Source organism: Polypterus senegalus, chromosome 9 (genome assembly GCF_016835505.1).
Source record: "Polypterus senegalus isolate Bchr_013 chromosome 9, ASM1683550v1, whole genome shotgun sequence".
NCBI classification, from domain to species: domain Eukaryota; kingdom Metazoa; phylum Chordata; class Cladistia; order Polypteriformes; family Polypteridae; genus Polypterus; species Polypterus senegalus.
Genome location: NC_053162.1, coordinates 1,737,804 through 1,881,982, shown reverse-complemented (window position 1 = coordinate 1,881,982; position 144,179 = coordinate 1,737,804). Strand labels below are relative to the sequence as shown.

Here is a 144,179-nt window from a genome sequence, read left to right as displayed (position 1 = left end):
AAGCAGTAAAGTTGGTAGAGAAGTGGTGGCGGAGGTGGACAGGACAGGCAGCAATGACAAATGGGTCACCATATCACAAACACAAATATTTGCTTTGCTCCCTTAGCTCCCATTATACAAATATACTCGGGCAACAGCGGCCAATATAAAAGGACACACACACACAGGTTGATTAAAATGGGAAGCGTTCCCAAGATTGTAAAACCGAAATTCAGTACAAAGTATAAATTATTAACTGGCTTTCTCACTATAGTTATGCAGAACATTTAGCGGCCCACTAAAGAAAACTGCAGGCCGAGTGGAGTCTCATCAGATGCCACCCTGTGTGGAAAGCACGTCACGCAGAACCCGTAAAGAGCGGCAGAACTACATATTTGAAAACGGCCGCCTAAAATAGAAAAACTATTAAATTACATTTAAGAATCAAAAGCAATGAGCGTTTAAAGATTCGTTTTTCACTCACATGGCGGAATAGGAAACGCTCTCCCTGCTCACTTAACCCCGGTTTAATTTGGGCTCCAAGTTTCTACTTTTTCTTTTATTTTAATTTTTTTTTTTTTTTGGTTGCAAAAAGTACCAAAAATCATTAAAGGGGTAACTGGAACTGAAAGTGTTGGAAATCAAAGGGAGACAAAGTGGAAGCAGCTGTGCAACGGGGCGTCGGAGTGAAACGTTTCCAAGGCGAGTCGTTCGACTGAAATACGACATGGCAAAAGCTCAAGGCGGCAGATGAATTCCAAAGGGTTACACGTTTTCTGAAAAGGTTTCCTTGTCACTGGTGAGACTCCAACAATCCTGCACGCCAGTGAAAAGCGGCAAAGAGAAAATCGGTAAAGCCCACTGGTGACGCTCCAAGATGGGATCTTGGACTGGGTCCACGATTCAAGATGAGCTCACTACAGCGTCTGCTTTCCCAGAGCTTTATTTAAAGAGCAGACCAAACTGCCAATCAATGTCGGAGAGAACAGGGCGGCCAGGGAGTAACGTAGACTGTAAATCCAAACTGTAATTATACAAAGAAAGACAGCGAGAGAGAGAAAGACGCATGAGAAACTGGCAGCGCGCAGCGTGAGAGGAGACCAGCGTCGGCCATGGAGGACAAGGTGAGGGGAAGAGACGTCCGGCTGCTTTTCATCCTCCTGATCGAGAGAGTCGATTTGACTGAAGTGGCGTTGTAAACCCAACGTGACCTGCCGGGTCGCTACATGAATGCCAGTCGATGTGTTTGTGTTTTAGGTGTTCACTTACACTGGCTCCTGGTCAAGTTTAGGGCAGATTTCAAAATCCTCCTTTTAACAGTTTGTGCGCGGGGTGGGGGGGGCTGAACGCACCCCTAGAAGACACGGACGCTCCTTAAAAAAACGCTGATAGACTACCTTCACGTTGCCCGCTTACTTGCTGGAGTGGTGCGGCTGCTCTGTCACGTGATATCCTTCTTGCACGGCGCTTCGCATACCTAAAAGCCTTAACAGCACCTGTCCTTTTTGGCTGACTGTCTCTCTCTCTCTCTCTCTCCAGACATCCACTGCTCCTGTTGGGGGTCCCGCTCCTGACGCGCACCCCTTTTGAAAGAGAGAGATGTTTGTTTGAAGTGTTTGAATGAAGTTCCTGTTTGTGCAAGTCTGTGACCCAAGCGTGACAAGTGGTACCAGGAGTGGTCTCAAATTCACTCAAAATGTTCTCCTTCCTCCCGACCCAGAGGATGATCCGCCTTCTGCTCCTCCTGCTAATCCTAAGGATCTGCCGACGAAGATGGGTCCTTCCGATGACCCAGAGATGTTCCTTTTAGCTTTTGAGCAGGTGGCGACTTTGATGCGCTGGGACAAATGAAACTGGGCCGTTATCGTCACCCTCTTATTGTCTGGGGATGCCTTGCTTGCATTACAAATGGCGGAGGTCCGGCTTACCGATCTGAACTTATCATGACTTACAAACCTGAATGTCCATTAAGGTCTCAAGATGCCGGTCTGCTTAGGATTCCAATGATTAAGAAAACAACAGTGGGAGGTCGAGCTTTAAGTTCTAGGGGGGCCCCCTAAACTGTGCGGTGGTCTGCCTGCTACTATAAGAGATGCCCCTTCAGTCTGAGCTTTCAAATCTCACTAACTCAGTTTAGCACACCCTGACTAGAGCTGCTGGTTAACTGTGCAGAATGCATCCTTGTTGTTAGTCATTAGCACTAAAACATACCGTATGTACTCGTACCCAAAAAAAAAAAAATCGATCACAAAATCAGACCCCAACTTATATGCCCGCTGAAGAATACGACACAAATTTTATTTTATTACATCTTCTTGCCTCCTCCAATCTCTCATCAGTTTCTCAGTTCTCTTGCAGCAGCGCAGTTACCAATTTCTTTTGCCACTTCAACGACTTTTAACTTGAAACAAGCTTCATATTTTCTTCTGATCGTAGATAAGGGATGCTCTTACGATGAAGGTGTATGAGGGTGTGAGATACAAAAAGCACAAAATAGTGCAAACGTCACTTCAGAGTAGTGCGGGTATTACCGTGTGGTCACGTAGGCACAAAAGGCCGTGTGCTCCATGTTTCCTCTCTCAGGTGGGCAGGCGTTGGCATATCTTAATCTCTTGGACCAATTGCGTGAGTTTTCCGCATTCAACTTACACGACCAACATTATAAGATACCAGAAATGATACGGTGAAATCAAGCCCCGACTTATCCGCGGAAGAACTTAAACACAAGTAGATACGGTATTTAGCAGCAAAAACTGGTGGCTAATGAAGAAGACGGTTCGAATGAAAACCTGCAGCCACCGAAGTTTGACACCCGTGCCTTACGCGATGTTATTTTTGAACTCAGAGCCCCAGTTAACATAAGGAAGAGCTGAGATATTGAAGACAATTTTCAGGTGACTGGGCCACGTGAAGGCCTCACACCTCAGCACATGTGACTAACAGTTCTGCAGTATGGCGACCAGCACGTTTGCACGTCATCTCTTTTGATTTCAAGTCACTTTCAATAAAACACGTAAGTGGAGAGAAGTCCAAGGTGCACGTGCACAACACTCAGCGGACAATAATTCTATAAATGCACGGGAGGATATGAAAGGAGGTCCCTGCTCACATAAATACAGCTGCTCTTCTAAGATGAACCAAAAAAAAAAAAAAAAGCCATCACACATAAGATTACAGAAGAAACAGCCAGGCAGACATCGTCTCGTGTATCGGTGAGTTCTACGGGACGGTTGTCACTTCACGGCAGGTCGTCGCAGACATTACACAAGTTATGGTATCTCAGGGAACGCGTCCCACTCTCATGTGCTTCTTTCTTCCCAGCCAACCCCAGACAATTGCATCCCCCCAAACAGAGTCTAGCAGGAACAAGAAAGCTGATCGAGATGGAAAACGGCAGTTTTGAACTTCACCACACGCTTTTCGCATTCCATCAGCTGATATCCTGAGGCAGCAGGAATTAATCTGATTTGGCAAGAAACGGCGCATTTACAGTCGATACACGAGAACATTTCTGTCATTCCACTGCTAAGCCGTTCGGGTTGCTCTCTGAACTTTCATTTCTCCTTCCAGATGTTTTACGCTCATCCGACACCAGGATTATGCAATATTAGTCCGTGTCAACTTACAGAGGAAGGTGGGGCGGCAGCGAGGATGGGAACAACATAAAGGGGGCAGGGACGGCAGGGGCCGCGCTGTTTACAGTCGGGTATTAAAGGCCAGCAGAGTGAGTCATCTGTGGCACGCTGACATTGAAAGATCCGTAAGACAAAGTAGCATCCAGGCACATGTTGCTCCACGATGGCACTACAGATGGCACTCTCAACTGTCAGCGTCAGGGCTTTCACTCTGCCCAGATTGTGCCCTCGAGGCTAGCCAGGTAGCCATGACACACGTCAGGCTCAGCGTCTGGGAAAACATGAAGGGCCGAACTTCTCAGACGGAGCGTTTTTAGTGGCCGTTAACAAACTCCACAAAGCGGCAGGGAAGGAAAGGCTCTCGGGTAGGCAGCTGGTAGGAGACGCCATCCACGCACGGGGCTTTTGTTTTCCTTCCATATTTCTTTTCATGCTGAATTTGGTTTAACGACAGTGGAAGTGTTGGTATTTTCTCTACATCTGGTCTGTAACACGGGAAGGCAGATTTGAACTTGGTGGTCTATTCGGGTCACTTGGCCGCGGAAGAAAACTTTTAAGAAAATATGAAGTTTATGACAGAAGAGTGCAGGGGACGCACAAAGAGTCTCAAGTAGACTGAGAGGGGTTCCCAATTGAGGGGCTCCGCTGAACAGCCAATCGATTTGCACGCTGGTGTCGCATGATTTACATAGCAGAAACGCTGAGAGGGGTCTGGCGGCAGCGTGTAGCACTACAGCCATTTGAGTGATTGTAGGTTTTACTTTTATGTAATGTCAGTTATGGTTCCTGATCACGTACCGTCACTTTAAATGCACTTCGGTTCCGTATACTTTGTGGGTGGAGCCCCAGGAGGCGGGGCCACTTTGACAGAGCCCTCCCACTGGAAGGAGAGCTCATGTGTGGTGCACTGAAGTGTGCTGGAGGTGAAGCGAGTCCTCTGTGGGTCTGCTTGGTTCTGGATTGTGTACTGGGACTTGTTTGTGGTGGATGGCATCACTAGGCAACTCCTTATGCTTCTTTTGTTTAGTTTCTAATAAACAATTCTTTATGTATTCCTTGTTTAGTTGGTCTTTTCAACCAAAGGATTTTAGGGTTAACTTAATTTATGGTTTCCATTCTTTAAAAGACACTTTGGTTATTTGGAACATTTAAGTTTTTGGGGGTTAAATCATTTTGGGACCTGCAAGGCTTCTTCCCAGACCAGCGTGGATGGGATTAAGCGCACTGGGGTGAGGCCTTTTCCAGGAAGGCAAACAAGGCCTGGCCCAGTTAGTGAAGCCTTTTGGAGGCCTTGTACCCAATTGTCGTTTTTGTTCCAACTTCTTTTCAACAGACAAACACTAACAGTAGGCTTACAGGCACAGACCTAGAACTGAGTTCAGGTGAACATCGCAGTTAAGGTCGAAATCACAGACAAGTAATGTTCAGGAGTTCGGATTCCTCAACATGCTCTGACGTCATTAATCATCATCATCATCAGTAACCATGAATCCAAAAACAAGCAGGACGCCCGTGATAAGTTTCTTTCATCCATTATATAACCCGCTATATCCTAACTACGGGGTCATGGGGGTCTGCTGGAGCCAATCCCAGCCAACACAGGGCACAAGGCAGGAAACAAACCCCAGGCATGACGCCAGCCCACCGCAGCGATACGTTTCTTATGTTTGTTGAATATGTTTAGTCAGGCTGACCCTTTCATTTGTCGATTGCTGCTACCGGACTGCACACGACTCACTCTGTTCTGCTTGCTGTGTGAAGGAGCCCTGCCAAGGACTGGCATACCGATACGCGAGCTTCTCGCCTTGCAGCCAGTGCACAAGTCAAGTCAAAGTGGGGAGCATGCACTGGTACAGCGTGTTGCCGTACCCACTACACGACAAGACAACTCGGGATCCCGGTTGGCAACACCCCAGGCAGACACGCGGTCCAGTCCCACCCTCCAGAAATGACCCTCTATCTGCCACAGCCAGGTGTTATGTGGGCGACCCCTTGGCCTGGTCCAGCCACTCTGGACCCCAACAATGAGGATCTTACGAGCTGATCACCCTCGGGTAATGGCGCCACATGGCCGTAGTGGCGTAACTGACGCTCCCTCACGATGCAGGTCATGTGACTCACTGGGGAGTCCACGAGCAACACAAAGTCACACCAGCGGTCCCCTGGATTATCCTGAGAGACACAGTACCAAAGGAGTCTGAAAGTCACCGGATAGTCAATGGATAACGACGACGCAGGTATTTTTGGGTCACTCGTTAATGTAAAAAAAGTTATTGAATTACGTCACATGCATAACTTTTTAACAGTGTAGCATGTGGCCGGGGTCCTTGCCTGGCCGGGACGCCTCCATGCTGGAAGGACTGGGGGAGCAAGTGTATCCAGAGCATTGCCTCCCCCCTTGGGTTGCAGTGGTGCTTCGGACTCCCGCAGGGCTCCACGTGAGTTGGAGTTTGGGTCTGGTGTGCGTTATAAAAGGAGGAGGAAGACGTGGAGGAGAAAAAGAAAAGAAAAGAAGAAGAGTATTGTGTTGAGCTGTGCTGTGTAGTGCTTGAGCTGAGAACGGGGGAGAGAGAAAAGAAAAAAAAACGTGTGTGACTAGAACGTGTGTCCCACGCTCGTCTGTGTCGGGTTGCCAGCCTGGTGGTCCACACCACGTTACCCTGCCGTCCACGAGACTGGGTTGCTGAGCTTACCACCGTACATTCAGCTCCTACACACAAACGTAGCCATTTTTAAACTACTGCGACAAAATATTTCAAGCCAGGAGAAGAGATAATGCGATCGCCTGTATATTTGGCTCAAAAAACGTACCTTGTGGCTGCTGAAAGTGTGTGTGTGTGACACAAATACGTGAGCAGGCTGACAGAGCGCAGTGCAGCGGATATGAACAGATTACAACAGCCTTTACGGTATCCCAGTTTTGGGTTTACACGGCCACAGAGTCGGGTTAATCGAGGAGAAATCGTCCGCTGTCAGTCTGGTCTCTCAGAGGACAATGACCCAGATGTCAGATGCTGTAATCCAGAATGAGGGTTTACATGGCAGTTTAGTAAGCAGAGTTACTAAAGCACACAATCCAAGTGAAAGGCAGAGGCATCTTAACAATCTATGTATGTTGTGACTTGCTGAGTGGTTGTGTAGGTAGGGACTGTTAAGATGGCACTGCCTTTTATACTGGACCCAGAATGGCTTCCAGTGACTTGTGGGGAGCACTTCCAGGTTGTCTGGGAACTACGCCTTAAGGAACCCAGACTCCAATTCCCATGAACCCCTGCTGGGTTGCCTCCAGTGGAACACTGCCACCTAATGTACGGTGGTTGGAACTGCTCCTGGCCTCTGACTTCTGCTCATCCATCCCCTGCCACTTTCAAATCATTGTTTAGCTAGGAAGCCTGTCTGTCCTCCATGACACTCACACCAGATATTCATTTACTGGGACTATTCAACATCCATCCATCCATTTTCCAACCCGCTGAATCCGAACACAGGGTCACGGGGCCAATCCCAACCAACACAGGGCACAAAGCAGGAACCAATCCTGGGCAGGGTGCCAACCCACCCCAGGACACACACACCCACACACCAAGCACACACACGGGCCAATTTAGAATCGCCAATCCACCTAACCGGCATGTCTTTGGACTGTGGGAGGAAACTCACGCCGACACGGGGAGAACATGCAAACTCCACGCAGGAAGGACCTGGGAAGCGAACCCGGGTCTCCTAACTGCGAGACAGCAGCACTACCCACTGCGCCACCGTGCCGCCCCTACTATTCAACATTTCTTATTAAAACCTTTGTTATTTTTAGATAAAATGTTAGGTTTCTCAAAACTGCTCGAGGGGGTTGGATGGTCCCGCACTACCCGACTGCATTAGAAAACTGAACCTGATAAAATGCAGCATAATATGAGAGAGAGAGAGAGAGAGAGAGAGAGAGAATGAGCAGACGGGCAAGCAAGGGCGACCTTTGACCCATCTTTTCCAAGCAAAGTCGAAAGTAACCAAGCGTCTCCAGTCGAGGTTCTGGGATGCATTCCAAGTTGATAAAATGCGCATTTTCAAACAGCTCAGCAACATGGAAACTCTTCAAAAGCAATTACCATTTGTCATTTGTTAGCAGCACTCTGGAATTATTTGATTTGTTCTCTAAGCAACAATGGAGCACAAGGTAAATATACGAGAAAACGTTAAGCAAATAAAATAAAATGAAGGGAAAATAAATGCAAAGACAGACGCACAAGGAGGAGAGAGAAACATCATCCTCCTCCTTCAACGATATATCCAGGAAACAAAGCCTGCACTTAGAGAAACCGGTAGAGCGGTTAAGGCTTTGGATGTCAAACCCTGAGGCTGTGGGTTCAAATCCAACTACTGACACCACTGGGTGACCCTCAGCAAAAAAAAAACACTTCAGCCACCTGTGCTGTAATTGCAAAACAAAAGAAACTGGAGCCAATTGTATTTCAAATGGTATAAGTCACTTTGGACAAAGGCGTCGGCCAAATAAGTAAATGGAGATGATATCTCAACAAATGTCTTCATGGCACAGACTACCTGGGGGTATTCAGTGATCCTGAACCCCCTGGACACTTGTTGGCTTTATAGGATTCAATCACAGATCCATCAATCCATTATCCAACCCGCTATATACGAGGGTCTGCTGGAGCCAATCCCAGCCAACACAGGGCACAAGGCAGGAAACAACCCCAGGGCAGGGTGCCAGCCCACCACAGGGTACACACACACACACCAAGCACCAATTAGGGTCAATTTAGAATCGCCAATCCACCTGACCTGCATGTTTTTGGACTGTGGGAGGAAACCCACGCAGACACAGGGAGAACACGCAAACTCCACGCAGGGAGGACCCGGGAAATGAACTCAGGTCTCCTAACTGCAAGGCAGCAGTGCTATCCACTGCGCCACCGTGCTGCCCTCAATCACATATGTCACTTTATATATTTATCCACATCTTACAACCATAAGGCAGTAACTGCGTGTTATTAAGCAGGGTGTGCTTTGCAAAGGGGTCCCTAGAATGTCCGCATGCATAGGCCTGTCTGCGGAGGGGCAAGGGTGAAATGCCCCAAATCCTGAAGCAACGTGGGACAAATGTCACAGCGATTAAAGTGAGTTGAAGGTCCACCCCAGCTGCACTGGAGTCTGTTTGCTGCTACAGGCGACTTAAGCCCCATTGACATCTACAGCATGAAGTTTGTGTGCAGACCACGAGTGCACCATCAGCGACCGAAGCGCCCATATTTGGGACAAAGACCCGTTTTTCATTGATGTCGCCCCCCTCTGCTCCACAGTTTAAAATTACGAATATCTGAACACCATGAGGACTGACTGAGATCACTGATGTTAGGTCTTGTGGCCTGGGACCCCTGCAGATTTTTTTTTTTTTTTCCCCTGTCCTCCCAGCCAACAGATATAACTTTATAACTTTGTTACTTAGTATTGTCTAATTTTATTTTCACATTTCTATTTTTTATAAACTTTTCTTTGTTCATCTTGTAAAGCACTTTAGTTACGCCACTTGTATGAAAATGTGCTCCAGAAATAAATATTATTGTTGTTGTTGAGTCAAACCTTTCAGACCCTGCGATTAAAGTGCACATTGCAGGCTTTCATTTTAAGGGATTTGCAGACATTTCAGTCACACAATACTTTTTACACTTGGCACCACCACCGCCCCCCGCCCATTTCAGGAGCACAGCACTGGCAGCTCTATTAAAGCCAAAGCCATTGTCATCTTTAGTTCTTTGTCACATATCCCAGCATGCAATGACTGCTTCAAGTCTGCCATTCATAGACATCACCAAGTTCTGAGGGTCTTCTCTGGTGCTGCTCTGCCAACCTTCTCGGCCTACCACCCCCTTTGCGATTAACTCAGGTCTTCCTCGGCCCACCACCCCCTTTGCGATTACTCAGGTCTTCCTCGGCCCACCAGCCCTTTTGCGATTACTGAGGTCTTCCTCGGCCTGCCAGCCCCCTTTTAGATTACTCAGGTCTTCCTCGGCCCACCAGCCCTTTTGCAATTACTCAGGTCTTCCTCGGCCCACCAGCCCCTTTGCGATTAACTCAGGTCTTCCTCGGCCCACCAGCCCTTTTGCGATTACTGAAGTCTTCCTCGGCCCACCAGCCCCTTTGCAATTACTGAGGTCTTCCTCGGCCCACCAGCCCTTTTGCGATTACTGAGGTCTTCCTCGGCCCACCAGCCCCTTTGTGATTACTGAGCCCACCAGTGTGTTCTTTCTTCTTCATGATATTCCAGACAGTTAATTTTAGTCATCCTAAGGTCTTACTGACGTCACTGACAGCTTTATTCTCGTTTTTCACCCTCATGATGGCTTCTTTGACTTTCATTGGCACAGCTCTTCTCCTCATGTTGATCAATGGCAACTACAGACTCCAAAGGGGAGAAGCAAGCCAAGGTCTCTTATGAAGAAATGAAGCCCACCTTAGGAATCACAAACACCTGTGACGCCAATTGTCCCCAAACATTATGGGGACTTGAAATGGGGGGCGGCTGTGTATAAAAAGTGTTGTCATTTCTAGATGGTGTGACCAAAATGTATGCAAATGCCCTTAAATGACAGCCTGCGATGTCCACTTTAATCACGTTTGAGTCGTTTGATTTGTAATTTTAAAGACGTGGAGCAGAAGAGGCGATCAAAGAAAACGTGTCTTTGTCCCAAACATTATGGGGGACGCTGTACGCGAGTCTAATAAATAAATGGAGGAGCTGGAGTTGCTGTCCGAGTTAGGGATGCCATCAATTGCGGTTGTGTGTGCCGACTGCACAGCCCTGGACACCACCACAAAGTAGCATTTGAGACAAACCCATCGCTTTCGGGCGGAGTGTACGGCCAAACATTCCATGAGGTTTCTGTATAATGTCAGAGTTAAAAACGGGCAAATATTTTTAAAAAATACGAAGAAAAAGAAAAGATAAAACCAAAAGTGATACAACAAAAAGAAACTCGACAAGGAGAGCGGATCCCCTGTGGGTCACACGTACTCCTGCACACCCACGTCCTGCTCAGCGTACGGCGCCAGCCGATCCAGCCAGGCCACTAACCACTAACCTTGACAGGCTGCAGTGCAGGCCGTCATTATTATTATGCGCTCCTCACAGGCAGAATCGAACTGCGCTGTAAAACACGCGAGCCATTTGGTCAGAGCCGAGGCAAAAGTGCCAGGTAATTACGAGGGAAAGGAAGCAGATTGCTGGGCCTGTTGTTTCAAGTTTGATTCAAGGAAGCATCCTTTGTGCTTCTCAAATTAGGATCTGCAGCTTCTGCCAACAACTCCGGCACCATGGCAACCCGATGCCCGGGATTTGCTTAGTCGGGGGGGCACACATGCTGCTAATGTTAATTTGATTACGTGACAAACTTTTAATAAAACAAAGAGCTCTTAACGCAAGCTTAGCTGGTCCTGGCATGTAAAGTGTAAAGAAAGAAACAAGAAGAAAAAAAGACATTCATAAAAATTTCAGCTGTTGCATAAGAACAAGAAATCATTTTTCTATTAGTCAGTCATTTTCTAACCTGCTTTGCCCTTGTGGAGGGCGGACGGCCGGGACGCCCCTTCGACATATGTTTACGGTGGAGCAACCATGGGGTGCTCAATACCTCCCCCAGGACACTTGGTGGCAGCCTCAGCTTCCCGCAGGGCACCATGGGAGATGGAGTCCTCCACCGCCCAGTTGGGACCTGGGGTGGCCCGGCTGGATGAGTCTTCAGCCCCACCCGGAAGTGCAACCAGAAACAGGCAATCGAGGGTGGGCAATAAAAGAGGCCGGCAACCACCACTCATTGGCCAGAGTCGGGAGGAGTGATGGTGCCAGAAGGAAGTGTTGTGTTCACTTGTGCTTATTGGGACTGTGCTGTGCCCAAGGGGTTCACGGGCAAGACGTGCCCCACAGGTGATGAAAAATTAAAGCCTTTTTGTGTTTTTACACATGTCTCCGTGTCAGTCTGTGCCAGGTCGGGCATAATATAGCGCCTTATGTTACACCCTGAAGAGGGTCTGCTGGAGCCTGTCCCAGGTAGCAAAGGGCACAAGGCAGGAGGAAAACCCTGGACAGGGCGCCAGTCCATTGCTTGATGAACACACACACCAATCACACACTAGGGCCAATTCACGACTAGTGATAGGAAATGTTGCAAACTCCACACAGGGAGGACGCTGGGCACGAATGTCACCGTGCCTCCCATATTCTTCTTTCAAGCTTTGCATTTATAAACCAAACAACGACCGGATGTTTAGACAACTCTGGACCTTCAACTGACCAGAAAGTAGAAAAAGGCGATGAGCAAACTTGAAGAAAGTGCAGCCTTAGCCTTAGTCAGGAGTGGCCTCCCCTCGACTTTCTGGTACACTCACGTACAGTACAGGCCAAAAGTTTGGAGACACCTCCTCATTCAATGTGGTTTCTTGATTTTCATGACCATTTCCAGCACTCCATCACTCTCCTTCTTGGTCAGATAGCCCTTAGACAGCCTGGAGGTGTGTTTGGTGTCATTGTCCTGTTGAAAAATAAATGATCGTCCAACTAACCTGCTGGTCCCAACCCCATTGATAAAGGAAGAAATTCCACTAAATAACCTGATAAGGCACAACCATTTCAGGTGACTACCTGTTGAAGCTCATCGAGAGAATGCCAAGAGTGTGCAAAGCAGTAATCAGTTTTGAAGAAACTAGAATATAAAACATGTTTTCAGTTATTTCACCTTTTTTTTGTTAAGTACAGAACTCCACGTGTGTTCATTCAGAGTTTTGATGCCTTCACTGAGAATCTGCCAATGTAAATAAAGAAAACACATTGAATGAGGACGTGTGTCCAAACTTTTGGCCTGTACTGTATGGCGACGGATATCTGAGGAGTAAACCGCCAGACAAGGATTATATTTTTATGTTCAATAAAGGACCATCGACAACAAATCAAATCATATTAATAATACAGGTAGTCCTCTGGTTACAGACGTCCAACCTACGACTTACGAACAGGTCCTCAGCTGCGACACATGCGCCTCAGTAACTGCCGCTCTGGGGACGCTGCAAATGGTGGCTGGACTTAGGCTGCAGGGGGCGCCATATCGCTGCTTACGCAATGTAGTGTCCATCGGGCGGCTCCCGGTGGCAAGCGGTTTCACTGCCCGCCCACCACACACACCTGCCCCATTCTTTCTCGGTGGGCGGCTGATAATGCTGCAAGCGGTGACCCGGTTGTGGGTAAACGGGGCGGCGGGAGGTAGCATTGTAGTGTGCCTCGGATGGCTGCCTATTGAATGGGGGCGATTCACTACCCGGCCTTGGCCACACCGTGTTCATTCTCGGTGGGCGGACGCTGCAGACAGCATTCTGTAGTGGAGGTGACTGTGAGGTGGGCTGGTGATGAACCACCCGTCGATGCCCCCCATTCATTCCCAATAGCAAGCCTACTTGTACCGTTACGCACATAGCAGGAAGTTGTCTCTCATTAGTACATCAGACGTGCGGACGAGGGGTGCCATCCTGCTGTGACGGCGTGTCCAGTGCAGTGCAGAAGACCTCATCTTAACCTTTTGTCTTCACCCTTCAAGAATGTCTCTGAAACACAAATCTGATGCAAGTGCTGCTGAGACAGTAAAGAAGAGAAAAACCATCGCCATGGAAAATAAAGTAGAAATAATAAAAAGGTCAGAGAGACGTGAAACTCCATCAATCATTGACAGAGCACTTGGTTACAGTCGGTCAACAATAGCATTTATTAAAATAATGGACCTGTACCGACTTACATACAAATTCAATTTAAGAGCAAACCTACAGTCCCTGTGTCGTACGTAACCCGGGGACTGCCTGTATATTGAATAATTATTAGGAGAGTTGAAGAAATCGGACTCTGCAGCTGCATGAATAAAAGGTAAAGTACCCCATCAAGTTAAGGAAGAAGACAGAAATGTATGTCTTGTGCCAAATACCCGTATGCAGAATTTGGTTGACGGAAGTGAAAGCGTCCTCAAGTTATCATGTTTACACACACACACACACACACACAGACATAATTCCAAAACGGGAGGTCCAAAACGTGGAGATTCGTCAAAATCCCGACATCACAAGAGTAAAGTAAAGTAAAAGTAAAGATAAGGGAACCGCACGGCGTACGCATTCCACGTGAGCTGCTCGAAGGAGTTTGCCAATCTATTTATAAACTCAAAGGTATGAATCCTCAGGCAATAAGCCTCAAACTCCAGGCCTGCTAGAAGAGCAGCGAACCCGAGCCGCTGCATGAAGCGCCCACCACTCGACACGGAGGCCCTGTCTGCACAAACAGCACATTTACTGTTGTCTACAAAGAGTCACTAAGTGACAACTTCAGTGACACTCACCAACACCGGTAACAGAAGAAAAATAAAGTTCTAATCCTAAAAAGGAAGCCAAGCCCGGGTGATGCAGGTCCACGTCACAGCGGCGTCTGCTTTGCTTTTCTTTCTTTTGAGTCATCTAATCCCAGACTGCGGCCCATCGCCTCCCCACAGGTGTGCAGACACATTTAGCACAGACGGTTATCTGTCTCCATCGCCATCTCCTCCCAGACGTCAAGCTAATGCCATTCCAATGAGCCGTCGAGGCCGCACTCTGAGTCAGCCTGTGAGTGTTCAGCACCTGAGCGAGAGTCCAGGCAGCCAGCGCCACTCAAGTCACCGAGTCTCGGGTTGAATGACTCGCCTTCTCTCCTCATCCCCATCAGGCACCGTGCGAGAATAGAGGGGGGGTGGGTTTGAGCAGCACATAATCTTGAGGTAATATGACGTGAAACGCAAGCACAGAGTCACTGAAATAAAGGATGGATGATTAGCCTGAAAAACGAAGGCAGAGTTTCGATTTCGCCCGCACTGCTGCAGGAGTGCCCTGTGACCTCTGACAACCTCACGCCGTCTTTTTTATTTTTGGTTTTATAAAACACAACATATTGAAAATGGACGGAGTCACACAGGTCACATCTCAGCCAGGGTTCTTCCAATACAATACAATTTATTTTTGTGTAGCCCCAAATCACACAGGGAGCGCCACAAGAAGAAAAGGGAAAGAAAATGGAGGAAACTTCAGGAAAGGCAGTTCAAAGAGAGACCCCTCTCCAGGTAGGTTGGGTGTGCAGTGGGTGTCAATACAATACAATACACAGAACAGAAGACAAGTCATCCTCAATACAATGAAATATGACAAGTACAGAGCAGAATTCAGCTGGAGATGATATCCCATATGAGGATTCGGATTCATTCAGAGTCCTGGAGACCTCCCCCATCAAGCTGCCTCCCCCCTATTGGCCATTCCACAGCTGAGTCAGCCCTGGGCCAGCTCACCGACAAAAATACGATAGACATATGCGCCCCGACAAAACCGTGACGGACAAATGAGCGCCGACAAACCCGCTAACTGGTTTTCGACAAATGTGCGCCGACAAAATCGCGAGAGAGGCCAAGTGAGTGGGACGCATACGTGCGCATTATGTACACATTATGTGCTAGATTATAACTGTTATAACTGCTGATGGCACGCCGCGAACAAATAACTCAGTCGAGGGCTGGCATAACGCGTCATATACAAAGCAGAATTACCAGCAGTCTAAATACGCTCAACTAGCAAGACGTCTTGCTGCAATTCTTTCTACATACAGTGGTGTGAAAAACTATTTGCCCCCTTCCTGATTTCTTCTTCTTTTGCATGTTTGTCACACAAAATGTTTCTGATCATCAAACACATTTAACCATAAGTCAAATATAACACAAGTAAACACAAAATGCAGTTTTAAATGATGGTTTTATTATTTAGGGAGAAAAAAATCCAAACCTACATGGCCCTGTGTGAAAAACTAATTGCCCCCTTGTTCAAAAATCACCTACCTGTGGTGTATCACACCTGAGTTCAATTTCCTGATTACTGCCACACCTGTTTCAATCAAGAAATCACTTCAATAGGAGCTGCCTGACACAGAGAAGTTGACCAAAAGCACCTCAAAAGCTAGACATCATGCCAAGATCCAAAGAAATTCAGGAACAAATGAGAACAGAAGTCATTGAGATCTATCAGTCTGGTAAAGGTTATAAAGCCATTTCTAAAGCTTTGGGACTCCAGCGAACCACAGTGAGAGCCATTATCCACAAATGGCAAAAACATGGAACAGTGGTGAACCTTCCCAGGAGTGGCGGCGGCCAAAATTACCCCAAGAGCGCAGAGACGACTCATCCGAGAGGTCACAAAAGACCCCAGGACAACGTCTAAAGAACTGCAGGCCTCACTTGCCTCAATTAAGGTCAGTGTTCACGACTCCACCATAAGAAAGAGACTGGGCAAAACGGCCTGCATGGCAGATTTCCAAGACGCAAACCACTGTTAAGCAAAAGAACATTAGGGCTCGTCTCAATTTTGCTAAGAAACATCTCAATGATTGCCAAGACTTTTGGGAAAATACCTTGTGGACTGATGAGACAAAAGTTGAACTTTTGGAAGGCAAATGTCCTGTTACATCTGGCGTAAAAGGAACACAGCATTTCAGAAAAAGAACATCATACCAACAGTAAAATATGGTGGTGGTAGTGTGATGGTCTGGGGTTGTTTTGCTGCTTCAGGACCTGGAAGGCTTGCTGTGATAGATGGAACCATGAATTCTACTGTCTACCAAAAAATCCTGAAGGAGAATGTCCGCCATCTGTTCGTCAACTCAAGCTGAAGCGATCTTGGGTGCTGCAACAGGACAATGACCCAAAACACACCAGCAAATCCACCTCTGAATGGCTGAAGAAAAACAAAATGAAGACTTTGGAGTGGCCTAGTCAAAGTCCTGACCTGAATTCAATTGAGATGCTATGGCCTGCATGACCTTAAAAGGCGTTCATGCTAGAAAACCCTCAAATAAAGCTGAATTACAACAATTCTGCAAAGATGAGGGGCCAAAATTCCTCCAGAGCGCTGAAAAAGACTCATTGCAAGTTATCACAAACACTTGATTGCAGTTATTGCTACTAAGGGTGGCCCAACCAGTTATTAGGTTCAGGGGCAATTACTTTTTCACACAGGGCCATGTAGGTTTGGATTTTTTCTCCCTAAATAATAAAAACCATCATTTAAAAACTGCATTTTGTGTTTACTTGTGTTATATTTGACTAATGGTTAAATGTGTTTGATGATCAGAAACATTTTGTGTGACAAACATGCAAAAGAAGAAGAAATCAGGAAGGGGGCAAATAGTTTTTCACACCACTGTATGCAGGGCGTGATCTTAAGGACTGATGGCATGCCGCGTCTCATAATATTGACTTCTAAAATAAACATTATTATATATGCTTTAAACTAGTAATTCATATTTAATGAAACTTTTGCGATTTTATCGGCGCGATTTTGTCGGCATTCATATGTCTATCGTGCAAATGTGAGGTCACACCCTGGGCCAGCCAATCCGATGAAAGGATCCCTCGACCCGACGATTCCTTCTTCTGCTGGCTGGGCCTGAAGTGCCTGACGTGTGCGTCTGTGTTGTACATTTTGGATTTATCTGTATGCCTTACCAGGGCAGTGGAGCCGGTACAAAAACCTTGGAACCCAACTCCTCAACTTACGGCTGTGACTCTCCTATTTGTAAAGTCTGCCAACATACAGTGCCAGTCACAAGCTCAAGTACAGCTTACTCATCATTTCACCCACGTCTAAAATACAGTAGGACAAAATTGTGTTACTCAGAACCAGAAGTTTGAAGTCACCTAGAAACGCTCATGTTGTTCATAGCCATTGAAATCTTTCTGATCAAGATACCATTAAACGGATTTTAATATACAGCCAAAGCATTACGAGTGTGTGTAGAACAGCTATTACCGCTTGAAATGCAGTAACACCTTGGTCTGCGAGTGTTTTGCAACACGAGCTAAAATTTGTAATAAATTTTAACTTGATAAACGAGTGAGTTCTTGCAATACGAGCAGTACGTATACGCTTTGTCTGCCAAGCGTGACGTGGTAACAACTGAGCTGAGCGGGATGGTGGGTAATCGTCTCCCAATGCTCGGTCTCAGTCATGTGCCTCATTCATACACTCAACATCCGTACGAGCGTATACTGTTTACTACAGCATTGTGACCACGTGTGTGTGTGTGTGTGTATGTTGTGATGTGCGAGTCCTCGTCTTGCACCCCAAAACACGAAGCCGAGTCTCAAAACTTTAGCAACACCAGCTTTATTTAGCATGAAACGGGAACATCGCGGTTATTTATTGTAGTGTGATCTGACGCTCTCCTATACACAGACTCGGCAGTCAGGCAGGCTCATGCCCAGGTTATACTGTGCCCTTGTATCGCCCATCAATGGCCGGCGCTTATAGCAAGTCCGCGATCTTTTCTGATTCTCTTTTACAGTGAACTGCGACAGCGCTTCGTGATGCTCTTCTGTGTGTCTTTCCGTTGGGTGGAATCCCAAAAGAGTTTAGAAAGCTTACAGTGCGTAAAGCATTTTTGTATTTCGTGTCCAAGTGTAGTGACTCTTCAGGCAAAAGCAACTGTCATTGCATAGGCACCTTGTTAAAGTCGCAAAAAAAAAAAAGATGACGATTCCAGGGAGCCGACAGAGAGCAGGGATTCTGTTAGTCAGAGTGACCCTCCTCATCCTCTCTCTCGTCTCCCTCACACCAGACACGATTCTCTTCAAAGGTAAACTGCAGGTTGATTTGTTTGACATATTTTTACTTTATATTTTGTATTAATCATTCTTTATATGAATAGTTTTGGGTTGTGGAACAAATCATCTGAGCTTCCATTATTCCTTATGGGGAAATTCACTTTGATATATGAGTGCTTTGGATTACAAGCACGTTTAAGGAACAAATTATCCAAGGCTCCACTGCAACTGACTTTTTATTCATTATTCACATATGGCTACAAAGGCCTACTTTCCGCAGCGTCCTGATGGTCAACTCCCATAGCGTATCCTTAATTAAGTGTTAATGCTAATTGGTCATTAGAGAATCCTTGGTTTCTCTGTTCACTTAGGGTTACAAAGTACCAGGGCAGGTCATGTCAGGTTGGAGAGCCTGCACGGGCACAGCACGATGTCACACCCACCACACAACGAAACTCTGGATCCCAGTTGGCAGCCAGGCAGACATGCAGTCCAGTCCCACCCTCTATCTTACGTGGGCATTACCTTGGCCTGGTCCAGCCACTCGGGTCCTCAATAACGAGGATCCTGTAAGCCGCATCACCCTCGGTGAATCACACCACAAGGCCGTAGTGCCGTAACTGACGCTCCCTCGCAATGCAGGTCATGTGCCTCATTCGGGATTCCGTGAGCAACCGCTCATTCGACACAAAGTCAAACCATTCCTAAAATTCACTTCTGGCTTCAGAAATGGCCAAAATGAAACAGTTTTCTCAACAAACATGCTCCTCTACTGTGTTCTGCAGAATGAAGGTAGACAGGTTGCCAAGAAACTGAAGATTTCATACAAAGGTGTCCGTTACGGTCTTCAGAGAGCGCACTGAGTGCAACCAGAAGAGAAAAAGAAGGGGAAGACCCCAATAAATAAAATGCATTACTAGAAATGTTTGTGATACACCATGTGTTGGAATGACAGACACACAGCAACTGGACAGACACACAGAGACACACATCCTGTTGTTTAGGATGAAGCTGCTTTTCATGGACAGTAAATGTATCCTCAAGTGATTTAAAGATTCAGCTAAAAGCAGCACATGTTGGATGTGGAGGTCGGTGGCGGTGGAGAGTTCACATTTCTTTAAAGAATTAAAGAGTCAGCTCACTTTCATGCATTGTTTTTCCTTAATTCCGTTGTTCAATTCCCCTTGCTATCTAAACTAATGGTTTTCAAACTAGGTGGCCTCCCCTTGACTTTCTCGTATACTCAGATATGGGGATAGATATTTGAGGAGTAAACCGCAAGACAAGGATTATGTTTTATATTATGTACATTAAAGAAACAACCAACCAACCATTATCCAACCCGCTATATCCTAACTACAGGGTCACGGGGGTCTGCTACAGCCAATCCCAGCCAACACTGGGCGCAAAGCAGGAAACAAACCCCGGGCTGGGTGCCAGCCCACCGCAGGTCACACCCACACACACACACCAAGGACAATTTAGGATCACCAATCCACCTAACCTGCATGTCTTTGGACTGTGAGAGGAAATCCACGCAGACACGGGGAGGACATGCAAACTCCACGCAGGGAGGGAGGACCCGGGAAGCGAACCCAGACGGGTCTGTGAGGCAGCAGCGCTACCCACTGTGCCACCGTGCTGCCCACATTGAAGGACCATCAACAACAAATCAAATCAATAAGATATTGAACAATTATTATAAAAGGTGAATAAATCAGACTCTGCAGCTGCATGAATAACTACACTGCCATGATCATTTTATTTTGGCAAACAATTCAGGTAAATAAGCACTTGCAGAAAGTGGCTCACAAGTTGCAAAAGACTTTAATAGTGTGTGTAATGTAAGTTGGACACAAAATTTCATTTAAGTAAAGCAAAAACATTCCCAAATGTGTATGTATCACCATTTGAACGTCAAACGGAAAATTGCGATTATCTCGAAAACCGTTCGTTTTACGAAAAAATGCAAACAGACAAAAAATGCTTTACCTTAATATGATGTAATATTTTTAATATTTTTGGAGAAAAGTTTCAGGTAAAGTTCCACTTTGCGTAAAGAGCTCAAAGTTGGTAGAAATGTACGTTTTGTACCCGATGCGTGTATCACGTTATCGTGTTTACACACACACACACACAGAGACATACCGTATATGCTCACATATAAGTCGGATCTTGAAACCCAAAAAATCTTCTTGCCTCCTCCAACCTCTCATCAGTTTCTCAGACTCATTGAATTTTGTTGCAGCAGCGCAGTTAACAATTTCTATTGCCACTTTAATGACATTTAATTTAAAACCAGCATCATATTTTCTTCTGATCGTAGATAAGGAATGCTCTTACGATAAAGGTGTATGAGGGCGTGAGATACAAATAACACAAAACAGTGCAAACGTTGCTTTGGAATAGTGCGGGCATTACCGTGTGGTCACGTTGGCACGAGAGAGAGAGAGAGAGAGAGGGTGAGAGAGAGGTTAGGAGCACACGCTGATACAGAGCATTGCTGCACCCACATAGAGAAAAAAAAAAAGCCATGCTCTCCGTGGTGACTCTTTCAGGTGGGTGTTCGCATATCGTAATCCCTCGGACCAATAGCGTGAGTTTTCCGTATTCGACTTATACAATTGATGTTATAAAATACCAGAAATTATATGATAAAATCAACTTATCCGCGAGTATATACGGTAATTCCAAAAATGGTATTTTCGGACTCGGGGAGGTCTAACACACTGAGATTCATCAAAATCTTGAAATCTAATTTTTGGACAATTACAATACTCCCCTATACTTTGTAGATGAGAAAGTAAAAATTAAATTCAGTTTTAAAGTTTCTCTTTAAATTGTTTAAAAAAAAAAAAGCAAAAAAACGGGCAAACATGTAGGTATCTGAAAATGTTTATTTAATCGTTACGTAAAAAAACCCGTAAATGTAGTTTTCGATACTTGCAATCTTAGTGCAGGTTTAAATATCACAGAAGTACAACGTCATTGCGAGAGGCTGCCATTAAAAACTCTTAACGCCAGGCAGACTGCGATCCTTGAAAGTCCAACTCGACTCAACGTCAAATAAATGAAACAGAAGTGGCAGCAGTGGATTGGCTCATTCCATTCTGAAGCACAAACTACCGCTGCTTCTTGCAAAATGGATCACATCAGACTGCAGACCTCTTAAAGCCGACAGAAGATAACAAGATAAAGGTCCGACACTTCTTACTGTTTGGCCTTGACAGGGGACAACTGTGTCACATGACAGGGAATTATAAGCAAGACGCACGACTTCACAGCTTGCGCAGTCAAGACGTTGTACTGCAGTCACGTTCACTGGGGACCACCGGAGCCTGCTGGCCTTCTTCCTCTTCATCTTTACTCACTTCCATGTTTTATAGGTTTTGGAACACAGGATTCAATCGAGTGACATTTTTCTATTGAGGACGATAAAAACATACAATTGTTTGACAGCCCCAACATGCCGTACACAGTATATGTAAATGTAATTAATAGGAGACGGCACACTGGGGATGGGAATCAAACAAATGTTTTCCAAATGTAATAGCCGAGTGCAGCATTTCCATTTGTATGTGACAAATGGCCGACGCTCCAGCCTGAGGACTCTTGGCATTAGCTGAGCTCTCCTTGGCTTGCTCAAAGCCACCATTAGAAGACCCCCGGCAGACTTGTTTATGAAATGTTGTGTCTCACATTTCAATTAACTTGTACCATGAAATGTTTTCCAAATATTAAGTCACTTATTCCACGATTTAAATAAAAAAAAGCACAGACGCTGCACTTCCAGAATTGCTAATTATGCAGGAAATGACCCTTTTGTATTTGACGCACGTCACCTCTCAGACTTGCTGCTGCAGATTTTTTTCCCCCCTAACATGACATACCTGTGCAAATAATCCACCACCTTTTATATTATAATGAACTGCCCCAAAATCCGAGGGCATTTCTTTGTTTGCTGCAGAAGTGTGGACCCCTCTGGACCAGGAGGTCTTTTGTGCATCACTGTCAAACCCCACGGGGGTCTTTTCATTTTGCTTCGCTGTTCCGACGTGTTTTACAAGAAGGAAAGGCCGCGGCGGTAAACGTGTTTTAGTGTTGGGATGTGAGTGGCTGGGCGTTACTGATGGACTCTCAAAGAGACCATGTTGGCATTTTGGCTCCGCCTCGTATCTGACTTTGCTGGTGGGATTGCCCACTGCCTAAAGAGTGAAGAGACACGCGGGGTTTACAGGCTACAGTGTCAAGACCCCGCCGTCACAGTCTACCGGGTAAATGTAAATGGTAGTGTTGAGCAGTGAAATTCACCAAGCGGACAATAATAATAATAATAATCCTTCATTTTATTTACGTATATACTTCATACGACAGTGACCTTGTTCACCAAATATTTTCCTGGAAATTTGCAGTTTGGCCAGCTTGGGCAAGCATTCCCGCCCAAGCCTCATGATGCTTCACGAGGCCGGCATGGCAGCCATGCACAGCACTTTCACGCACGTTTACTGTTAGATCGCTGCTGACGTGGCTTTCGCTGGGTTGGAAGCACATCTGGGGGAAGTCGTATCGTGCTCGTCAACGCTGCACACTATTTTCTCCATCTTGAACCTACACTCATTTCACCAGAGAAACGCCGCTCCTTCCACTCGCAGTTGTTTCAACTCAACAACTCTTGCTCTTCGATGTGGGTCATCGGTGAACTTAAAAAGCTAAAAATGGGTCCTGAAGCCACAAAGGTTAAGAAATACTGTGGGATTTGCACCTCGTTAAAAAAAAGAACCTACAAACATACCGTATTTTCATTTAAAGGGTTACATCAGCAGACCATAATGAGAAGATTCCAAGTGCTGCCACCAGATATGTAACACTGTTAACTGTCAACGCAGCACCGCATGGCCAATTATGCATGCAAACACAGGACGCACTGTGAAATAATACCATAAAAGATCGATTACTACTTACAAGGAATTTCTTTCTTTGAAATTAACTTGTCTTCCATGATAAATTGGAAGCAAAATGTCTGGAAACAAAAGAGGCGTTCTAGCTGCGTCAAACAATGGAATGAGCCAACCTGCTGCTGCTTCCACTTTGTGGCACGGCACTGTGGGTGCAATGATTTCTATTTTATTGCCTTATAGCTCCTTTGTGGCTATTTGTTGTATTTTGTTTGTAGTATTCCTCCCGCCCGCGTCTTTTGTTGTTTGAGGAGGTCAGCAATGCCCCCCTCACAGTTCAGAACACATATTAGGCCACCGTAAATCGCTCCAGAACAGTTGGCAGACTTTTCACTAATCCTCAGGGACACTTGAATGACCACTGCACCATTACAATCCACTCAAAACTAGCACAGTTCCTCATTCCCCAGGCACTTCAATGCATTTTGTGGAGTTCGTCAAAGTTCACCAACATTTCCGTGGGTGAAGTGACTGCTGTGGGGTTAGTTCATCACTAGCAAACCCCCAATTAGGTAGCGTATGCTGGGGTGACCTCAGTGATAAGCCCCACTCGTCGACTTATGAAGACTTTGTCCTTATGATCTGCAATGTCGAGAACGACCCCTGGGGTATAGACAGGGAGGGACTCTTGGTTCTGGTGCACTACTCATAGAGACTTTTACGTCACTTTTCTGGCGGTGCAACTCACTCGAGCACTCGGAGTGAAACCTTCTTAGAATTCTCAACATGTCAACTTGAAGGACTGGAGAAAGTCCGGAAAAGAGCGACTAAGCTATATTTCCGGGACTAAGAAGTCCCAAATTATGAAGGGAATCTCAGTTCCTACTTTAAAATAAATCCTTCCATCATGATATCCAGCAAACTTGAGGGGATCCCACAAAGTCTCAGGATGTCCCACAGGGCAGCTCGATCAGCCGAGTCGAACTGTATACGAAAATCGACAAAGAATGCAAAGAAACTCTACCAATATTCGCGTTTGCGCTCCATGAGAACCCTCAGTGCCAGGATGTGGTCGATGGTTGACTTCTTAGCCGTAAAACCTGACTGTTCCAGTCACTGGTAGGTGAGCAGGTGATCACGGATCTTATTGAGGACGACCCTAGCAAGGACCTTACCCAGCACCGAGAGCAGTGTTACCCCCTTGTAGTTGCTGCAACCCAAGGCGATCCTCCTTCCTTTTCCAGATAGGGACAACAAGGCCCGTTTTCCAGTCAGGTGGGATGACGCCAGTCTCCCAAATGGAAGAAAAGATTGCTGGCAATGACAGGAGGACAGCCTTACCACCAGCCTGGAGAAGTTCACCCTGATACCACAGATTCCTGCAGCCTTCCCTCCTCCCCTCAGCTGGTCCACCACCTGTGCCATCTCAGTTCATCACTAGCAAACCCCCAATTAGGTAGCGTATGCTGGGGTGACCTCAGTGATAAGCCCCACTCGTCGACTGATGAAGACTTTTTCCTTATGATGTGCAATGTCGAGAACGACCCCTAGGTTATAGAAGGGGAGGGACACTGAGTTCTGCTGCGCTACTCACTTTTACGTCACGTTTTCACTGATGCATTTCACTTGAGCACTCGGAACGAAACCTTCTTCTAAGAATTCTCAACATGTCAACTTGAAAGGCTGGAGAAAGTCCGGAAAAGTGCAACTAAGCTAAGAAGTCTCAACTATGAGGAGAGATTAAAGGCAAAGCAAGCGGGACATGAATGAAGTGTTTCAAATTATGAAGGGAACCAGTGTAGCGGATCTCACTTTTTAGTTTAAAATAAATCCTTCCACAAGGGGGACACAGTTGGAAACTTTTGAAGGGCAGATTTCACATGAAACAACCACAGACACATGATAAAATTACCGAATAGTGGTGATGAGACAGACTCTAGGGACCTTCAAATCTCGACCTGGGGTTGTATTAGAGAAGAGCGACAAAGCTGAGGCCAGGGCTACTGGGGATGAGTTATACGAGGAAAGATTAAAAAGTGATGAAGACGAGGCAAATGAAGGGAATTAGCGCAGTGGACCGAGACGGTGACTTTAAAAGGAGTTCATCGAAAACATGGGGACACAGCTGGGGAAATTTAACACAAACATTAGGAAGAGAACCACAGACACGTGGAATGAGTGGCCAAGTAGTGTGGGGGACAGGAGGACTTTAGGGACCTTCAAAACTCAACTTGATGTTATTTTGGTGGAGTGGAGAGGACTGGCAAGCTTCGGTGGGCTTCATTCAGATTGTTCTAAAGCTCTTTGTGGACTCTTCTGCTCTCTTTACTCACAGACACAGTAGGAGAGTCGGGTCTCACCCACTTCTTGATGAGTGAGGTGACAAAGCATCAAAAGTCTGTAAAGGAACCTTCAAAGCTCAATGTCCTTTTGGAGGAATTATGTGGACAGGACTGCAAAGTTTATTGGACTGAATGGCCTATTCTCATCCAGAATGTTCCAAGACCTGTTAGGCACCCAAAGGGCACCTCGGTTATTGGTGAGCATCTTCATTATTTATTTTTTTTTATTCCTCTGTGACTACATAAGGTAAGATCAGAGAGTACAGAACCCTGATTTCCAAAGGTGAATGTTCATTTCCAAAAGCTGAACCCTCGAAAAGGCTTGTCTGAGCTGAGTGGCCTGTTCTCGTCCAGATTGTTCAAATGACAGACAGAGCGGCCGACATTCTATTTTACACTTACAGATAATCTCCCTGAAGACAGCAGGAGAGACGGTAGACGCACAAGAGATAAATCTGCTTCCAGGTCCACTCAAATAAGAAAACGCATTTCCACAGAATGACTGCACTCAGATCAACTAGGAGAGCTTAAAATGTTATTTACCGAGTTGATAAAAAATAAAAAGAAAACACAAGGACTTTACGTACTCCATCCTTTTCATGTGACCGTGCAGGAATATTAAACAGTTTTCAGATGTTAAATTAAATTGCACAGAAATATGGGGCACAAGTGTGATGTGGCAGCCTCAATTATTCTTCAGCCACCACCATATCCTTTAATGAGTTTCCCTATCCATCCAATGAAAGATGTAATTAACTTCTCTTTTATTTGTTCACCTATTGAAATCTTTTCATGTGAAGTCCCAGGCAGGGCTTCCATGTTCTGCTTTTTATATTACAAGCCATCAAACCACAGGTTGCGATAATTACCTGCAGAGCCAACAAATTCAGTTTCATTCAAGAATGGGAAAGAAATCAACAGGAATTGAACACACGAAAAGAACACAACAAATTACAGCGACGCCGAAATAAAAAGCAGGCCATTTAAACAGGCAAAACAGGGCACTTAGAAGAGGCGCGGGTTTACAAAAAATAATTTTTTTCAGAATAAATTGCAGTAATAAAAAAGAAGAAACTGCTGAAAAGGAACACAATGCAAGTCGAGTGGGGCCAGACTGTTCAACGCAGAGCAGAGCATTCGTGCACAAACACAGACACCACCTAATCCATGCAAGCATTGAACAGAGTAAGAGAAGAAGACACACCACCATGACAGACCCCAGAATCAACTCTGCACAGCACTCCCAGGTCCCAGTGTGCAGGCCTGCCAGGATATCCAGCAACCTTGAGGGGATCCCAGGATGCTTTACGAAATTAACCCTAACTCCCTAACCCTAATTTCTTGAGGCTGATCCTCCGATTAGCTGTGAACCCCTCCAGTCTCACTGAGATGGCACAGGTGGGGAACCAGCTGAGGGGAGGGAAGGCTGCAGGGGTGACCTTCTCCAGGCTGGAGGTAAGGCTGTCCCTCCTGGCATTGCAAGCAATCTTTGCTTCCATTTGGGAGATTGGCATCATCCCAACTGACTGGAAAACGGGACTTGTCATCCCTATCTGGTATGGGAAGGGTGATCGCCTGGATTGGGGCAACTATAAGGGGATAACACTGCTCTCGGTGCCTGGTAAAGTCCTCGCTAGGGTCGTCCTCAATAGGACCAGTGATCACTTGCTCACCTACCAGCGAACGGAACAGTCTGGTTTTACACCTAAGAAGCATACCATCGACTGCATCCTGGCACTGAGGGTTCACATGGAGCACAAACGTGATTTTGGCAAAGCGTTCGAATCGGTTGATCAAGCCGCCCTGTGGGACATCCTGAAGGTTCGCGGGAACCCCTCGAGGCTGCTGGATATCATGGTCGGCCTGTGCACTGGTACTGGGAGTGCTGTGCAGAGTGGAGGCAGGACCTCTCAGTTGATTGTGGGGTTCGTCAGTGGTCTGTTCTGCTCCAACTCTGTTCAGCACTTGTATGGACTGGTTGTTGGGCAAGGTCATGGGGTCCAGCGGCTGGGGGGCATCTGTTAGTGAAGAAAGATTCACGGATCTTGACTTTGCTGACGATGCTGTGATCTTCAATGGAGGCTCTGATTGGGACACTCGAGAGTCTGAGTGTCTGGGCTTGTGAGGGTCCTAATAAAAACCAAGAGCCAAGCCTTTAATGACGTCCTGGGCATGGCCAAAAGCAGGGTGTCTGTCTGTGGAGAGAGTGACGACCTCGTCATTGAGAGGTTTAATTACATTGGCAGTGCCATTCATGTGACTCTGGTGACTCTTCCTATAAAGTCAATAAATGGACTGGGAGAGCAACAGGGGGTCATGAGGTCGCTGGAAAAGGATGTGTGGCACTCCTGATATCTGCAAAAGGACGAAGGTCCAAGTCTTTGGAGTCCTGGTGCCCCCTGTTTGTGAGAAATGGACGCTATCCTGTGACCTGAGACAAAGACTCAAGTCCGGTGTCTCTTCGGAGAATCCGTGGGGGCCGCTGGTTTGATTTTGTGCTGCTCATGGAGTCCTGAATGAGGCACATGACCTGCATTGTGAGGGAGTGTCAGCTACGGCACTACGGCCATGTGGCGCATTTCCCAGAGGGTGATCCAGCTTGTACAAACCTCATTGATGGGGACCCGAGTGGCTGGACCAGCCCAAGGGGTCATCCACATAACACCTGGCTATGGCAGATAGAGGGTCATTTCTGGACCCTGTGTCTACCTGGGGTGTTGCCAACCGGGATCTCGAGTCGTTTTGTTGTGTGGTGGGTGTGGCGATGTGCTGTACCAGTGCAGGCACCGCAATTCTTTAATATGTAAAGCACTTTGAGCTACTGTTTTGTATGAAAATGTGCTATATAAATAAATGTTGTTGTTGTTGCAACTTGACTTGACTTATGAAAATCAACAAAGGCTGCAAAGAAACTCACGTTTGCACTCCATGAGAACCCTCAGTGCCAGGTAGGTATGTGGGGCCTGGCATGTAGGCACAGCCACAAAGACAGTTTAGAATGGACTGGTATCGGAGTTCTAGATGTTAGTAGAAGCTGAGGTTTGGATGTCACCAGACAGGATTATTTTGCAGTCGAGAAATTAAAATGGGGATTTTCACAATGCAGCATTCAACAGAATTATCAAGTAACTCAATGCGGCAAGGAGTCCTGTATGAGCTCTGGTGTACCCAAGACTCCAATCCCATAGTTCAATCTGAACGTATGAGCTACGGTACAACACGTCCGATTGATTTGGACCGTTTTTATAAATAAGCCTATCAACTGTTTCAACGCAACTTAAAAGGTCTAATGTTTTCTAATTACTTCAGTAACTTCAACTTGGCAGATGACACCTGCACAAAGGTTTACTCCGACAGTGAAGGATGGCATGGATAGCCTGGCATCCTGGCCAGGATGAACCCTGTGCCCCATCTCAGCCAGGAGGCTGGCATGGTGTGCCAACAGTGTCAGAATGGCATTGGAAAGAAGATCCTCCAGGCCAGCCACGACTGTATGCCCTCGAGAAACACTAGGTGGCGGCACTCCTGGACTGGTACACCAATACACATAACCCTCATGGTATACTGGGAACCGTAGTCCTGTTGGACCCCATGCGAGCTACAGGGAGGGACTATCCCCACTTTGGGAGGCTTACGCCTGACCTGGAAGTGCTCCCTGGTCCAGGATAAAAAGAGGTCACCTTACCTCACTCAGGAGGTTGTGGAATAAAATGAATGGCTGAACTTCAGAGGAAGAGCCTGTAAAAGCTACTGTATATAATAAAAATAAATAGTCTTTATTTTTACCCTTGAGTGTGCCTGTGCACTTATGCCTGGGGCGCCCCATAGTGGTCACAATGTGACTGCACTGGAGTGGAGTGTGGCATGATTGAAGCTATAGAAAATAAAGCTTAAGTAATTTATCAACAGAATAAAATATTAATCAGAAGAAACACAAAAAACTATCAGAGCATGCAAAATTTAAAGAAAAAAAGTAATAGAAGACTGAGATATTAAAAGCCAGTTTTCAATTTTTAATATTGCCTTCATAAATATGAGCCCAGTCAAAGACCACCATGAAATACTAAAGAAACAAAAAGGTGCAGGGCATCAGGTGGTTAAGTAATACATAATAACAACTCCCTGATTATTTCAAATCATTTTTACAATTCAGATAAGCCGAGCTGTTTAATTCAAGCCCCCATAAAACACGCACACACATTTCCACAGAAAGTGATCATAAATTAGCAACTACATAAAAAAAAATGCACACACAGCCGTCTTCTGTCTAAACGCTTATTGAAGGCAAAAGGTGGCCATCGTCTCCAGTCGTAAGCCATCAGCCAAATAATTCAACTGTTACCTGCAGAAGGGCAGAGCGAGCCGGCAACTCCGCAAAACGAGAGGCTCAAAGCGCAAGATGAAGGCCATTGGCAGACTGAAACTTGCCATCACATGCCATCAAATATCATCAAACGCTGGCCTGCGGACAACTAAAAATAAATAAATATAATCACATTGGATCCCAAGCAACGTGCCCACACACATTCTGGAGAAATGAACAAAATGAGGCCCCCGAAGGCATCATGCATATGGCAAAGCCGGGTCTTTAAAATTCACTCTTCACTGCGACGAGTCGCTCCCGACACGCGATGAATGGCAGATTTAGAATTTTTTAAAGCAGAAATACGCACAAAACTCGGAGAGCAGGTAAATCGGCAGTCCTGGGTGTCCTGAAGACGAGCAGTTTTTAAATCCGCACAACCAAACTATGGACTCGCAAAGCCCACCAGATATTTCAGAGCTTTGTTCTGTGGCCCAATCAAAAACAAAAGACCCGATTCTTTGTGTATGCAGCCGTCTTTAAGATCGTACAGCACACCAGACCACCATAACCACCGCCCATAGAGCAGGGGTCCTCAATCACGGCCCTGGAGGGCCGCAGTGGCCGCAGGTTTTTGTTCTGCTTCACTTTAGTGGTTTCGCTCGTTAAGATTTTGAACCCTTATTGCTTATTTTAGTCTTAAACGACTGAATTCTTGGTTTAAAATTTACTCCTAATTAGCAATAACATGCAAAGCAGCATTTCTCCATTGAGGTCGTTTCCATTGACACCCCTGTGTGTATTTATCAATCCCTATTGGGTTAAATGAAATACCTGGAAGGAAAGCGAAGGACTGAGAATCTCTCCTCCATTTTAGCCTTCAGATCATTTGGATGAGATCCTCAGAAAGGGGAAGAACATCGAGGATATGAGAATGAGCCGACATGGCAGAGTTAAAGCACCGACAAGCCATGAAATGAAATTATTGGCAAGAATTGCTTTCTAATGAAGCAACCGGGTTAGAACAAAAACCTGCAGACACTGCGGCCCTCCAGGACTGGGACCGAGGACCCCTGCCATACAGTGTAAGTGTGCAACAAGCAGGAGACGCAGCAGTGCGTGCGGGCAAGTCAAAGTCAAAGTGAACTTCGTTGTCATCTCAACCATATACAAGTATACAGACAGACGAAATTGCGAAGTTCAGAGTCCACAGTGCAACAACATGAAGTGAAAAATTAAAAATGAAAACACAAACAAGACATTGTGCAAAGACAAGACAAAGAAATAGCAGCAGTATTGACGTGTAGTACGCAATATGAACATTGATGCGATGTATGGTATTATGCAATCTAGATGCATAAATGTAAATTTGACAAGTGTGCCAAACCAGCAACAACATTTAGTTCTCAATATCATATTACCAGTCTCTAAAGAGGAGTCTAGTTAAAGTCATATGAAAAAGTCTGGGAACCCCTCTTAATTCTTTGGAGCTTTCAAAGTAACAACTTCCTTTTAATATACGACATGCCTTATGGACACAGCAGGACTTCAACAGTGACATGAAGTTTATTGGATTAACAGAAAATATGGAATATGCATTATAATAAAATTAGACAGGTGCATAAATGTGGGCACCCATCAGAGATGTGACATCAATACTCAGTTGAGCCTCCTTTTGCTCCTTTGAGCTTCTAGACGCTGTCCTCCTGTAGCCTGTGATGAGTGTCTGGACTCTGATGGAGGTATTTCTGTCCATTCTTCATACCTAATCTCTCCAGTTCAGTTCAATTTGCTTCAAATCATCCCATTGATTTTCGATGATATTCAAGTCAGGGGACTGTGACGGCCATTCCAGGACATTGGACTTCTCTCTCTGCGTGAATGCCTTTGTGTTTTGGCTCATTGTCTTGTTGGAATATCCAAACCCTGCGTAAGTAACTTCAACTCTGTGACTGATCCTTGAACATTATCCTGAAGAACTGGTTGATATTGGGTTGAATTCATGCGACCCATGACTTTAACAAAGGCCCCAGTCCCTGAACTGGCCACACAGCCCCACAGCATGATGGGACCTCCACTAAATGTGACAGGAGGTAGCAGGTGTTTTCTTGGACTGCAGTGTTCTTCTTCCGCTATGCAAAGCGCTTTGTGTTAGGACCAGATAACTCCATTTGTGTCTCATCAGTCCAAAGCACTTTGTTCTTAATGACTCTGACTTGTCCACATGAGCGTCTGATACAACAAGCGACTCTGTTTGTGGCGCGAGTGCAGAAAGGGCTTCTCTCTCGTCACCCTGCCATACAGATGCACTGAATTGTCTAACGATGTCCAGATACACCATCTGCAGCGAGATGTTCTTGAGGTCTTTGGAGGTGATCTGTGGTTGTCTGTCACCATTCTCACAATCCTGCCTCTTCATATGCCACTCCTGTATTTTTCTTGGCCTGCCAGACCTGCTGTGTTGGTTTAACATCAACTGTGCCTGTGGCCTTCCATTTCCTGATTCCATTCCTGACACTTGAAACTGACAGTTTAAACCTCTGAGATGGCTTTTTGTAGCCTTCCCCTAAACCAGGAGACTCAACAATCTTTGTTTTCAGATCTTTGGAGAGTCGCTTTGAGGATCCCATGCTGTCTGTCACTCTTCAGAGGAGAGTCAAAGTGAAGGAAGCACAACTTGCGATTGACCACCTTAAATACCTTTGACCACTCATGATTGGACACTCCTGGCTATGAAGTTCAAGGCTTCACGAGCTCATCATACCAAGTCATCAGCATTGAGCAGTGACAGCCATTCAAATCAGCACAATGACAAGGGGACCCACATTCGTGTACAGCCAGTTTTTCACATTTGATTTCATTTCATAAACTAAATACTGCGTCACTAAAAATCTTTGTTCAGAAAACACCGCAGTGCTCAGATGTTCCTAGGAAATGAAAGACGTACTGCTGTTAGCGTTTGTGTTGAAAGGAGAGTCGATTATTATGCAGGCCAAGAGGGGGTCCAAACTTCATATGACTGTATAAGGCCAGACAGACAGGAAAAAAACACCAAGAAAATTCCAGTTAAACTGGGAATTAAAAAACAAAATGTGCAGGAATTCCAAGACAAAAAGACCACTCAGCCCCCATAGGGCATTCTACCCAACACTGATGTGCCGAAGTCACTCCTCATGGTTTCCAGGCTTCGTCCCTGAGGACATCTGGAGGACTCGCCTTCATTCCAGCATCACACATGGCTGTCAGACAAAGAATTTGCTGCTCGTCTTCGGTGACTACGGGCTGGCATGTCTTTGTGTTTCGACTCTGCGACTAAAACTATAAGCACCGTCCTACCGAACAAAGAGCACACCTCACAGGTTTAGAGTCGGGTTTAAATTTCTTCTGTTACTTGTGGCCATTTTTAAGAAAAGCCATTGGGCTACATCAAAATCCGGAGACCACCTTGCCACAAAAAAAAAAACAAAATGGTTCACTTCCCAGGTCCTCCCTGCTGTGGTTTGCATGTTCTCCCCATGTTCCTCCCACAGTCCAAAGACATGCAGGTTAGGTGCATTGGCCATTCTAAATTGTCCCTAGTCTGGTTGTTTGTGTGCCCAGCTGGGCCAGCGGTTGGCAAGATCGACCGACGGATCAAGGCGAGCAAGGAACTCAGTTATGGAGTTGTGAAGCAAAGCTCTCAGTTTACCAGTCGCTCTACCCTTACATATGGGTGCCACCAGCCGAAGTGAGCTCTCTATGCAAGGTGGCTGGGCACATCCCTTAGAGAGTGGAGCAGCTGACCCAATAGAGGTGGGTTAGGAATCTGCTACGGGTGCCTGCGGAGGCTTTATAGGCACGACCAGCTGGGAGGAGACCCCAGGGCTCGCTGGGAAGATCTCCCAGAAAGCCTGGTAGCACAGTATGAGGAAATCACTTTGCCATTATGGAAAATGGTGGACAAGAAAGGGCAGATTTCTCCATTTCAAATTAAATCTGAAACACAAAAACGGGTGCAGAAAGCAAAGGGCTCTGAATCCACCGGCCATTTTTTTTAGGACGGACAGAGAGGACGTGAAGCAGCAGTGTGGTGTCTCGTGTCCTCTCACTCATCAACTACACCTGCTACTTCAATGAAGTGACCGAGTTAAGCTGCATTCACAATTTAGAGAAATAAAAGAACAAATGACCTTGTGAGAACCGTGAAGCCATCTATAAAAGAAAACACACATAGGACATACTAGGCCTTGACCAGAGCGACTTTTGAGAGCATCACTTTGGCTTGGCCCTGCATTTACACTCGAGACAAAAGAACTTTTTGGGAGAGCATGGCATGGATTTTGGCCTGCTGACCACAAAAGTCAGAGCTTAAATGTTCCTATCACGTACGGTTTTATTGCAGTGGTTTATTTTTGTGATACTCTGCCATATTTTAAGTATCCAGGGTTGGCACTGCAGCCACTAGGAAAGACCTCTCACTCTTCAGTGTGGTGCTGAGGTGTCTGTCACCCGTTGCACAGCTGCACTCAGATCTCGATCAGGGTGGTTCATCGAGGGGTGGGTGCAGCAACCTGCTGTAATCAGTGCATGCTCCCATCATCCTCCTCCTCCTCCTCATATACCACTTGCCCTTCACAACAGGCCGTCCATCTGAAGCTCAGCATAGTCAGGCCCGGCCAGCACTTGCATGGGAGGCCATCTAGGAAAAGCTTGGGTTGAGAGGTGTGGGCGAGGCCTGTGGTCTGCATGTGGACCCCAATGCCCCAGGGCAGTGACCATGACACAATACGAATGGCACCATCCACGGGCGAGATGTAAAATCAAAGTCCTGACTCTCTCTGGTCATCCTTTGTAAAGAGTTGGGTGTATCCTGATGTTCAGGCTTAACTGCCCACCACAGCCTGGGCATTCTGCCCCCTAATCACCCCCTGTCTCTAACTCTCACCACTTCATCAACTACTGGCTAACATGAGGAGTGTACTGGTGTCAAAAATGGCTGCCATCACATTATCCAGGTGGACGCTGCTCACTAGCAGTGGTTGAAGTGGCTCTCCCGCTCACCATGTAAAGCGCTTTGAGTGGTGAGAAAAGTAATATAAATAAATATAAATGGAAATGTATTATTTATTATTAGTATTATTATTATTAAAACTGGAACATGTGTGCTGATCTAAAAGCAGGGGCACAGCTAGCAGGAATGCAGCTCAGCTCCACCAAGTGCGGTTGTTTCATTTGCAAGTCGGACCGCCGTCATGCTAAACAGTCTCGTTACGTTAAGATGAACTGGCCACTCTGGACGCTTTTGCTTGCGGGGCAGAAAGTGTGGCATGTAAACCACTTGATGAGCCAGCAGAGATATTTTTGACTCCTCTTCATATAAACCTTGGACCCATGAAAAATCTAGAGAAAGCAATGACGAAGGCGGTGAAGGATTTCGTTATTTCAGGCAGAGGTTTTCACGAATAACTTGACGCCAAGATTAAGGAAGGCATTTTTGTTGGTCCAAAAAAAAAAATCAGATGACAAAGTGGTTCAAAGATCTGCTAGTGGGGCAGAATGAAATCCCATGGGAGGCGTTCAAGGACGTTCTTGAGCATCAAACCACACCAGGCTGCTTGAAAACACACAAAACCATGAAGTGTGATGTGTCGCCGACGATTCACCGACTGTAGTCACACTTTGAGTTCTTCTCTGCTAACCTCGGTGCAGTCCGTGACTAACATGATGACAGGTTTCACCAGGACACAACAATTATAAAGCGGCTTTGATGGATTATTGTATTGTCATCGATAATGGAACACCTATGCAAAAATTTGAAGAAATTTTCTTCAAGTTAACTGGAAACCCATAACCATTAATTATGGTGAAATTTTTACATAATTGCATTGTTTTTGACGGATTATTGTATCGTCATCGATACTAAAACGTATGCAAGAATTTAAAGAAATTCGCTTTGCCAAAAGTGGGTTTAAAATCAGTTGCAAGACTTGACCGAGACAAACAAGCAGACAGGAGTCGAATTCAATAAAATCGTTTAAAAACTGATTTGGAGAAACGTATCCGTGCCTTTCTATTCAGAAGAGTAGATTACTGCAATGCTCTCGTTTCAGGCCTGCCCGAATGACGAATAAAAAATTGCAGTTTCATTCAGTGCCAGAATGCTTCCCAAAATGAACAAAAGGGAATACGTGACGCCAGTGCTCAGATCACCGCATTGGCTTCCAGTCCGCTATAGCAGGGGTTGTCAAACTCAGTCCTGGCGGACCCCCTGTGGCTGCCGGTTTTTGTTCCAACCAGCTTCCTAATCAGTGACAACACCGGATAACACGGGTCTCACTTAGTTAGCTGGTATTATTTATCTTTTATTCTACATTCAGAAAAGCACAGCAGCGTGATTTTTACAATTATAAGAAACTTTTTCTATGGATTTAAATGCTTAACTCTCTTTTTATTTTATATATTTTGCCCTTTCTCTGTGCAGTTTGCTCCCTTCATTGAATTAAAAACAAGCCAACAACACTCAGTCATGAGAAGCGGCAACTACTTTAGCGTCAGCCCCACAAAGTAGTAAATAACGGATTAATTAAACAATTAGAACACCCAGAAAAGTAGAGTGACAATCAAGATGAAGATATTGTTAAAAAGAAAAAAATACATATAACTGATTAGTACATTTTAATACTTTTATTTTTACCAAACTTGGTTTTCTAATTTGTATATTGTTCCCAAAACAGGGAATCTGGGAACAACAGTTCACTTAAGTAGCCCAGGAGTCCAATTAAAAACAGAGGCTGGTGGGCAGCCACAGGGGTCCCCCCCAGGACCGACTTTGAGAACACCTGAGCGATAGGATTGATCTTCCAATGCTGGTGTAAGTAGACAAGTCACTAAACAGCTGGGGCCCAGAATGCCGTTTATAGCCCTCGCAGACCCTTAGGTCTCGGACCCCCAGTGAAAACGGGCAACACAAAAGTGCAATAACCTGCCAAAACATGTTAGAGATGCCCCAACCGTAATTTAAAGGCAGTCTTCTTATTCTGTGCGTTTGACTGCACTATCACTGAACACAAGTGCTGCTGTGCCGCCATTTTCCACTCTTTAATTTACGCATTGTTTTAACTTCATGCCATTTATGGTCTCTCTCACTCTCATTTGGTTGTATTTATTTCTTTTTTTGTATTTTATCCTTATCATATAAAGTCCTTTAAATTGTCTAACGGTGTGATATGTGCTACATAAATCAGCGTGCCTTGCTTTCCAATTAATGTGTGGGCCACAAGCCTTTTTTTTTTTTTTTAATGAAAATCTCCCTCATAAAGTTTGTAGCTTGGCAGATCTCTCAGACCTTGGCAGATGCACAAGCATCCTATACTCTGAGAAAAGATAATCTGGCAAAGAATAAGCATTTGGACCTTTTAGCATAAGCAAAGTCATTTAGATAAGAAATAATAATATTAAGTACGATTACACAATAGAGAGGAGAAGTACATTTTGCACGAAAGACCACTGCGTCCTGGATGGTTAGATTTTTTATTCTTTTTTTTTTAAAAAAAAGCACAATCATTTGGCATTTCACAGACAGTGAGGAGCCACCCACGTGCACCATCCACCTCCATGATGCGACGGCATCCATTTTTGTGCCAGGACGCTCACCAGCTACTGGGTGATGAAGGGGTAAGGAGAGATAGTTGGGCAATTCGAGACAGGGGACGATTAGGGGGAGCAGAATGCCCAAGACCATGGCGGCCAGTTTAGCCAGGATATCACGTGTGGCGAGTGGCTGGGGGTGGTACTCAGCCAGGACACCCAGAAGGACTTGCGCCTCCTTCAGACCACGAGGGGGAGACCACTCCGGTGGCTTTGGGGACCATGGGAACGGAGCTTGGAAGCTCAACCCTATAGGGGGCCCGTAGTCACCACCAGGGGGCGACCCAATGCCTGAGGAGCCCTGGCCCTCAGCACTTCCACCACACCCGGAAGTGCAGGGGCGGGAGAAGACCAGGGACACCCGGAGTGCTTCCAGGCGGGCGGCCGGTACTTCCGCCACATTGGGGAGTGCCGGCGGCGGAAGGTAATCGGGAGGCACCTGGAGCACGTCCGGGTGGGGATAAAAGGGGCCGCCTTCCTCCATTCGAGGGCTGGAGTCGGGAGTGCAGAGGACAAAGTCTTGGTGGAGAGGAGTGGAGGCGGCCTGAAGTACGAAGAGGCATTGTGTCAGGGCCTGGACTTTTGGGGGTTGTGTGTGCACTTGTATACAGAATATGGAAAATAAACGTGTGTTGGGGTTTGTACCATCGGTGCCCGCCTGTCTGTGTCCGGGTCACAGTCCACACAGGGTACACCCTACCCTCTTTGAAAGTCACCCAGGGATCTGTTAGGACCACAGAGAGTCAGGACCCCCAGTACACATCTCATCCGAAGGACGGTGCCATTTTTACAGTACAGTTTCCCGGTCACTGGACTGGTGGCATTGAGACCCTCATTCAGACCACAGGGTAAGTGCCCCCCCACCCCCTTTTCCTAGATGGTCTCCTATCCAAGTACTGGCCGGGCCTCTTCAGGTGGATGTCCCACTCTCAAGTGTAGATGGCATGGCTGCTGCTCCTACAGGAACCATACTGGTCTCTTCATTGTCAGTACATACAGTGGGTAAAGACGACATTAAAAAGGCTAACGGGTTGTTGAAATGCAACAGGGGGGCGTCAGGGGGGTCTGTGATTAGCGCTGCAGCCACAAAGCTACAAAAGATCAAGTCTGAATCCCAGCTCAGTCACGGCTTGTGTGGAGTCTCCTCATCTTCCTCTGGATGCCAGCCTAACAGGCCACTCTAAATGGGCCGGGTGCAAGTGTGTGTGATTGTGACGAACCTCCTAGAAAAACGCTCCGGTCTACGCCCTCCTTCTTCCAGGGTGCCATGCAACACTTCTGACCCATCCCTGCCAGGCAGCGGTTTAGAAGTGCAGTGCAGTCACAACTCCAGGAGAGACAACTGGGACCTGCTCCCACCCCAATTCACTGTTCATGTCTTAGTGGTTGGTGAGACACGGTGGTCCACAAGTGACTGCACCGCAATAAGGTCAGAATGAGCTCACCAGAGCAAACTTTGGCTGCACTCCTCCAGAGACCTCAACTGCATTCATCAGGTTCATGAAATGGAGGAATGAAACGAGGTCACTGGTGCTGAAGAGGACCGTCGTCCAAAGGCTTGCAGAAATTTTCCTTTGACTTCCTCGTCGGTACAGAAATGCTTTCCTTGTTAGGTAGAATGTCCAGAGGGGACTGGGCTGGCGGTCTCATGGTCTGGAATCCCCACAGATTTTATTTTTCTCTCCAGCCGTCTGGAGTTTTTTTGTTTTTTCTGTCCCCCCTGGCCATTGGACTTTACTCTTATTCGATGTTAATTAATGTTGACTTATTTTATTTTCTTACTGTGTCTTTTATTTTTCTATTCTTTATTACGTAAAGCACTTTGAGCTACTGTTTGTATGAAAATGTGCTCTAGAAATAAATGTTGTTGTTGTTGTTTCCTTGGAGTTCTTTCTTCATAAGAAAAAGTCACACGGAGCACAAGATCAGGTGAGTAGTGAAGGTGGCAAAGAACTCCGAGACACACAAATCAACTCGGAAATCTCTCCAATAGTCCGACGACGATCTTCATAAATCGCATAGCGAACTTTTTCAGGATTTTCATCATTCCCGATTGCGGAAGGTCGGCCAGATCTCGGTTGGTCTTCAAGTGACATTTCCCCTCGTTTGAACCCCTCATAGACCTGCGTTTTACTTAAAGCTTCCACTTCAAAAGCCGTTTCAAGTGTCACTTCTGTTTCAGCAGCAGTTTTCAAGTAAAAGAAAATAAAAATTGAACGCAGACTCGCTGTTCTTTATGATCGCCCATCACAAAAATCGCAGAACATGTTTAATAAGCACCAAGAAACACAGAATGGCATATGAGCAACGGCACTTGGCAGACTGGCATAGAATACTGTAAGTGTGCCACACCTAGCAGGGAAATTAGCAACTAAGTCGAGCTTGATTGAGCGCCAGGTAGAGATTCCGGTTATTTTTTGGTACCCCTCATATGCATGTAGTCACAAAAACAGAACGGCTAACTTGAACTTTGCCTCTCAACATGGCCCAAGTTGCCTTTTGTGGGAAACCAAAAGCCAAGCCATACTATTCTACTAAGCCCCCTCTGGTAAAATACCCAAAGCCTCAACTGTGCCCTCTGATCTCCATCACCAACCACATTGGTAGTCTTACTAACATGGAAGCAGGCAGCCGAATGCTATCAGCACCACACTGAGGTTCAGCCCTCGGGGTCAATTCATGTGCAGCCGGGAGGACACAAAGACAGAAAGTCTGCCCAGTTCTGCGCAGCTGATGACTCCTAAAGCTGGCGTCACATCACACGACTTCAAACTTGAAGACAGCAGAGTGTGTCACATTGCATGACTAGCGATCACAGGACGTGACAAATGAGTCGACTCCTTGACGACTTTCCAGCACAGTATTGTGCGCTCGCCAGTGACGTGGTGCCCGACAAAGCCGCTGTCCTATCAATGCTGTGTCTTTGCTCTCAACACAATTTTGTGTATGGTGTGTCATCGCGACCTGTAATCGCAGCATAACAGTGGCCGATCATCATCCCATTTCGCCCTTGAGAATCCCCGCCAGTTGTCTCCCGGGTTTTGGAGGGGGGTCCAGAATTGTAATTCATGACAATTATAGACATGACCTACAATGGGTCCTGACCCAAAGTCTAAGAAACACTTCTTTACAGGGATAGTAAATTCAGAGGTAATCCCTGCCCTTTTTGTTCTTTTCCCCACATCGGTTGTCTCGTGTTTTACGATCACATCAGACCCACTTGTCTCTCTTCTGTTTGCGTTCCTTATTCCTCATAGCTACCATACATTATACGCACTGTAACGTTGGGTCGGTACTTGAATTTTGACTCCAGTATCAACACCAACTTTCAGACCTCAGGACCAAAACAACTCCGAAGATAATAACTGAGAACTTCTCCCTGTCCGTCTCCTGTCTGGTTCAAACCCCCAGTCCACAAACAAACGCATCTCCACACAATCGTATGTCTCCCTGCTATGCCGATCTCATCGACGAATGAGGGCTTTCCTTGGAGAGTCCAAAGAGCCGGGGGAGAGGAGGGTCCCCCTTGGAGAATGAAGCTCGAGGTCATACCTACATTCAGTTTAACAATCAGAGGGCCAGGGAGAATGGCAGAGTTAGGGTTACGCTAATCAATGACTTAGAGCGACTTACTTCCTGTATTGAAATGTAAGAAATGCTAATGGCATAAAAATTGCGTTTTTCTGACCTTTTTTTTGTTTTAGTGCCGAGTATACCACACAACCCAAATGCACTGCACTTTCTGCTGAGTGCTCATTGGTTCTCAGCTCTCACACACGTACAGAAGCCACGCCTACAACTTAAGGCAAACCAGATCTGGTTTGATTTTGTCAGGGTGGGCTGCAGACTGCTTGGGCTCCATCACGGAGTACTGAAGGTCAGACAGCATGGCTGCCTTCAACTCGCTAAGATCATGTCAATGAAGCCTGCGACTGAAAATGGCTGCAAGGGTCACATCATGTGGCAGGGCCTTTTGGGAGGGGGCGGAGGTTAATGGTTAACAAAGTTAAAAGTGGATAAACAATTTCTATAAAAGAAAAGAAATGACAGTGATTATACAACATTCATAAAGCTGCTCTCTCATAGGAAGGAGATCATGGGTTTGCATCCTGGGCCCTCCCTGTGTGGAGAGCACTTTGAGTATTGCGCTAAATACGCTATATAAATGTGAAGAATTATTCATTTTTATAAAAGTCACCTACTTACAATACAAGATGGCGTCCAAAAATATGACCGAGCCATTTTTGATATAAATGATGGGCAAAGGAGTACAAATGCTGCTACTAAACACAATGTCTACCAAGCAGTAGACAATGATAATTATCAAGGAGCCACAACTGATAATCCAGCACTCACTACCTGATAGACAGAAAGAATCTGGTATAGTAGGTAGGGTTAGGCAGACAGACAGACAGAAATTGGTATAGTAGGTAGGATTAGATAGATAGTGAGAGATAATTTGGTATAGTAGGCAGGATTAGGCAGGCAGGCAGACAGAGACAGACTGAAGTTGGTATAGTAGGCAGGATTAGATAGATAGAAAGAGAATTTGGTATAGTAGGCAGGATTAGGCAGACAGAAGTTGGTATAGTAGGCAGGATTAGATACATAGAAAGAGAATTTGGTATAGTAGGCAGGATTAGGCAGGCAGGCAGACAGAAGTGGTATAGTAGGTAGGATTAGATAGATAGTGAGAGATAATTTGGTATAGTAGGCAGGATTAGGCAGACAGACAGACAGAATTTGGTACAGTACACAGGATTAGATAGACACACATAAATTGGTATAGTAGGCAGGATTAGATAGACAGACACTTTATTTGTCCACAAGGTGAAATTGCAACTTTACAGAAGCTCAAGAAAGCAAAGAGAAACATATAATCTATAAATAATAAAAACAACCAACCAACAACAACCCCCTAAACGCACATAAGAACCTCCGGCTTGGCTACTGGAGAACGGCTGCACTCAATAAGAGGGCTCTAGGTGGCCGTAAGATGGTCAGACCAGTCCAGATGTTCACATTTGAACAGAGCAGGTCCAGCTTGTTGTGCCCCCACACGCCGTCCGACGTTGGCTCAGAATGACTCATCGTTTTGTTGCGAAGTTTAAAAATAAACAACAGGGCGATGCAGTCGCTCCTGGGCAGTAATGTGGATGCATTCTGCCAGTTTTTCAAAGTCTGGATCACACGTATCGGCTTTATTTGTAAAGTGCTTGCATCTCCTTCATAAGCCTCCAGACAGACCTCTTCTGCCGTTACCACCCCGTCTGATCATATCAGATGAAAACTGACCTGCATTACATGGCATCTAAAATACGTCTAAGCTGGTACTCCGCAATAAACAAATGCCACAGTGCCAGGAAGAGTCAGTGAGTCGCCAGAACATAAAAGTTCATCCACCTCATTTAAAAGTGACCGGACGCACCACATTCATGGACACAGAGCACTTCTGACTCCATTCCACATTACGTTTATCTATCTTCTCCATTCTTTCCATCTTTGGGCGAGCTGCCTCTGCAACGAGGAGCAACAGTCTGTGGTGGCTGCAAATCCACAGCAGGGGCACTTTTAATATTTCCTTCTTTAGGTGCTCCGAGTGTCCTTCGTTCTCCGACGTTACAGACATTGATGGCCATCATCTTCTTCTGAACCTCTTGATTCACGCTGGGATGACTTTCAGGTTACCAGCACATCCAAAAAGCAGTGGACACGGGCGGACCACTCAGGTCTGTGTTTCTGATAACAGCAGCATATCTTTAATTTAAAAATTCATTTAAGATTAACAGTAAGAAGCCAGAAGCCACATCTTAATATTATCATTCATAACAATTACATAAATTGGTTAATAATCTTGAAGGAAAAAAAGAAATTTAAAGAAAGGGGGGAGAAGGAGAGGGGGAAAGTGAGTGAGAGAGAGACAAAGAAAGAAAGAAGGGATGAGCAAAGGGGGCACAAAAAAAGAAAGAGGAGAGAGAGAGAGAGAAAGAAAGAAAGAAAGAAAGAAAGAAAGGGGGAGAATGTGTCAGAGAGAGAGAGAGAGCAGGCGCTCCTGTAAGAGGCTGCTGCTTGCCCGGTGCCAGTTAGCAGTTAAATTGGCACACAATAGACGAAGATCACACCGATTTCTTTTACACACAATGTGGGAGGACCAAATAAACGTGGAGGAAAAAAAAATGCCTGTGCTGCAGAAGGCGACCCGTTTCTACTTGGCACAAACGTCCTCGAGGGCACTAAACACCAGGAAGATTCAGCGGTGGAGCCCACTCAAGGGCAGTTGGTTTCACGCGCCCACCAAATGGCTTCTCAGCTGTGTACACAAGTCACTTCTCAGCCGACCGTTCCAGCACTCTGTACATCCTTGTTGGTTTAGGATTAACGTGAATAAATGAGAATGACAGCATCTCTGGGGAGCGGATGTTCATTACATCAGACAATTTCTGGAAAAATAAATGAAGTTTCAGTTGCTCAAAACACACAGCCGAAGGCGAGACGCAATTCTCTTAGGAGTCAGGGCAGCATCCAGGATGGCTTAATCTTTATTTTATAGTGCAGATTGCAGAGTAAGCACCATTACTAAGCAGTTTACGCGGCGTGCGTGTGTGTGTGTGTGTGTGTGCGGCACCAATACAAAGAAACACAAGAGAACAAAACAGACTAGGAGGTCCTAGAAAGTGGAAGAACAACAGAAATTGAGCGAGAGGACAGCCCTCATCCCACTGCGGGCGCACTACAGTAGCGACACTTCAAAACGAGATTTTAAAGAAAGTCTGCTGGAAGACTGAACAGAAAAACGCATCATGCGGCGTTACTGAGACATTAGATATGGTGTGTTGTCAAGTGAACGACGGCAGACGCCAAGTGACAGCACAGCCGAGTCAGCATCACTACAGACGCAGTAATAAAATAATGAAATACGTGAACAGAGGCTTCAAAGTGCAAGAAGGAGTCAAGGGTTAAGTTAGCATCTAAAAATCAAATATCCACAGACCTCAAGACAAGAAACCGTATTACTGTCCAAAGACGACAGGGTCTGCACATCCAGCGGAAACCAAACCCACCTCCATGCTGAGCCGTGCCGTCTTTTGGACTCTTTTCACTTAAAAGACAAACTGCAATGACACAGCCGGCCACCTCCTCAGCTCGAAAGGCACAGAACCGGCCACAAAGTGACACACAAAGGCCACAACATCATCTCCCATCCTTTGTGAACTGCATGCAGTGGAAGAGAACGACTCGGAGGATTCACATTCAGCTGCGGACGGCCATCTTAAACACTCAAAGAGGTCAACCATGCAAGCGCTTCCCTTGCGTCGAGAATCCAATGACGTCAAACGCCAGCCCCTCGATGGCAACCATTCAGCGTGCTCTTAATGCTCCATGCTGCCTCCTTCTGACGGACAGAGGAATAAAGTTTGTGTTACGTGTAAAAGCACCCCACCACAATACACATACCCGTAAGGGAAGACCATTTATGAAAGGCCGACAAGACACTTTCAATGATGCAAGAACGTCACAGCCAAAAGAAAATGTGAGTTTAAAGAAGCCCCTCATCGTCACGGTTCAGTTTGGGGTTTACAGCAGAAAGTCACGCGTGTCTGAAAGATTTGATCAAAGTGAGCCAATAAGAGCACAGCCTTTGAAGGACTCGGGTTTGAGGCAGGAGTTGTCATTTTAGACATCTGCATGAAGAAATCCGGCCCCTACGACCAAAATAATCATTCAGAAGAACCGATGGGTAAGCCACCCATCTCTGAGTTTGGACTCGGCCCTGCAGTAACATTCGGAATTTAGTGATAAGACTCGCACTCCTCACATGGTGTTCAGTACCCTCTTTACACCTGGTGCTCAAAATGGGCAAGGACAGCAAAAACACTGCAGGACTGGGGTCTCATTCCTGGAAGTGGGGTCTCACATGTGTGCGCATAGGGGACTTAGTGATTGTAATTCCACAGCACTCCAGGGGTTGGCGCTCCGTTTTAATGCCTTTTCTCTTCCTGCCTCTGCAGACCAGATGATTGGCGGTTGTAACACCTCTGACATCACTTCCAGTGTCTGCCCACCAGGACCCGCCTCTTCCTGCCAAAAGGACTAAAGACCCGGACAGCAAACAGCTCACTTTGGAACTCGCATCTGGGAAGACATTTTTTGCAATTATTGTTCGTTTTCTTTTGCTTTGCTGCGTTCCACTTATACAGGGTCACCAGGGTGGTCTCCCAACTCTTTATCTTGGTCTGTCTGTTCAGGGGTAAACGGATTTGGAGGGCAAGGAGTCAGATGATCAATCATAAACTTGGCCACAAGCCAAGTGCCACTTCAGTTCCCAGACCAAGAAATGAGGAGAACAAACCAGGGTGTGTTTAAGAGTTTTATGGCCATCAGTCACCGTGCTGGAGGAAGGAGACTTGACAAGACGGATGGACTAACCGTAAAGAGACGCATCCAGTGGTCAAAAGCCAAACGGAACTGATCCACTTGTGCGTTAAATTTGGTTTCTTAATTATTTCAAAATAGCACCAGTAAGCAGTAAATTAACAGAGAGCTGAAGACAGAAAAAATAACGCATCGTGTAGAGAAGCTTCAAAAAGGTAACAGAACAGATTTAATAATATTTGATATCTGCTGCCTCACATTTACTGTCACATTTGTTTAACATCCTCATGTGTCCTTCTGTCGGTCACATGCCTGCTTCTCAGTCTGGGTGTCATTTCAAGTTGGGCTGCTCACCTCCTGCCCGCTTTACATTCTTGAAGGCGGCTTGGGTTACAGATCTTTAGGGCTGTATTTAGCAGCCCAGCGTCACTTGGTACGTTATTTGTTTTGTTATTGTTTAAAGAAACAACAAAAAAAAAAAAAACCAAAACCATCACCACAAATTGTCAAATCAGGACAGGAACTTCACCTTCACAGCCCTCCTTGGTACCCTACTGTGTGTGCCAGCCTGCCCTGACCAGGCACTTCCTGTCCTAATCGGAACCAACTGAGCAACCAAACTGACCAATCAGATTGCTCAGCGGGACCAGACACACACACATGCATAGACAGGAGCATTTTATTATATACAGTACACCCCCAAAATATCGCCGGGGTTACATTCCTAGAGCACCCGCAAATTTTGAAAAACCGCGACTTTTGGATGTGGTTAAAAAATGCCTTTTAAACGCCTATTTTTATAGTTTCAACCCTAAATACAGTACGCCCCCAAAGCACTTTCATTTTGTTGCAAACTCAGCTTACTACATTAATGCATTGCCTAAAAAAATGGCCTTAATACATTACCTAAAAACAGAATGTAAAGGTAAACCCGTATACTGTACAGTCCTGTACTGCTGTGTCTCCCGCGGTGCTAGAATGTAAAATACCCAGGTTACCGCGATACGTACTGTCATCCATGTGAGTGCGTTTTCTTTGGTATAAGCAGAGTAAATACATAATAATTTCATTTCATTAAAATACAGTAAAATGTGTGGGTACTCACCAACGATGAATGATATTGATGATGATGAAGTAGCTGTGCACAGGATTTAAAACTCCTTGGGTGGCGCCTCTTCTTCAGGCGCTTCAGGAGGAGTCGTATCTTCTGACGGGTCTTCTTCTGGTGGGGTTTCTTGCTGGCTTTTCTTCAAAGTTTCAGGAACATTGTAATGGGAAGTTGTCACATTGTCTCCTGTAGCGAACTGCTGGTACAATTTACGTGCTTTCTCACAGATGATGTTACCGTCCAAGGGGATGTTCTTCTTCCTGCAGTCGGTGATCCACAATGCCAAGGCAGATTCCATCCTGACGATATTTTTATTCCTTACGGTCGTTATCGATTTGGCACATTCACAGAAACTTAGATACGGTACTCCAGGTCGCTGCTTCATTCTTTTTTATCTAGCGAACGGTGCTTTCATTAATGCCATAGTGGTGCGCTACTGCAACATAACTTTTTAGTTCCCGGAGCAAATCCAGTAGTTCTGCCTTCTTCTGGAGCGTTTTAAACTTCTTCTGGCGCTTGTGCCAGAAGTCTTAGAAGGTGCAGGGCAATTCGGTGAAATTATGTACATTTAAGAAGAACAAAATGAATACAATAACAAAATGGAAAACACGAGGACATTCAGCTGGAGTCGCGTCGCAGGGCAGCAGTCAATCAGCAGCAAGGAGAAATGAAGAGCGCTCTCGGATTGGCTACTTTCACCATCCCAAACCGTGTTTCCCTCAGCGGTTGCTTCCTGTTCTCTCTACAGCACAGTATTGCCACGAAAAAAGCCATAAAAAATGGCGGAGGATGTTTGTGCTTTCTGCTAACAGTTCTAAGGAAAAATCTGCAAACGACTGAGTCTGCGAAGCCTGAACCGCGACTTCGCGGGGGTCTACTGTAGTAGATTAGAATACCTCTGGTACAGAAGCCTCCTATTTTGCATTATTAGTTCCTCTGTGTGCTCATAAAGTAACCACAAAGATACATTATATAATATTATATATTATCACGCATGCACGTTGGAGGAGCTCCTCATGGACTGCACGGATGGAGTCGTCATTCCTCACGAGAGCGAACAGCTGGACGGAGCTCCAAACAACAACCTGCTATTTTCTTAAAGAGCTGAGAGCTATTTCTGTTATATTACCCCAGAGGCCTGCTGGTGTCACTTTCTTTTGATTTCACCCGAAATAAACGGGACAACCTGGTTGGTGTCCTAAATTTGCACAGTTGCCTTGGCTGTCATTCTGCACCCTGCCACTACACACACAGATAGAGAGAGAGAGACAGAGACACAGACAGACGGATAGGTAGATATGAAAGGTGCAATATAAAAGAGATACATAGATATGAAAGGCGCTATATGATAGACACAGAGATGGATATGAAAGGTTTAATATAATAGATACACAGACAGATAGATATGAAAGGCGCCATATGATAGACAGACAGACACATAGATAGGGTTTAATATAATACTTAGATGGATAGATCGATAAATAGATGGATATGAAAGGGGCCATATAATAGATCAATTTTAGTATAGTCGGCAAGATCAGATAGATAGATAGATAGATGTGAAAGGCACTATAAGATAGATAGATAGATAGATAGATAGATAGATAGATAGATAGATAGATAGATAGATAGATAGATAGATATGAAAGGGGCCATACAATAGATAAATTTTAGTATAGTCGGCAAGATCACAAGATTAGATAAGATAGATAAGATAGGAGTTACGTTCAATTTTAGAAGAAATTAAGATTTTGCTAAAGCTTTCAATGCCTAAATCTACCTTTCCATTTTCTTTTTAATTCACTTTTTGGTGAGGTTTCCTGCCTTAATTGTATCTGAATACTGGCAAGTGAAAAGACATGGTTGCAAATAACATTGAGTGTTAATTAAATAATGCTTAAGTAGTCACTCCCATTTATGTACTTAGTAGACAGATAGATGGACTGAGAGGAAAGGCACCATATAGTTAACAGATAAACATGAAAGGCACTATATGATAGATATGAAAGGCACTATAAAAATGATAGATAGATGTGAAAGGCACTATATGTTAGATAGATAGACAGATATGAAAGGCAATATGTGATAGATAGACAGATAGATGTGAAAGGCACTATATAATAGACAGGCAGGCAAGCAGACCTTTAATTCTCCATGAGGAAAGTTTGTTTTTTTACAGAACCTCTTTAAATAAATAAATAAACTGATACACACACACACACACACACACACACACACACACACACCAATATGGCTATAATTCAAGAAGATTAAAAAGAGAGACGAGCCCTGAGGTGGCACACACATCTCATCACGTGAACTCTTTTCATTTCAGGTGGTCTGCTCTACTCCCTCGAGTGAGTCGCTCGCTGGCTCGCAGGTCAAACAGGGCACATTACACGTCCGCAGCCCCAGCTGTATTAATTCTCTATTATCAGGAATTGACGTACCATTTAATATAAATCTTTACAGAGTACATAATGAAGAGAAGTAGAAATATGAAATAATGTCAAGCTCATGCAAAAGCTCCGGGAATTAAGAAATCCGAGAAGCCTAGAGAACGGAGAGAACGCCTCGAGCTGACAACGCACCAGGATTCCTTTAGCAGGCGGCCCACTCACACGCCGAGGTCCCACCCGTGGAAAGTGTTAGAGAGATACATCTCTATCCTTGCATGCGTTTGAAACAGATATCTAATCCCCGTAAATAATAATTACACAAACACAACTGGATAAAGAAAATCAGGTAATCCGATTTGCGTCTGGTGTTTAATGAAATGAAGACGTGCGTTTAAACACAAAGGACGTTCTGCGTAAGAATTTCACTGGACTTGTGTACAATCACAAGTCCCAAAGGGTACCATCTCATAAAAGTTGTGTTTACCCGTACGGTATAAAGGGCTCAGCCTCACACACCTGGAGTGCCCAGCGAGTGCAGACCCTTGAAGCACGTGTGCAGCACTAGCACAGAGCCCACCTGGCAGTCACAGTTGCCGTGCCTCCTTTCTACCTTGACGGCAGCCTCGGTCATCTTCACAAGTTGGGGAAGGAGGCTAGTGTGACAAGTTTAGGAGAAGCAGTGACTGTAAGGGTATCCACAGCAGAAACACATGAGGGTCCACCTAAATGATCCTGGAGGCCCCTCTCTTCACTCTGGGGGTCTACTGAGGTATTCACGGTCTGTATGCTGAATTAAGACCCTATGCAGTGTCAGCTCGTTTCGAGATTTCCTCGATACACTGGATGACAATTTATTGTCAGGTCTCTTGGAAGGTCCCAGTATCTGTCAGAAATATAAATTGATTTGTCTTACAGAGAGGCAGTCAAATTCTTTGGAGCAAATTAAACTGCACCAGACTATGAAACTCATGAATACAAATGTCAAAACAACAAGACAGTAGTACTGCAAGACTCCCGGCGGTGTTTGAAAAGTGCGCAATATTAAGGTGACGGTCTATGACACTGCAGAAGAGGAATAAAATAAATAACTCAAACAGAAATCTTCTGCAGGGCACTAAATGACAGCGGCCGGGCGTCTGCCCCTCTCACGCGAGCGCTCTCCCCGTTGCTAGCTCATCGTCTTTATCAGACTTTCTCTACTACAATGCACGCGCCTCTGCTCTGTACAATATTAACACGACAGCGCAGGTTGTTCAAGGTGTAAAGTAAAATAAAGACTGGCACTGAAGCCATCGTGGGTAGCCTAGCAACTCCTGCCTTTTTCCCAGTGTATGAATGACTAAGATATCCAACTCGAAACAACTCCTCCAATCCACTTCTGATAATTTCCTGCCGTAAAAGCGTGGGTGTGCACTTCAGAATGGTGACCACAGTAAATCACACAGCGCACGGGCGATCTGAATATCGACTCCAAGCAGGTGTCGGCCTGGCATTAATAAAATGAAAACTAGCAGGCAGTCTGAAACAAGTCTGACCCCCGGGGTCCACCAGTAATCAAACAAGCCAGCCTGAAGGGTCTCCAGAGCACTCCTGTATAGGACAGTCCAGTGAACCTTCACGTCCGAAGTAAAGAGTGACCCTCCCTCCTGTCGTCTTCGCTCTGGGAGAGGACCCTCACAACACTTTCTGAGCAGCTGCCCAAAAGCCCTTTATAGAAGGACACTACCGGTGGTTTCACGACCAGGTGCTAAAGGGGACGTTGCCACAGCCATCAATGCCACTACAGTAAGCACCACCATCCTGCGAGGTACAAGATCCCCTTTGTCAAATCCGACCACCGAGAACAACAACAAGAAGCACCAGCAGCTAAGAAAGGACTTGGGGAAGCAGTGGAGATTCCTAGAAAGCAACACTTAAAACACGCAGTCCTGATCATCACCAAGCAAATGGTCAGAGTGGAGCTCACAATGCCCTGGAGGAAGCCAACAAGTGAAAATGTGTCAAGTACCAGAAGCTAGCAGAACAATGTCAGAGGAACAGCAAGCGAACACCACATTGTGAGCCCACAGATACTCACTGGGCAAAACCCCAACACTGCTGGGCATCACATGGATGAGGGCATCGAGAGGAAGGCCATCAGATCTTCTACTGAAGCTGGAGGGAAAGCCACCGGGTGGTGCAAGTTGGGGGCTTGATCATCGTTGGCTGGCATGGGGGGCATGATGGTGAAAGACTCAAAACACCTGACGACAGGTTACATCACTGAAGATGCACCCCAGCACATCCATCCATAGGTCACAATGAAAACCAGCAGACACTCGAAAACAATTCTTTAGACTGGGCAAGACAGGTTCGTTTGTAATCAAAGAAGCTCATCTCAATAATCTGCAAATTCTGCAAAAAACAATCAATCAATGACACTAAAAACACCACCAGCGACAGCAACTGAAAAACCTCCCCCAAGAAACCAGAAGAGCAAATGAGGGCCCCTTGAACTGGAAGGCCCATAGCCCTACTGCCTTCAGTGCCCAGCATCAGCAAACCAATCTCTGTGTGCAACTGACTGCACAACCACATTTCAAACTCTTGCTCGGCTGGTCCATTCAATTTAGTTTGAGGTCTTGTCACATCATTTGTAAACTTGCGAGGTTTATTAAGTCGGTGAAGGGGGCGCGGGACATGTGCTCCCCTCCCTTTCTATCCTACCTGGGACATCTGCGGTCTGAAGTTTATCTCCTTAAGGTCCACAGATCCCGGAGAAAGGTTGTGTAGCATCTGGCAGAGCAGCACCCCATCCCGGAGAGCCTGCGCCAGGTCGAAGACGACGGCCGAGGGCCAAACCACCCTGTGGTTGGGAGGCAGCACCTTGCAGTCAATAAGCCACCGTCCGCACTGCCTCCATTCCTCCATGGTGCTGACAGGAGGACGATCTCAGGCGGAGAAGGAGAACAAGAAGCGGACAGTCCGGTGCACGGCGACACCAGCTCGGCAAGGAGTGCGCACAGCGCCTTTTCTCCGGCGCTCACTCGCAGGACGACACTGCAGCGGCGGTCACTACGGTCCGGGCTCCGGCACACGGGGGAAAAGTTGCAAGTGCCCAGTGAACCGATTCCCCTCATAAAGGTCTCGCCTCCTCCTTTCTGTTCTTTTTCTTCCGACTTGGAACTTCGGTTTGACTTTGCTGCCTTACAGACTGAGATGCTTAATCCAGCGGTTTAACATCCCGTTACGGCTGACAAAGACGCTGCCGGGAATCTCAGGTCCCCATGTAGCTCCCCGCAGCACCCTGGGAAATCGCCTCACTTTCCGGCTTAGCTGTCGGTTAAGTGCCGCATACTTTCGCCTCTCGTCTTTGTGTCTGCCTGCCTTCCACGACGTCCACCGGGAAACTTCTGAATTGCGGCCGTTGGATCTCTGCGCACGCCTCGGCTGGCGGAATCATTGAGCTCGGGCGGTACGCTCCGTGAAACGCGCCCACTCCGGCCGCTCTCCTGTCGCTTTCGCCTCGCTCCTCTCCAACATAGATGCCCGCTGACTACTTGTCAACTGCGAGGCTGTCTTTATGCCGCTTTGACGCTTTTCGCCCTCTTCACTGATTCTCTCTCAAGTTGCCTCGAAGGCACGCCACTCGCGCGCATCCCCTCCCGGCCCAGCAAACCAAACTGCTGTGTTTTTGTCTTCCCTCCAGAAAGGAAACTAACGACAAAGAAGTGGGTGCGTGCGTGTCCATCCACCACCGGGCTACAGCCCTCGGTATCCACCGTTAAACCGTCCGGACCTCCGGTCTGCACAGATGAGCGGCTTTCACTGGAGCCGGGCGATAAAACGACACACACTCGCGCGCTCAAATCACAGCAGACTGAAGGGGCCGGCCAGCCGGGAGCGCGCCTCCGAAGGGAGTAGGCGGGGTTCGAGTGCGTGGCCACGCGCCCAAGAGGCTTCACTTAACGGAGAGTGAATGGGCGAGAGTCGGGAGGGGCGTGGTCGAGCCTTGTAATTATACTTGGCAGGGCGTGGCCAAGGGAGAGCGGAAGGCACCGCGCAGCAGCTACACTCCGCAAAGGAGAGGAGAGGAGAGGAGAGCACAGATGTGAGGTGACGAAGAAACGCACCTTCATCAGGACGGTCGCTCAAGTGTCTCGGGGAGTCCGTTCTCGATCGTCTCCGCCCCAGTCCTGGACTGAATTCTAGTGTGCTGACGGACATAAGACATCAAGTCACCCGAGGAACTTCGCTTAATCAAACGGAGCGATTTTTAACATGCTGTAATAACCGAACTCGGAGGTTCCTGAAGTTATGATGCAGTAGTGATTAGTCCTGCTTTAAGACTCTCAAAATAATCGACATTTATTTTGTTTTATGTTAGTGTCTTTTACATCTGGTGCCATCAAAAGCAACCCGAAATTTACAGAGCCTAATTCAAGTCAGCATGTAAGAATGCCTAGATGGATAAAAATGAACAATAGTTACTGGAGGAAAGACAGCACAATTCGAAAACTTACAACCCCAATTAGTTTGGGTTAAAGCTATACAACACACCAGCTGGGTATTACTGCAGTATACAAAATACAGTTTGACTTTGTCAGAGTGCGGTGGCGCAGCAGATAGCATCACAGCCTCACAGTACTCGGCCCTGCTTGAAAGTCTATGCTGATCAATTGGCCCGTCTTAGGGGTTAAGACCCCAGCGAATGTGAAAATCCATGAATTCATTTACTTCCTGTAAGTTCCTAAAAAAATTAACTTATATTTATTTGTCTACATATTTGTGGTAGCAAACAATAAAAATGATTAATAATACAGATAGAAGGTAAATCCAACAAAACGATAAACAAGGCACAGTTCAGTTTCGCAGATGCAGATGATGGTAGTGTAGTTAAGAAATGACATTCCCTGTGAACAGCCTCCTGAACGTCGTGTAAAGTTTTGTCATTCCGTGATACCCATGTTAGTGAAGATTTGTAGAAGATGAGAGGGCTGCCTAGGCAAAGAAGATGTTTTCTAACCCTGATGAAATCACATGAACAAGCTGGCATAGGACAGGAGCAAGAATCGAGAGAGATCCTTGCACTTGACCATCTTCCAACACACTATCTATCTATTATATAGTGCCTTTCATATCTACCTATTTGTTATGTAGCACGTTTCATATCTATTATATATTTTACCTTTCATATCTATCTATTATATAGCTCCTTTCATATCTATCTATCTGTTAAATAGTGCCTTTCGTATCAATTTATCCATAATATAGTGCCTTTCAATTTTACAGCGCCTTTCATGTTTGTCTACTGCCTTTCCTCTCAGTCCATCTATCCGTCCACAATTGAATTACGCTGCAGTAGTCACTCCCATTTAACACCCAGTATTATTTGCCCCCGTGTCCTTTCCCCTGATCATCACTTGTCACTCTTCAGATACAATTAAGGCAGAAAACGTCACAAAAAAGTGAATGAAAATGGAAAGGTAGAGTTAAGCATTGGAAGCTTTAGCAAAATAATCTTCATTTCTTCTAAAAGTAAACGTAACTGTAACTCATTTCTCCAAATGTGAACTAAGTGAAGGAAAAGAGGTCAGCAAATTAAACAGTGAGATCAATTAAAGGGAAAAGTGACTCAGAGACTGTGACTCCAGAGCCACAGTGAAGGGGGCACAGGGCTGAACTTGAAAAGGCCCATTGTAATGGACTGGTGCCCCCCGCAGGGATGTGTCAGCCTTGTGTCTGTTGGCACCGCGAGAGGCCCTGGCTCCATGCCAGCCGGTAACGGAGGGTGTCATCCCGGAATAGAGACGGGCAGAAGTTGATGTCGTCCGTCTCCCTAATTCCCAGTGGTGCTACTGTGCTGCTCCATGCTGGATTCCAAACACGCATTGTGATGAAGTTAGCAGGTGTTGGAAGGAAGCCTCTCAATTGAGACGTAGCAAAGAGCTGCCAAAAAAGTGTTTCATACGTGAACTGAAGCGCTGCGCCATACATAAATGGTAATAAACAAACAGGCACGCACTTCATAGCAGCAGCAGCAGGCGCCTCAAGGGAGATGCGTTAGAAAATATCATCACTTATTGTCCATAAAGCTGCAGAACATTCAGTGTAAGAAGAGAAAGCATTTGTGAATCGTTGACGTCTGCCTGCGGTGTCATTTTGCACGATGGCACTTCGATAGACAGATAGCGAGTTACCTTCAGATGGCGCTCTTCTCACGACTCAAAGCACTTCACATAGGGAGTGGGGAGCCACTTCAACCTTCCACCTGCGTGATGTGACAGCAGCCATTCTCACCACACGTTAGCTATCAGGTGGTGAAGGGGTGAAGTACAGTAATTGGTCAGTAAAGGACCGGGGATGATTAGGGGGCCATAATGGACAAGGCCACCAGGATGAACCCCATACGTTTTTGGAGAAAGCCCATGGCCACAGAGCGCCAGCACCTCACTTTTTACATCTCATCTGAAGGACAGCACAGTGCACTGCACTGGGGTATTGGGATCCACACGCAAATCACGGGGTAAGCGCCCCCTGGTGGCCTCATGCACCCACAGCCAAGCTTTCCCAGTAATATCCACTTGCAGAGCCACAGCACCTTATGTCACCGCAGGTCTAGGCCAGCACTATCAGGACAGAAGTGACGTCACCATTGCTAGGCGAGGTGAACACACAACAGTCTCCATTTCTAAGCACGAGCACAAACAGAAGATGGCAGAAAGCAGCACGCTAAGTCCATCCAAGTCCTGGTCAGGCTGAGACAGGCTTAGCTTCAGGTGGATGACCAGTTCTGAAGGTGTCCCTCTGACGCACATGCATAACAACATATACCGTATATACGTATTTCACAGATGAAGTTGAGCGGCACAGCTTGTCTAAATATTAACAGACGTGCCCAGTGCAAAGCCTCAGAACCTCAGGCACGTGTGAGAAGATCCTATAAAGCACGGCGGCCTTCAAAAAGACAGGCAGGGCAGGTTTTTATCAATCAATAAACTTCCTAGAAGGGGCACCCACCTGGTGTGCCCACCCTTTGCCTTCCCTGTCATGCAGAGCCACGTGTCACCATGCAGCCGGTGACCAGGCGTCGAGGCCCTTTGGTGCAGCGCTTCCTCAGTTTTGCCAACAGCTCTCCAGGTTCTTCCCCCTGACCCCTCACTGTGGTCTGCTCCCCACCCCATCAGTGCAGAATCATCTGACATGTGACATGACCTGCTGTCATTTTCCTAGTCACGGTCACAAGGTGACAGGCCTGCTCACACAGTCCTTGACACCACAGGCACCCAATTAGAAGGGAGGGCTGACTGGTGTTGAAGGCTCTGAAGGACTCAAAAAAAATCATTGTCACGGTGCGGCCAGCTTCATCCAGCCTTGTGGAGCAGACAGATAATTGTGTCTTCTAGGCAAACTGCCGTGACTTCAAGTGACCTTTCACAAGAGGACTCGTACAGTGCGGGACCAGACTCTCGATAGATGGACTATGAGGGTCACTGGCCGGTGATCCACCTTACAATCCAAGGTGATTTCCACAGCAGCAGCAGCACTTTCTGGGACCTTAGTGACTGACTGAACAGAGGACACCACAAAGGTGGTCATCGTGGGTCGTTAATCCTCAAGGTGCCTCCTCACCTGGTCAACAGGTATGGTCAGAGGTGGACTCGTCACCGGCCTCACCGGCTGATGGACTTGTTGATGCAGTAGAGATGGTGAAGCGGGGCACCAGACAGTAGAAGAAGGTGGCGAGTAAAAGGGAAGTTCAGTCCAGGATTTCCACTTTGTCCACGTTCCCTTCTAGGAATGCCCGAGTCTGTTCCAAACATCTCTCATGTTATTCATGTTGACTTCATCTCCTTTTTTTTTAAGCTTCCTTCCCTTCTCTCCTCTTTTTCTTGAGCCGTCACTAAAATAAGCAAAAAAAAAAAAAAGAAAAGAAAGTGCAAGGGGAGGAAATGAAGGCAACGAAAAGGACGCCACTTACTGGAATGCCTGAAGTCCCTAAACATGCCTGACGACATGACTGCCACGTCACCATCGGCTCACTTTGTTACACCTGCCATTTGCACATCGTCTTCACCTTGAGTGACTTGGCGTAGTCGGAATGATAGCCGGCGCCTCTAAATGTGACCTCGGGGTCCTCTCATGATTCAGCTCTGCAAGTGATTGACGAACAGCTGAGTTTCAGTTTTTCAGCTGTGACAGGCGCTATATTCGAGACGGAACAAAGAAGCTGATGATGATGATGACGATGATGCATACGGCTAACACATCCATCCATCAATCAATCAATCCATCCATTATCCAAGCCGCTATATCCTAACTACAGGGTCACGGGGGTCTGCTGGAGCCAATCCCAGCCAACACAGGGTGCAAGGCAGAAAACAAACCCCGGGCAGGGTGCCAGCCCACCGCAGGGCACACACACCAAGCACACACTAGGGACAATTTAGGATGGCCAATGCACCTGACCTGCATGTCTTTGAACTGTGGGAGGAAACCCATGCAGACACGGAGAGAACATGCAAACTCCACGCAGGGAGGACACGGGAAGCAAGCCCGGGTCTCCTAACTGCGAAGCAGCAGCTCTACCCACTGCGCCACCATGCCGCCCAACAGCTAACACAGCTGTAGGAAAATACAGCATAACAGCTGACCACGTTACAACCAATTGGAAAGAAAGGGGAAGTGAATGAGCCGACCATGGTGGAGCCCATCACATAAGGAATGCGAGACCACTCAGGCCATCAAGTCCATCTTCTTGTTATTATCCCTATACAAAATTATGGGATGTCCCTTCTAGTATAAGGGCTATCTGCCTGCCCATCTGTTCTTCTGTTATAATGGTGATATGTGAAATCCCCCCGACAGGTCCAGTATCAAAGGATGCCACCTTAGTCCTGTCAACGGCCAGCCCATGATAACCCCTTAAATTTAAGCACATTACCAAGTGGAGTAAAAGACAGAGCTTCCTCTGTAACGGTGGGTTTAAGAGCCCAGCGCCTACCCAAGCGCGAGAAATGTGGCATAAAGGAGACCACCTTCTTGGCATCAAGCGGGGGCCCAAGTCCGTCTGATCAAGGCAGTGTCAAGTCGCGCCAGCCTGGTGTCCAGTGTGACATCGGGTCACCATCAATCTGTAAAGCCGTCACCGACATAATAACACTAAGGTGACATTCCTGGGACATCATTGTCCCACAGGGCTTTGAGTGAAGGATGAAATTATCGGCCCCCTAGTGAAAGGCACCATTCCCCTAAAATCATTCATGAAACCTTCCAGAGTAGAACATTCATGATGTAAAACCCCCATTTGGTACATTTTGGACTTTGTAAAAATCTCCCAGACTGCCGTGTAGCGCGTTTATTGAAAATTAGGGTGGTTAAACTTATTAGACCCCCCTGTGTGGCCCATGTGAATTAATTAGGAAAAAAAAAAGGAAGAAATCGAAGTTTTTGGGTTTCAATCCACTGCTGAACCCCCCCTGAGACTTGACGGCCCCAGCCAATCAGCACTGAGCTCTACTCAATGGCCAGCCTCACATGGGCGGGGCGGGTGGCACTGGACTGAGAGGCTCCGCCCCCACATTCTTTGTAGCACGTCACCCTCTCAGGCCGGACACCAAACAAGCGTGGACCTCAGTCTGGAGGTGGTGGGTGCCCATCTTAAGGTGGAACACCAGTTCCAATGGGTTCTCGGTTTCCAGAAGAGCTGCACATTGCACTGTCACAAAGAAGAAGGAGGCGACTTCTGTTAGAAACAAACCTGACGTGGTGGTGGTGGCAAGTGCAAGATAGCAAAAAGAACTCCCCCGGACCCCCATGAAGATAGTTATTACTGAACTGGGCTCATCTGGACTTAAGGTCTCAAAAAAAAAAAACGACTGTTGGGCGTGCTCTTCATCATGGTGGGCTTCGAGGTCTTCACCCAAGGACATCTTCATTGGTCACACAGTGGCACAATAAAGCCAGTCTGGTTTGTTTGGAACCGTTTGAAATACGGTGATGGGTTTTGGAAGACGTTGCTCCTTTTGGGGTCCCCCACCTGTTTTTGGCCCTGTAGACCTGAAACCCTCTCCTTTGTAGGCCAATTTTGGACCATAACTTGTGCTGGAAATGACACCCTTACGTAAAAGGGTAAACCAACAGGTGTCTTCAGCAAAAAATGATCAGAGGGACTTGAAGTTGTGCAGGCCACATCAAGTGACCACGGGGTGGGGGGGGATATGAGGGGTCAAAACTTCAAAATAATGGCGTGTGGAGTGCTGTTTCATGGTTGCTAATTACGAGTTTGATCATATTTTAATATTTGGTTCTTGACCGGTGGTCCTAACCCTCTAAGAGTCACTCCTAGAAGGGTCAAAATGACAAATCACAACAGGTGTGTGGAGCGGGTGGCTGCAGTCTATGGGTCAAGATGGAGTCGGTTGATGGGGCCGAGCTCTGCGAGGATCTGTTGATGTGGCCGAGTACTGAGCTTCTTCTCCGGTGACATCCTGACTGATGTTTGGGCCAAGTCACGCGACCAAGGCAGTCGGGGTTCTCGAGTTGTGGCTTTTATGAATTGCTGATTACGTCTCGAGGACAGCAGTGGTGCCACTGAACCTGCTTGTGATGGTGACGGCACTTCCTCATGTGACGATGGTAAGCCGAGGCACAGTGACAGACGTCTCCATTTAGTGTCCCGCTGCCGAGTATTCATGTACTGTAATTTGCTGTCAATACAGCACTGAAAATGTAAATGCAGTTCTGCTTACTGGTGCGGCCAGCACTGGGATGGAGACCACCTAGGAAAAGCTTGGGTTTCCTGCTGGTAGAGATGTTGGTGAGGCCAGCGGGGGGCGCTGACCCGATGATCTGTGTGTGGGTCCTAATGCCCCAGCGCAGCGCCATCCTTCAGATGAGATGTCACAACTGAGGCCGGGACCCTCTGCGGTCATTAAAATTAAGGGACGACATGGAGGAATGAGGCTGACACAACGGAAAAGGCGCTATATAATACAAAGGAAAGGAGTAAATGAAGAGTACCAGGCTTAGGAAAAATAGACGGCTAGTAGAAAAGGCACAGGGGATGCACAAATCAGAGTGTTTCTTCATGCCGGTCCCAAGCCCGGATAAATGGGGAGGGTAACGTCAGGAAGGGCATCCAGTGTAAAATTTTGCCAAATTAATATGCGGACAGCAATCCAAATTTCCATAGCGAATCGGTCGAGCACCGGGTTAACAATGACCGCCACCAGTACCGTTAGCCAGCAGGGTGCTGGCGGAAATTGGGCTACTGTTGGCTGAAGAAGAAGAAGGAGAAGAAGAAGAGGGGGAGACGTGTCCGGAGGCAGGAGGGGAGGAGGAAGGTGAAGAGAGTGGAACTGAGGGTAGGAACTGTGAATGTGGGCAGTGTGACTGGTAAGGGGAGAGAGTTAGCAGAGATGATGGAGAGGAGGAAGGTTGATATATTGTGAGACTAAACGGAAGGGGAGTAAGGCCAGGGGGATCAGAGGGGGGGCTCAAACTGGTCTATCATGGTGTGGATGGGAGGAGAAATGGAGTAGCAGTGAATCTGAAGGAACAGCACGTCAAGAGTGTTTGGAGGTGAAAAGAGTGTCAGGCAGAGTGAGGATGATGAAGGTGTGATGATGAATGATGTTAGTGCAGATGCACCACAAGTTGGGTGTGCGATGGATGAGAAAGAAGATTTCTGGAGTGAGTTGGATGAAGTGATGAACCTGATTGGAGCAGATTTCAATGGACATGTTGGTGAAGACGAGGAGGTGATGGGTAGGTGTGGTGTCAAGGAGAGGAATGAAGAAGGTCAGAGGATAGTGGATTATGTCTAAAGGATGGACATGGCTGTGGTGAATACGTATTTTAAGGAGAGGGAGGAGCACAGGGTGACGTACAAGAGTGGAGGAAGATGCCCACAGGTAGATGACATCCTATGAAGAAGAGTCAATCTGAAGGAGACTGAAGACTGCAAAGTGCTGGCAGGGGAAAGTGAAGTTAGACAGCATGGGATGGTGGTCTGTAGGAGGACAGTTGGAGATCAAGAAGAGGAAGAGAGGAGGGCAGAGCCAAGGATCAAATGGTGGAAGTTGAATAAGGAAGACTGCAAGGTTGAGTTTAGGGAGGAGGTGAGACTGGCACTGGGTGGCACTGAAGAGTCACCAGACAGTTGGGTAACTACAGCAGATGTAGTAAGGGTGACAGCAAGAAGGTGGCTTGGAGTGACATCTGGAGAGAGGAAGGAGAAAAAGGAAACCTGGTGGTGGAATGAGGAAATACAGGAGAGTATACAGAGGAAGAGGATGGTGAAGATGAAGTGAGATAGTCAGAGAGATGCAGAAAGTAGACAAGAGTACAAGGAGATAAGGCACAGGGTGAAGAGAGAGGTGATGAAGGCTAAAGAAAAGGCGTATGATGAGTTGTATGAGAGGCTGGACACTAAGGAGGGAGAAAAGGACCTGCGGGCTACAGAGAGGGGGGCCGAGCTGGGAAAGATGAGCAACAGGGTTAGGGTGATAAAGGATAAAGATGGAAACCAGTGAGGAGATGGTGTGGAGCAGATGGAAAGAGGCCTTTGAGAGGCTGATGAATGAAGAGAACGAGAGAGAGAAGAGGTTAGATGATGTGGAGATAGTGAATCAGGAAGTGCAACAGATTAGCAAGGAGGAAGTAAGGACAGCGATGAAGAGGATGAAGAATGGAAAGGCCGTTGGTCCAGATGACATACCTGTGGAATCATGGAGGTGTTTAGGAGAGATGGCAGGGAGTTTTAACCAGATTGTTTAATGGAATCTTGGAAAGTGAGAGGATAATGAGGAGTGGAGAAGAAGTGGACTGGTGGGCCGATATTTAAGAATAAGGGGGATGTGCAGAACTGCAGTAACTACAGGGGGATAAAACTGATGAGCCACAGTATGAAGTTATGGGAAAGAGTAGTGGAAGATCAGATAGGAATTGGGGTGATGATCAGTGAGCAGCAGGATGGTTTCATGCCAAGAAAGAGCACCACAGATGAGATGTTTGCTCTGAGGATGTTAATGGAGAAGTAGAGAGAAGACCAGAAGGAGTTGCATTGCGTCTTTGTGGACCAGCAGAGAGCATATGACAGGGTGACTGAGAGGAGCTGTGGTATTGAATGAGGAAGTCATGAGTGGCAGAGAAGTACGTGAGAGTGGCACAGGATATGAACGAGGGCAGTGTGACCATGGTGAGGTCTGCAGTAGGAGTGACGGAGGTGGGATTACATCAGGGATCGGCTCTGAGCCAAAATGGTGATGGACAGGCTGACAGACGAGATTAGACAGGAGTCCCCGTGGACTGTGATGTCTGCTGATGACATTGTGATCTGCAGGTTGAGGAGACCCTGGTGAGGTTGAGATATGAGAGGAGAGGAATGAAGGTCAGTAGGACCACCAAGACAGAATACATGTGTGTGAATGAGAGGGAGGTCAGTGGAGTGGTGAGGATGAAGGGAGTGGAACTGATGAAGGTGGATGAGTTTAAATACTTTGAGTAGATTAGAAAGGCGCTATATAAATATAATTCATTATTACTATTATTCAGTTTGAAACCTAAGCATGTGACATATCGTTTTAGAGCCTACTGAGGTCAGTGATTACGACTCTAACGTTATTTCTGATCCTTTATTAGCCCACTATAGACCTCCATCAAAAGGGGGCAATTCATGAATTTCTAATATAATTGAGAATATTTAGACTTGAAACACTAAAACACAAGCCCATAGTTGAAATATGTCAAATATCGGACTAAACTCGTCCACAGATGTAAATAGAAGGCATGTATGCCAGGGTGGAAATCTGACATTAATCAGGGGTTATGGGCAGCAGGTAGGTAACAATTCTTAGATGGGATGCCAGTCCTAGGCAGGGTACACTCACCTGCATGCCCACTCACTCCGGGTCAGTCAGCATGATGCGTGTGTAAGAAACAGCAGAACAATTTCAAAGCTCTCATTCGAGTTTTGACTTGAAATGAAATCACCTTGGCTTTCTTTCTTTCCGACAGTCCAAAGAGCTGTGGGCACCTAAACTGGCATTTTGAGACCACCCTTCATTGAGGGCCCTGGCCTGGTGTCTTTTCAGAGGAGGATGGCCTCTGGATTGGGATTACAGCCCTAAAAAGATGACTGGATGGGTGGATTGAACTTGGACTAGCGAGCCAGCAGTGGCATTCGAAGGGCTGCCTGTGCTGCCCTGGCGCAGCACTGTCCTGTCCTGAGAGGCTCACACTTCATCATCCTGTGCCCCCACCGCCCCCGACCTGGCCACCTTTGTCATCTCCCCAGTTGCTCTGCTCTTTAGACTCAGTGTGGCGCCTCACACTGCAGTGCCACCAGGGAGTCCGGGTGGGTCCATCAGCAGCTTTATGGCTGCCCACCCATGAGCAGCAGGCTCAGATTAATTAGCACATTTTGCCACCCACCCACTGGGTGCCACACTCCGGCTAACACACCTCATTACTCATTTTATGCGCTCAAGAAGAGCAGCTGGGGGTCCCTGGAGAGTTGAGAGGCTGTAACTCAGTGATGCTGCGCAGGGCACCACTGAGCAAACCCAGCAGGACACGTCGATTTGTTAAAGGCGCCCGTCTGTTAAGGCCAGCGACGGGCAGGCGAGGAGCCAGTGAGGGGTCTGTAATGAAGAATTAAATGGGCTTGAGCACCACATGAGACAAGCAGTCAGACAGCAGGATGGAGTCAATGAAGAGCACACTGAGTGGCAGGCTTTAAAAAAAGAGGGGAAGCTAATAGAAAAGGCGATATATAATACAAAGTAATGAAGGAGCCAATGAAGAATACGAGCAAAAAAAAAACAAAAAAGGGATGACTAGGAGGAACGAGGCTGATCTCTTATAATGAAAGGTGCTATACAATAGAAAAGAAGAAGCAAATGAAGAGTACCAGGCTACTGAAAAAGGGATGGCTAGAAGGAAAGGCGCTATATAATACAAAGAAAAGATGGAGCCAATGAAGAGTACCAGGCAACTGCAAAAAGGATGACTAGGAGGAATGAAGCTGACAAAAAGAAGTAAATGAAGAGTACAAGGCTTAGGAAAAATAAACGGCCACTAGAAAAGGCGCTATATAATGCTAAAGAAAGGAGGAGCCAGGGAAGAGTACCAGGCTAAATAAAATAAAAGGAACAGGCAGAAGGAACGATGCTAACGTTTTAGAAAGGGCGCTATATAATACAAAAAAAAGAAAATAGAGCGTACCAGGTTAATGAAAGGAGGATGGCTAGTAGAAAAGGCGCTATATAATACAAAATAAAGAAGGAGCCAATGAAGAATATCAGGCTTAAAAAATAGGGGATGTCAAGGAAGAACAAGGCTAACCTCTTATTATGAAAGGCGCTATATAATAGAAAAGAAGGAAGGAGATAATTAAGAGTACTGGGAAGTTAAAAAAGAGACATCTATGAGGAACAAGGTGGACCCACTAGAAAAGGCGCTATATAATACAAAGTAAAGAAGATGCCAATGAAGAATACCAGGCTTAGGAAAAATAGATGGCTAGTAGAAAAGGCGCTATATAATGTTAAAGAAAGGAGGAGGTAGGGAAGAATACCAGGTTTAAAAAAATAAAGGCAACAGGTAGAAGAAACGTTGCCGACATTTTACAAAAGGTGCTATATAATACAAAAAGAAGCAAATGGAGAGTACCAGGCTTAGGAAAAATGGATGGTTAATAGAAAAGTCGCTATATAACACAAAATAAAGACGGTGCCAATGATGTGTACCACCCTTAAAAAATAGGGGATGTCAAGGAGGAGCGCGGCTAACCTCTTATTATGTAAGGCGCTATATAATAGAAAAGGAGGGAGACCATCAAGAGTACTGGGCTAGTTAAAAAAAGAGACATCTATGAGGAACAAGGCAGACACACTAGAAAGGCACTATATAACAGAGGGAAAGGAAGGAGCCCATGAAGAGTACCAGGCTTAGGAAAAGGCGCTATACACTACAAAGGAGAGAAGACTCCATTACAAAGTTCATTATTAAAAGATCCAAGATTTTGTGCCCAATTTTCTCCCAGATTTCAGCACTGGAGCCTTTCCCAGCAACCCTGTATGCAAGGCAGGAACTGAGCCGGAACGGGACCTCTGACTGACTCAGACACCAACAAGAGCCAATTCAGGGTCACCAGTAACCTGACCTGCTCATCACTGGGCTGTGGTGGGCAAACTGGATAAGCGGACCACCAGGACACAAGAATAGCTGGCAAACTCCACACATGGACCTCCCTTGGCTTTGAACCCAAATGCTGTAACTCTGTGACTGGCCTCATTATGAAAGGCGCTATATAAAAACACACCCATCTGTGCTTTGGAATGGAAACAAAGTGGTTGTACTGGGACTCTTCAGACCAGTTCTCACCGCAAAAGGCACAACATCATTTAACTGAAATTGAGAACTGTTTGTAGCAACTGTACCAGTATAGGGCACTGTTGGCACAGCCCAGAATAATTTCAAGGAGACCAAGTGTGTGAAAAATGGCCTGGAAGCCACAAAGGAGGGATAAGCACAAGAAAAGCTCAAATGAAGTGTCCATAAAGTCAAGTGATCAGTTATTGCCCCCCGGTGGTTTCAGCTGTTACTGCAATACCCTATGAGCCCACTTTCATACGAGCTTGTGCCCAGAAACCAACGTGTGAAACGAATGTACGTCCAGACCAAGGGAGGGAGGAGCACATGGAGAACACAACAAACATCTGCTGCCATTCTGGGCCTGAACACACACGGGGTCTTGAACCCCTGCCAGTCTGAAGGGGTGGCTCCCCTACTTGCTCACCTTTCACATACTTTGCCACGTGTCGCCTCCAATTACTGTCATGATCACCAGTGAGCCTTCAACATATCCTCAGACGTAAAAGTTTAAAAGCCCCTCTGGCTAAGACCACAAAGTCACTTCCAGCCTCTGTTGGGGGGCTCTAACTTTGCCACAAACACAACGGGCTAAAACTCCCTCTGGTGGCTCCTGGTGACCCTGCACCCCTCTAAGGTGGCAGCCTTGCTCAGCCTCAAACCAAGGATTGTGTGCTGCCCCCTAATGGTTGAGTCCCAGTTTTCTGCAAGTCCTCCTAGAAAGGGCAACCTAAAGTCAGTGTCCTCAGTTAGTGGCCATGTGTTGCCATTGGTGGGCTAGAAGGTCGCCAGTGTCTCTTTATTTACTGGACTAGTGACCCTGTCAGCTGCCACCCTGGGCCACCGAGTAGACATATGCCCTTGAGTGACACCCCCACCACTCCACTGGCCCAGGCAGGACCTCTCTGACAGCCAATTTGGCTCCATTTCTCCTGGCCTCCCCATCCTGCAGGGTCTTTCTAAGGGCAACACAGAGCCCATGGTGGTCACTGTCTGGGCTGACCCTGCACGTTGCCCCCTGTGCTTCTGCTGCCCAAAGTTCTTCAGGTGGACTGGGGCCTGCATTCTAGGGTTGGCTCCTGCCTTGGTGCCCAGTGCTGCCAGGGTCACCTTAAGGTATATAAACAGATGGAATATAAAAGAAAGTGAAAGCCTGAAAGTCTTTCTTATGATCTTCTGAAAGGCGCTATATAATAGCATGGATAGTAAGAATTTCTTCCTTTATTTCTTCCTTTCCTAAGCGCAGACTCCAGGGTTGGTTCCTGCCTTGTCCTCAAAGCTGCCAGAAGTGGATCTGCCGTGTCAAGGCCCACAAGCTAGATAAATTGATATAAAAGACAATGAAGGGTGGAAAGGCTTTCTAACAATCCTCCGAAAGGCGCTATAAGAACGAAAATCACAGCTCTTATTTATAAATTAGTGCCAACAGGAGCCACATGGAGAGGCTGAACGTCACCCTACGTAGGGCCACTCAGGCGAGTCCCACACAGACCCTGCAAGTGGCCTCAGTCCTTCATCAGTCCTTCCTCTTCCTCACGCCTGCTTTTTCATTTTTGCTTTACATTCAAAGCATCACCTTGCAGGTCCCCGGGCGCCCTCTGGTGGCTGCTCAGAGTATTTCAATTCTCAACTCATTTGTTAAATCCAGAAGATCAAGAAGGTCGCCAGTGGAAGTGACAGCAAAGTGCCAAATGGCCGGTAGTCGGACAAATTCTTATCCTGGTCAGACGTTTAGTGGCATTCCGAATTCTGAGACGCTTAATAAATACGAGAGCCGGACAGGAACCTCAAACGAGCCAAGAGGCGCAGACATCAGCAGGCAAACCGAAACTCTGAAAATCATCGGAGTAAGAGAAGGCAAAGCCAAGGGCACGGCCGGGAAATCTTAAAAGTACGACAAATAACACACCCAGGGACACGCGCGCACACACAGACCCGTACACACGCACACACACGCACACACACGCGCCATGACTGGCTTTTCTTTGACATGTGACACACGTCCAACACGCCAGCTCTTGTAGCGACGCATTGATGACATCAGCCAAGCGACTGCTGGGACCACCAACCACAGCGAGCTCCACACTGGCAACAACACAACAAGGTGCCAACAAACAATAAATAAATAAAATGGTGATGAAAATGCTGAAAAATAACTTATCGACAATGTTGATAATAAAAAATAAAAGCTACCTCAGATTTGCTGGTATTGGGAAGTAACCGTGAAAAAGTCCAAGTTGGCGTAAGCTGCCCAGATTCGGGCACTCATGAGAAGTCGTGAGGTGGGCATACGCATAAAAAAATAATAGAAAAAAAAAAACAGGGATGTGAAGTCTACACATTTAGTGTGATGGACTGGCGCCACGTCTACCCTTCACCCTGGGGGTATTGGATTGTGACAGCCTTGTGCCCAGTACTTGCCAGGGATAGGCCGTGGTGACCCTGCTCAGGATTTGAAAATGCTGTGGTGTGGGACATTCTCGATTCCAACAGAAATTTGTCACTTGTCACCCTCTGGCGGAGGTCCATAGAAGGCTTGCAGAGGATCAAACGTGACATTGAATTTGTAGTCACTGACCTTGAAAAGATCAAAACCAACTGGCCACGTGTCATTGTTAACCTCCTGGCGGCAGGTCTTAGGGGGCCAGAACCACCGGTAAATATCAGAAACATTATTATGACAGTCGTGATGAGCAACCTCAAAGTCACATAAAGTGACACTCCACATGCTTATGTTTGAAATTTCTAACCTTCTCGGTGCGGCTCTTAGAGGACGCGGACCACCAGTAAACGGAATCAAACGTGATCAGAAATCGGGACGCGGCGCAGAACGACTCTCCACACGCCGATATCACCAATCCTTTTTTTTTTTTGAAGATTTACAGAAAGGAGTAACTGAAGTAACTTCGCCCCCTCGTCTCTCATTAGAGGGTGGACCACCAGGGGTCAGCTGATGTGGCCTTCACAGCTTCAACTCCTTCTGCCCCCTTTTGCTGATGACACATATCATCCATCCACCCATCCTTTATCCAACCCGCTATATCCTAACTACAGGGTCACGGGGGTCTTATCAGTTTACTCTTTTCTGCACAAAGCATGGCCCAAAAAATAGCCAATGACTTGGGAGACCCCCCTGTAAGAGTGTCTGCCTCCTCGGGGTGTGTGTTGAATATTTAGTGCATTTCAGAGATGTGGCATCTTGGCCTCTTAAGGCGACAGGGCCACAAGGGAAGCCTGGAACTCGAGGGTCTTAGACCCCATCCTCATGGCCTTGTCCAATCTCAAGCCCACCAGGCCAAAGGGGAGTCAGGAGAGCTAAACGTGCCCCCCTGTAACTGTGAGGCCATCTTTGTCACAACCTTTAATGAGACAAGGCCTGTCCAAGACCCAGCACTCCCAGCAGCTCCACACAAGCAGCCTGGCCGTACCCCAACTGTGGCGATACACTCGATTCTTGCCTAGGCAGTGTCACACTCGTGCACCTTGGGGACAGCTTAAAGGCTCTGCTGGTGGCAATTCCTCGCTGATCCACAGGGTGGCGCTGTATTCTAATGCATCTCCTCTTCCTGCCTCTGCAGACCGGATGATTGACAACCTCGTCACCACTGATGTCACTTCTGGGCTCCGCCCACCTGGACCCACCTCTTCATATACCCAGACTGGAGATCTTCGACCCCCAACTGGGAGCACTGGCCAAAAACTAAGCACACTGAGCAATGCAGGCCTAACAGGAGTCTTAATGGGGGCAGCCTAAGCTTAAAAAATCAAGAACAACCCTAAAAGGAGAGACTGGAGTGCAGGGCAGAGGATGCCAAGCGACCCCTTGTGGGTGGATTTTAGCTTTCCACCAATATAAGAAACAACCTAATTCTACAAGTGAAGGGTTTTCAGGTTGTGGACCACCAAGGGGGTGTGCCAGCCACCCAACCCGACACAGACCGCCAGACACAAGTTCAAGTCCAGCACACGTGTATTCCCGTCGGGAAACCCTCTCCCTTTGCTCCCCACTACACAGCACAGTCCGTTCTTCCTTTCTCATTGTGCTCCCTTTACTCATCCCTTCTTTCTTTCCTTTCTTATTGTGCTCCCTTTGCTCATTCCTTCTTTCTTTGTTTTTTTCTTTATTTTTTTTTTGTCTGCCACCTCCACTCCTCTCCCAGCAAGCTTCGTCCATCTCCTCCCAACTCTGGCTCCCTGAATGGAGGAAGGCGGCCCCTCCAGGTGGTCCATTAGCATTACCTGGAATCACTCCCAGGTGTGATGGAAGTTCAAGAAAAGGCTCTGCAGCTCTCCCTGGTGAACCCCCACGGAACCCGACAGGGCTGCGCCAAACTCCAACTGCCAGCTTGCCCTGCGAGAATCCGTGGGGGCCACAGCCACCCAGGCGGGCTCCCCTCTAGCCGTCTCCCCCAGTCCTTCCATCAGAGGGGCGCCCTGGCTGTGTGCCACAAGGTCTAGAGAGCCAAAATTAAGGGTAAGACACCTGCAGAATGGATGATTGACAACGTCCCTGCGCCTCTGACATCACTTCCAGTGTCCACCCACCTGGACCCGCCTCTTCCTGCCTGGCCTGTACTTAAGTGGAAGTGTCACCCCCTTGTACAGTCGGACTTGAGACTCGTGTCCTCAGGGATGTTGTTTTGTTGAAAACCATCACGATATTCAGGGTGGCCGTGTCACCCCAAATCCTTGCCTTTGTCCTCCACTGTGACGAGTCACATAGTTGGGCCGCTCAGAAGGACTTTGTAAATCTCTCTGACGTTCGTGTTCACACAAACAAAACCAGCCAGGAAATGAAGTCCAAGGGGCAAAAAAAATCAGAAAGACTCAGGGCAAGGAATAACAAACAAACAAAAACTCAAGACCCTCAGAGGTGGTCCAACTTCAGAGAGGTCCACTGTGAGGTGTACTCAACCCGGGGGTCTGTCTTGAGGCCACTTATGGCGTACCCCCGGGTCCTGTGTGGCTCCTGCTTTCTGTGAGTTGGCACAAAGTCTTCAAATGCCTTTGATTTTTTTTTTTTCTGCCCACTCCTGACAAGCAGATGACGATGACAAGATGTCTGCTGCTGTTGGTGCCATTTGTTCTCCAGAACTGTTTAGTAGCTGAGCCATCTGGAGAGTAAAAAGTAATCACCTCTACGTGTCCGGGTCAAGCCCCTTCATTGACCGCTGCACTAAACAGATGGCGTGATGAACGGCCCCCTGAGCCCCCGCACTCAGTCTGATTATCTGCACCACGATTGTGACCTTTGGACAAATCAATGGCCTCCTGCGTCCTTCATATGATTGTGCAAAGGAAACCTCAAAGGAGGGACGACGGCGGCGGCGGCTCTGTCACTCCACTCAGACGCTGGACATGCCTTGGCTTCAGATTCCCACTCGGCGATTTGGCCTTTGGCTTCAAAGGCGCTATACAGGAAACTGCGTACAGAGCAACTGAGGTGACCAAAGCAGAACTGCGGCCCACTTATCAGTCCACTCAGGGAGTCTTTAGACGCCTTCACTTGCACACTTCATTGGGCCGTAGATGAAAGGCACTATATAATAAGTACACAGACAGAAGGTAAAGGCACTTGTGGCGGATGGCTGGGATGCCTCCATACTGGGAGGACTGGGGAGAGCCAGCCTTTCCTGAACAGTACCTCCCCCAGGACACTAGCAGCCCCACTCGTGCCTCGGACTCCTGCAGATCTTGATGGGAGAGAGAGTTCTCTACAGCCCTGTTGGGATCCGGGGGTGCCACCAGGGGGCGCCACAGCTGTTCCTGAGCCCGTGTGAGCCTTTAATCCGCTACATCCGGAAGTGGAGCAACGAGCACCTGGGTGGCTTATATAAGGGGCCAGTGGACATTACTCGGTGAGATGGACTCGAGAGAGAGAAAGAAAGAAAGAAAGAAAGAAAGAAAGAAAGAAAGAAAGAATTAATCGTTTAGAAGTGTGTTGTGCACTTGTGGGAACGGGGAAGACGTAAAGGTGTATATTTATTAACTCTGAAGAGCCTTTTCTCGATCGGCTGCATGCTTACTTCAGAATAGCAGAAGACGAACAGAAATGTGTTTTCTAGAAGTACGTAGTTACCAAATTGGCCGATCAGAGTCCTTGGGGTCTGCGCAGGGTCCTCATCGACGCGATGTGTAGTTACAGTTTTTGAGGAGGTGTGTGTGTCAGGCTAAAGTGAGGCTCAATGCAGAAATATAAATCAGCAGCAATTAAAAATGACACTCAAGAAGCTCGCTCACTTCAGGGATTACAAGAATCAGAGTGCACCGTTATGCCAATACGTCGTCGGCTCTAATCGTCACACACAAAGGGCACTCATTTCTCCCCAACTCTGCTCTGATCCACCCAGTGTGAATTTCCCCATTGGGATTATCTAATCGAACCTGGATAATCACAAGTGAATCTACACGTTTGTTGGATGTGGTGGGCGGCCATTCGATCCAATCAACAAGAAAGACTCTGAGGAAGACTCGGATGCTGGCACTGATCTGACTGACGGGCACTTGTGCGAGTTACCTTATGCATGGGTGTCGATTTATTTTTGTACCTAGGTTGCCTAATTAGAAACATTTCCCATAATGCACAATATTTTTGGATGTCGGATCACTTTCATGCCTCGCACAAACTGCTGCAGGACTTGCGTGGTGTTGCATCGAGACCACCATCTTCAAAGGGTCTTGGGTATGGTCGTACTGATCCACACCAGACTGCGATTGGCGCGTTCTCGTCTGCTATGAGGGCAGCCATTCAAATTCAGTGATTAGAAGGCAGCATCTCAAATAACCAAAGGGCTAAAATCTTAACACAGATATGGGGGAATACAAGAGAACAATCCTGCTTCTCAGATTCTTGTAAAAATAATTCAACTTTGCAGGTAGTTTGTGTGCTGACACAATTACACCAGACATTTGAAAATAACACCTGTCAGAGATGGCTGGCAGTTTATCCCGGTCAACAACCCCACGCCGCTAGGTGGAGTCCGCCCTGCAACATGGGGGTGCTCCGAATTCCCACAGGGCATCATGGACATTGGAGTTTTACTTCACAGCCCTGCTGGATACCATGTGGGCCACCAGGGGACGCTGCAGGGAGGCACAGCGGTTTCTAATATAGCCCGGAAGTACTCCCTAGTCACAGGGATGGAAGAAATGAAGTACTTCTGGGCTGAAGAAAAGAAGAAGTTTTCATCTGACCCGGAAGTGCTATGACATCATGGACTGAAGGACAGAAGCACTTCCGGGTCACGAACTATATAAAGGACTGTGGGAAAACCCAGCAGACTGAGCCGGAGTTGGGAGGGAGTGAAACAGAGCTGCTGGGTGGAGAGGAGGATTTATTGTGGTTATTGATTATTATTCTTTATTGTGTATCGTGGAGGTGCACATTATTCAAGAATTAAAATCATTTCTGATAATTTTACCTGGTGTCAGGACGTGTTGTCTGCGGGTTTCACAGGGGAACAGCGACCCCTGCTGTCACACACCTTTAAAAATAATTAAGAGCGTCACCACAAGGTTTAAGTGTGCTGCACTCCGTGAATACGGAGGCCTAAATTTGATCTTTTTACTACTAATTTAGCAATAAAGAAACAAGCGTCTGAATAACATCAACCACACCGACGTGTTGACATCAAACCCATCAGACAGACGGAGCCCCTAAAAATGTCCCAAATCTGAGAAGCCAAAGTGGAGGAGCTGCAGGCCATCTCAGAGTTGAAGGCCCATTTGAACCGATTTCTGGTGCCACCATGCCAGTGTGCTTCAGACTCATGGAGGGTCCCCAAGAGAACACCAGGCAGTCTGCCACATACCAAAGTCACCAAAGTCACATTTTATTTCAGAAGAAGAACGAGTTCCGGCATTCAAGGTTTGAGCGTCACCTTGTTGTCATTCTGGAGTTCATCTCCACAAGTTTCCGTCTTCCTGCTTTTTTGCAGATCTTCATTATTGTTCAGTAACAATTCCACTGCCTCGTCTCCAGTAAAGCGTTGTATTTTTTCTCCTTTGGCTGCCAAAATCTCTTCAATGTTCCTGAGGAGAAAACAAAATAAAAAAAACCTGTTAAAATTTCAAAATATATTTTAATTCAAATTATTTTGAACAGGATCCCATTTCCTTTGCCAATCCCGAACTGCACATTTTAATAGTTGGTCACTTCTGAGATACGTTCTGTGCATCAAATGAAGTTTTTAAAGCTAAAGTAGACAATATGAAATGCCACACTGCCCCCTACGGTACTTGAGGTGTTACTGTCAAGGTCTGCCATGGGTGTTGTTTCTCAAGTTAAGGTTTTCCAGTACGGGGCCCGTATTTATCAAGCATCTCAGAAAGACTCCTGGGAATTGCACCAAGAGTCTGACTGGGGAAAAAAAATGTGTCCCCCCCCACAGAGTAGGACATGAGAAGCAGCTATTGAGCGCCCTACAGCGACTCCCTGCCAGGAGCAGGAGTTCACATTTCAGAACAATTGACGTCACCACTTCACAGTTGTGGGCAAAATTTCTGAGAATGATCCAAGTGTTGGTTTTCATAAAGTCTGCTGCTTCAGTGTTTTTAGATCTTTGTGTCAGATGGTTCTCTGGTCTACTGAAGTAGAATTACAAGCAGTTCGGAAGTTTCAAAGGCTTTTATTGACAGTAAGTAGAATATCTGCAGTGCTCTTTCTTATTCAAAACCTCTGCAATTCGCTCTGGCATGCTAGCAATCATCTTCTGGGCCAAATCCTGACTGATGGCAGCTGCCCATTCTTGCATAATCAGAAATGACCACAAGTTCTCAATGGGTTGAAGGAGTTTCCTGGCCATGGACTCCAAAAGTTCGATGTTTTATTCCCTGAGCTACTCAATTCTCACTTTTGCCCTATGGCCCGGTGCTCCATCATGTTGGTTACCAAACTGTTGTTGGATGGTGGGCAGAAGTTGCTCTCACAGGAGGTTTTGGTCACATTCTTTATTCAGGGCAGTGTTCTTAGGCAAAACTGAAGTGAGTGAGAAGCAACCCCACGTGACAGGATTGGTCTCAGGATGCTTTCCTGTTGGCATGACACAGGACTGATGGTAGAGCCACTCACCTTTTCTTTTTTCCAAATGCCCCAAACAATCGGAAAGGGGATTCATCAGAGAAGATGACCTGACCTCAGAAGTCCAATCCCAGAATATTAGTCTGTCCCCGACGTTTTTCTTGGCTTCTTTGTGGCCCTTCTTGACACTAACCAGGCCATCCTCCAAAAGTCTTTACCTCACTGATACCTATCCTACTGCCCTGCCATTCCGGAGCAAGCTCTGCACTGGTGGTGCCCGCAGCTGAATCAACTTTAGGAGATGGTCCTGACGCTTGCTGGACATTCCTGGGTGCCCTGAACCTCGCTGTTCTAACTCGATCACCATGACAGAATGACCTCCAGCCTTGTGCTCATCGACACTCTCACCTGTGCTAACGAGAGGATCACTGAAATGACGTCAGCAGGTCCTTTTGTGGCAGGGCTGACATGCAGTGGTTTTTTGGGATGAAGTTCACTTTCTTGGCAAAGAGGGACATTGCAATTCATTGCAATTCATCTGCTCACTCGTCAGAACATTCCGGAGTTGATGCAAATCGGCATCATAAAAACGGAGGCAGCAAACTTTGTCCAAATCAGATTTGTGTCATTCTCAAAACTTTTGGCCACAGCTGTACAGAACTCCTTCCTGCAAATTGACATTCATCATAGTTTTCTGATACTAACGCTAAGGCTTCACTTAATAATAATGATGATGAGGATGAAGGGGACATGATCACAGACGCTCACACCGATAACAGGCACGTTTACGCAACAATGACGTACCATCAGATCAGCCACCTTCCCACTGTTATGGCCGCAGGTAACACCTTGTTAAAATAAAAGCTTCTGATCGTAGCCACAGCTGTTCTTTCACCGTTTCCGAAGCTGTGTTTACTTGTCTGGTGCAAGGTCAACGAAAACTAAAATCAAATCTGAAACTATTATCAAAAAAACATTTTCGTAAACTGAAATAAAATAATTAACAAAGCCGAAATGAAACACTAAAACTAAACAAAACTACTAAAGTAGCTGGAAAGACTAACAGAAATAAAATAATAATTTTCGTTTTTGAATGAATATTCTTGCTGTTAGTTTTTAACCCTTATAACTTTTAAACTCTAAAACTGAATGTCATCCACCACAAGCCGCCCACACATTCCTCCAGCATTTGCGGCGACAGAGCAAGCGGAATACGTGGCTAAAACGTGTGGAATAGAAAACGATTTACGTGCCGCCTTTCTTTGCACTTGTTGTATATCAAGATGTAATTAAAACGCCTGAAACTGGACTGTGGTGGTCAACAAAAACTTTACCGTATGGACAGAAAAATCACGAGTGAGTAACGTTTCAGTTTATTTCTCAGGTGCCTGCTTTTTGTTGACAGTAATTCACCTGGCACTTTGCATACGAAGTATAGAGAAGGTATAATCATGAAAAAAAATTCAACCTTGAGATTTTGATGAATTTTGACGTTTTAGACCTCCCCAAGTCTGAAAATACCATTTTTTGGAATTATGTCTGTGTGAATATCTCAAAAACGCAACTAGATAGATGGATGAAATTTGGCATGTAGTCGTTACACCACAATTGTAGACCTCTATTGACTGGAAGTGGTACTTTACCTGAACACATACTCGATTTTTTTTTTTTATTCATGCAACTGCAGAGTCCAATTTAATCAACTTTACTTTTATAATAATTGATCGATATATTATTAATTTCATTTGATGTTGATGGTTCTTTAATTTACATAATATAATCCTTGTCTTTAGTTTACTCCTCAAATATCCATCCCCATATCTGAGTACACGAGAAAGTCGAAGGGAGACCACTCCCGATTTTTGAAAATAAAACGGCACTGATGGAGAGACTGACAAGGTCGTAATACAAGATCAGCATATTGTTGCTGACCAATCAATTTTGCTTTAAAAATGTCATTCAACAACGAAGAGATCCAAACCTTGTCAAACTCCTGAGTTGGCAACGTGTCTACTGAACTACAGGTTGGTGGGGAAAGAGAGTCAGCCAAGTGATGAAAAGCTAAAGATACTAATGTGCTTTTGTATTTAAGCTATATTGATTCATTTATCTTTTTTTAGTTCATATTTATCATTATTAATAGCAGATATTGTGAAAAGAATCCAATAGCAGAATTATGTTTAAAAATATTTGTCCCAATTTTTTTTTTTTGTTTTTCTCTCTCTCTCTCTCAAAATACATAGTTGAACTATCATATTTTTTTGTTCTTAACATCAGTCTTATCATACATACTGCATACCAGGGATGTTTCCTGCCTTACATCCAAACCTGCTGCGGTAGGCTCCAGGTTTCCTGTGATCCTGCTCTGGATAAACAGGTTTAGATAATGTCGTATATGTTGTTCTTAATCTCAGATGCTGTCTGTCGTTTTGTGCCTGTCCATACTCTTATTACCGGCTCTTGCTCTTCTCATTATGGGTTTATCGTCCTTTATGGTGGGCTATTTAGGTCTCACTGCCCCTAACCTTAACACTACATGCGTGTTTTTCTTTGTTTCCCTCAATACAGCGAGGTGGGGTCTGCGCACTCATTCAAGCCTAAGAGCTTTTGTTCTTCCTAAGCCCCCGTGATTTTCATGGTCACACCTGTCAGCACACAGCAGATTCTGTTTTCTGATTTTTGATCTTTTCAGGTCTGCAGGGGGCAAAATTCTGTCTATAAATTGTTTGTGCCTGAGATGGAATCAGAGATCAATATGGCTGGTAGAAAATAACAAATCCCAGTGTTTGAGATTTTTGAATGCAATATTGAAGGCATTCATTATAAGCACTTTGTCGTTGGAGCAGGATATGTTGTGCGCTGTAGACATTTAGAGTAAAAAACCCTCACACCTTAAATTTCACCTAAATTCCATTACAAATTGTCCCATTCTAGAAAATAAAAGGGAAAGAAAAAAGTGCCAACAGTCAGCGCAGATTTGTTCAACACAAATGACTTAGAAAATATTTGAAAAAATTATAAAATTGCGTGAAATTGTTCATATTCAGTATCTGGTTTTGATTATGCTTCTTTTTATCAAACAAAACCAAAACCAAATAGTAAATTGTGTCGTGTAGTGTAGTAAGCTTCCACTAACATTAAACTCCTACTATATCCAAACTCGTTAAGTGCACAGTTCTGTCTCATTGTGACACAAAAACTAAACTCCAAAGTAGCTCTTTAACCGTATCATAATTACTAAAACTAAAATATATAAAAATAAAATAGAACTGTCTTTGTAAAATAAAAACTAAAACTACAAATGCACGATGAAGGAAAACTAAAACTAAACTGAATTTCCAAGTAAGGTCAGAAAAAACATATAGAAATAAAAACGAATATAAAAAGGCAAAACTATAATAACCTTGGTCTGGTGTTCCCAGTCACCTTCCTGATCTCCCCAAGGCTCTAATTTATCCAGTGCTACAGGAGTCTTCATCTGCCTTCTTGAACCTTTTCGGACTTGGAAAGTGTAACGCCAATACCCAGGGGTTCATTCGGGGGACCTGTGTGACATTTCGCTGTCAATCGCCCATCAAGCCCCACCTACTGTATTTACAGGGTAATAGGCTGGTTACTGTAATGCAGTTTGCATCCATGACCACCTGTGTGCCGATTCTGTCATATCACATGCGATGCACATGTGTGTGTGCTCATCCACACTTGGTGCAATGACCTTGATGCTACCCCAGGAATTTGCCCAGCCGGCCTGGGGCTAATTCCATTCTATGGACGAGCTGCTGCAGCTCTTGCAAACCCAGAGGCCGGCTGTGAAACCTGGGAGGGCAGAGAGCTTGTTCGAAGTCGCCGGGCCGTCTGGCTGCGACCTGTCGAGGAACAAGGCGGACCGTAGGGGACAATGGCGGGGTTGTTTGTGTGCCCTTAGCAATCCCCTGGCGGATAAACATACGGGGAGCTTCTTATTAATGGACATAAGATAAGCGCTGTTGATGCCGACAGAAAAACCAGTGACCCCGCTCACTTTAACGTGACCTCCCGTGGAGTGCTGGGGAAATGGATGAATCAGAGTACAGTTCAAAATCGCCATAGCAAATACCGAAGTAACGAAATTTCCAGAATACTGAATACTTTTTGTTGACCTAGATAAATGTTAATACATCATTTTGAACAGATTTTGTTTTAACGAATTGTAAATCTCAGTATAATGAATGCTTTTTCGAGCAAAAATGGTCACAGAAGATAATAATGCCATGCAAAAAATACTTAATGCTGTGCCTACACTTTCACCAAGTCTTAGGAATTCTGCAACAGACCGTCTCCTTCTTGTTAAACCAAAAGAAAGTGAGAGTCTGCTGTGAAATTTCTGTTCTCAGGCGAGAGTGTAGAGCATGACATCATACCGGTAAAGCCGAATTCAGAGTCAGTGCTCCACCGTGCGTCCACAGGGTCGTGTGTGGATACTGCTCTGAGTTTCATAGCGCTTATCAAAGTTTTCTTTGCGATGAACAAAAAACATGGAAATGGCATTAGATTATGCTAAAAAAGACAAAGTTACATCCAACGTCTCATTTTCAATTAAAATATTTGTTGCAGTTTAAGAAGGTGTTTTTATACAGATACCATCAAGCTCGGGTTGCAGAGTTGCCCGGGAGACAGGAAGGGGAGTCCAAGTTTCAAAGGAAAATACAGGAACTTGATTACTGCATGGAGAAGGCAGGTCCAGTCTCAAGACTTCATTCAGAATAGAAACTGTTACTTCAGCACTCAAGCACACGAGCTGCGACACACTGGGGGCAGGGGATGGGGGTCAATCGTCCTGCTTTAGCTCCCATCTTCAGATTAGAAGGACAGCAGAGGCTCAGAATCACCGCTGTGGCAGGCCAGGAGAGTGTGAGGAAGATCAGTTCAAAGCCCAGTGTTAAATGATGTAAACATCGTGCGACAAACGCGTTAAGCGGTAAACCTGATCCTGCAGAGGATACCCAATGACTATGGCTAACTGTTCTATCAGATGCAGCAGAGCAGCTACAGAGCTGTCCTTGAACTGCTGCCATTAGAGATGACAAATCACATGACCCTGGTCACAACAGCCTACGTACTGTATCTTCCCCATATTCGTTATAATGAAATTTCTGTTATAACAATATTACTATGGTCCCATGTATTTTGTTAACTCAAGTGCTGTAAGGGTATTCCAAGTTTGGTTCAAAATATGAGAAACTGTACATTGTGACATACTAAAAAAAAAAATCGCTGCATTTTCCCCAAGCCAAAAGGTATCACATTACCGACTCTTTCATTTCAGCTGACAACACACGGCTTCTTTACGCAGGTAGAGCGACTACGTGACATGTGAGATTTGTTATTAATATCACTCCATCTTTATCAAATCGATAGCTTTTTTACAAGTTGTCCAGCATCTTGTAATCTTTTTAGTTAGCCAATTAAAGGTGTCACTGTGCTTGACTTCTCATTACACCCATAATGATGAACACCGTACAACACCCAAGTACTACGTCTTCTTTCGGCTGCTTCCGTCAGGGGTTGCCACAGCGGATCATCTTCTTCCATATCTTTCTGTCCTCTGCATCTTGTTCTGTTATACACATACCCTAGTACAACGTCAAGAGTAGAAATTCCTTCGCTGAGGCACTGTGTCTTTCAGCCGGTGCGTCGGCTAACTCCGTCTGGCTTCCAGGTGAGCCGATTTATCATCATTTGGCCACTTTAAACGTCACGGATGTAATAAAAATGTGGATGATGGTGGAGGAGGTTTAACTGCGCTGCACTTTTTTCCTTTTTATTTGTAAGCATGCTACTCTTCTTTCCTTTTACTCATTTATTTTCTTTAACTGCTAGTTTTACAGTTCAACCATGGGCAGCAAGATGGCGCAGTGGTAGCCCCACTACCTAACAATAAGGAGATCGGGGTGAAGTCTTTCCTCCTCCTTGTCTGGAGTTTGCACGTTCTCCCCTTGTCTGTGTGAGTTTCCTCCCAATGCCTATAGGCATGCAACTTAGGTAGACTGCTCGTTGGCGTCTGCTGTGGTACGAGGCTTGCCCCATGATTGGCACACCAGGAACTTGCTACTTCTAAGAGTACGAACTTTGATTGTTAAATAAACGCATCGCTTCTTGGACATAACTGTCATCTCTCTGTCTTTGTGCTCACTGCAATATCTAAGGTGCAAGACGAACAAGCTTCCAAGATTAGCACAATACAAAATATTCTGATTTGTGAATTTCTACTAATAAATAACTCGTTAAAATGCACTTCAGTTAAGAACATTTCATAATGTGGGAATGTTGTATCATAGATTGGCACAACTTTTTATTTGTCCCCAAGGAGAAATTTGGCTTGTTAGACACCTGCGCGTGCGCGCGCGCACACACACACACACACACACACACACAACAGAATGACTAAAAAGTAAAAAAAAAAAATTAATTGGCAGCTACAGTCACAGTGAGGCGCTATACTGGCAAATTGCCGTTGGCATAAAGGAGTCTCAGTCGCGTTTCCTGAATTGCACTATAAATTGCATGGTGTGCTAATTGTATTGTCCCCTGTCTAGTAAGCCGTCACTTTGCTTAAGGACACACAATAAGAAAACTGTCAAATGTGAGACAGGCAGGCCAGTGCCCAAAGGCTGGCATGTGTAATAACAGAATATTAGGAGACCAACAGAATGCTGTGGCCCCTATGTTTGAGTCATTTAGTCTGTGACATGATGACATTATAATGGGAGGTACAGAACCAAACTCCCTCTGAGTAATATGAGGTGTGTCTGGAACAGACTGGGTAGAATTGTGGGACTCAAGCGCTGGAAGGGGATGTGGACAAAGTGAAAAGCCTGAACCATTTTTAATTCGAAAAAACTAACATTCCATACTATCAAGTTGTGAGAAGTTGAGCAAAGTGACCCCTTTTATTGGTGAACTAGAAAGATTACAATATACAAGCCTTCGCCTGAAGAAGGGGCCCGAGTTGCCTCGAAAGCTTACTGTACATATTGTAATCTTTCTAGTTCGCCAATAAAAGGGGTCACTTTGCTCAACTTCTCACTACATCTATAACAGCTGACACGGTACAATGCAATCAAGTCTAATTTATACTACGAAGAGGGTAACACTCCATACAATCAAGTCGAACTTAACAAGATTCAACACCCACCCAATTGAACCTACTTTTTTTTTTAGATTTTCCCTCTCATGTTCTTCCAATGACCAGTCCCCTACCCCCACCCACAACTCCTACCGCGTCAAGTGGAATGGTCGGTGACAAGCCCACCTCTGACCATCAGCGTAGACTGTCCATAAATGAAGACTGAGGGAGAAGACAACAAGACAACCGTGGAAGCTACAGAATGGAAAAGCTGCTGGACCAGATGGAGTCAGTCCTTGCGTTTTCCAGGTCTGTGCTGACCAACTTTGTGGTGTCCTCTGTCACCTGCCAATTCTGTCCCTAAGGCTTCAGAAAGTGCCATGGCCGGGGAAAACATCCTGCATTGTTCCTGTTCCAAAGAAGGCAGATGCCTCTTCACCTAAAGTCCAGAGACACTTACGTCTCACATCATGAGGTCCCTTTGAGAGGCTAGCGCTGGACTACACGAGTCCTCTTGTAGTTTGCCTATCTGACAAGGATTGGAGTGGAGGATGCAATTGTATGTCTGCTCCACAGGGACGGACAAAACTGGCAGCACTATGAGGAGTCTGTTTTGTGATTTCTCCACTGTCTTTCAGCTAAGGGGTCAACTCAGAGATATGTTGGTGGGTGAGCCTGTGGTGTCCTGGATGATGGACAATCTGTCAGGCAGACCGCAGCTTGTGAGACTCAAGAACTGTGTGAGCACCACAAGGAACTGGCCTGTCTACTTTACTCCTCACTCTGTACACCTCCGACTAGAAACAGAACAGCAGGTCAGGTCAACTGCACACATCCTCAGATGATTCTGCACTTCTGGAGGTGTATTGATAAAGGGGATGAGACAAAGGACAGGAGTCAAGGTAGTCTACAACTTAACATCAGCAAAACAAACAAACTGCTCATTGACTGTCACCACACCAAAGAGCCTCTATGTCCAGTAGTCACTATTCAGGGAACGGATGTAGAGGTGGTCCATATCATTGACAGCTGGGACTGGTCTCAGAAAACTGAGGAACTGGAGCAGAAAGGGTAGAGCAGTTTTCATTAGTGGACTGTGTTCCTTTATCATGGGTAATGACATCCTTCACACCTTCTACAAGTCTCTGATGGCCTGTGAGGATGTGATGTCACCAACCTATTTAAAAGGTCAGGCTCGGTTATGGGACACCATTTTATTAAAAATAAAAAAACTGAGAAATCCCATGTCCATAAGTATTCACAGCCTTTGCCATGAAGCTACAAATTGAGCTCAGGTGCATCCTGTTTCCCCTGATCATCCTTGAGATGTTTAATTGGAGTCCACCTGTGGTCAATTCAGTTGACTGGACATGATTTGAAAGGCACACACCTGTCTATAGAAGGTCCCACAGCTGACAGTTCATGTCAGAGCACAAACCAAGCATGAAGTCAAAGGAATTGTCTGTAGACCTCCGAGACAGGATTGTCTCGAGGCACAAATCTGGGGAAGGTTACAGAAAAATGTCTGCTCCTTTGAAGGTCCCAATGAGCACAGTGGCCTCCATCATCTGTAAGTGGAAGAAGTTCAAAACCACCAGGACTCTTCCTAGAGCTGGCCAGCCATCTAAACTGAGCAATCGGGGGAGAAGGGTCTTAGTCAGGGAGGTGACCAAGAACCAGATGGTCACTCTGTCAGAGCTCCAGAGGTCCTCTGTGGAGAGAGGAGAACCTTCCAGAAGGACAACCATCTCTGTAGCAATCCACCAATCAAGCCAGTATGGTAGAGTGGCCAGACGGAAGCCACTACTTAGTAAAAGGCACATGGCAGCCCGCCTGGAGTTTGACAAAAGGCACCTGAAGGACTCTCAGATCATGAGAAACAAAATTCTCTGGTCTGATGAGAACTGATTGAACTGTTTGGTGTGAATGCCAGGCATCACGTTTGGAGGAAACCAGGCACCGCTCATCACCAGGCCAATACCATCCCTACAGTGAAGCATGGTGGTGGCAGCATCAGGAACTGGGAGACTAGTCAGGATAAAGGCAAAGATGACTGCAGCAATGTACAGAGACATCCTGGATGAAAACCTGCTCCAGAGCGCTCTTGACCTCAGACTGGGGCGACGGTTCATCTTTCAGCAGGACAACGACCCTCAGCACACAGCCAAGATATCAAAGGAGTGGCTTCAGGACAACTCTGTGAATGTCCTTGAGTGGCTCAGCCAGAGCCCAGACTTCCGATTGAACATCTCTGGAGAGATCTTAAAATGGCTGTGCACCGACGCTTCCCATCCAACCTGATGGAGCCTGAGAGGTGCTGCAAAGAGGAATGGGCGAAACTGGCCAAGGATAGGTGTGCCAAGCTTGTGGCATCATATTCAAAAAGACTTGAGGCTGGAATTGCTGCCAAAGGGGCATCAACAAAGTATTGAGCAAAGGCTGTGAATACTTATGGACATGTGATTTCTCTGTTTTTTTATGTTTAAAAAATTTGCAAAAACCTCAAGTAAACTTTTTTCATGTTGTCATTATGGGGTGTTGTGTGTAGAATTCTGAGGAAAAAAATGAATTGAATCCATTTTGGAATAAAGCTGTAACATAACAAAATGTGGAGAAAGTGATGCACTGCGAATACTTTCTGGATGCACTGTATTTATTGATGTATTTACTTAGCTACCTATTTATTTTTATTTAAAGAACTTCAATAAAAAGCCAAATTTCCCACTCTGTTGATATAACCAGCAAGCTTGCGGTTTAATGTCCAGCATCTTAGCTACTAGACGCCCACATTGCTAGCCAGGATAGAAAAACACAAACCAAAGACTCTCACCTTTTCCCTTCCAGATCTGAAAACCACCCAAAATTGTCTGCAATTATGTGATGATTTTCACAGCCCGAACACTTCACAATGACGACTCCATTATGGTAAGCCTGCTTGGAGATTTTCTTCATTGACCTCGTCTGGCACACCTGCATTGACATGGAGAGACGTGATTCACAGGTCTGCCTGCCATACCTTAAAGAGCACAAACAAACGGAGAGACTCTTCATGTGTGCATACGTGCGTGTGTCTGTCTACCTGCTGTGCACTGTAAGAGACTGCCGGGACGCCCCTGAGATGGAAGGATGAGGGAAGGCAGCTTTTCTAGGACACTGCCTCCCCCAAGATGCCCCAGATTCCCACAAGACACTATGGAGACATGGAGTTCGGCAACACAGCCCTGCTGGGTACCATGGGTGCCATCAGGGGATGCTGTAGGAAGATGGCGAAAGAATAAATTCTCATCTAGCCCAGAAGTACTGATGGATCACGAGGATGGCAGTCCTGGCAGGTCACATAGATGGAAGAACAGAAGCACTTCCAGATCATGGACTATTTAAAGGACTGTTGAAGACCCAGCAAACCAGAGCCGGGAGATGAAGCTTGCTGAGGAGAAGTGGAGGAGAAAGAAAAAGAACAGAGAAGGAAAATATTGTGCAGTGTCATGCACTTGTAGGAATGAGGAAGGTGTTGCCTACAAGTGAAGAAACAAAATAAAAAAGCTTGTGCTTTTAGAAGTGTGATTCCTGCGTCCATTTCTGTAGGGTTAGGAGGCTGGCACACCCACGCAGAGTTGTCACAGCACATTCTATCAAAGCTGGTGTGTGGCATCTATTGGCTCATCTGATTGCAAAGTCTCCCAAGTCCACTGTGGCACCGTTTTTCATGCTGGAGCCACAAGAGATTTTACTCCTAAGAAATGTGATTTCCTGCTCCAGATCTCAACCTGATGTTGCCAGGGTCGGCTCCAGCCTCCTTCAATGTGATTATGCAAATGGATGTAAAAGGATCTCATCCCACGTGCACAGAAGGTGACATTGTTACAATCACATCAGATGCCACTGTGGCGAGCTCTCGCTGCTATTATTTTGCATTTTTACAACTGGACAGCTCGCGTGTACTTCCTGTCACTGCCCACTTCAACGACATTAACGTCTACAGCTGCTTGTAAAACGGATACAGTTTCTTTGGCACACTAGGACGAAACTAACGCGTCTCCCTTCCCCATCTCTGCTGAACGCAAAGCCGTCGAGCCGACCGTCACCGCGCCGTCTTTGTCCTCAGGTGAAGACTCGCCCTTCAACCGCATTGCTCACCTTGCACGTGTACACGAGGTGGTAGTGCGTGGAGGTCACCCCCGCCGTGAGACTCCCACTGCTGTCAGCCGCCGAGGTGCTCCGCGGTCTCTGCGCTTCAGTCCTCTTGGCTCCGCGGAGTAGTAAGGCATTTACTCGCGAAGCTGCTCTCTCGCGCCGTACGTAAAGCCATGGCAACACAGCGATGCCATGGGCTGCGCGCTGCTGGGAGCCTACGAAGAACAAACCCCGGGTGGAGGTGCCGACAGACAGAAGCTGGCGACAAACGCAACGCGTCAAACTCGCCACCATCGCAGAGCAACAGTGGCTGCCTCTGTCTGCTTCCGCTCAGCCTACTGCTCAGAGAGTAACCAATGAGAGACAAGCATGGAGGAGCGAAGGCGGAAACGTACACGTCACATCCTGGTAAGGCTTTCGAACCATAGACATACAGTATATAGATAGACGTCGCATTCACCGTGTTTCCCGGTCGACACGATACTTTAGCGCGTCCGCCGTATTGCGAGTGACAAAAGTGTCATTTAAACTGGACGTGCAAACGGGTTTTCTGATGAAAAAACAATAACGTTTAAAACAGTATCGTTTACATACACCAGATTTTGGAGAATCGTTTAAATGCAATTATTTATATCCATTTATACACTAATAATGACAAGTATTAAATAATAATAATTATTATTATTATTAAATAATTCCTCCCATATAAGTAACATTTCTAGGACTGCCTTCTTCCATCTCTGAAACATTTCTAGACTTCGTCCTGTTCTTACACAACACAGTACTGAAGTATCGGTTAATGGCTGAGTCACCTCACGTATAGTTTACTGTAATGCTATCCTGTCTGGCATCCCACAAAAACGTATCCATCGCTTACAACTTCTTCAGAATTCTGCTGCCAGGATACTAAGCTGCTGTTCTAAATCCACTGAACACATCACACCGATTCTCTCTCAGCGTCACTGGCTCCCTGTTCACTACTGAATACGACACACAATCCGGCTCTGAACATTTCAAGCTCTTCACACCTCACTGATCTCCTCCAGACTGGCACTCCACTCCTCACTCAGATCCTCATCTGCAGCTCGACTTTCTGTGCCACACGTCAGACTCAGTGCTATGGCAGCTCGAGCGTCTCTCCTGGTGCTCCTCAACTCGGGAATTCTCTTCCCTCTCATATCCGTCAGCTCGACTCAATAACACATTTTAAAACTGCCCTCAAACCTTATCTTTTCAAACTGGCATATCAATTGTGAATTTTGCACTGTTACGGCCAGTTATGTTTGTTTGTTTGCTAATAATTACTTTTTGATTTATCATTCTCATTTAAATTTTCTAACGGCCAAATATAACCAAAACAAATGTTCAGCCTTAGCTTTGAAATGTAATCCTCCAGGATCTGGTTTGGAGCGTACATCAGTTTGTAAAATCCCAAGCAGCACATGCGTGAGATGTCTTTATCCATTACTTCACTCCACAGCATTGCCACTCGCAATATGGCGGCGACATTGACGTACAATGCTGCTGGTCATGTGGCGTCTAGTAATTCTGTGTCTATGTTTTAAACAGTTTGTATTGCTGTATGAGGTTGTGGGGCGGCAGCTGGAGACTGTCCTGGAGGGACCCATCTCACACTTTAGGGGACTTGCAAGGATGAGGACCAATGATGATATTTATAACAAATATATTATTGATGAAGGGGCAAAATCAAATGGATAAATGACCTTTAAGTAGTAACCTGATAACTTAATAAATTAAAAGAAAGAACAACTGGAATGTGAAATGGTGGTTTAGATAAACTAGTTAATCACTCGACTTCATTATATTGTAGCGTAAGTTACATCAGCCAGGGATGAGACACCCCTTATGAGCTGGCATTACATCACCTGTGGCAGGGGCACCTGTAATAAATGGCAAGCCTGCAAAGTTGCAGGCTTTTTCCAACTAGTGCAGCATGAGGTGGGTGATCAGCCCTTCTTAAGATAGCAAGCCTCCTCAAAAAGCCATGTAAAGAGCCAGGAATTCATCCATTGCAGTGCTTGGTGCTGATGCTGCAATAGTGCATGAATGTGAATTTCCCCTTGGGATTAATAAAGTATCTATCTATCTATCTATCTATCTATCTATCATATAGTGCCTTTCATATCTATCTATCTATCTATCTATCTATCTATCTATCTATCTATCTATCTATCTATCTATCATATAGTGCCTTTCACATCTATCTATCTATCTATCTATCTATCTATCTATCTATCATATAGTGCCTTTCACATCTATCTATCTATCATATAGTGCCTTTCACATCTATTTATCTATCTATTTATCTATCTATCTATCTATCATATAGTGCCTTTCACATCTATCTATCTATCTATCATATAGTGCCTTTCATATCTATCTATCTATCTATCTATCTATCATATAGTGCCTTTCATATCTATCTATCTATCTATCTAAGTGCTTATAGTTTAGGGATTTATTTTTGCTTCTAAATACACCAATTAAATATGTATTACTCTATTCTTATTTGCAATGAATTGATGAATAAAAAATGCACAAATAAAGTGTGTCTTTGGGGTTACTGCCACACATCTCCAGAGTCCTGAGTTCACATCCCACAGCTCCTGTGTGGAGTCTGCATGTTCTCCCTGGATCTCCATAAACTCTGCTTCTCCTTTCACATCTCTGAACACGTGCAGGTTTGGTTTCTTGGTGATACTAAATTGGCACTGTTTGAGCAATGTAAAGGACTGGCATCCTTCACAGGCTTCCTTTTTCCCTTGTGCCAGTGGTGGCCAGGACAAGCTGTGTCCCTCTCTGTGACACTGAACTACATTGTGCGGGTCTGAGAATGTGGAAAAATGGTGAACCCCAATGTGGGCAAGAAGTTGGACGTTTAATCTCCGAGGTCAAGACCTGTCTTCTCCTACCTTGAACCCAGAGCTGCATGGAAAGGCCCTGGCTCCTCACTGCTCTGACCTGGATTGAAAGAGTGAGCTGGAGGTGAGTGGGGTGTGGTATGGTAGGTGGGCAAGTGGGCAAAGCAGGCAGCAGACCTGGTCCAGTCAGACAGATACAGTGTGTTGTCTCCCAACTTCTCACAGTTCTGTGGCACTGTGGGCAGCCATGAAGTTTCATTGACATTCAGGGGTGTCATTGTGGTCTTTGTATGTAATTTGCTTTTTCCCATTATTGTAGGGAAAGTCAGAAAGTATTCAGACCCCTGCCCACTTGATCGTGTTGTAGATTTCATTTGAAAGGAATGTATTTGCCATGTAAGTCTCTCAGTCTACACTCAATAACCCATAATGACAAAGTGACATCAGGCTTTCAGAAAGGTTTGCAAATTTATTCAAAATCAAAACCTGAACTCTGTCCTTCATTGACGTATGCAGATCCTTGACTGGGTACTTTGTAGAAGTCCCTTTTCCAGTCTTCTTGGTAAGCCTCCACGTGCTTTGCACACCTGAATTTGAGCAGTTTACCCCATTCTTCTCTAACTCCATTAGTGTCGAATACCCAGGTGTCACGTCACATTGTCCTTCATCCCCTGACCTCAGGTGTTACCACTACAAAGGACGTGAATAGCCACCTCCTTACATCGGGGACAGAAAATGACAGCAGACTAATTGTGTGAATGGCTGGTGAGGCCAATGAAGAAAATGTGCATGAGGATGAGCAGGGCATTTGTTGGCATCCATGTGACGGTACAAATGAACATACCACAGCACCTTGGGACATCACAGGGCTCGTCAATTGAACATGTCTTTAGAACGTGCATCTTATCCCAGTTTTATAATCTGTGTTGCATGGCTGGCTTTGAAAGCAGCACATTGTGGTCTACGTTCAGGTGCCCAAGTATTCGGGCTATGCACACATTAAACGCGTATCACTAAACCGTTTTCCATCTTTATTGTTATTTATTTTGTAGTAAAATATCTTCTTTTCCCGATATTTACATCACATACACTTGAAATGGCCTTTAACATCACAAAATGGCAGAGTCAGTCATTTTATGCCCACAGGATCCGTCCTGTGCCAGCACTTTGTACCGTAGTGGCACGTCTGCTATCTGCTGTCCGTGTCCGTGTTGTCGCTGCCCGTTGTGTTTTTCAGGTTGGCTTCACTTTGTTCACTGTGGGCGTTGGGTTTCAGGGCTCTTTTCCTACAGAGGAAACAAACAAAACAAAAAAGCATCCATGATTCCTGCCTTACAATAAACACGTCCAGCAGGCCTGGTCAGGGGCTGCCATATTTAAAATGGCACATTGTACAGTGCTGTGACATCGGGGCAACAGCAGACCAAAGTGGAATATCTGCTTTAAAAATTAAAATTAAACTAAGGTTGAGACATAAGACTCCAAATAATTCAATATAGACGCATTGGGTCAGTGTCAGGGTACTAGCAATGGATCACGAGCAGACTGCCCAGTATGACACGAAGAGGCGGTGACCCTCAGTCCAAGTGCCATCTCGGTGAACAGCAGAACAAGATCAGCGCCAGGTTTAACTCTTTTGGCCTCATGTTTCTGCTTAGTCTGCTCAGCTGGTCATCCGATTGCCCACTAACGCGGCATTTACCGTCTTGCCCTCTCTCAAATAACAACGTGCCATGCCACTTGATTTAAAGGTACAGAGTACAGGGGGAAAAAATCCATCATGATCGTTAAGCTACGTTGGATCGAAATGAGTGCCGTTGTCGTTATTGTAACGTTATTCACTTGAAATGCATACGGAAAGTAATGATGATGAGAGGTACATAATCGTAGAATTGTACCTAAAACAGAATGGTCTCTCCGTGCCTCATGGGTGACCTGGTAGTCACTAAGGGCGCTCGGTGTATTGGAGATAAAGGGAATGCCGGCTTTTATTCTGTTTCTGTTTTTACCTCATGCTCTTCCACGCCATACATACGCTGCTATTCGTACATTATATCAATGTAATATATGAATGAATACTCATTTTAATCTCCGAGGGGGATCACCCCACCTCCCACAACTCTGCTCAATATGATGTACAAGTAACATAGTGCTCAAATCTCCAAGGGGGTGAAGATGTAATGTACAAGAAACTGAGCACAGAAATCTCCAAGGGGGACCACCCCCTCTTGGTTCATTTTATGTTTATACGTGCTATCAGAGAGCGTAAATATATGTGAGGGACACCCTGTGGTCTTTGAGGGTCTTAATCTGGTCTTGCTGTAACTCATTTTCCAGTTACGTAGGTAATACAAAAGAGTTGGTACTTGTCATTTGTTGTACACGCGGCTTTTCCTAATAGACAAATTAATCTGACAGTCACTGAAGTGCATAAAATGCCCAGAGGGGATGGAATTTTTACTTAATATAAAATAATCCATCCATCCATCCATCCTCTTCCGCTTATCCGAGGTCGGCTCGCAGGAGCAGCAGCTTAAGCAGAGAGGCCCAGACTTTCCTCTCCTCAGCCACTTCTTCCAGCTCTTCTGGGAGAATCCCAAGGCGTTCCCAGGCCAGCCAGGAGACATAGTCCCTCCAGTGTGTCCTGGGTCTTCCCCAGGGCCTCCTCCCAGTTGGACGTGCCCGGAACACCTCACCAGGGAGGCGTCCAGGAGGCATCCTGATCAGATGCCCGAGCCACGTCATCTGACTCCTCTCGATGCGGAGGAGCAGCGGCTCTACTCTGAGCTTCTCACTCTATCTTTAAGGGAAAGCCCAGACACCCTGCGGAGGAAACTCATTTCAGCCGCTTGTATTCGCGATCTCATTCTTTCGGTCACTACCCATTGCTCATGACCACAGGTGAGGTTAGGAGCGTAGATCGACTGGTAAATTGAGAGCTTTGCCTTACGGCTCAGCTCCTTTCACCACGACAGACCGATGCAGAGCCCGCATCATTGTGGACGCCGCACCGATCCGCCTGTTGATCTCACGCTCCATTCTTCCCTCACTCGTGAACAAGACCCCGAGATACTTGAACTCCTCCACCTGGGGCAAGATCTCGCTCCCAACCCTGAGAGGGCACTCCACCCTTTTCCAGCTGAGGACCATGCTCTTGGATTTGGAGGTGCTGATTCTCATCCCAGCCGCTTCACACTCAGCTGCGAACCAATCCAGAGAGAGCTGAAGATCACGGCCTGATGAAGCAAACAGGACAACATCATCTGCAAAAAGCAGTGACCCAATCCTGAGTCCACCAAACCAGACCCCTTCAACGCCCTGGCTGCGCCTAGAAATTCTATCCATAAAAGTTATGAACAGAATCGGTGACAAAGGGCAGCCCTGGCGGAGTCCAAATCTCATTGGAAACGGGCTCGACTTACTGCCGGCAATGCAGACCAGGCTCTGACACCGGTTGTACAGAGACCAAACAGCTCTTATCAGGGGGTCCGGTACCCCATACCCCCGGAACACCCCCCACAGGATTCCCCGAGGGACACGGTCGAACGCCTTTTCCAACTCCACAAAACACATGTAGACTGGTCGGGCAAACTCCCATGCACCCTCCAGGACTCTGCTAAGGGTGAAGAGCTGGTCCACTGTTCCGCGACCAGGACGAAAACCACACTGTTCCTCCTGAATCCGAGGTTCGACTATCCGACGGACCCTCCTCTCTAGAACCCCCGAATAGACTTTTCCAGGGAGGCTGAGGAGTGTGATCCCTCTATAGTTGGAACACACCCTCCGGTCCCCCTTTTTGTCGTGGCGGCAATCCCCGAACCCGTTGGTGGACACCAGCGGTGAGGGATGCCGTCAAGCTGAAGAAGGAGTCCTATAGGACTTTTTTGTCCTGTGGGTCTCTAGAGGCAGCTGATAGGTACCGGCAGGCCAAGCGGAACGCTGCTTCGGTTGTTGCTGAGGCAAAAACTCGAGCATGGGAGGAGTTTGGAGAGGCCATGGAGAACGACATTCGGACGGCTTCGAGGAGATTCTGGTCCACCGTCCGGCGTCTCAGGAGGGGGAAGCAATGCAGTGTTAACACCATATATGGTGGGGATGGTGCGCTGCTGACCTCGACTCGGGCGCTAGGGTCGGTGGGAGGAGTACTTCGAAGACCTCCTCAATCCCACTAACATGCCTTCCAATGAGGAAGCAGAGCCTGGGGACTCTGAAGTGGGCTCTCCCATCTCTGGGACTGAAGTCACCGAGGTGGTCAAAAAACTCCCTGGTGGCAGGGCCCCGGGGATGAGATACGCCCGGAGTTCCTTAAGGCTCTGGATGTTGTAGGACTGTCTTGGTTGACACGTCTCTGCAACATCGCATGGACATCGGGAACAGTGCCTCTGGATAAAATAATCTTTTACAATTTTTTTTACAAAGTATAAATATATGAAACCGTAACTAAATGAATTATTAAACAATGAAAATGACTGAATGTAACATAAGGGTTACAAAATGTAACTTAAAGCTGAAAGCGCCCGAGTCTTAGAGATTCTACCAACCTAAGGTTAGAATGAGGTAAATGAGTGACAAACACCCCTCCAGAAAGTGGGGATAAACTGATGGGAAAACTCAAACACCCCTCCTATGAAGCAATTGGTGCTAAGATCAACGGGCCAATCCAATTAACAGCCCACTTAATGAAGCAGTGTTCAGAATAATGGGAGAGTCGACATGAGTCAGAACTTACAGGTGACTTTAGTTGATTAGAGGAGGCGATGAAGTTTTGTATTTTAAGAGTCAGAAGATGTGATGTGATGTGATGTGATGTGATGTGATGCCCAGAGGGGACTGGGCGGTATCATGGTCTGGAATCCCTACAGATTTTATTTTTTCTCCAGCCGTCCTGGAGTTTTTGTTTTTCTGTCCCCTGGCCATTGAACCTTACTCTTATTCGATGTTAATGTTGATTTATTTTTTATAATTATGTCTTTCATTTTTCTATTCTTTAATATGTAAAGCACTTTGAGCTACTGTTTGTATGAAAATGTGCTATAGAAATAAATGTTGTTGTTGTTGTTGTTGATGTGTTAGATGAGGTGAAAGCATAAAAGCAGATGAATTGTTGAACTGATTGCTCACTTCATGGACCGAGACATTATGTGCAAATAAAGAAATGTTTGCATTCTCATCTGGGCTCCACGAGGCCTTCTTTGAATGTACAAGAATGTTTTTTTCCACGACAAGACAGAATTGAAATTCATAAAGAATGTCTCATCAGAGCGTACAATAAAGTACAGGCACTATATAATGTACAGTGTGAGACATCTCATATCAGATCTGGAGGACACCCACAAAGAGACCTCCATGGGAATACAGCAAGGAAGAAACTCAGCCAATGGGGAGGACCTGCTGAGACCCATCTGAAGAAACCAGCAGCATCTTTCTACATGAAGTCTCCAAACCGGTGGCCAAGTGATTTCTTAACTAGGGACCCAGTCTCCGTGTCTTTTTACTGAAGATTAATAATAATAATTATTATTTACATTTATATAGCACTTTTGTCGCTACTCAAAACGCTTCACATTGTGAGTGGGGAGCCACGTCAACCACCACTATTGTGAAGCATCCACCAGGATGATCCGACGGCAGCCATTTTGCACCAGTACTCTCACCACAGATTAGCAGTTAGGTGGTGAAGGTGTGTGTGAGAGAGAGAGAGAGAGACAATCAGAGGCAGTGGATGATTAGGGGGGCAGAATGACTAGGCCAAGGTGGGCAATTTAGCCTAGACAGCAGAATACACCCTGCTCTTCATGAAGGATGCCCAGGGTTCTTTTGTGACCACAGAGTGTCAGCACCTCGGTTTTATATCTCATCTGAAGGACGGTGCCATTTTTATAGCACAGTGTGCCCCCCTTGCTGGACTCACCAACACCTCTTCCAGCAGCAACCCAAGCTTTTCCTAGATGGTCTTCCATTCAGGTACTGGGCGCATGTTCCCAATCTCTCATTCTCTCTCTGCGGTGAAGATTGGGGCTGTGTGAGGGTTATCTGACGCAGCGTTGTGAGCATTACCTGACCTACGCCATGGGTACTACAGGCCCATCCCACAGGGTTCCCCAAGGCATGGAGGCCACACTCTGTTCAGACATTGCCAGAGGACCATCACAGAAGAAAACTGGGGGGCTATGACTGGAGTGTGTGAGGGAGACAGAGGCCAAGCATGGGCTTCAAGAATGAGCAAGATCTCCTCACAGCATGGCAGAAGGCCCAAAGGAGAGAAAGGGCTAGTCAGCTCACTGGCATGGCAATACCAAATCAACTGTGCCACTAGAGAGGGAGGTCAGAGTCAGAGATGAGCCACAAACCTTCTGTACGCCTCAAAATTCACTCGCCGTTTCTCTGCGTATTCTCCATTGGGAGTAGGGTTCATCTATAACAACAAAAGAGAAAAACCACAAATTAGTCAGTGAAAGAGGGCAGCAGATAGTCACTCTCTGTTTTAAACAAGAATATTAAATATTTCACATTTTGAAAAGGAGCTAGACACTGCGGTGGAGCACACAGGAAACTGAAACGTACATAAAGCAACATGAAGGGCACCATCTATGTGGCAAAGGGGCAAGTGCCCCCCAGTCTCAGAGCAATGCTTGAGGAGTCAAGGTGGTAAAAATGAGTTCAACAGTCCAGGTGTCACTGCAGGTTACTAGGGGTCCACGCAGACTGCGGGTTAAGGGGACTCCATTGCAATTTCTGGCTCACATCTGATTTTCATTTTGCAAGCACTTGTGGCAGACGGCCAGGGGTTATGCCCTCCCGGGACGCCTGGAAGTACCGGGAGACTGACTACACCTCCCCTGGACCATGAGAGGGCAGCTGTCCTGGTCTGTATGGGGGTCACGGGAACCAAGCATGAAAGCTCAATGGCCCATGGCCATCACGAGGGAGCGCCAGAAAAATCATGGAGCCCTGGAGGTCAGCACTTCCACCACACCCGGAAGTGCTGCCGGAAGGAATTCCAGGGACACCTGGAGTGCTTCCGGGTGCTCATGCGGCACTTCCGCCACACCAGGAAGTACCGCCGGAAGACCGTCACAGAGCACCTGGAGCACATCTGGGTGGCTATAAAAGAGGCCGCCTCCCTCGAGTAAGGAAGCCAGAGTTGGGAGGAAGAAGGCAACGCTTGGGAGGAGAGGTGGAAAGGCAGCAGGAGAAGTGCAGAAGGGAGAGATCTAAACTGAACAAGGTGTTTGGTGCCTGTGCACGGTGTTGTGTGCTGGGACTTTGTACATAAATGTGTGTGATTACGGGACATTCTGTGTCTGCCTGTTTGAGTCCGGGCTGGTTTACCACATACTTCAAATCTGATATGACCGTGCACAGACAATCTGCTAGGAACTCTTTTCTTATTAATTGCTTGTTGCTTCTTTCTGCATCAGTTTACAGTTTTGAGGCTCATTTTGGGGGTTCCTTGAGCCCAAGATTACAAATCATCCATTTGCTTTTTAGTTTAAATGTACTTTTGTTGCTACCAATTATTTTGTACCGTTTTCGCCACCATCTCAGTTATTTTCGATTGCCACCATTTTGTCTTCCCATCATCAGGGCAGTTCCTTATATACGATAGAGGCAGTAAATAAAAAATGATTGTAATCAGAAAACACAAAGTTCAGAGAGAAGTCAAGGTCAAACCCTAAGTGAAAGCTAATCCTGCACCAAAACGAGAGCACGACAAGAAACATCAGCGTTCAATGGAAGAGATTCATTTTGCAGCGCGATTATAGATTAATCTGACGAGTTTGGATATTGAAGGACTAACGTGGGTGACCTTTACACCGCTGGCCAATTGACCTCACAAAGAATTCTTGGAAGGGTTTCTGTGTCAACGAGCAAAACAAAATGTCATTGTAGCAAAGTGATAAAATGATTGAACTTTTGATAGAAGCTCGATATTCCAAACCTGATTATTTGATATATAGATTGTTAATAATGTAATAATAAGATGTACAGGAAAATGAGTACAGATTTCAACTTTCCCATGTTGTTTGGGACGTGTACTCCGAAGCTGTGAGCCGCGTTCATGACTCGAGGGTTTAAAAGGTCACCCATGAGATGATATCCCTATCCGAGTTTACGGAATCTAAACACCATTTTGACATTCAATTTTGTGATTAGTTTTTGGTTCCGACTCTTGCCTGTAGTTTTTTTTTTTATGTTCAGTTTTTTGCTTCTCATTTTGGCTTTGAAATTTTCCTGAACTGGGAACCTCTAATTACAAAGGGTCTCAAAAAATGACTCATCGTCCACTAGTGGGTTGAAAACCATCAAACCCTGGCTATAAACTAGCGGGCAGATATAGAATCTTTCTAAATAAAATTATTTATTATACAAAAAAAAATACTCTGTAGAAAGTGACACTCCAAGGAGCACCAAGGGCACAGCAGGCAAAGGCAATCCAAGGTAAACAATGTGCCAATACACAAACCCAAAGAATTGTTGAAAAACAAAGCAAAAGGTCAAAAATCCAATAACTGCACAAGGCGAGTAGACAAGAAAAATCACCAGAGAATGCCAGTACATTCAATGAACCGCAAGGGACTGTGGGTTAATAGAACATCAGAACAATCTGGAGGAGAACAGGCCATTCAGCCCAACAAAGCTTGCCAGTTTTGTCCACTTATTTCTTCCAAAAAAACATCGAGTTTTGAAAGTCCCTAACGTCTTGCTGTCCATCACACGACTTGGTCGCTTATTCCAAGTGTCTATCATTCTTTGTGTAAAGAAAAACTTCCTAATGTTTGTGCAAAATTTTTCCTCTTCACAAGTTTCCAACTGTGTCCCCGTGTTCTTGATGAACTCATTTTAAAGTCAACGTCTTGATTCCCTTCATAATGTTAAACACTTCAGTCAGGTCTGCTCTTAATCTTCTTTTGCTTAAACTGTAAAGGCTCAGCTCTTTTAATCTTTCCTCATCACTCATCCTCTGTAGCACCCCATAATCTGCCCAGTGGCTCTTCTCTGGGCCTTCTCTAGTGCTGTTATGTCTTTATGGAGACCCAAACTGCACCCAGGACTCCAGATGAGGCCTCACCAGTGTGTTATAAAGAGCTGAGAAAAACCTCCTGTGACTTGTACTCCACACATAAAGGCGCTATATAACCTGACATTCTGTTAGCCTTCTTAATGGCTTCTGAACACTGTCTGGAAGTCGATAGCTTAGAGTCCACTACGACTCCTAAATCTTCTCCTAAGGTGGACTCTCAATTTTCTGATCTCCCATTTTGTATTCAAACCTCACATCTTTACTTCCTATGTGTAATTCTTTACATTTACTGACATTAAATTTCATCTGCCACAAGTCTGCCCAATTCTGTCTGCTATCCAAGTCCTTCTGTGATTATATAACAGATTCCAAATTATCTGCTAATCCACCTATCTTGGTATCACCTTGGTATCATCCTGATGAATTCATTTTAAAGTCACCGTCTCGATCCACTGCACTAATTCCTTTCATAATTTTAAACCCTTCAGTCAGGTCACCTCTTAATCTTCTTTTGCTTAAACTGTATAATAATAACTGTATACTTTACAGGCCATGATGGGCAGGTGGGTCTGCTTCTTGGGGGACGACCCACATATGGAAACTAAATCCATCCATCCATCCATTTTCCAACTCACTGAATCCAAACACAGGGTCACGGGGGTCTGCTGGAGGCAATCCCAGCCAACAGAGGGCGAAAGGCAGGAAGCAATCCCGGGCAGGGCGCCAACCCACCGCAGGACACACACACACACACACATACCCACACACCAAGCACACACTAGGGCCAATTTCCACCCATCCATTTTCTAACCTGCTGAATCCAAATACAGAGTCATGGGGGTCTGCTGGAGCCAATCCCAGCCAACACAGGGCACAAGGCAGGAACCAATCCTGGGCAGGGTGCCAACCCACCACAGGACACACACAAACACACCCACACACCAAGCACACACTAGGGCCAATTTAGAATCGCCAATCCACCTAACCTGCATGTCTTTGGACTGTGGGAGGAAACCGGAGCCCCCGGAGGAAACCCACGCAGACACGGGGAGAACATGCAAACTCCACGCAGGGAGGACCCGGGAAGCGAACCCTTAAGGGTCTCCTAACTGCGAGGCAGCAGAGCTACCACTGCGCCACCATGCCATCCCTGGAAACTAAATAATCAACAACATTAAAACAGACAAAGCAGAATGCGCGAGACACATAGTTAGTTGCTGCCTTGCACCTAATGTTTGTATTAAGCAGACTGGAAAATAAACGGTTTGTTATCATCTGCGATGTAATTCTGCATCAGCCATATCTTTTGTTTCATTTTCATGTAACTTCCCAACTGCAGGATTAAAGCACTTTGTGAACCTAATACAGAGGTTATAACAAAAAGTTACGTAATACCCATAAACAAACCAGTCTGTATATTAGCTGAACTTACAGTACTTTATTCTATTACAGCAGTTGAGGCAGCCAAATGTTTATATGAACCAACCTTGGACGGGATATCAGCGCACTGCAGGACACACTTCCATACACTGGAGTGTGGTGGGAGTATAACAGACACTGTGTGGTAGATCTTATAGTTTTGTCCTTTTTTCTCACCCTGACAATGTCTCTTCTCCAAGTTTTTAAAAATGAAAAAACCACGTACTTCTAACTCACTATCAGTATTATACCGATGCTGAATCTATAAAATTAATAAAATAATTAACCCAACAGATGCCACCTAATAGACAGCCATGCAGTGAAGTGCAGGACGTCTCCAAATTTGTCAGGTCATGGTGGCCAGTGCTCAAAGGTGCTTTGAACGGAATCTTCACTGCCATTTCATTTTCTTCTGAAAAAGGGGCCTGAGTTCCCTTGAAAGCTTGCATATTGTAATCTTTTTAGTTAACTAATAAAACGGGTCATTTTGCTTGACTTTTTGGCAGAAATTGTACTGCACAGAGTTGGAAACGAGGCAGAGGGCAACTTGCACCTGTAGGGGGCATTGTGGAGTCACCCATTAAAGCAGCAATGCCAGATTACCTGGAGGCACAGGGAGGACCTGCCAAGTCAGCACCAACAATGGCCAGGCCAGAAATGGAGGCCACCAAGTGTCGGTCCTTAATTCATTTTTTGTGGACTTTTCTTCAACAATTTTCTTGAATGACCACTCGTTTTGTGGGGTTCTCAAGTAAGGAATCTGTTTAATGAATCATAGCTTATTCTGTAATTTATTGGCATTTTCCCCAGCATTCTGAGCGCTGTCATTTTATGTCTCCCACTAGCTGTGGCACACATCAAACAAGGTTTGAAATCGAAATAATCAACAGAGACCTCAGCGTTAATGTTTGCCGTGCTTCATCTATTGGAATGTATTTTGTAATGCATGCAGAAATAAAATGCATTGTGTTTATCATTCCAATAGATGGTGCATCACCAACATTTCTAGTAATAAAATCTATCACTGCAAATGTTTGTTATGCACCACCTGTTGGAATGACAGAGACGTAGCAACTGAACAAACACACAAACACTTATCCTTTTATTAAGGTGGATTAGCATAAATATCCCCCGGGATCACTAAAGTATCTGTCTATCTATTATGTAGTGCCTTTCACATATCTATCTATCTTATTGTGTCTTTCACATCTGTCTGTCCATCAATCTACAGTATATATTCATTATATTGTGTCTATCTATCAATGATATAGTGCCTTTCACGTCTATCTATCTATTATATAGTGCCTTGCACATCTATCTATCTATCTATCTGTTTTATAGTGTCTTTCACATCTATCGGTTTATCCAATCTTTCTACAGTATATATTCATTATATTGTGTCTATCTATCAATGATATAGTGCCTTTCACATCTATCTGTCCATCTAACCATCAATCTATTAAATAATGCCTTTCCTATCTATCTCTCTATCTATTATATAGTGCCTTTCACGTCTATCTATCTGTTATGTAGTACCTTCACATATCTATCTATCTATTATATAGTGCCTTGCACATCTATCTATCTATCTATCTATCTATCTATCTATCTATCTGTTTTATAGTGTCTTTCACATCTATCGGTTTATCCAATCTTTCTACAGTATATATTCATTATATTGTGTCTATCTATCAATTATATAGTGCCTTTCACATTGCTCTATCCATCTAACTATCTATGTATTAATTAATGCCTTTCCTATCTATCTATCTATCTATATTATATAGCACCTTATCTACCTACTGTATCTTGGACAGTGACCCACATCGTTAGTGGTGTTTTCCCAGAGGTTGTGACCTCACAGTCTGTGGATTTCAGAACCCATTTTGCTAAACAATGTTTGCTAAAAGCCTTTGGTTTTCCTTCTGATTTGAACTTTGCTCTTGATTTTTTTGTCTACTGGCACTGACTATGCCTTTCCTCCTGCTTACATGAGCAAACACATTACTGACAGCGCGCTTTCACAATACCATGTCCCTGTGCCACAGTGAAGTCAGCCCTAATCCTACGGGAAGGGTTAGGGTTAGGAAATGAGAAAGTACCACCCATCTGCATCTTGAGAAGTCTGCTTTTATGAGGCAGGACACTGTGCCGGGTTCCGGGGACTCAAGGAAACAACCGTTATTGGAGGTGCACACCTTCTCAGCTGGATTTGTCACCACAGAAGGTTGGGCTTCTGTAAGAAGGAGTGAAGATGACAATCAAAAAAGCAGGCAGAATGAGCTATGAAGAAAGTTCACGGAGCAGTTTAAAGCACTCACGTTTGGAGCTGTCCGGCTCATCTGTGTCCCGCAGGCCATCGTGCGTCAGCTTGTTGGAAAGTACAAAAAAATGACACTTGAAGTTAAATCTCGCACTGCAACAAGGCAACATGACCCTCCAGTGGCCGAAGAAAAATACAATTAACATGCAACACAAAAAGAGCAGAGCAGGAAACAAAGTAGTTAAACAAATGGTGTCTGTCTGTCTGTCTGTCTGTCTGTCTGTCTGTCTGTCTGTCTGTCTGTCTGTCTGTCTGTCTCCCACTTCTTAAGACATCACGTGATGAAGGTGATAACATACTCAACAATGACCTGCTCTCTGTTTCCTGGACTCCTACTGAACTTGTACCTACAGATCACGGCCTCACAGCCGCGTTCACTAATGACTGAGCTCAGTGTCTCAGTGGCCTTGGGTGAATGGCTGGCCAGTCTCTCCTATGTATTGGCCCAAAATCCAGAGTGACATGAATAAAGCATGCGGCCAGATACTCACAAGTCAAGTTTGACAAATTTCATTTAGTGGACTGAATTTAAAAAGTTAATTAGCAATGGGATTAGTTTTTGGCCTTGTGATGGCAGTGAATGGCACTTTTGAAAAGCCTGCGGATACCTCACTAGAGCTATAGCCAGTTGTAAATCCATTTTGTTTTTGATTTTTCATAACATCCACTTAGTATTTTTTGTTACCTCTTTACATTTTGGACTAAGGGAATTTCATTTTGCCGACTACGCCAAGTGTTATACTGTGGACTCACATGCACGTCGAGCCTCGTCAGTTCACAGACTTGCATTGCGGAGGGGTGGGGTGTAGAGGTGGAGGGTCTGTGTATGACAATGGGGGCCGAGTGGGTGAGAGAGATCAGCTGACATCAATAGGTGGCGCTCTGCTCGCCGTGTTCAGATTCACTGTCTGCTTGGTCCACAGTTGAGGAGCCTCCTTTAGCTCGGGTTGATAAGAAATTGCTTCTGAGAGACAATTCGGGTTCATGGATGACTACCAGCTTCTACCAAAGTGCAGGTCTGTGAACTGAGACTGCTTGTGGAATATTTATGAGTCCGCAGCAAATCTCATACATCAATGCCACCTTGAAGGTGGTTACGTGAATCTCAGCCATCATAGGTATGTAATTCCTGAGTAGGATACACCATCACAAGGCCCTACCTGGCACAGTACAATTGTCTTTATATTTCTAAAATTTTAATGACGGCAGGTAAACTGACTTACTCAGCATCACGTGGAGGCAACAGCAAGAACTACAGTAGAGCTTTGACTTTCTGCTTTTTATAGCGCCTTTTAACAGGCACAGTGATACTGTGAGCACAAGTCAGATAAAGAAACTCTCCTTGAGCCACACAGGGAATCGACGGTGGAGGCCGAATCGACAATGTTACCCAGCAGATGGCCACCGTTCCGCCATGACTGCAGGTCAGTGACTCAGATGAAGAAGGACCAGGAGAGACACGTAGTCGAAAGATGTGTGAGGGTCGAAACTGAAAAGGACGGGCAACCAAAGCCTAGAAAGAGCAACGCCTAAAGATCAGTGACTGAGAATCAGGCGAGTTTTAAGGTTCATCCCCGATCAGGAATGGTGCAGAAAGTTTACTGATGACTTCTTACTGTTGTGATTGTGGCGTGACGTTGTGTGGCCTCCCAAGTGAAAGATATAACATGTTATGATGATGGGACTGCAATGTGGCGGCACCCATAGGAAAACAAAACGGTGATACGGTAAATATTTACTGTATATACTCACATATAAGTTGTTTCTTGAAACTCCAAAAATTGATCATAAAATCAGACCCCGACTTAGACGCCTGTTCAAAAATTTTGACTTTGAATCTTGACTCGCACCAGTTTCTCAGACACATCGAATTTTCTTGCAGCAGCGCAGTTACCAATTTCTTTTGCTACTTCAACGACTTTTAATTTAAAACCAGTTTCATATTTCCTTCTGATCGAACGCTCCATCATAGGATAAGGGATGCTCTTACGCTAACGGTGTATGCGGGCGTGAGATCCAAAAAACACAAAACAGTACAAACGTCACTTCAGAATAGTGCGGGTATTACCCGGTGGTCACGTAGGCACAAACGGCCATGTGCTCCGTGTTTCCTCTCTCAGGTGGCTGTTAGCATGTCATAATCTCTTGGACCAATAGCGGGGAGTTTTCCGCATTCGACTTATATGACCGACATTATAAAATACCAGAAATTTATACAGTAAAATCTCTGCGAGTTTATACAGTAATAGTATGACGTTATTAATGTCAATGCTGTCTTGTGGCAGGCTGTCATGTTCATAATGTAGGTTGCTTTACCTTACCAGCGTGCTTCTCTGTTGCGATTATTTAGCATTATTATATTTTTGTCTCGATATAAAGCGGGTTGTTTTTATTGGTTTTAGCGTTTGCCGATTCCAGTTTTGCCATTCGTTTTCCGGTGCCATCTCCTGTTTTAGTTGTGCTCGACGCCTTTTTTCGGTGTGGTTGCTGCCACAATGCCAGGCCATACTTGTTATGATGTTGTTTTGTTCTTCATTTTTGTCGCCTTCTCTCAGACGTTTTCTTCTCCCTAATTGTTCCTTATTAGGGTTTTGACTTTGAGAATTCCAAATATTTCCTTTCTGTTGCATTTCATTTGTATTTATATTTTACTTTGTTGAAATATGCCATTTCTGATGTTGTTTTGTTCATATTTTAAGAATTTCTTGCCAAGTCATGGCTGCCTTGTTGCTGGAGTGTGAGGCCTCGGAGTTAATGGCTGCCGTTTTCTATCCAATTTCGTGCAATTCGTTCTTTCAGGAATACGACTTTCTGGAAACATCTTTTGAGCCTAAACTTTGGGGTTATTTTCTTGGCTTGTTGAAAGTGCAGTTTGACTTTTGCTTTTGGTCTCTGCCAAATGTCCCATCTTCTGGTCCTGCTCTTCCAGACAATGGCGTCTCCACATTGGAGCGAAGTTAGCTCAATACCATCCAGACGTGTGGCGCATCTGACGTCACCTCTGCGGCTGCAGTGTCAGGCATTTCTCTCTTGTCCAACCACAAATGGCAGATGGCTTCACTATCGTGTTTGTGGGCTGATCCTGGGAAACACTTTGATTTAACGACTATGGGTTTAGCTTTTTGTTTCTGGTCAGACGTCTCATCGAACTCCTTGTTTGGTTAACAGTTCAGCTTGTGTGCCGACTTATGTTTGTTCTTCTCGTCCCTGTAGTTACAATCTGTCCTCACTTTTAGCGTTTCTGTGACATGTTTGTGAAGGGGTGACTCTCCTTTTCGCAATTCTCAATTCCACGTTCACTTTTAGAGATAAACAGTACTTATTAACTTATAAATAAATGTTGTCCCCCCTTTGTTTTCTAACAGATGCTACCATTTGCTTACTGGTACCTAGAAGACGACTCCGATGTACAGGGTGTGTTATGTCATTGAGGGTCAGCCCTGGCGTCTCTTCTCTATCGGGGGATTGTCACTAAGTCTCAGCTGTTGACGAGTCATTTTCCTTTTGTTTCCTGTAAAGGTGGTCTTTTAGTTAACAAGGCTTTGACTGTGATGTCTGATTAATGTAACTCTTTCGTTAGCATTGTTTAGGATTGTTTTCTACGTATCTTCTCCTGATCCATTTCATCTCGGTGTTAATTTTTTAGCACAACACCTGCTTCACATTCTACCTAATAAACCTTTAGCAGAATAGCAAAAAACATGGGCCCCTATGCAGGACAGATGGACTTTATCAATTCTTTTGCTTCACCTGAACACAAGTCCTGGCTTTAAAAACAGTGCCAGAGCCAGACACTCTCAATGCCAGCTCTGTTTGCATGACGGGGTAACCCTGTGGAACGCAGACCTTATCTGATAAAATGATCAATCACACCAAGTAACACTCGGGGACAGCTCTCCAAGGTACAGGATGGGTTCCCAAGTTGGAGCAAAGGCCCAAAACTCCAGGACTGACAACCGTGAAGGACAGAACTTTCCACCAATGGTCAACCTAAAAGTACTGGCTTATGTGCAACCAAGAAGTCAATGTCAAGACTTCTGTTCCTTTCTTTAGAGGCCCTTCTAAGACCCTAACATACTGCTTGACCTACCGGTTAGCAGAGACTCCAGTGCATGCAAGGTGTGGGCCTAGCAATCCCTTCTACTATCAAAGGGTAACTAGGGCTGGACTGGAAAAATGGAAGAGCGTCTGTAACAGGAGTTGGACCAGGGGTGCCATTCGTACAAACCTTGACAAGACAGCAAGTGCCAAAGCAAAGCAAGACAGTATAAGAGAGGCCACACATTCACCTTGCTAACAATGGGGGCTGACTGATCACTAGCTGACCCAGGAGACATCATTTTGTTCACCACCAAGTACACTAAATGTGTATAAAAATCTGGAAAACAAACTGCAGTGCCACCTGCAACCAGAAGGTTCAATCAAAGTAAAGAAGGAGGAGGAGGAGGAGGAGGAGGAGGAGAGCTGCTGAATGAAGAAGGAAAACACATTAAATATTCCTGCATGTGTCGGGAGAAAGCCACCCAGCAAAGAAACAAGCATTGCTTACCTCAAACCGAGAACTATTAAGTGTAACTTAGCAGACGGGATAAAGAGAGCCAGCCAGCTAATGCATTAGGGTAGTGGAGGCTTAACCTTGGGAAGGATAAGCTCAGGCTATTCTGATCCTAAATACGCAAAGAAAAGTGCAAAGCAGCATCTCACACACACACACACACACTCAGAGACCAAATGAGCAAATGAACGGCACCATGCAAACACAAGCAGGTTAAGGCCTAGCCTAAGAACTTGTCCTTCTTGAACACATGAATTAAAAGACCGGGATTCATAAGTCATGTGCCTTTTTCTATACGAGAGACGGTGTTAGACTAAGATTTTGTAATTTTATGTTTTGTGTTTTCTTGTCTTTTGTCAACATCTATCTATATATCTAATTTATATAGTGCCTTTCATTCTATCTATAATATATTACCTTTCACATATCTATCTATCTAATTTATATTGTGCCTTTCATTCGATATATCTATTATATAGTGCTTTTCACATCCATCCATCTGTTTTCATATATTCAATTTCTATCATCTTTATGCTATAAATAAACTCAGTCCACATTAATGTGGCTTCCCTGGGTGGGTGTCTTGTTAATTGTTTTAATTAATTGCCAGCATTGTTGAAGGTAAGCCTGATAATTAATTAACTAAGTGATCCTACATAATCCTAATGATGTAATTTTCCTTTCTCAAGTCTCAAGTATGTTTACTGTACCTTTATGATTTTCCACTGGACGTATTTAAATTAGGTATATGTATAATTTTTGTTTTGGGATAGATAGATAGATAGATAGATAGATAGATAGATAGATAGATAAATAGATAGATAGATAGAAAGGCACTATATAATAGATAGATAGATAGATAGCCAATATACAGTATTATCAGTTTTCTGTCAAATGTGGTATTAAAAAGTTCACATTTACAGGTGCATCTCAATAAATAAATCTCAATAAATTAGAATATCATTGAAAACTTAATTTATTTCAGTAATTCAATTCAAAAAGTGAAACTCTTATATTATATTGATTCATTACACACAGAGTGATATCTTTCAAGTGTTTATTTCTTTTCATTTTGCTGATTATGGCTTACAACTAATGAAAACCCAAAATTCAGTACCTTAGAAAATTAGAATATTGTGACAGAGTTCCATGTTGTAGACTCCTGGTGTGACACTCCACTCAGCTAATTAACTGAAAACACCTTCAAAGAAGACCTGAGCTTTGAAATGGTGTCTCAGTCTGCTTCAGTAGGCCACACAATCATTGACAGTAGTCCAGAAGACCGTCATTGACACCCTCCCTCCACAAGGAGGGGAAGCCACAAAAGGTCACTGCTAAAGAAGCTGGCTGTTCACAGAGTGCTGTGTCCAAGCAGATTAATGGAAAGTTGAGTGGCAGGAAAAAAATGTGACAACAGAAAAAGGGGCACAAGCAACAGGGAGAACCGCAGCCTGGAGAGGAGTCAGTGCTTCAAGAGCCACCACACACTGACAGACGTGTGTATCAGGGACGTGGGCTACAACTGTCACAGCATTCCGTGTGTCAAGCCACTCCTGAACCAGAGAGAACGTCAGAAGCGTCTCACCTGGGCTAAGGAGAAAACGGACTGGACTGTTAACAGCTCAGTGGTCCAAAGTCCTCTTTTCAGATCCATTTGGAAATCAAGGTCCCAGAGTTTGGAGGAAGAGTGGAGAGGCACAGAGTCCAAGTTTCTTGAGGTCCACAGTCGGTGATGATTTGGGGAGCCATGTCATCTGCTGGTGTTGGCCCACTGTGTTTAAGTCCAAAGTCAGCGCAGTCAGATGTCTACCAGGAAATTTTAGAGCACTTCATGCTTCCCTCTGCTGACAGGCTTTATGGAGATGCTGATTTCATTTTCCAGCAGGACTTGGCACCTGCCCACACTGCCAAAAGTACCAGTACCTGGTTTAATGGCCATGGTGTGTATGACTGTGCTCGACTGGCCGGCAAACGCGCGTGACCTAAACCCCATAGAGAATCTATCAAGAGGAAGATGAGAGACACCAGACCTGACAAAGCAGACGAGATGAAGGCCGCGATCAAAGCATTCTGGGCATCCATAACACCTCAGCAGTGCCACAGGCTGATCGCCTCCACGCCAGTAATTCATGCAAAAGGAGCCCCGACCGAGTATTGCATACTTGGACAGACTTTTCAGTAGGCCAACATTTCTGTATTAAAAATCTTGTTTTTATTGGTCTTATGTAATATTCTAATTTTCTAAGATACTAGATTTTGAGTTTTCATTTCCTGTAGGTCATAATCAGCAAAATGAAAAGAAATAAACGCTTGAAACATATCCCTCGGTGAGTAATGACTCTGTATAATACAGGAATTTCACTTGAATTACTGAAATAAATGAACTTTTCAATGATATTCTAATTTATTGAGATGCGCCTGTATTGCTATTTTTCCACAGCACCAATTTCAACTTGCTACAGGCCCCACCATTCTGAAGGATATCTGTTTGGCATTTCCTAGGTGATCCTCCCCAGAATTCTCTGGGAAGCGTGTTGTTCATAATGTCCTCGACTCAAGCTTATTTAGACCAGCTTCATTTTTGGAGACTGAAAGGTAAATTTCTAATCACATGCAATCAGACTCTTTGAATTCCTCTTCCCTGATATTTCAGACTTAGCGCCTGTCCTTTGGTTCATGTATCTGGTTAGTGGTTTCCTTTTGGATGATCTGCTGTGTTGATTTGCTGACTTTGACGGTGGTTTGTTCTGACTATTCCTGCTTCTTACATCAAAACTTCGCTCTTTCTTCCCGGGTTTGTATAATTTCATTCTAATCAGCAATGTAAGAATGCGTCTTCCATGTTGGGATAAGGGAGCCACACTAAACACTAAGCTCACATCACCATTGGCATATAAAAATATAAAACCTGCCAATTTCTGCAGTTATTCTATCAATTTCACCATTCATTTTACATATAAAACTGAATCATTTCGCTCTGAATGAAGTGACAAGCAGGCGTCATGCCAGGCTCGTAGCACCACATGACACCACTGACAGGACAGAACAAGCTCAGCAAGATGCTGTATGTAAAGAACTTACATCTTGGGAGCTTCTTGGTGAAAATTCTTCAGAATCAGATGTCTGTAGAAAAAGATACAATTAGAGATAAGATTGGCTTGTGTGCCCTGCTGGCTCAATATTCCCATTTCAGTCTCAATTTTACTGGCCAAAAGCAGGCCACGGCAGCTCTCTTTTTACTTATATAGTGCCATGTGTGACTGTTAACATTCCAAACACAATTTACAGGTAAGCAAAGGTGTCGGATGTGGGATTGTGATTGTCAAGGCTAGCTACCCGTTCTTTAGGCCTTTTAAGTCGTGTCTCTAGAAGTCACACTGAAGGGGTTAATAGAAGTTCATGAAATTACAGAAGCTACGGTATGTAGAGTGGATCCACAAAGTGTTCGGACCCTTTCACTTTCTGCACACTTTGTGTTGAAGATTTCGTTTTTAATTCTACACTCAATATCCCATAATGTGAAAACATGTCTACAGTAAAGTCTGCAAATGTATTAAAAATCAAAAACTGAAATCTCTCACTCTTGCAAGTATTCAGACCTTCAATTTGGTACGTTGGTAGCAGTTCCTCCTTCTCGGGTAGGTCTCTACAAGTGTTGCCCACATGGAGTGGGCCAGTTTATCTCATCCTTCCTGGCCTCAGACTCCATTAAACTAAATGACAAGTGTCTGTAACCTGCCATTTTCAGGTCTCTCCTCACAAGTTCAGAGATCTGACGTTATGGCATTGACTTGGTCTTATGCTTCACTGTCATTAAACAGTCGCCCCAGCCTGAGGTCATTTCTCTTGTTGCACTAAACATGCCAATGACATAAGAATTTCCCTTGGGATGAATAAAGTTCTGATCTTATCTTATTCTTCAAGGACCTATCTCTTTTATTGGCTGTTTTCATCCTTCTCTCAAGTCTGACCAGTCTTGCCATGTCCATAACATGCTGCTGCCAATACCATACTTCAGTGTAAGGATGGCATTAGGCAGGTGATGAGCAGTGCCCGGTCTTCACCAGACATAATTCTGCCCAAAGAGTTCAATTTTTGTCCCATCAGACCAGAGAATCCTTTTCCTCATGCTCTCACCCCTAACCCTAACCCTAACTCTTACCCTTTAAATGCCTTTTACTCAACAGTGTCTTCCATCTAGGCACTCTACCATACATACCTGAGTGATGGAGTGCTGCTGAGATGATTGTCCTCCTGACAGGTTGTCACTTCTCAGCAGAGTTCTGTTAGAATGACCATTGGGTTCTCAGTAGCCTCCCTGACCAAGTCATTTTCTAGCCAAGTTACTTAGTTTGGATGGACAGCCAACTCATTAGAACACTCTGGACGCAAACAGGCCATTCAGCCCAACAAAGCTTGCCAGTCCTATCCACTTATTTCTTCTAAAATAACATCAAGTCGAGTTTTGAAAGTCCATAACGTCTTACTGTCTACCACACTACTTGGTCGCTTATTCCAAGTGTCTATCGTTCTTTGTGTAAAAAAAAACTTCCTAATGTTTGTGCGAAATTCACCCTTCACAAGTTTCCAACTGTGTCCCCATGTTCTTCATGAACTCATTGTAAAATACAAGTCTCGATCCACTGGACTGATTCCCTTCATAATTTTAAACATTTCAGTCAGTTCTCCTCTCAATCTTCTTTTGCTTAAACTGTAAACTCCAGAGAGAGAGTCCTGGTGCTCCTAAATGTCTTTTCATTTCCCAATTATTGAGGCCCCTGTGCTCCTAGAGACACTCAAAGTGTTAGAAATCATTTGATCCCCTTGACCTGATCTGTGCCTCACCACAAATTGATCACAGAGGTCTACAGAGAGTTTCTTGAACTTCATGGCTCGGTTGTGGTCCTGACATGCACTGTGGATGGTGGACCTTCTATACACAGGTCCACGCTTGCCTTTCTAAATGATGTTCAATCAATTCAGTCTGAGCAGTTCTTGGAATGAGAGATTTTAGGTTTTGATTTCTAATAAATCTCTAAACCTTTATGAAAACATGTTATCAATTTGTCATGGTGGCTTATTGATGATTCAGAGATGGGCAAATATGTCAGATGTATCCATTTAAAATTAAATCTACAATACAATCAAGTGTGCAGATCATGTAGGGGTATCTCCTGTACATCAAGAGGCCCACTGTGCTAGGCCTGGTCAGAGAGTTTCCTCCAGAACTCCCATCTCCTCCCCAGTCCCATATATTCCAGTTCACCTCAGCACTAAGCCAACAGTCCCATCTTTGTGGTGCCCCTTACCGGAGTGGGTGGCTCCTTGTTAATCCTCCGCAGCTTGGTGTCCATTGCCAGCACCTCCCCTTCACTTCTGAACAGCTGGATCTGGAGCTCATCACATCGTTCACCCATCTCCCGAATCTGTTTGCGGTACTGGTCCTTCTCCATCAAGCTCCTGGAGAATTGTGAATGAAGCTGCTCTCGCGTCTTGATTGCCTACAACAGGAAGGAAGAAGAGGTGGAGAGGTTGGTATAGCACACAGCCATCTCTAGGCCTGAAGTGCCAGTGGCCATCTCACCTGGTCTCTTTCAATGGTCACCTCTTCCAGCTGTTTTAGGATGGCTTCAATCCGGTCCTTGTACATCTTGGAGTCTTTTTTCAAGGTCAAGCACTGCAGTTCCAGCACTTCTTTCTCCTCCACATACTACAAGAATAAAAGACTTTTGGTCGATCGCACTTGACTGTGTGAGAGTTCGGTGTGGGAGTTGAACAAGGGTGGAAACAAATGACAAGGAGATGAGTGTGAATTGAAAGGTTAAAGGTTACGGCTACGTGCGTGGACAGGCAGCGGTCAGTACTGGGGCAGAAGTTACAAAAGACAGCTGTCTAAAGTTGGAAAACGTGAACGAGAAAGGTGAAGAAGAGAAATTGCAAAAGCAAACAGAAAACACTTCTTAGAGATCTAAGACCCCACAGCAACCCCCTACTCAATGAAACAATACGTCTTAGGGCTGGTACGGGGATTATTCTCTTGTTTATACTAGTGGGTTGAAGCCTACAGAAGCCAGAGAGGACGTGCAATATCGTTATTTTTTAAAATTGTTTCCTTGAGATAACAGACTAATTTTATCGAGATCTTGCTAAAACAAAAGATCTTGTTTTCTTGAAATTATGAAATAATTGTATCTACTGTAACGTTTAATGTTTAGCTTATTGAAAATTGAAATGGCAGAAGAGCAGAACTGTATTGATCAGCGCGTCGCAATTTTGTTCAATCGAGGGCTGACGCAGGCTGAAATGTTTATGCCTTAGTTTAGAAAAAAAATAGCATTAGTGTCCATCATTTAAGAAGACGGTTAGCAAGGCTTCAGCTGTATAGGCGTCACAGTCTAAGCGAGCCTGATGCCAGGAGCAAAGGTTAAGTTTCAGTTTCTTGAGATCTTGATAGAATTATTCTGTTATCTCAAGAAAACAAATTTAGTTTTCTCGAGATCTCGATAAAATTAGTCTGTTATCTCGAGGAGACAATTAAAAAAAAATAACGATATTGCACGTCCTCTCTCGGCATTCACCATTAACATCTGCAGGCACCATCTATTGTAGTGTATTTTGTAAAGCATGTAGGAACTGTGATGGTGCATCACAAACATTTGCAGAATAAAGTGCACATTTTTGTGATGGGCCAACTGTTGGAATGACAAATGCAATGCATTTTACTACTCCAAATGTCTGTGACACACCATGTGTTAGAACGTCAGAGACATAGCAACCAGACAGAAACATCTATACACAGACATGTGTCCTTTTTTTAAGGTGTGTGTTGCTTTAAGGTCTCCCTGTAACCCTCCCCTTCCTTATATTTGCTATTTTTGATAATAAATCACAATTTAAAGAAGACATCACCAAAGATCATTTAGTAAAAAAGACTCTGAAAGAGAGATTTTGAATCAGATGAGAAAGTGATCTCCTGGAGGGCCTTTTAACCCATCATGTCGTCGACCACACAGGACACGACCCTCACAACGAGCGCAATGATCCCGAATGACAGGAGCTCCAAAAGAGCAGAATAAATGGCACAAAACAATAATTATGCTTCAAAGCAAAGGGGAATCACCACAATTGAATGTTAAAATTGGACTCTGTGACTCAAAAAAAACCCCAAAACGAGTGTCAGGTTATCAGAATCGATACAGAAAAACGTATAAAAAACCTTACAAAAGGAACCCAGCCAGTCCTAACAGACGGCATGTGTGGATAACTGTGTCTGGCTGATGTTGTGTGTCCTTCCCAAACTTAAGGACAGACTCTCCCTCTCTCTCCCTGCCACCCATCTTTCCTAAAGCTCCATTACCCATCATCTAAACCTCACCTCAAGCCCCTCACCTTGTCACAAAGGTCCTCCGTCCTGCGTAGCTCCTTGCGCAGGTTGTAGATGTTGTTCACTAGATGCTGGTGCTCCTCGAGGGACTGCTGTCTGTCACCTTCCAGGATTTGGATGTACATCTTGTCCTTCTGACTGTTGTTTTTCCGTCCCACCTACACAGTGACAGAGATGAGAATCCAGCGAGTGTGTGTGCAGAGGAGAGGAGAGGAGAGGAGAGATGTGGGTTGGCAGCCTACCTGCCCTCCGTCTTTCAGCTCCTGGCACTGCGCACGGAGCAGGTCGTTCTCTCTCTGAAGCTGCCAGATGACATCTTGGCTGGGGCGCTGCTCCATGTCATGCTTGAGTTTCTTGGTGTGAGTCCTGGCCACCTTACAATCGTGCTCGGCATTCATCAAGCTGTGCTTCAACTTCTCAATCTGCAATGCAAGAGTGAAGCCACGTTGTTCATAGCGCCATTGCACCTTTATACGGGCGCAGACTACGCTCTTCCAGGTTAGGCAGGGTTTAGCCCTGGATTATGTCCATTTTTTATTTTATGAGTGTCAAGTTAATCTGGCAAGATGTATGCTTATTGACCACCAGAGAAGGCCACCATCACAGCAGGAGGTCATTCAAGGCGCCATAGGTCATAATATATGGCAGGGTGTAAGGTTTCCCAGACCATTAAAGGGACAATGTATTGTAGCCTCACTGGCATAATGGGGAGGGCACCCAGCCTGGCTCCCTCCAGTAGCCCTCGGTAGTGAGGCTAACATGCAAGAATCTCTAGTGCCACCTGGGGGGCTCTAATGACACGACACTAGGGATGCTATTTTTGATAAGTTTCTGAACAAATCACAGCACAGAAACTGCACTCGTTCAAGTAGTAAATGACTTGTGGGTAAATGCAGACAGAGGCCGTTTATCTGTTCTCATCCGCTTAGATCCGAGTGCCGCATTTGATACCATTGATCACAATATTCTTAGAAATCGCCTTAGTCAGTGGGTGGGCATCTCTGGCAGGGTCTTAAATTGGTTTGAGTCCTACCTGGCTGGTAGACAATTCTTTGTAAGTTGTAGTAATTATACTTCAAAGACCCCTGATATTCTATATGGTGGTCTACAAGGCTCTATCCTGGGTCCGCTGCTCTTTTCGATTTACATGCTTCCGTTAGGTCAGATTATCTCTGGGCATAATGTCAGCTACCACCACAGCTTTGCTGAAGACACGCAGCTGTATTTATCAATAGCGCCTGACGACCCCGATTCACTGAACTGAAATGGATGAGGAGTCATTTTCTCAAGCTAAATAAAGAGAAAACAGAAATTTTAGTGATTGGCAAAAATGGATCTAATGAGGTTATTAGAAATAAACTTGATGCATTAGGATTAAAAGTCAAGACGGAGCCAAACAATTCAGGGGTAACCATTGACTCTGACCTGAATTTGAAATCGCATATTAATCAGATTACTAGGACAGCATTTTTTCACTTAACAAATGTAGCAAAAGTTACACCTCTTATAATATTGCAAGATGCTGAGAAATTAATTGCCGCTTTTGTTTTCAGTCGGCTAGATTACTGTGACGCACTCCTCTCAGGACCACCAAAAAAAGACATCAATCAATTACAACGAGTGCAGAATGCAGCTTGCTAGAATTTTAACTTGGAAAAGAAAATCCCAGCACATCACCCCAGTCTGAGCGTCACTACACTGGTTACCTGTGTCATTTAGAATTGACTTTAAAATCCTGCTTATGGTTTACAAAGCCTTAAATAATCTGCTCCATTTTATATTTCAGAATGTCCGACACCTTACACATCCAAATCGTAACCTTAGATCTTCAAATGAGGGTCTGCTTAGAATTCCAAGAGTTAGACCTAAAATAAGTGGTGAGGCGGGTGGGCGGCCTTCTGCTATTATGCACCTTAAATCTGGAATGGCTGACCGATAGAAAGTCACCAGGCTAATACAGTGGAGCACATTAAAACACTGCTGAAAACTCATTACTTTAACATGGCTTCCTCATAACTTCACCTTAGTTTAATCCTGATACTCTGTATATTCAATTAATTATCATTATCATTCCTGGTGGCTCCAAACTCCGTACTGACCCCTATTTTCTCTTCTGTTCTTTTTCTGGTTTTCTGTGATTTGTGACCTGCGCCCCCATCACCTGATCAAAGCACCGTGATGTCCCTCCATTGATGGATTAAAGGCCAGAAGTCCACATGACCGTCATCATCAAGTCCTTCCATGAGAACCCTGAATACCAGGAGGACTGATTGAGGTCATTGATGTTGGGTAGAATGCCTAGAAGGGGCTGGGTGGTCTCGTGGCCTCAAAACCCTTCAGATTTTATTTTTTATCTCCTGCCGTCTGGAGTATTTTTTTTCCGTTTTTGCTGTCCTCCCTGGCCATCGGATCTTACTTTTATTATATGTTAATTAGTGTTCTTAATGTTCCCTAATTCTATTTTCTTATTTATTTTGAGCTTTTTTCTCTTTCTTCATTATTTGTATGAAAATGTGCTATAGAAATAAATGGTGTTGTTTCTTGTTGTTGTTGATTGTGGTGTCTATTTGTTTATCCGTGTCTGTGTCCATCGGTCCCATTCAAAGGAGTGACACTTTGTAGGAGTGACATAAATAACGCATTAAAGGAGTGACATTCACCTACCACACACAACTGAAAGTACGCCCGCCAAAACATTTGCCTCACCTACCACTTGGATGATTGCTTGCATGGTTGTCACTCCTTTGAAATTTATATCTGAGGTTTCACTCCCTCGTTATGTCACTCCTATGAACTGTCACTGCTTCTATACAGACCCGTGTCCATCGGCGTCCATGTTTGTTGCCATTGGTCCAATTTAAAATAAAAGTTATATGGCATATCGGGAAGAAAGGTTATAATGGGGTGGGGGCAACTGAAAAACCAGCACCAACATGGGGACTACAATTCCCATCAGGCAGTAGATGAGTCGAAAGCATCACTGCGGTGTATATTTCTGTAGTGGCCAAAGCAAAGTCTCATCTTAGACCACAGGTACATGCAGTGTTTTCTTCTCAACTAATTTGAGTAATATTTTACTTATTGTGACTGGGAGTCCCAAACTGTACTTCCAAAAATGCCCACTAGGGGAGAAAATCCCATCAAAACCCCAGCTAGACACAAAATGAGCCCCGTAGAATCTTTATACAATAAAAAAAAAAAAGCTTAATGTCACAGATATGCTCTTCAATAACAATACAGCTCCATGGAGCACAAAGGCAAAAGGATTTGTCCAAAACAATAAAGCAATCCGATTCAGCCAAAGCCCCAAGACACAAAGTCAAAAAGTGAAACACTGTAGCGGTGCTACTGGGGATTGAAACTTCAACTCCCAGCAGTCCCTGCAGTGGCTGTGATTGGTCATCTTCTGAGAGTGCAGGGGGTTGTTGGGTACAAAGAGGCCAGGGCGACATTTAAAAAGGGGGTCAGCGATGCCAAAAGAGGAGAAGTATTTTGTGTTTCCTGTCTGTCTACCTTCTGTTCTGATACCTGTGGATTCTCTGAGCGATGGTCTGTCTGGTGTCTTCCTGCACGTGACGACTGTCCGAGGATTTGTTGTCACCCTGTGAAGAAAGGAATGCTCCTGATCCCACCACACGTCATCATCACGTCAGGAAATACCAGCAGGACTGACCTTTACATTCCCATTCAATGTGCTGATCTCTGGACTTTCTGCCTCCATCGTTGCATTTCATCAGTTGCCGTCACCAACAGACTTTATGGTGAGTGTGTATTGTTGTGGTTTGCTTGTGTTTATTGTACATCGCCGTAAAGGGACTGGGACTGGGATTATTTAGCGTGTTTAATTAATTGCTTTATTACCGGTTGCTTTTTATGTCTCTGCTTGTGAGTGTGTGTGGGTCGGGCCAAGGCTGGGTGCGTCCCTGGAACCTCCACCAAAAAAAATCACCGTCTCTGCGACGGTGTGAATCTTAGCGGCACCGGACCGCTACAACATGAAGTAAAAAAAAAACAAACAATTAAAAATAATCGTAAGACTCCCAGGCACTTTCAGAATGAACCACCAAGAACTGCTGGAGACCCTCTGGATTGATTGGGTGGTTAACTCTTTCTGGCAATAGAGTCCAGCTGCAGTCGGACAGATTCAGCCACCTGAGACATTCTGACGCCGCTCTTTTGACTCCACCCACTCTCCACGCCCCCAATCCCACCCCCGTGTTAGCGGTATACTTTCGTGCTAGATGTCCTATTATAGCAATGATGGCAAACTGAACGTGTGTGCAAAATAATATTTATTATAAATTAAAAAAGCTTCACCAGGATAAACGGTCACGGCAAAGTAATAATGTAATAAACGTCTCCTCGCGAGCCATCAACTAATGGGCATGCAAAGTCGCTCGGCTAACAGACTACTTTACACCTCCTTGTGCTCCCTCTGGAGTGTGAACTCCACCACAATGAATGCATCGTTAATATAAATCTAACAATTTTGTACACCAGTAATAATACACAGAGAGGACCACAAAGATGTCTGTTGCGTAGTATTTGCATATTTTGACTGTTTACACATCTTCTATGGTTTATTCGATTCAGAGTCTATAAGAATATGTAGCGGAGTGCAGCATATCATTTATTCTTGTTCTTCGTTTTCTTCTTCCTTCTCATTTCCCATTTTTATACTGTGTGGGGTCAGCCTTCTGATTACCAGTGTAGACCCTCAGCCACAGAGCCACTACTCCGTGGAGTGCAGCGTATAACAGATGTACGAAAAATTGCGGCCTCACGAACAAGACGTGGCAAACGCAGATCTAAAATGTATCCTATAAAATACTAAATGTGAAGATTATTTGTTCAATTTGTTTCTAATATAGGACACCAAAACAGCTGCTTCAGAGACACCTTGATAGTTTGGAATTTTAATAAATGCTGAATACACGTCTGAGTGCAGGAACTGAAGGGGACTGAAGTCGTCATGGGGAGGGGCTTCAGAAGGGGGGCGTCGGTTTACGGACCTCACAGTGTCTGAAGTGCTCAGATCTGTCCGAGGCCTGAAACTGTCCTGACTGCAGCTGGACCCTTCTCGTTCCTGGCAGTGATTGGCAGGTTGGGCCCTGCCTCTTGAGGGTCTATCCACAAAACATATGAAACATAATACAGGCAAAGAAAAAGTAACACAAGTAACACTAACATAAAGAAATGGCTCGACATCTCAACAAGAAGCACTGGGAGGCAGCCTAGCCATGACCTCTAGATGTATACGTGATGGGTGCTGTCATATTGCAACATCAAAAGGTGAAGATGCGGTGGGCAGCCCCCAACATACACCAAGACTAGACCAGAAACGTCCAAGGTCTGTGCCCAGGAGGCGAGCCTCACCCCAGCCAGCCTAGTCCCAAACCCAAAAGGCTGGCTTTCCAGACTACAAAGGCCTACAAATGGGGCTTCAGCTTTTAAAAGTTCAGCAAAACTCAAAAAGGTCAAAATTGTCCTTGAGGAGAGGGGTGAACATTAGAAACCTCTGCTGTTTTAAACAAAAATGAAACAATGTTCCTTCAATTTCCAAAAAAAAAAAAAAAGAATAAAAACGGGCAGTGCAAAATCACCTGCAAAATACATTTCACGGTCAGCTTCACAAAACTTTGACAACCTGCCGGCATCGCTCATCACTACTCACCTCCAGCTGCAGGTCCCTGGTCTTCATGAGGGCCGTGTTCTTCTCCTCACTTAGCTTGGCGAACTCCAGGAGCAGCTTGTAGTTCTCGTCACGGAGTTTCCTGGCCTCTTCGTTAAAGCCGTCGCGCTCCTCCTTCATCTTGCGCACGCGCTCCTGCTGCTTACGAAGCTCGCTGTCCTTCACCTGGAGCTGCTTAATGGTGTCATTCTGGGTGGCCAGGCGTTCGCTCAGCTGCTCTTTCTGGCATTTTTCTTCCTTTAGAGACTTTTGAAGCTTTGTCACCTCACTCATCAAGAACTGGGTGAGGCCCGACTCTCCTACTGTGTCTGTGAGTAAAGAGAGCAGAAAAGTCCACAAAGAACTTTAGAACAATCTGGATGAGAACAGACCATTCAGCCCACCAAAGCTCACCAGTCCTGTCCATTTAACTCCAGCAAAATAACATCAAGTTGAGTTTTGAAGGTCCTTAAAGTCCTCCTGTCCACCACACTACTTGGTCACTTATTCCATGTGTTTGTGTCCCTCTGCGTGAAGACAAACTTTGTGTCAAATTTGCCATTAGCAAGTTTCAGCTGTGTCACCGTGTTTTCAATGAACTCATTATTAAGTCACCGCCTTGGGAAGAGAACCACAGACACACGGAATAAGTAGTGTGGTAGACAGATAGTTTGAATCCTACCTCTTGGGCAGATCCTACTGTGTGTCCAAGTGAGGAGAGAAGTCAAGGGTGCACCAAGCAAGCATGCAGATGCCCCAGGTATTGGTGCTGAGCCCTCTATGGCTCCTCACTAGGCCCTCTCATCCAGTCCTATGGTTTCTCTTATCAGTGATGTACTGATCATTCACAACTGTGGACCACACGGTATCAGCTAGAACTTCTGCATGTCTCACACTGATATTGAGGAACACCATCTGCAGCTCAACCTGGCAAAGATGGCCCAGCTCATCTGTCTATCCAGCACCCCATCTCTGCTCAGCTCGGCTGTTCATCGGTAACACCTGCCAAGCCAGTCCGCCATCTCGGGGTGTTGATTGATAACCAGCTGTCCTCCACTGACCAACCACCTAAAGTCTCTCGGTCTTGCAGGTTCACTCCGTACAACATCTTTTAAAAGATCAGACAGTATCTGACCGGAGAGGTTGTGGAGTCTTACTGCACGTGAATGAGAAATGGAAGATGTGAGCACATCACAGGTTCACCTTATGACCTTATAGGAGCACCAGGACTCTCTCTCTGGAGTTTACAGTTTAAGCAAAAGAAGATTAAGAGGAGACATGATTGAAGTGTTTAAAATTATGAAGGGAATTTAGTGCAGTGGATCGAGATGGTGACTTAAAAATGAGTTCATCAAGAACACGGGGGACACAGCTGGAAACTTGTGGAGGGTAAATTTCACACAAACATTTGGAAGTTTTTCTTTACACAAAGAACGATAGACACTTGGAATAAGCGACCAAGTAGTGTGGTAGACAGTAAGACGTTAGGGGCTTTCAAAACTTGACTTGATGTTTTCTTGGAGGAAATAAGTGGACAGGCCTGGTGGGCTTTGTTGAGCTGAATGGCCTGTTCTCGTCTAGAGTGTTCTAATGTTCTAATAGAATACGACTTCTTAAAAGCCAGAGTCTGAAACGCTGACTGAATCTGCTCACGTCGCTTCTTAGGAGCCGATTGCGGTTTTAAACTCGGCAAATGAAATGATTGACTCCGATATCAAAACTGTGACAGCAAGTCACTCTGAACAAACTTCTAATGGCACACAACAAGTGGTGGACACGACAAGCAGGGCCTGAAATCTTCAAATGGACATCTGGACAGGACGGACAGTCTAAAAGCCAATGATGAGTCTGTTGGGGACAGCAGCAGCTCTCCAGTGTCCAAGACAGAAGTGCTTATGTCAGTTTGGGGCTTGTTGTTTGTTAAATTATTGATATTTTTTTCTCTCTCAAGCTTCTGTAAAGTTTAAATTTTCACTTGGGGACAAATAAAATATCTAAATATTATATAGCGCCTTTCATCTGTCTATCTATCACATAGTGCCTTTTATCTATTAAGCAGTACATCTGTCTTTTTTCTAACTATCTGTTATATATTTCATTTCCTATCTATGTGTTGTATAGTGCCCTTATTTTCGGTACTTCTATCTGCTGTTTAGTGCCTGATCTATCTGTTATATATTACCTTTCTTCGACCCCTGTTGGGACCCAGGGGTGCCACCAGGGGGTGCTGCAGTGGTTCCTTAGCCCATGTGGGTGATTCTTCCACCACACCCCGAAGTGCAGCCGGAAATCCATCATCAAACACCTGGAGCACTTCCGGGTGAGCTATAAAAAGAGCCGGCAGCCACCACTCCAGGAGCCAGAGTCGGGAGGAGCGAGACAAAGAAGGGAAAAGAACTGTGTCTAGGGGAACGGGGAAGGCATTGTCCACAGGCGAAGATAAAGAACTAAAACATTTATGTGTTTTATCAGTGTGCCTCCCGTGTCTGTCTGTGTCGGCTCAGACACTGATATAGCGCCTTTTGTCACACTATCCATTTATCTGTTATATAGTACATTTCATATCTATCTATTATTTAGTGCCTTTCATATCTATAATTTAGTTGCTTTTACAGTCAATTTATACAACTTTTTGTATCTTATCTGTGCGTTATATAGTGTCTTTCACATCTGTCTATCTTTCTATTATATAGTGCCTTTCACATCTATCTGTCCATCTGTCTATCTATCAATCAAATATAGTGTCTTTTATATCTATAATTTAGTGCCTTTTACAATCAATTTATACAACGTTTTGTATCTTTTCTGTGCGTTATATAGTGCCTTTCATATCTATCTGTCTGTCTATCTTTCTGTTATATAGTGCCTTTCATATCTATCTACCTATCTATTATACAGTATAGTGCCTTTCACATCTATCTGTCTGTCTATCTTTCTGTTATATAGTGCCTTTCACATCTATCTATCTATTAATTATATAGTGTCTTTCATATCTATAATTTAGTGCCTTTTACAATCAATTTATACAACTTTTTGTATCTATCCTATGCATTATATAGTGCCTTTCACATGTATCTATCTGAGTGACAGAGCATGGAGCCCAACCCCTGGTCTCTGCTCTGGTCTTGTCACGTCTCTGCTAGCAGGAGCACCATCATGTGTCACCAAGTCACTGCAGATGAATTAAAAAGCAGCGACACCTCTGATGTTCAGTGAGCCGAGGTGGCACATGTCCTCCTCTTTTCAGATATCAGCATGTATGAAGTTCAAAGCCTTGATGCTTGCCTGCAGAGTAGTCAGTGGGTCTGCACTTATACACATATGGCTACCCTTGGGAGGTCCTCTGCTTCTTCTTGACCTCTCAGGTCTGCTGATGTCACCTCTGCGTGGTACCAAATCTCAGCCCAGTGTCTTTTCATGTGTAGCAACCTGGCCGGTGGAACAAGATGCCCACCTTGATTTGACCTGCTGACCCCCTTGCTGTGTTTCAGACATCTTTGAAGCCCCTCTAGCTCAACTGGTGAATTTCGGTCTCACCGATATTAGCCATTACCTTTTTGTCACATAGGAAGTGTAACTCTCTTGTTTTCTGTTCTGAGCTCTTCACTTGTGGTGATTAATTTTGTCACCTCATGTCCTGTCACATTTGCTCTTAAGCCGTCCACCAGACTGATGTATACTCAATTATGCTGACCCCTTTGTAAGTCACTTTGGATGAAAGGGTCGGGCAAGCAAATGAATGGAATTCTAATTGTACAAAAACCCAACTTCATTCAAGAGACAGAAGAGGCCCACATGACTGGCGGTGCGACTCCTCCCTTCATGGCACCTTCATGCACTCTTCAGCAAGCAGACCAGGACTCCTGATCCCAACGTGTGCCAATTTGACGCTTGTGGTCACCACAGAAGTTGAGCAGTGTCTGTCCTGACTGCTTTTCCACATCATCATCAGCTGAAGTTTGCGTTGTACTTTTGTACTACAAGAGAACCACAAATTCCTGGAATCGGTTGGCAATGGCGTCATCAGAATGTTTATGCCCTGGGGGCACCGGGTGGCGTACCACAGTTCTGTCGTTATGGAAGATGACAAAAAAGCAGAATTTGTGAATGGTGGCTATTATTTTCATCGATGGGAAGGAAGTGTGAGGCACACAGACTGTGACTGTCATTAAGAGGCCAACAGAGCCCCAGCGCTGGGAGGAAGTCCATCAGACGGTGATCACCAGGCGGCTTTGTTCACTGCTTTAGTTTCTCTCTCGTGACAACAACAATGACAAGCCACACAACGTGACCCGGGGGGGCCTTACAGAAGCAGACAGACGAGGAACACGAGCAGCCCGGAGGACTTGTGCACATCGGCTCACCTATCAGCATGGAGAAGGCCCTGGCCGGTTCTTTCCCGGTGATCCTCCTGTACACGTCTGGGTAGTCGAGTTCCAGGCTCTCGAGGAACGCCACGTAGCCTTTGTGCCCGGTCCTCTGGAGGATGTCTAGTAACACACCTGAGAAAAAGCAGCACAGAGTGTCAAAGAGCACCCGGCGCTGGCGAGAACCCACCCAGTCAGTACTGCTGATCGAGCTCTCGTTATTTTATATAGCGCCTCTCCGTCCCGAGTGCTAACGTAAATCGGATTTCATTTAAACTGTGGGTACAGACAGGTGAGGCGAGTCACTCGGGGTCACCAAATGTCCCAGATGTCCAGCCTTGTGCTTCAAGACCTCACACTATAAATGAAAAGCGGAGTTGCTTCAAGGAACACGGGAAACACATTCGCCAGCAGAGGAGAGCCGGCCAACATGGAATTAAACGGAAAAGCAGGAAGTCTGTCTTCTTGTTAAGAATGGCCGCGCACTTCCCCAAATGGGGCAGCACAAAAGTGCAGCAAAATCTCCACCATCTTCTGTTTTATTCCAATGATTTGCTTTTGACTGCGGTGGGCTGGCGCCCTGCCTGGGGTTTGTTTCCTGCCTTGCGCCCTGTGCTGGCTGCGATTGGCTCCAGCAGACCCCTGTGACCCTGTAGTTATGATATATAACGGGTTGGATAATGGATGGATGGATTTGCTTTTGAGTCGCTGTGTCCACTGACTGGCATCCTGGCATATCGAAACAGCGGGGACCCTGAAAAGAGGCTAAGCCCGCTCAGGGAGGCCAAAACTGAAAAGTCAAAGTGCATTGTGGGACGTGTGCTTCCTGTACAGCATGCCTTATTCATACGGATCTGGAAAAGATGCCCCCCACATTTCGCTCCTCACACTTCACCCCACATATTTTTCCTATCACCTATCTGGATCATTTAAACTTTTTAAAAAATTATTACTGCCTATATTTTATTGTTTTTTGTAATTGTGATTTTATTTCAGATATCAAAGTAGCGTTCTATAGAACCAGAGTTACTGGATTTTTCATGTTTTTTCTGTCAGCACTGTTACTCAATATAATGTGTCCAAACACACTATGGCGTTACACAGTGCGTGTTTGCTGTTTACGCTGTCAGCGGTGCATCGCAGTGCTGAAGAACAAGCAGCGCGTCACAGACACTGCGATACCGATATATACGCCGCCACACCACGCACTGCACCGCACCGCGCCACACGGCAAACAATGGCAAATGTGGCAAAAAGGCAGGATGGTTTCATGCCAAGAAAGAGCACCACAGATGAGATGTTTGCTCTGAGGATGTTGATGGAGAAGGTTAGAGAAGAACAGAAGGAGTTGCATTGCGTCTTTATGGACCTGAGAAAGAAAATGACAGGGTGAGTAAGAGGAGCTGTGGTGTTGGATGAGGAAGTCGGGAGTGGCAGAGAAGTACGTGAGAGTGGCACAGGATATGTACGAGGGCAGTGTGACCGTGGTGAGGTCTGCGGTAGGAGTGACAGAGGTGGGATTACATCTGGGATCGGCTCCGAGTCCTTTCTTATTTATAATGGTGATGGACAGGCTGACAGACGAGATTAGACAGGAGTCCCCGTGGACTGTGATGTCTGCTGATGACATTGTGATCTGTAGTGAGAGTAGGGAGGAGGACGAGGAGACACTGGAGAGGAATGAAGGTCAGTAAGACCACCAAGACAGAATACATGTGTGTGAATGAGAGGGAGGTCAGTGGAATGGTGAGGATGAAGGAGTAGAGCTGACGAAGGTGGATGAGTTTAAATACTTGGGGAGTAATGGGGAGTGTGGAAGAGAAGAGAAGAAGAGTGTGCAGGCAGGGTGAAGAAGAGTGTCAGGAGTGATTTGTGTCAGACGGGTGTCAGTAAGAGTGACAGGGAAGGTCTACAGGATGGTAGTGAGACCAGCTATGCTTTATGGGCTGGTGACGGTGGCACAGGAGACAGAGCTGGAGGTGGCAGAGTTAAAGATGTGCATTGGGGGTGACGAGGATGGACAGGATTAGAAATGAGGACATTAGAGGGTCAGCTCAAGTTGGACAGTTGGGAGACAAAGTCAGAGAGGCGAGATTGCGTTGGTTTGGACATGTGCAGAGGAGAGATGCTGGGAGAGAGAAGGGTACTAAGGATTGAGCTGCCAGGGAAGAGGAGAAGAGGAAGGCCTAAGAGAAGATTTATGGATGTGGTGAGAGAGGACATGCAGGTGACGGGTGTGACAGAACAAGATGATGAGGACATCAAGATATGGAAGAAGATGATCCACTGTGGCAACCCCTAAATGGATCAGCCGAAAGAAGAAGAAGAAGATAGTAAAAGGTAATCTCACAGGAAACTGTAAACGCTTTAATACGAATGGCATATCAGGATCTCCTTTGGTGTCTAATGTTATCCCCCATTACCTTTCTTGTCACCTGTTAAATTTTTACATTGACTCAATTTTTTCTTTTTGTAAAAACTTGAATGATTTGTATGGATTGCAATAAAATTAATAAAAATATAATAAAAAAAAAAAAGAATTGTTTGGTCAATTTCGAATACAACTAATCTTGCCCCATTGCACAGCCCATCACTCAGACATCAATTACTCAATTACATTACGATACGTCCTTCTTTCTACAGTAATTCAGCCGGTGGAAGACCTGACGGTGTTAACGGTTGCTGGTATTCTTCATGATATTGTAAGTTGATGTTTTCCTCTTCCGCACCATCACCACCAAGTGTTTCAGCAGAGTCTATTGATGCGCATTTTAACCGATTTGCCGTGTTACTGATCGACAGATTTCATGCTAATTCGTTTCTCGCTGCCATCTTTAGATGAATGGGCGATTCTAAACTGGATCTTCGTTCATAAGTAAGCCCTTTAATGGACTGCCGTCTGTCCAGGATGTCTGTGCTCTTGTTTGAAGATAGTTGTAAGAAGTCCGCGACTTGAAAGAATCTCGTGCTCAAAGTCTCCGTCTCGCGGACTTCCTTCCAGAAAGTCTCTTCAAAAAGTCTCGTCCCAAGATTTTTTTTATTATAATAGAGAGACTCTGATATATTATTCCAAACATTATATGACATAATAATGAGCACTACTTAAATATATTTCATATGCTTTTTGTTAATCTTAAAATTCCAGGTATATTTTTAAGTTTAATTGTATTTCATGTATTTGGTTAATTTTTTGGCAATTTTAAAATGTGCATTTATTAAACCAAAATAAATTAGAAGATATAAAAAACTTAGGTGCATTATTTACATTTCTGTAACCTACTCATTATCTCCAGGGGGCTAAGTGTAGAAGACAAAATGTGGTGGGACAAAATGTGAGGGGCAACTTTTCCATAAACCGACCTGTGGGGGGCGCCACAGAGCCCCAAACCCCAGATACACCCTAATGCCTTGGTTTTAAGTGCCATCTTCTAAACATGTGACTGGGAGGCTTCAGGGCAGACAAAACCCCAAAATGCAGAACAGGCTTTTAAACTTCAAAACTTTCAAAGGAGTCTCGGGTTTTGGAGGGAGAGAACCCTGAAAACCCTGGCATGCCTGCCATGAGGCACCTTCACCAAGTCTTCAGACCCTCTTCACTTTTGTCACATTTTGTTGCATTGCAACCTTCTTCTGAAATCATCTAAATTCAAATTTTCCCTTAGCAGTCAACATTCAACATTCAACATCCCATAATGGCAATTAAACATTACTGCAAATGTAACCATCCATCTTCTGACCCCACTTTACCCAGAGCAGGGTCACGGGAGTCTATCCTAGCAAGCAAGGGGCACAAGGCAGGAGCAATCCCTGGACAGGGCGCCAGCCCACCATGGGGGAAACACACAAAGACCAATCGAACATCGAAAGTCCAGCATGTCTTTGAACTGTGGGAGGAAACCCAGACGGACAGACACGGGGAAGAACATCCACACACTGAGGACCCAGGATATGGACACCCGCCTCCATGTTACAAGGCACCACCATGCCACCCTGCAAATGTATAAAATAAAAAACAGAAATCTCCCGTTGGCAAAAGTGTTCAGAGCCTTTGCATGGATCATCATTGAGATGTCTGGAGTCCACCTGTGGTCAGTTCAGTTGACGGGACTTAGTAAGGCAGACACACACCTGTCTGTAGAAGGTACCCACAGGTGAGCAAAAACCAAGCCATGCAGTCGAAGGAATTTCGCGTAGAACTTCGACGCAGATCTGGGGAAGGCCACATCGGCCCCCATCATCACTAAATGACCACAACTCCTCCTGGAGCTGCCCGACTGGCTGTTTTCTCTCGGTAGAGTTCTCTGTTCTTTCTCCTTTTGTATTATTAACTCTTTCTGGGCGGATGTCGACTTTTGTCAAAAGGAGGGGTTGACGGTGGTAATCAACTTGGTGATTCCAAATTACCTGCTAATCCACCTCTCTTGGGATCATCTGCAAACTTCACCTGCTTGTTCCTTATATTCCTATCTAAATCATTTATAGATATTAAAAATAGCAGCGGCCCCTGCACTGCCCCCTGCTGGTCACCACTCTTAACATTGGCCAGTTCTGATGAGGTTCTTCTCACCATCACCCTCTGCTTTCTGTGTCTGAGTCAATTCTGTGCCCATCTAAAAACATCACCTGAACTGCCACTTCTTTTAGTTTGATGCCCACCCTCTCATGTGGCACCTCATCAAATGCGTTCTGAAACTCCAGATCAATAATCTCCTCTGCGCCACTCTGGTCGTCTCCTTTTGTTGTTCCTCATAGAATTCCAGCCTGTTAGTAAAACTCGACCTCCCTCTTCTGACCCCACACTGACTGTCCTGTCCTTGCCAGGTGTCGCTCCATCTTCTCCTTAATAATTCCTTCCATTAATTTTCCTGTGATGCCCGTTAAGCTTACTGGCCTGTAGTTGCTCTGATCTGCCCGCTCACCCTCTTTATATAATGGGATGATATTTGCCATTTTCCAGTCCTTCAGAATCTTTCCAGTGCGTAGTGACTTTTTATATTATTTCTAGATCGTTTCGGGTTATTTAACACGTCACAAGTACGACAGAACTTATTCCAACCAGGGAGCCCCCTGCTGGATAGACAAACCAGATTTTGATTAACTGCAAACGCAATCCCCACATGAAGACAGCCTGGTAGCCGGCCTGTCGCGCATTCCCAGTAAACTGGTGGCCACGGCCCGCAGCAACTTACGTTTTATGTTGATTTCTGTGTGAAACTTTTTGCTTTGCGTGCTTTTCAGAAAACTGTTTATTTTAGAAAAAATGTTGAGCCCTCAAAGAGTTAACGTGTCGCCTTCAGATCTCATAGACTGGCCATTGTTTAACATGTATTGTACTTTCTAACGTCTCCCCACCTTCCCTTCTTCATCTCTAACCTCAGCTAATTACACCGAGTAAAAGACAAGCAGGAGTTGAGGAGGAGGCATGCAGTGCAAGTTACAAAGTAAATAACGTATTATTGAGAATATTCGTAAAATAATAACAATAAGCAAAGTACATGTGAATATTGGCAACCATGCCACCTGATAAATGCTGATGTGCAGTTAGTTACGTGAAATGCCACAAGTTAAGACATCACGTCTAGTCAGCTTTCTTCAGGACAGGCCACATGCCCATCTCAATATGGCTGCCGAGTCAGTGGGGTCTTCTTTTCAGTTCATGGTGTGTGAGCTGCTCCTTCATGGTGATGGCGTGAGACAGAGAGAGGGAGAGGGAGAGTTGAAGCGACTGAATTTCTACCTTCTTTGTCCAAATCCTTACACCAGTATGGCGTCGTGCTACAGAATGGCCTCGGATTCAAACCAATCCCATCAGACCAAAGGGGGCACCCAAAACCATTTGGTGGGCTGATGCTTGCCAGCTGGGTAGTTTGGCTATCCTGTGGGGCAGAGGCAGCCTTAGGGGGGTGTGGTGGAGGGGCCTAGGGCTGGTTACGTCAAACGCTGTCACCAGTATGTGTGGACTGTACAGGGAGTGCAGAATTATTAGGCAAGTTGTATTTTTGAGGATTCATTTTAATATGGAACAAACACAGTGCTATCAGTCAATCCAAAATGTTAATAAACCTGAAACCTGAATGTTTCACAACGGAAATGTGAGTGAGAACATCATCAGGGGAATACATATGTGCGCACAATTATTAGGCAACTATTAGTGTGCAGATTTATTATGCAACTAAAGGAAAAATGAAAATTTTCCCATCTCACTTGTTTCTTTTCATCTGTTAGAGTGAGAATAATAAACAAACACCTCAAAATTTACAAATAAACATCTCTGACATTTCAAAACAAATCAATCAATCAATCAATGACCAATATAGCCCCCCTTCTTTCCAATAACAGTCATAAGCCTTTCCATTCATGGAGTCTGTCAGTTTCTTGATCTGTTGACGATCAGCTTTTTGTGGAGCAGTGACTACAGCCTCCCAGACACTCTTCAGAGAGGTGGATTGTTTTTCTCCCCCGTAAATCTAGCGTTTAAGAAGTGCCCACAAGTTCTCGACAGGGTTTAGGTCAGATGAGGAAGGGGGGCCATGTCATTATTCCTTCATCTTTAAGGCCTTTACTGGCTGGCCACGCAGTGGAGAACTTCGATGCAAGTGATGGAGCATTGGCCTGCATAAAAATCATGGTCTTGTTCCTGTATCACTGTTTGAAGAAAGTGTCTTCGAAAAACTGGCAGTAGGTTTGGGAGTTGATTTTGAGTTCATCTTCAATGCAAAAGGTCCAACTAGCTCATCTTTAAAAATACCAGCTCATACCAGTACCCCACCTCCACGTTGGAGTGGAGCTCTGTGCCATTACTGATCCACAGGTCCATCCATCTGGTCCATCAAGAGTCACTCTCATCTCATCGGTCCATAAAACCTTTGAAAAAATCTGTCTTCAGATATTTCTTGGCCCAGTTTTGACGTTTCAACTTATGTTTCTTGTTCAGTGGTGGTTGGGTTTCAGCCCTCCTTACCTTGGCCATGTCTTTGAGCACTGAACACCTTGTACTTCTGGGCACTCCAGGTAGGTTGCAGCTCTGGAATATGAAAGTACTGGAGGATAATGGGTTCCTGGTAGCTTCACGTTTGATTCTTCTCAAATCTTTGGCAGCTAATTTGCGTCTTTTGTTCTCAACACGTTTCTTGCGACCCTGTTGACTATTTGCAACAAAATGTTTGATGGTTCTGTGATCACACACCAATATCTTAGCAATTCCAAAAGTGCTGCATCCCTCTGAAAGACTTTTACAATTTTGACTTTTCAGAGTCAGTTAAATCTCTTTTTTGGCCCATTTTGCCTGCCTAATAATTCTGCACACCTTGATATAGGGTGTTGATCTCCTTAGGCCACACCCTCCCTCATTACACAAATACACATCACCTGACGTGCTTAAATCCAATAAGCATTCAAGTTAATACAGCTTGGAGTTGGAATATACGCATTAAAAATGATGATATGGTCAAAATACTCACTTGCCTAATAATTGTGCACACAGTGCATAAACTTGCATGCGAATTTAATAAAAATAATGTTAACATACACCGGATTTTCTCATTACAGAATTCAGCTACGTTTTTGCCAGATAACACGTGGACTTTATCCAAGTATAGTGATATAATCTAGTAAAGAAGTGCGCCACGATCTCCTCCACTCGTGGCGTCGACAGCGATACGGCTAAGCCAGTAATCAAACGTCGGCGCGCGTTCCTCGACCAAACACTTCCCACGCTGTGTCAACTCGGCCTGCTGTAGCAAACTGAAGCAAAGACTCGACTAAGAAATGATGGCGGAGTCCTAAGCCGTCAGTTGTTCCCAAGTCAAAAGAGGAGCCAACCCAGCAACTAATGGGCTTTACTGATTTTTATACTGGCGACCATTTTGGGCGATGAAGGTGGGCCATAGAAGGTCTTCAAAGACGGACATGGCTGGAATTTGACTGTGAAGAGGGATTTTTAAAAGGTTTCCTCTTTGAAGCATCTCACATATATAGATATAGATAGATATACTGGAGACTAGAACTTGACAAATCCCCTCAAACGGGACATACAGACCTCAATCACGGGGCCCCCTTAGGCACATGGCCTGGAGCAGCCGCCCCACTTGCCAGCCCCAAATGCCGATCTTGTTGTGGGGGTCGATTGAGAGGGTCCTGCAGAGAATCACTTGCCCCCAACCCAAAGACTCAGTCCTAAAAGGTGGGATGCGGTGTGCTAGCCACATCTCAAACCACTGGTGGTCCTATAACACTAATATTATATTATTTGTAACTTACACAAAGCAAAGACATACAAAACTTTTATCACACCACAACACTGGCCAGAGTTCTGAGCAGCTATGGGAGAAGGGCCTTAGTAAGGCAGGTGACCAGTGTACAAATGGGAGGAGGACTCCATCATCAATCTGGGCTTTATGGACGAGTGATACATGGAATCCCACTTGGGAGAGGCACCTGAAGGACTCTCAGACTGTGAGAAACAAGATTGTCTGCTCTGATGAACCCAACACTAATGTCACATTTGGAGGAAATCAGGCCCCGCTCATCACCTGTGGAATCCCATGGTGGTGGCAGCATCCAGGTTGAGGGAAAGCAGAACGGAGCAAAATCCGGAAATCTCCTTAATGAAACCTGCTCAGAATTCTCTGCACCTCAGGCTGGGCAAAGACAACAAAGGAGTGACTTGGGGACAACTCTGGGAATGTCCTTGAGTGGCCCAGCCAGCGTCCAGACTTGAACTTCTCTGGACTGGCCTGACAACAGCTGTCCACTGATGGCCTCCACCTAACCTGACAGAGCTGGAGAGGATCTGCAGAGAAGAACGGTGCAAAAATGGCCAAATCCAGGTGTGTAAAGCTTGTCAAGACCAACTTGAGGAGACTCCAGGCTGGAATGGGCTTCGCCCAAGTGCTGAGTCAGTGGACTGAATACTTGCGTCAATTTAATAAATTCCCCAAATCCTGTCTTTATCCTGTCATTCCAGAGTAGTGAGCGTTGCCTGCTGTGAGAAGAGTGAGTTGAACTGATTTGAACACAAGGCTGCGCCATACCAACTGTGAAGGCTCATTTCTATGACCAGTGAGGCCTTGTGGCTAAGGAGTCGGTCCTCGAGCCCTGAGTTTGTGGGTTCAAATCCCGCTAATGACGGGCCTACGTCTGCTGCCCTCAGGTCTGGACACATAAAGCTGGGCAGATCGTCCAACATCACATTGCAATATGAATATGTGTTCTTGTTCAAACTTAGCGACTTACAAATCACAAGAAAGCCCGCCTGACCCCTTTCTGTCACTTACCCACTTTCCGCCGGCGGATGATGAGGTTCGGGTCGTTGAAGATCTGCTCCTCGTCTTCGGTGCTGAGGACTCTGCACTGCCGCAGGTACGGCGTGATGCGGGACGGCTCGATGGTCTTGCACAGCAGCAGACGGTAATTCTCCAGCTGGTTCCAGCAGTCCTCGTCCTCTGAGCCCGAGTTATTCAGGCTGTCAGGGTCCATCATAGTTGTCTGGGCGCTGATAATAAAAGTTACGTTAGAGTCTGGGTGTCGAGCGGACATTCTGGATGATCTGCCATTGGTGAAATGGACTCGAGTGAATGACGCACAAATGCCAGGGTCTAGAAAGTGAAAAGTGATCAAGAACAACATCCCACAGCATTACTGTGAGTTTGAAGATCATCAGGAGCTCGAGAACGCTGTGCCAGAAAATAAAATAAAGTCGAAAGGAAGGAGGAAGAAGTGCGAAGCCAGAAAGACAGATGAATACAAAAAGGGGAAACTGTGAAGGCGGCCCAAGAAGCCAAACGGTCAGCACCTAACTGGCCAGTCTGCCCGCAGAACTCAACACGAACTAATGAACAAAGTTTATTTGTGCCCACCGGTGGATGCCACACGTTCCCTAGCTAATTGGCTTGACCCCTGGGTTGAGCCACGGCCACACGAAAGATTCCACCAATCAGGGAGCGCAAAACCCTGAGGCACCATTGGATGGATCACATGATGTGCCAGTTGAGGTTCCATGCATTTCACAGTCACGTGACGCATAAACGCAAAAACAAACAAACAATTGAATTAAAAAAACCAGAAAAGCCCCAAGTGTGATTGCTGTGTCAGTCTGTCCGTCCGTCAGTCTTTGGCCGTTCAGTGTGCTCTCTTCACAGTTACACGTTTCCTGAAAGTAGCGATTACTTTACGGTACCGCAACAATATTTCAGCGGACACTGTAACCTTATTATTCCCGTCACCAGCACGTGGCTCCTGGTTGCGCTGGAAGTTGTGTAACACGACGCCACGCCTTGCATCATCAGCACGATCCTTTAAATCCGCTGCAAAGAATCTTTCGGTTTTCGTGATTTGGATTAAAACGCCTAACAAGAGAAGGACGCGTTCTTTCTCGTTTCTAATTCTCTCTCTGATGTTGATTTCTGGTTTACTATTAGGCTTCGGTGGAATCGGGTGATTTTTTCCGTTTCAGTTTGCTTCTGGGTGATGAATGCGTTAATCTCCAGGCCCTCATCACACCTTAGGGCAGAATCATTGAAAGTGACACGGAACGATGAGCTCTTTGCTAGAGTAAATCAAAGTGTTTTTAACCAACCAACAATGTCCCACTTCTATGGCCCCCTTCCACGTATCGGATGAGCCCTCCTCAGTCTGATCACTTTGACAGTAAATGGCAATAAACTAGGAGTCCCAAAGCACATAAGTCCCAAAAGCTGTTCCAAAAATAACCACTAGAGGGGGAAATCCTGTCAAGAAACCCTGGCTGGATACAAAAAGGGCCACATAGAACATCCATCCATCCATTATCCCACCCACTATATCCTTACTAAAGGGTCAGGGGGGTGTGCTGGAGCCAATCCGAGCCAACACAGGGCGCAAGGTAGGAAACAAACCCTGGGCAGGGTGCCAGCCCACCGCAGGACACACACACACCCACACACCAAGCACACACTAGGGACAATTTAGGATCGCCAATGCACCTAACCTGCATGTCTTTGGACTGTGGGAGGAAACCAGAGCAGACACGGAGAGAACATGCCAACTCCACGCAGGGTCTCCTAACTGCGAGGCAGCAGCGCTACCCACTGCGACGCTATGCCACCCCGCCACATAGAACATTTATTAAATAAACATTTGTTATCACATAAATACATGAGGCTCTCAAGAACACACAACGCAAAAAGGAGATGCCAGCGAGGGAAATGCAAGGCAAACAAGTGCCCATGACGCAAACCGATGGCAAAGTCGAAACCATCCAGTAATATCAAAGAGCACAAACACAGTAAAACACAATGAAACTCTCCGACTGCCCAGCACATTCCAAATGAACCATCAGGGCCTGTGGGAGACCCTCTAGATGTATAGGGTGGACGGCAGTTCCCGGTGGTGTCCCCTCCACAATACACATGGAACATAACACAGGCCAAGAAACAAAAGTAACATTAACATACTGCACCTCAATGACTCGAAATTGATCAACCCCCCCATAAAGTCCTCAGGCAACATGATTAGCGACTGCACTCTTCAAGTGTGACATCCCCTGTGACCAGAAGTCACTTAACGTGCCACCGGGCTTCTTCTGCCTGACATTTGGAATGTGAATGTTCTCCCAGTGTCCTTATGGACTTCCTCCTGCATCCCTAGATAAGCCTGACCACCCGATTGGTCCACTGTGACCCCCTGGGTGTGGTTCTCTAATTGCCACGCCCTCTGGGTTGGTCCCCATATTGTGGTGGAAAGTTTAGAGGGTGAACTTCAAGTCCATGCAGTCCTAATAGAGAAAATGGCACCAAAGTGTCACTGAGACGTGTATTCGGTTTATTCATTTATTTCCCTCTCTACGTGTTCCTACTAAATGCGGTAAAACCCACCATATTCAATTATTTTTTTAACTCGCCATGCTTCATTGGCATTCACAAGAACTGATTTGGTTGGATGGAGAAGCTCCTCTTAATTTATGACATTTTGGTTTCATTTGTGAAGAGCAGAAGACAAAAATGAAAAAGGATGTGGCTTGCGTACCCTGCGAGATGGTAATCTGAGGTCATGGCTGGCCTAATAATAAAGTGTAATCTGAATAGAATAGAAAAGAGAAGCACAAGCAGCCATGCCGGAGAGCTGCTTCCCTTCCAGAAAGCTGCATTGCTCCACCTGACTCACTCATTTCTCTTGTATTCCTTCTTCAAATGACTCAAGCACAGGTCCTTGTGCCACTTTAGCTATGTGAGCCCGCGTAACCCAACATTGGGGTCAGGGCCGGTGGAGCCCACCCCAACAGTATCAGGTGTAAGGCAGGAACCAAGACGGACATATTGAGACATATCTGTCACTTCGGAGATCTCATTTGAAATGGACAAATGTGCCATTTCTGCCCTCAGTCCGCACTCAATAACCCATCATGACAAAGTGTCACCAGAAGGGTCTGCAAACGTATCAAATGCTGAAATCTCTCCTTCCTACAGTAGACGTATTCAGGCTTTTTGCTGTGGCACTCAGGTGCCTCATGTTTCCTTGAACTCTCCTTGAGATCTTTCTAGAACTTGACTGTTGTGAACTGACTGGACATCAATGAGACAGGCACTCGTGGACCCGAGTACAGAAGGTCCCACAAGTCACACTGCATGTCAGGACAAACACCAAGCCACGAAGTCCAAGGAACTCTCTGTAGACCTTTGTGATGACACTGTGGTGATGGCGCAGATCAGGACAAGAGGATCAAACCCCTTAGAAAGCTCCAAGTGTTTACAGGAACACGGCGACCACAAGAATCGTGAAATGGAGGACGTATGAAACCACCAGGATTGGGTGATAACAGGCAAGAAGGGCCTTGGTCAAGGAATGTGGCCGAAAACCCATTAGTCAGTTATACAGAGCGTCAGAAGTCTTCTGCTGATGTAGGAGAACCTGTCACAAGGAGGACCGTCAGCGGTGCTCCATCAATCAGGTGTTTATGGTGGAGGAGCTGGATGGACGGCACTGTTGAGTAAAAGGCATTCAATGGACTCTGAGAGCACACGAGGGAAAAGATTCTCTGCTCTGATGAAAGACAAATGGAAGTCTTTGGGCAGAACTTGAAGAGCTGTGTCTGCTGAAGACCAAGCACTGCTGCCCACCTGCCGAATACCACCTCTGTGTCGTCTGTCTGTCATCATGTGCACGTGGGAGGCAGCTAAAGGGCTCCGATCAGGGCACGGGGTGTCAGAGTGGGAAACTCTGCCTGGCACCCTTCTGGTCCCACCTCCCAAGAAGTTGCAGCCCAATAACCACATTTCCAGTCCCAAGACCCCCCTCTGCTTGCTGTCCAACTGTATATCCGCCATGTTTACTGGCCTGTGCAGTTCTGTTTTTGGACTCTTGTCTCTAAAGATCCTTCTTCTCCACCTTGTTTTGCATTTTGCAGCCAATTCTCAAGTATGTGGGAGGAAAACTCTGTGTGTCGAGACTTGCTTATTAACCACAGTCCCATGTAATTCCTTTCATACGTATCTATTTATTATTATTATTAAATGTACATTTCACCTCAAATATCAATCTAGCTACCTACTTACTGTATTATATAGTGCCTTTCACATCTATCTATCTATCATATAGTGCCTTTCATATCTATCTATCACTCTATCTATTATATAGTGCCTTTCCCTCTATCTATCTATCTATCATATAGTGCCTTTCATATCTATCACTCTATCTATCTATTATATAGTGCCTTTCATATCTATCACTCTATGTCTATCTATTATATAGTCTTTCATATCTATCTATCACTCTGTCTATTATATAGTGCCTTTCACATCTATCTATCCAATCACCAGAATTACATCCTCCTTCAAAGGTTCGGTGTCTTTACTTCTTCCATCTCTTTTAGGGACCAGAAAGCTGACATGCCATTCTTTCTGGGGTGGCTTCTCCCTCTTTGGCCTGGAAGCTCCTCTCCATCGCTCCTTGGTGCTGGAGCCCCTAAACTACTGTTGCAGTGACCGAGTCCAGCCTGAGTAAGCAGCCATTACTTCAAGAAGGGACCTTTAGAGCCTGACCCCTTGTCCCAGACAGAGGAAGGCTTTTCCCTGCGAAGCTGCAGAGGACAAAACAAAGACCCTAACAGTGAGCCGAGGATGGCAGCGTCACACCACATGATGCACTCCAGCCTAAGAAGAACACTTGAATCTGGAGACACAACAACAACAGCAACACTAAGACACCATCTTTAAAGCCACCTGCCAATCACTGTCAGAAACTGCCCACCTCCCGCTAAACCTGGAGGGTCTCCCACACTCACTGCTGGTCATTTCGGATGCGCCGGGGTGTCGGCGAGTCTTCTTGTGTCCTGCTGTGCTTTTGTGATTTCTGAACGTTTTGCCTCGTTTTTTGGCGTCGCCTTAGGGTGGTCTGTTTTGGGATTTGTTTGCTTTGGTTTGCCCAGGATGGCAGCTCCTTTTTGTCTTGTGTGCTCTACAGAGCTTCATGTACATAGAGAACATTTTTGTGATTAGAAATCGTTTATTATATCACAATTCCGTGTGGCCCTTTTTTGTATCTCGCCAGGGGTTTTGACAGGATTTCCCCCCTCTGGTGGCCATTTTTAGGACTGCTAATAACACCATTGGCTTGGGCTGATACGGGCACTCTGATAGAAGAACAGTGTGGTAGAAGGAAGACATTGTTGGTTGGCAAGTGGCACATAACCAAAATGTGTGGCAGCTTTCACTGTGTTTAGGTTGGGGGGGTCCATCTCTGATCCTGGAGGTCTGCAGGCTTTCATTCTAACCCTTTTCTTAATTAGTGGCCAGTATCTGCTGCTAATTAACATCTTTTGCCTTATTTGTAATTGACTTGCTATTTAAGACGCAGACCCCTTACTCGTTTCTTTTTTCCTTAATTATCAGCCAAACAATAATGTGAGCCAACACTTGACCAGCTAACCTGCGTCCATCATACGATATCTGAAAATAGAGAAAGGTGAAAGTCTGAGTAATGCTGATCTGCTCGGGTCAGTAATAAAACATTTTGATGGCTCTCTTAGTAAAAAGAAAATTAGCACCCGTTTTGGAAATGTCTGCTATGGCAGAATGAGGGCACCAGCAAGCCATGGAGGTACATAACGGGTTAAATGAACAGCACCAATCGTCTTGTCATTAAGAAACTGGTTAGAGGTGAGCTGGTCTCCTGCTGGCTCGCTTCACATCTCTGCCATCTTTAAAAACACGGCAGTCAACTCTTTGAGGGATGAATATTTTTTACAAAAAACGCAGTTTTCTCAAAAGCCCCCAACACGAGGGTCTCACACACAAATCAACCTCAAATTTCAGTTGCTGGGTGCTGTAGGCGGCAGTTCGCAGTCTTGTGGCGTGAGCCGCTCACGGGTGGCATGATGGGGGTGAGGATGGCAGCAGCAGTCGCAGTGACAGTGCAGTGCGCTCTGGTTTGTACCTCATGTCATTATGTCACCACGATTAGCTGGAGATTGATCAGCTGACGCTGGCACCTCACTTTCATATTTTGTTCTGTGCATTCGATTTGATCTCTCACCCGACGTCGATGCCATTTTTGTCTTCGCTACTCCTGCAAGCACAGAGAATCTCCGGCAAACCAGCGACGCTAACTTTCCTTCTAGCAAAGACAGTGAAACTAAAACGTAATGGCGAGTTTGGTCACCGTTTCCAGCCGCCGACTACTCTCAGCCCCCTCCTGGCTCACAAATGTCGACATCCGTCCTGAAAGAGTTAAAATGAAGGAAATAGAAGCCAATGGAGAGCAGAACTTGGTGCCAGGAAGGAAAACCAGCAGCCCTCCAGGACCAGAGCTGGACGCCCCGGTTGAGGGCATAGCATTTAAGTGAGGGTCATTATAGGAGGACACCGGCGGGTTGGTCACACAGCAAGTGCCTACGTGGAGTGCTGCGGAGTGACTGGCCGTGCAGGACTTGTGTGTGGTGAGTGTGTTAAGCAGAAGGTCCAACCCAGCAATGAATGTGCCAAGTCCAGCCAACAGCCGACAACAACAATGCAGTTGTGTTTTGTGACACTCACATCCAATGCCAGAGCTAATAAAGAGTTATATAGCGCCTTTCACAAGTGTTCAAAGAACTCAAGTTGTTCAAGTTGACTTCTTCATTCCTATGACCCTCCTGGCGCTCTGTGTGTGACCCCGAGTAGCAGCAGTAGTTTATTCATATAGCGCCCTTCACAGACAGAAGGTCACAGAGCGCTGAACAGCAAATCCAGGACAAATACAAACAGCTAAAAGAAAACGTGAACAAAACCAATAAAAACAGTAAATAAACAAACTGGAACGACTTAAAAAGAAATGTTTGTAGGACTCGACTCCACGCAGACCACGAGGCAGGCTACTCCATCGTCTCGGCGCCACAGACTGAAAGGCACCGTCCCCGCGGGTTCTTAGCGGAGTGTGGGGACAACGAGAAGGCCCGGCTGCCCAGATCTGAGAGGCTGGTTAGGTACTCGGAGCTCGTCCATGTAAAGTACCAAAACTTCAAAATGAATTCCATAAAACACTGGGAGCCAGTGCAGTGTGTCCAGAATGGGGGTGATAGGATCACGCTGGCTGGCTGGCTGGCTGGCTGGCTGGCTGGCACGCTGGCGCGAGTTAGGAGCCTGGCAGCTGCATTTTGAACTAACTGAAGGCGTGAGAGAGAAGATCTGCTCAAACCCATAAAGAGAGCATCACAGTAATCAAGCCGTGAGAAATAACAGAATGAACAAGCATCTCCAATTCTGATCTTAGTTTTGAGAGATTTCTTAAATGAACAAAACACGAGTGGCCGACTGACCTCACATATTCGTCAAGCGTCAGGGCCTGGTCAATAGTAACCCCAAGGTTACGTAGACTCGACTTAATAACAGGAGAGACAGAAGATCATTTTAAACTGATCTCAGAACGAAGAAGAGGAGGAGCAGCAATTAGTACCTCAGTTTTTCCCAAATTCAACTGCAGGTAATTACAGCTGAGCCAGTCGTGAACCTGAGACAGACAATCAACCGAAGTGACCAAAGTATTCATTTGGTTAGGCTTAAGTGAAACATAAAGAAGCTGTACATCATCGGCATAGAGATGATACGAGATGTCCTTAAGAGAGTTAAGAATCTGTGTGATAGGGGAAGAAAATATAAAGAGCAGAGCCCAGGACCAAGAACCCAGCCCGGTGGCACTCCACGCGCCAGGTGAAAAGCCAGCCACACCGACTGTTTGACAAGTGAGAGGAGAACCCGTCCAAAGCAGGGCCAGAGACACCTGACAGCTCTCATCTAGTAATGAAGATCCGATGGTCCACCACGATGGTAGATCTAACAGTGCGAGCACAGAGCAGCGGCCTGCATCAGCAGCAATTAAAAAGATCATTAAAAACCTTTAGAAGAGCCGCTTCTGAAGAACGTCGCCTCCGAAAACCAGACTGAAAAGAATCAAAGCACCGCTGCTTTTCTAAGAAGGCACAAAGTTGACGTTCAACCACCTTTTCCAAAACTCTGGCAATAAAAGGCAGTCTTGAAATTGGCCTGTAATTACTCAACATAGAGGGATCAGCTCCCTCCCAGGTGGTCCCGTCCTCTGCGAGTGCCCACTTGTTATTGACAGGGCCTATAAAGAGTCTGTGCCCCCCTTGCCATTTCTCTTTTTTGCCCCCCCCCGATTCGCTCGTTTTGTGTTTCTGTACTTGCCGTCTTTTTAGACTCTTCTCTTTGTGTCACAGAAGCCAAATCAAGTCCTCGGGGACTCCATGCTGTGTAACAATAAACTGAAAAGGGGTTGAAGACTTTCAATTGGCCCTCTCGGGCGTCCATCCACTCGCCCGCTCACCTTTTCACCAGGTGAGCCCAGGGCCGGATTTAGACTTGATAAGGCCCTAAGCTATTTGAGACATGAGGTCCTTTATAAGTCCAGATATTCTATGTAAGTGCCAAATATGATTTGGTTTGGGGGCCCTAAGCTATAGCGTGTGTAGCTTATACGTAAATCCTGCACTGGGTGAGCCCCAGCGCCTCTCCCACCAGCACTGGATGGGTGACGTGATGAAGTCCACTGCCGGTCCGTAGCGACGTGCAGATATTTAAGTAATAAAATCAGGTGAAGGTGCGCTTGCACAAGTGGTGCTCTGGAGTGGGGACTGGCTGGCCACGCATTCACATGCAGACGTTGCACAGTCCTGGCAAGTTCCCTGTTGGCACTTCAGGGTCCAAAATGGCAACACCTGCACCCGAACCACCCATAAAAGGAACCTTGGCAGGGTTGAGGGGGAACAGTATGGAAGAACGACAGAAACAGAAAGACACTGGCGGTCAAAGTGACATGAAATTAGTGGCACTGATGGGAGAGGAAGCAGGCGGTCGGGGTAAGTGACCTCGAGGGGCTCCACTGAGCATTTGTGAAGGAGCGGGGACGATCATGGAGGTTCCTAGGGATCACGAGGATGCCCAGTGAAGGCTTTGAGAAGGCTGAGTCGGGCTCAGTGTGCCACCCGGGTGAAAGCCTGGGATGGTGGTGGGGTCCCGAGCCCGTGTAAAGGTGGACTTCTTCTCTGACTGTGGAGACCCCTGAAGAGTAAGCGGAGGGGACGTCACTACACGTTGCCTTTAAAAAGGATGCCAGCGGATTTTATGGACTAAAGCTGCTGGTTTAATCCCAGATTGATCGATCGATTGATTGATTGATTTTAACGGGGGCAGCACTGCACTTTGTTTTGCCTAAATTAAAGCACTAAGCACGTCGTCGCTCTTCACTCTTGCTTGTTATGTGTCCTCATTGTTCGGCTCATCCTTGGTTTTGACTAATCGATGGTCTCGGGTTCAAGGAGTGAGGCGGCCAACCCGGACCATCGCAATGGGGCACCAGACCGTCACCAATGGCCATGGGATGTGTTCAAAGCCCACCACTCTGTCAGTCCCGTGTCTAGCCCTCCGTTATTGGACCCACGTTCGGGCTCATCTTGGCTGCTCCCGATCCCACCTCGTGCCTCTCTGGACCAGGTTGCCGTTCATGTCAGTCCATCGCAGGGCCTACTTAAGCACACACAAGGACCAGACTGGCTTGGTGTTTGACTCCAGGATGCCACGACGACTCAAAAGCCCTGCATGGTGTTCTGTGCACTCAGGCGCCAAGTATTGCATAAGGCCACTTCTGGTTTTCTTGGGTCCCGTGGTCGATTGCAACACGGCCATCATGTGCTGACATTTCTGCAAGCGAGGCAGGGCTATGGCAAGACGCAGCATGGTGGGGACAATAGTTCTGCCCAAGCTGAGACTTGGCACTTCAAGCCAAAGCTCTGCTGGAGGGTCACTGCTGGTGCCCTCCTCCTCTTATAAAGAGTTGGCACTGGGGTGGGCAGGCGTTTCAGCCGAGACCTGTTAATCCAGCCACAGTGGGGCAGACCAAGCCTCAAAACTGGCATCTGAGGCCACCTTCTCAGATGATGTGTGATGAACTGGCGCTCACATCCAGCCGCTTCCACTCACGTCGGGCACTGGACCTCATGAGCAAGTCAAGTATTGACTCAAGAAACCAGAAAAAGCCATACTGGTGTCCAATTTCTGCTATCTATGCAACCCATGGGTACCAGTGTAGCTGGGCTCAATTGGAGTGATAAGAGACCCCCTTCATGGGTCATTTGAATTACCCAGCCAGGTGCCAAATGTAATTGGGATCTCTCTGCCCGGGCAGTTCATCCTGCCCACTGGACTGCCAGGATGAATTAAGATTAAGCTGGTCAGCTCACAAAGAGAACCACCTCAGCTCAGGTGAGTGTCAGGGGGACCCCTTGTACACAAGTCAGCCTCTCTGAATGGGGTCCACAGGAGGCGCCCACAAGCTGCCAGTTTAGATTGACCAATGAAGTGGCTTGTGGACTATGCAAGGGCCACCCAATGAAAACACCAGGAGAACATGCAAAGTGCCACCCAGGCAGTGCCTGGACGAGTCACTGGAGCTCTGAGGCACCACTGTGCCATGCCAGCCTCTGCCAAATGAAGAGTAACTCAGCTTGGCATCACAGTGAATATCAGCACGAACGAGTAAGAGCAAGAGCAAGGAAAGCAAAGGAGGCGACGGGCACCTTTCCTACCTTGGCGAGAGATGAGGGCATCCAGCAGTGGCAGGCAGTGACCGAGCGGCAGCCTCCTGGTTTTGGAAGAAAAAAATGAAAAAGAAACAAAGAAAAAAAAAAAAAAAAAGGAGGAAGTTATGCGTCGTGCGGAGCTCAGTAGGCGGCCTTTATGAACATGGAAGTGCAGGAGACGGTCGAGTGGAGCGACGCCGCCCTGCCCAGGGCCATAAAGACAGCGACGTCGTAAAGCACAGGCGGCCACAGACTGGCACTGGGGCACGGAGATAAAGATCAGCTAACAAACACACAAACAATCTCAGTGCAATGCCAGGCAAATCAAAAGGGACTTTCTCGAGCTCATCAGATCAAGCAGGAGCACCAAGGAAATCTGAAGTACAAGTTGGCGGCCATTCAAATCAGAAAACTACAACGGGACGGACACAGTCCACAGGCGACTCACGTCTTGACCCAGTGGCACAGATGTTAGCACCGCTGCCCCCCGTGTGACGTGTGCATGTTCATCCTGTGTCCGTAGGACTCCCACATCCCCATAGACACGAGTGGCACCTCAACTGGCATTCTGTCAAGGA

At 45.7% G+C, this 144,179-nt stretch overlaps 3 protein-coding genes across 10 annotated transcripts in view; all 3 read right to left on the bottom strand.

Annotated features, from left to right (window-relative positions):
* vav2 (vav 2 guanine nucleotide exchange factor) overlaps nucleotides 1-53,290 on the bottom strand; it is a 472,851-nt gene extending 419,561 nt beyond the window's left edge. For 2 of the 6 annotated variants that reach the window (XM_039762598.1, XM_039762601.1), the window contains exon 1: nucleotides 52,024-53,288. In XM_039762598.1, the coding sequence (XP_039618532.1) occupies nucleotides 52,024-52,227 (204 nt within the window). In that variant the 5' untranslated portion in view covers nucleotides 52,228-53,288. Of the gene's footprint in view, nucleotides 1-52,023 lie in introns of all 6 variants that reach the window. The other 4 variants (XM_039762597.1, XM_039762599.1, XM_039762602.1 and 1 more) reach the window with 4 other exon arrangements.
* Nucleotides 53,291-73,189: 19,899 nt separating this feature from the next.
* On the bottom strand, nucleotides 73,190-86,291 carry dnlz (DNL-type zinc finger). The gene is made up of 3 exons (XM_039762596.1): nucleotides 85,935-86,291; nucleotides 84,628-84,767; nucleotides 73,190-73,704 (listed from the first exon to the last, which is right to left on the bottom strand). Exons 1-3 carry the CDS (start codon nucleotides 86,223-86,225, stop codon nucleotides 73,536-73,538), a joined length of 600 nt encoding a protein of 199 aa, XP_039618530.1. The 5' UTR covers nucleotides 86,226-86,291; the 3' UTR covers nucleotides 73,190-73,535.
* Nucleotides 86,292-89,823: 3,532 nt separating this feature from the next.
* Nucleotides 89,824-143,709, bottom strand: card9 (caspase recruitment domain family, member 9). Of its 3 annotated transcripts, none has more exons than XM_039762593.1 (13): nucleotides 143,608-143,709; nucleotides 132,833-133,050; nucleotides 123,555-123,692; nucleotides 119,194-119,519; nucleotides 113,762-113,941; nucleotides 113,525-113,677; nucleotides 111,720-111,845; nucleotides 111,445-111,636; nucleotides 109,217-109,258; nucleotides 101,579-101,627; nucleotides 101,360-101,493; nucleotides 95,164-95,228; nucleotides 89,824-90,099 (listed from the first exon to the last, which is right to left on the bottom strand). In XM_039762593.1, exons 2-13 carry the CDS (start codon nucleotides 133,035-133,037, stop codon nucleotides 90,003-90,005), a joined length of 1,707 nt encoding a protein of 568 aa, XP_039618527.1. In that variant the 5' UTR covers nucleotides 133,038-133,050; nucleotides 143,608-143,709; the 3' UTR covers nucleotides 89,824-90,002. The 3 variants fall into 3 exon arrangements, with proteins under 3 accessions (XP_039618527.1, XP_039618528.1, XP_039618529.1); XM_039762594.1 differs by having other exon boundaries at nucleotides 101,456-101,493; XM_039762595.1 differs by lacking the exon at nucleotides 123,555-123,692.
* Between the last annotated feature and the right edge of the window lie 470 nt (nucleotides 143,710-144,179).

Coding starts and splice junctions, on each gene's coding strand:
- dnlz (XM_039762596.1), bottom strand. CDS start 86,225: ATGGTGGCGAGTTTGACGCGTTGCGTTTGTCGCCAGCTTCTGTCTGTC. Junction 84,768..85,934: donor ACCTCGTGTACACGTGCAAG/GTGAGCAATGCG, acceptor ATGTCAATGCAG/GTGTGCCAGACGAGGTCAAT. Junction 73,705..84,627: donor TCAGATCTGGAAGGGAAAAG/GTGAGAGTCTTT, acceptor TTTTCTCCTCAG/GAACATTGAAGAGATTTTGG.
- card9 (XM_039762593.1), bottom strand. CDS start 133,037: ATGATGGACCCTGACAGCCTGAATAACTCGGGCTCAGAGGACGAGGAC. Junction 101,494..101,578: donor TGAGCCGGACAGCTCCAAAC/GTGAGTGCTTTA, acceptor TCCTTCTTACAG/AAGCCCAACCTTCTGTGGTG. Junction 95,229..101,359: donor TCTCAAGATGCAGATGGGTG/GTACTTTCTCAT, acceptor TTGTTGTTATAG/ATGAACCCTACTCCCAATGG.